Source organism: Uloborus diversus, chromosome 8, assembly GCF_026930045.1.
Source record: "Uloborus diversus isolate 005 chromosome 8, Udiv.v.3.1, whole genome shotgun sequence".
Lineage (NCBI taxonomy): Eukaryota > Metazoa > Arthropoda > Arachnida > Araneae > Uloboridae > Uloborus > Uloborus diversus.
The window spans coordinates 129,529,153-129,673,331 of NC_072738.1; the positions used below are offsets into that span (position 1 = coordinate 129,529,153).

At 34.2% G+C, this 144,179-nt stretch overlaps 1 protein-coding gene across 1 annotated transcript; it reads left to right on the top strand.

The window, feature by feature from the left end:
* The first annotated feature begins 34,002 nt into the window (after positions 1–34,002).
* LOC129227309 (calnexin-like) lies at positions 34,003–94,017 on the top strand. The gene is made up of 19 exons (XM_054861850.1): positions 34,003–34,286; positions 39,993–40,113; positions 40,959–41,062; positions 41,401–41,459; positions 47,392–47,456; positions 47,545–47,621; positions 51,333–51,483; positions 51,629–51,758; positions 51,841–51,919; positions 54,432–54,506; positions 56,960–56,995; positions 70,607–70,720; positions 73,384–73,424; positions 73,605–73,717; positions 74,943–75,017; positions 76,417–76,557; positions 84,846–84,995; positions 87,159–87,437; positions 90,915–94,017. The coding sequence occupies exons 2-19, from the start codon at positions 40,012–40,014 to the stop codon at positions 90,963–90,965; spliced, it is 1,842 nt and encodes a 613-aa protein (XP_054717825.1). The 5' UTR covers positions 34,003–34,286; positions 39,993–40,011; the 3' UTR covers positions 90,966–94,017.
* The last annotated feature ends 50,162 nt before the right edge of the window (positions 94,018–144,179 follow it).

Genomic DNA, 144,179 nt, shown 5'->3' on the forward strand with positions numbered 1-144,179 from the left:
CACTCTAATGAGCGTCACAACTATTGTAACTTTTTCTTTTATGACGTTTGCCGTCAGTTCTGTTATGACTGCAGAAATTATTAACAAAATATGTATTATGAGAACATTTATTACATTTTGTAGAACTGAGGGAAATTAGCACGTAAATAGGAAATTTATTTAAATGTTCTCTATTTCTCATTTATCTATCCAGTCTAACGAACCCAAGCGAAACGAAAATATTTGGAAGCCTTAACGAACTGTTCCGTATTTGCTAGAAACAGCGATAATATTCCCTTTTAGAACTTCAAATAAAACCTCGATAAGACTTATCACTTTCTTCACCGTCATGTGACAGATCTTCTCATACCCCTTGGCACAATAATTCATTGGCGATCATGCGTTATTTTAGGTTCAATTACTATGGCTTGAGTCATGCAAAAAAATCTCAAAAAGAGCAAGAAAAAAAGTTCTAGCTGCGTTGAAATTCGACGGCGCGACAGATTGTCATCTGCCGATCAAAAATATTTTGGCAGCTAGAAAAGTAATCCTTTGCTATCTCTATCAGATGCCGTCTCTACAATTCTGACTGCAAAAATTAGTGGAACTGATTTAAGAGCTCTAATGAGTTTTTCCGAGTCGTTTCTGTGGAGTCGGATTTTCCGACTAACTACAGATTTCATTAACTAAATATTGTGAGAACATTTATTACATTTTGTGGCTGTGAGGAAATATGCATAAAAATAAGAAATTTTATTTAAACTTTTTCTATTTCTCATTTTTTTATTGATTTCATAGCTAGCGTTTCTCTTTTCTAAGATCGCTGGAATGAAATAGATTTAATGTAAATGTTTAGAATGTTTTCTCAAGATTTTGTTATCGTTCAAAAAATAAAAAAAAGTTTCTTAAAAATTGTATGTAATATATTTATTTTCTTAATGAATCAAAAAATGTTACCATGGAATCATACTGTCAGTGATGCTCCCATAGGGTATACTCCATATACGCCGTATACTCTCAAACATTTTTTAGAAATATATAGCGTATACACTCAAACTTTAAAATTTTCATATTATGTATATGATCGCATATACACATATTGTGCGTAATGGATTAATGTAGGTATAACTTCAGAACAATTGATGGGAACATCAGTGATTCTGATTATAATTAAATTGCCTGTAAAATCTATTATCTGATAATATTTGCATCAACAAAAATGTTGACTTACTTCTCCAGCAGTGCTAATTGATGAGATGATAGCAATTAGAGTTTAAGAGAAGATTTTATGGATTTAAGGCGGAGATTAATAGAACTTGGTCAAACCAGGTTCTCTATAGTATGATCACATATTTTAAAAATTGAGTTACGTTGTAATTTCCATTTTGATTTCTGAGTTACACATAATCAAGTACAAAACATATATTTTGAGTTTCAGCAATAGTATGATTTTAACATGAAAATTTTCTCTCAATTGAATTTAAATTTATATGCCAAAAGATAAACTATAATGCGAACCAACTAACTAACTTTGTAAGAATTAAGACCGAAATACTGGTTAGCTAATTCTGAATGACTTTGTGCCATGTCGGTTATCTTTACACCACTTCAAATTTTTGATTTAAAAAAATCAGTTTAAAAAATAGGCATTGTGTTGTACTGTCCAGGCAAAAGTATGAAATATGTGTTAACTTTATTTTTAAAAAGTTTTCAATGTTATTGTACTTTGTACACAGCTAATGCTATCATTTAATAATCCTAAAGTGATTGTTTGGAAGCTAGATTATGAAGCTGCTGAAATCGCCTTTCCTATATTGTAATATTTTGCAATATTATAAAAATTAGAAATCTTGCAATGTTGTGAAATACAAAGAGAGAGAGTTCAATGAAGATTTTTTTTTTTTTTTTTTTTTTTTTGCATTAAAGTTTCACTATTTTTATTAAAACGATTTATTTTGCATCTTTTTTCTGAAATAACTCAAAGTGACCCTCAATGTCTGGGTAACTGTTAACCAGATCAATTGGATTTAATAATGATTATTTCTTAATTTTTGTCTACTATGCAATGCATTAGATTTTCTTCCATTTTACACCAACAAATACAAAAAAAAGAAAGAAAGAAAGAGATAGTAATAATAATAATAAAATAATGGAACAATTTGAAATGGAGAAATTGATCAAATGTTGCACTGAACGACAGTATGTAAGCTGTGTTCTTTAAAACGCTTGATATTCCGTCCGAAGTTGTTGGTGCCGCGAGAAAAAAAAATGAAACTAATTTTTAAAAAACAGCTAATTATTTCTTTTTATATTCATGGTCTGTTCAATAAGTATCGGGACTGGTACTAAAAATCAAAATTTGTTGCAGGTGTCATCAAAATTACTTAATAATTACATTCCTTCTATATCGATACACTTAGTTCGGCGCGCCTGCCATTCGACAAAAGACAGCTGGAAGTCGGTTTTTGGAATACTGTTGAGAACCTTTGTCGTCACCTCTTGAACCGGCTCGATAGAGTCAAATTGTTGTCCTTTGAGCTCCATTTTCATTCACGGAAACAAGAAAAAGTCTGGTGGAGCTAGGTCTAGACTGCACGAGAGGTGAGGCGAAATTTCCACCTGCGAGAGTTTTTGTTCTCGCTCAAGACTTTCGGCGGCAGCTTCGCGCACACTTTCCTCATCGCAAGATTCTTTGTTAGAATGGTGTGGGCGGTTTCGACTGAAGTTCCAGTCACCTCACTAATAATGGTGATGGTTAAACACCTGTCAGAGTCCAAAACTGTTTTCACTTTGGCCTCCTTGAGCGGTTCAAGAAGTCGTCGGGCGTCCGACGTGGTGATCATCTTCGACGAGCTCCCGGCCTTCCTTAAACATTTTGTGCTACTTAAAAGCTTTTGTGCGGCTTAAGGCCCTTAAGCCTGTTTCAGGACAATTAGGTTTTGAGTAACTTGTTGTTTTCAGTTGTTGATATTATTCCTCCTGGTTTAATGCATTTAGGAATATAATTTTTTTATCAAAGAAAAAAAAATCATTTTAATTAAAAGCCTCAGTATGAACTTTTAGCATATAATTTTAATAATGAAGACCATTATAAAAATTAATGTTTGATTCTTCCACCATTCATATATGAGACTTCTTTTATTATACTTGGATCAAAAAGGTTCTTTGACAGGTAAAAATTAGACATTAGTTTTTTTTTTTTTTTTTTTTAAATAAGAACACCGAGTTATTTGAATGTTTTCTGCTTTCATAATTTTATATGTTTTCTTGCTCTGACTGCATCGTCTATCGGAGATGCAAAAAGTGTGCAGGTATAAGCGAAATGTTATGCCTGCTCTAAGTATTCCTTGGATTTCTTTAGTTATTTTTTTTTTCTCTTGTGATTTATGTATTCCAGCGTTAGGATTTATATGCATTGCTTCAATGGTTCATAATCTATCTCATTTTAAGTAATCAAGCAAATTAGGTAACAAATGAAGTTTTGGTTGAAATATGATTTTTAGACTATTTGGAAATGTAAAAGACTGAAAAATAATGATAATGAATGAATAAAAGAAAGAGCTAGGATTTTTGATCTATGTAATTTTAGAAAATCTTAGTTGATCTGCCTTATATATTCATGTACCTAATAGGAAAGCTACATTGATTTTAAAAAAGACAAAAGCAAAAGAAAAACTATTTAGCAAACTTGCATGATCTTGAATTATATAAGTTTCTAAATATATTAAATCTGTAATTTCTCTATAAAATTTTTCTATTTACTTTGCATTAATTAGATTTTACTCTTTGCAATAATATGAAAAATTTGGGGGAAAGCCATAAAGTTTTTCCAAAAATCCTTTTTTGAAAAAACCACATGGTTTAAAAAAGAAAAAAAAAACACTTGGTTTAAACCATGGTTAAAACCAATGTGGTTTAAACTAAACAACGTCTGGGCAGGGGAGGTTTTGGGGTCAAGACCCCTCCCAAGACCCTTGGTTTTAACTCATATAGCCAATCCTAGTACGTTATTCATAAACATAAGAGCACGGTTTTGACCAAAACCCAGATCCAGTAGGTAATTTCTGGCTGCGCTACTGCTTAAAATTATGACATGTTAAATCCACAGCTGTTCAAAAGATGGATATTTTCACAGTAAAATCGCCTAAAAGACTAATTAACAAAAGGTATTGATTTTTTTCCCCGGCGTAAAACAATATGAATGAGACTTTAAAAAAGAAAAAAAGGAATAGTAAAAAACGCGATTATTTTTTCAAGCTTTACTAAATTAACTCTTGTGGGTGAATGATAAATAAGTATGTAGTATAAAAGAAATATCATTCCAGGATGACGTAACAACTACAAATGTGACGACCAACAACAGGCTCCGGGCCCAGCTAATCTGGTCCTAGTCAGTTTATAAGTCCCCAATGAAGATCGATGGCCCTCTTAAAGCTATCCACCCCCTTGCTCGTTAACGCCTCGTCCAGTAAGCTGTTCCAAGTGCCCACTACCCTATAAAGAAGTAATTTTTCCTAATTTCCAGCTTAGCCAGAGATTTGAATAGCTTAAAACAATGACCCCTCGTCCTGCTTTCTGTGGAAAAATTTAACCCGTTAATATCTTTCATTTCGATAAATTTAATCAACTGATTCATGTCCCCTCTGACTCTCCTTTGATCAGAGCAATACATATTAAGTCTGTTATCATAGTCTAAATCTGAAAGGCCCCCTACTAATCTAGTAACGTTTCTTTGAACGTTTTCCAATACAGAAATGCGAACGAATAACTAACGAAATAATAACCAAGGAAACTGAAAATCTTCAGGAGAAATTTACATTTTTGGTGTTATTTTTATGTTTAAAATTTTGCTAAATTTGCTAAGGCTCAGTTTTAATTTCACAAAGGGCTATTTTTGCAGTAATTTTATGAAGTCTTGTTTTTACACGCATGTCATAATTTTCGTTTCCACTAATGCAGCGGATTCAGGAGGTGGGTCGTTTTTGTCATCCCCCAATCCATCTCTTCATACGACATAGATATAAAACTACATGACAGGATTTCGACTTTGAGAAACAATTTTATGGCTCCCCTTCCCATTTATGTGCTCATATTTTGATAATGACCCCTCCAAAATCAGAAGCTGTATCTATCTGCTTCACTGCGAACGAAAATAGCTAACTCGCGCTTTTTTCGTTTTCTTCACCGGCTTATTTGTTGCTTCATGGAGTGACCAAAATAAAACACTTGAATGATAAAGTAAAATCTCTTGCCAGCTGAAATAGTGGAAATATGTTACAGTGAAACCTGTGTAAGTTGACCACTTGCGGTGCACTACTTTAGTGGTCAACTTAAGCACGTGGTCAACTTATAGCGGTTGAATTATATGATACTAGCTGCGTTGCCCGGCTTTGCCCGGTCCACCTTGAAAATCAAAAATTGTGTCAAGTGACGTATATTCAACAATCAGGCGTAAAAAATAAACAAAAAAAAAAAAAAGCATCATGATTTCCATTCAAAACAATGACGACAGATATTAAAATACTTTTAAGAAATTAGTTAGTCCAGAAAGATGGATTTAAAATGCGTAACCATGGAAACACAAAATAAAATAAGTTTAAGGAATAAAAATGCGAAAGAAAATGGTTCACAATTTAAATAGAATCGAGATTTGTTAAACTTGACTTAAAAAGGCTTGTAACTTTTTTTCCTTTCGAGATAAAAGCTTATTTTTTCGACCAAGGTCGAGTTAGATCTGGAGTAAAAAAGGTCGCTTTTTCCAATGGCTTCAAAAAGAAAGCAGTGGGACAATTCGCAACTCCAACGAACTATAGGGGGCACTGAAGTCACTGTCTAATGGTGGACTTAAAAACTAAAACAAACGCACATGGTAACGAAGAAAATGCTAAAAGTGTTGTGATTTTTGTTCGTACGTATGATTTTTTCGCTTTATTCTTTTTAAATTAATTTTCAAAGTCTTGTGGATATTCTGGCCCACGTAGAAAGAAATGAGAATTCAAGAAGCATTACTAAACGTCAAAGATTAATGCAAACTACGTAGTTCGTAGTTCTAAGCAGCTATTTCCACGATGTTGAATTCGATATTTATCAATTCTTGATAAAACTAAATAATAATTGTGGCCTGACAAGAATAACAATTAATGCTAGAAAATTCAATATGACATTACAAATTGTTATCGAAAGAAGATGATACTTTTTTGCCTTGCTTGGCTAGCGCTTATTGTTTTGCATTTGTAGCTGAGTTATTTCTCTCAAATTCCCGAATCGGTTAATTTAAAATTTTTCTGTTTCGATATTTCTAATTTCTGAGTTATGATTTAATTATGTCATGCTATGCAAATCATCAACGAAATTCTCATGGATATATGGTGGCCATTTTATTCCACTCATGATAAAAATTAAAAATGGTTTAACCAACATGCAGAATCTCGCCAAGGCTACTTTGCTCGCACAATACTAAAACTATAACCCTAAACAAATTTGGCGAAACCTTTCAGCTGAGAATAAAAGCAATAAAGTAAATTCTTTCTCGGTTAAACATTTTTCATTTTGTTCTATCGATAATATATTCAAGAAAATATTTTGCATACTGTCCGTTCCAACTAAATGCTGCTGTAAAATATGGTTAGTTAGATTAATTTAAGATTTGAGAAGATTTTAATTAAGAAAAAAAAGCATTTTCTTACAAATTCACACAAAACAATAAAAAATTTTACCTGGTATAACGTTATCCAAGTTTGTTAATCCAGAGTTTTCTTGTGTTTAAACTTTCACCATTTCTCAATCAACTCACGTTTTAGAAGGAAATAAGGAAAGCTAAAGTTATTTTGAGAAGCTCGAGAAAACTATTAAGCGACTGAAGTAGTAGCTGAAAGCAATGTAAGACACATCGATTGTGTTAATAAATACACGTGGACACGCAATGTGGCAATGTTTTATTTTTTTCGGCAGTTTTGTAAATCACCGCAAGGTAGCGTATTCGAGCGCTGGAGTTGCGAATAACCTGTTTTCTTCTTTATTAACTTCGGTAATGTAACTTCTTTCTGTAATAATCTACATTTTAGGTTCAGCTTTCTTTGCATTCAATTAGTTGTTTTTAGCCTACTTTCCCAGTAAAAATCAAAGAAAGAAGAAAAAAGCATGAAAGAAGGCTTAATACATCATAAAAATATCCCGAAAAAAAAAGTCAAAAGTAAATAAAATAGTTAGATAAATATTGAAAAATTAAAAATTGGAAAGTAGGGTATTGAGATGGGGAAAAATGTCTGTCGGTCTGTCTGTCTGTCCCCCCCTAATAACTTTTGAATGAATAGTCCGATTCGAACAATTTTTTTTTTTTGTTAGAAAGATCTCGGCGAGGACATCTCATTCCCATTATTCAGTTTTTGATTTGAACAATTTTTCGTTCAATTTTGAACAGTTCAAAAAAACTTAACATTAGCGCCAACGGAGAAATTCAAATCAAAAATAAATCTTGAACTTAGAAGCGAAGTGGCTTCAAACAAACTTTGTAGGGAAAAACTTTTGATAAAAAACATGTATCGAAAATATCTTTTTGATTTGAACAAGTTTTCGTTCAATTTTGAACAGTTCAAATCTCTTAACATTAGCGCCTAAGGGGAAACTGAAAGTCAATATAGATTCCGAACTTAAAGGCGGATTTACTTCAAACAAACTTTATTGGAAATAGCTCTTGACGACCTACTCCCGACTCCGAGAATTTAGGGACACCTGACACCGACTCTGACTCCTGTTCCCGACAATTAATCGGACTCCGACTCCCCGACTTCGACTCTGACTTCGTGGCTTTGGCAAACATTTATACACGGAGGACAAATGACTGACTCCGATTCTTGGATATTCGACTCCGACTCTTTTATCCCAAAATGAGATTGACTCCAACTCCGACTCCGCTGCTGTGGTTTTAACTGTGAAATAATTATTGTTGATATGATTTGTTTTTATTTTCACGCTAAAGTTTTAATTTAGGTATTTAGTTTTCGGTGAATAAACTCGAAAAATATGCGCAGACGATTTTTTTTTTTTTTTTTTTTTTTTTTTTTTTTTTTTTTTTTGACAATGAAAATTATTTCTTTAAGTTGACATTTTATTGTTTTTTTTTTATTTTGGTAAGTGCATTAATTCGTTTAAAAAATTATTTTTGGCAACAGGGGAAAAAGAAACGATTTTTTTTTATATGATGTATTTATTTTAATGAACTTATTATTATTTTTTTTTCGTTTTGAAAGCTGTTAAAAAAATTTTTTAATGGAAAGAAGTGTATTAGCTGCTTTGTTTAAAAGGTGCTGCTATTTTATTTGTTCGTTTTTTTGAAGAAAAGTAAGGAATATTTTATTCCTAGAAATCAGCTTAAAATATTAAAAAAAATATGTTTGAAAAAATTTGCGATTTTAGCTATTTTTGAGAATATTGATCAGGTACTAGAAAGTAGTATGGGTATACGGGAAAGTAGGCTCGTCTAGTTCTAGACGGAACTTCTTGTTAAATTTGATTTCTGTGACAATTCAAGTTTCCAAAATTCAGTTTTAGTGAAGTACTACTTTAAATGTTTTAACCATGGCCCCACTGAATGCGCTGGCGCTTACCATTATTAAGTATTGAAAGGGGCCATGGACATAACAATACTCTGTTTTTACATATTTCACTACAGACTTAGTTAAATATTAAATGGTTCTAAGCTATTGAATTATTCTTTTTGATTATGTTACGTCTTCAAAATTTTAAATATCATTGATCCAGGATACTTTGTTAATATTACAAAATTGTTTAATATAATACCTATTCAATGTATGCAAACCTATTTGTGAATTCTTTTGCTGCCTTCTTCAATGTACAAAAGAAAATATCTTGTTTCCTCATTGTATAAATACATTATGTAATGCTGCTGTTCATTTGATGTAATATCTGTCGTAACATTGTGTTTCATGTATATTGTAAAATTTTGGATTCTTAACTAAATTTACCCCGCTCTTTCTTCTGGGCCCTTACTCAGGCTGATATTCAACGGATAGTAGACTCCACTTCATTCAACAAACTAATAAGGACTTCTCGCCATTCGGGAGGGAAGTATAGGAGTTCTGACCCTATTTTCAATTTTTGAAGTAACGGGAGGAGTAGGTTGTATTGCAGAAAACTTTTTTTTCGAAATTCAATTTGTCAAGATGATAAAAAGTTGCCCCTATCGACCCACATGTTATGCAAAATATTTTATCCAAATCAAAAAATGTACAGGTTAAAAAATTATGAATTTTCCTCGAAAAATCAATTTTTGCCCCTCCCCCCCCCCCCTTTTTTTTGAGCAATTGCTATTTCTTTTCATTTGACTGTTGAATGATGTCTTTTGATTTTTTCAACGCCTTCCTCTGACACGCATGACTGATTGTGTGTGGTGGTGGTGGTGGGTTTAATCCATATCAGGTCTAATAAAACTAGATCAGATCCATGACTCGAATATTGTCCAAGAAGTCTAAAAACAAGTGTATCAGACCTAGACTCTTCACGGAAAAACACAAGACTTTTCAAGAAATTATATTGAAATTTTCCAGAAAAAAAAAAAAAAAAAACCTTAGCAGGAATGATACATAGTTTGGGAACCCGCAGATTGTCGCATACGGCTTATTTATAATATTGCTAAGTATACAGGATAAATAAATGAGGGAAAAAAAATCAATTAACATTCGCACAATGAATTTAACAAAAATTACAACAGCGCAACCACCGGATCCACTATTCGAACGCAACCGTATACCGAAGAAGACGTCACTGCAGAAACAAAAATCAAGTTTAGCCTTGATAATTGGCTCAATTAGGATTACGATTAGAATCGCTTATATCTCCTGTTCTAATTAATTGAGAGAAATGGAACAAACATCTTCTTGTTCGGAAAGGAAAGCTCTTTCCAACTACATATAATGTAAGGGGATAAAGGGAGTTTTTACCCCCTAGTTAGGCAAAAAACTTGAAATTTCAGCTCAATTAGTTAGTTATGTAAAAACTAATTAGAAATTTTGAATATGGGTTTGAAGGTGCAGACCCCCTGGGTTACGTTTGAATTTTGTGCCACGTTTTCAGGGCTGTAGGTGCAATGGGGTCTCCTGGCCGTCGGGTACAAACAAAGAAGCAAAAGAAACACCGTCACCTTTATATATTAGATGACTAGAGGACCCCGACAGACGTTGTTCTGTTTAAAACTTTTTTAAATTGAAAAGTTAAAAAATTTCAATAAAGTATCAAGTGTTTTAAACGGTTCTGTTGAAAAAAATAAGTAAAAAAAATGTTTTAAGCTGCTATGGTGTCAGAATGCATATATTTATTACAACTTGATTTATCAAATGCCCACTGAGCAGTTGTTTTCATTAAATTATTTTTTCCTCCCGTACTTGATGGGTTTGTTCCTTCAGCCATACTCAAAAGATAAAAATCGTCCTCAGATATTAACGTGTAAAAATCTAACATCCCATCTAGAACAAACGGGAAATCACGCTGCAACATCCCCCATATGAAAAAGAATAAAACAATCGAAAGGATATCGTTTATAGAAAAAATGATAAAGGTAAAAACAGTTCTCTGAATAAGCGGAAAATAACTTATCCCCTCTCCTCCCTCCCGATGTAAAATAAACACATTCTTCAACTAAAATGACTAAAAACTATTTAAGAACGAAAAATAATTCTTTGCAATTTGAAATAATTCGCCAAATAAACAAAAAATACAATAAATTACATTAACAGTAGTTTTTAAAATGTAAACAAATGATCACGCAAACTCTATTGTTTATAGCCAAAGTCGCCAAGCCACCACGTTACTGTTATTCAACCGATTAGTGAGCGAAGCCAACTCCGACCGATTAGCGGTCTGATCTTTTGATCGAAAGCTTTTTAAATTTTCACATATAGTCCGGTCAATTTAGACAATGGAAATACCAAAAATTCCGGGAAAGCTAAATTTTTGTAGAGACCTTGGGGTTTAGCATTAAAAATAAAGTGCCAAAAGTCCCCGTCGATCCCATGTGCGCTAAAAAAGTTATTCGGGGTCAAAGGTCAAAATTTTAGGTTTTTTTTTTTTTTTTCTCAAAAAACGGTAAGTTTTATCGAAAAGTACCTCAGACCAAAGTTGTAGATCTCAAAATTCTCTATGAAAATGGTCCTTATGATTTTTATCTCCAAGACCAAAACTATTTCCCAGATATTGTGTACTCTCAAAAGACAGCCAGTCACTTACAGAATCCCCTCTACTCGCATGGCCTTGAATAACATCTGGCTGTTCTAATCCGTGGTGGCTTCGTTCCCATACCCAGGAGTGCCCAACCCACTAAGGGGCAAGGGCGCACCCCTCAATATCGCGGAGCCCCCCCCCCCCCCCCTCAAAAGCAAGAGCCCCCCCTCCAAAAAACTGAGAAAAATACCCCTCAAAAACAATCCCCCTAAAAATTTCGATGGCGCAGTCTGAGCCATGAACCCCTTCTAGGTGGGCTGACGTACATGCTTCTTTTAGAGTTAAACGTGCAATTCGAGTGAATAAAACGTATTTATTACAAGCGTCTACTGTTTGTGCTGATCGATATTTAAGAAAAATGTAACAATTTTGCTTTATTTGCAACAAACTTTTGACTGAAGGTGAAAACTGTTGTGCTGGGCAGTCGTGGAATGCCAACTTTAATCGATGCAAGTGTCGGGAAAAGTTATAAGAATGCTTATTATTTAAGAAGTCAAAAGTCCATTACAATTCGCGTGAATTGCAGAAAATCATACACCCGGAAAAGTTCAACCTCTGCAGCAGCGTGAGGATTTAATTCCAAGGCCAAATTCTTCAAAAGTAAGTCCTCCTCGTACTGTAGCGCGAATAAGTGAATTTGAATCTAGCTTTTGTTATCAAAAACACTGCTTATTTTTGTGGCTGTGAAGCGGATGAGGAGGAATGAGAAGAAGAAAGCGCAGAATTATCGCAGAAATATTCATAAAGCAGCGACTAAATCATACTCAACATTTAAAAACGTGCAAGGGCGCAGCTTTTTGACACACCTCCGAACGATCTTTAGCTAATTTTTAAAAAGGGATTCATTGAATGCAAGTGTAAGAAAATTTAAGAATTTTTTCTGCGATAATTCTGCGTTTTGTTCTTCTCAGTGGCGGCGCTAGGCGTCGGCGACGTCGGCAAACTGCCGACGGCCTCGCGCAGATAGGGCCTCGCAAAATTCTCAGAAGTTTTAAGATTATTTCCATGTTTTCGATTGAAGCTTTCATTAAATATAACAGACGCAAAAGTAATCAAAATAGTGGCGTGCAGGAGAGGACTGCACAGAGTCAGCCTTAGCAAATGTTTGACCCAATTCTGTCGGGGGCCTGAATTAAAAATATTCATTGGCAACAGCTAATTGATCAGCTAACTCTATCCCCCCCCCCCCTTCTTTTTTCTCTTCTTTTCAGTTCTTTTCTTTTTTCTTTTGTTTCCTAAGTTTATCTAAAGGTAAATAAAATATCCAAAATGCTGCTCCTCCGAACTCTTCCCCCTCCACACACACACACACCGAAAGCATTATGGAGCAACTGGAAATTTTGTTTCCAGATCTTAAACTTCGCGATATTTCCAGCTTAAAAGCTCCCAAAATGCTCAACAACGTCGAAAATCGCTTAAAATTGCGCTTTTTTAGCTTGAATTTCAAAAATTACCGAGCGTAATATTACAAAAATATGGCAATACAAATCGCATTTTTAAGGATTGAATTTCAGAAAATATTCGGGCAAGGGTCCCCATATCGCCTTTCTTTTATATCATAAGCAATTAGGCTTTTTTAAAACTTCATTAACAGAAAGTTCAAGTGGAATGGCTCCTGAATATAATATTCCTAAGTTTTTAGGGACCATAATTTTCAAAAATTTTCGAGGGATCTCCCTTCCTTCCGGTATAAAATCTTCAAAGTTTGTCTAAAATTCCGTTTTTTGAAACTTCAATTTCGAGAATTTGCAGGAAATTGATTTTGACTTTTTTTTTTTTTTTTTTAAAGAATCGATCTGGGACTGTCCTCTGACCCTAAAGTCAATAAATATGGCCTATAATTGCATTTTTAAGGCTTCAATTTCTAGAAATTTCCACCGAGACCCCCCTGTACCTTTTTTATTCTTAACATCAGCAAAGAAAGCCCAAAATGGCGTTTTTTAAACTACAAATTTCGAAATCTTTCCGGGGGGAGAAACCCCCAGACCCCCCTTTCTATCAGGTAATTTTTTTCCACAGTCAAAGTACCGGCTTCTCCCCCCCACCACGAAAAAAAACTTCTTTTTGACTGTGCTACTAATCACGAAATGTTTTTGTCCCAGCAATTAAGTGAATTGGGAATCCTAAGTGCCAATAGTTAGTACAAAAACTAATTCTATGAATTCAATTATTTGTCTCACAATATTTTATGATTAAAAGGGCCTCGCAAAACTGCATCGCCGACGTTTACTTTTGCTCTCGCGCCCGCCACTGGTTCTTCTCAGCCTCTTCATCCGCTTCCTCGCCACAAAATAAGCAGAGTTTTTTACAACAAAAGCTGGGATTCATATTCACTTAATACCGCTCTAGTACGAGGTGGACTTACTTTTGAAGTACTGGACATGTTCATTAGGGTGGATTGAAAAAAATCAAAATCTGATAAACGCTAAGTAATAACCCGGAAAAGTTTGCCTTTTGTAGAGATATTTGGTTATGCAAAAGGATTTCGACCCCAAAAAAATATCTTGAGGTGTCGCTCCGCCATGAAGTTTGATCATAAATGCATAAAAAAGTGGAAAAAAGTTACAATAATTTCATCAAGTATCAAAAATTTTATAAATTTGATGTTATCGCTCTTAAGAGCAGACTTTTTGTGTAGATTACACATTGCATAAGATCATTTTTAATAATAAACTGTATTTTAAAGTTCCACACATGCGTTTGAATCTTGAATTTGACCAATATAGTGTCAGAATTGATTAATACAGTGTTGCTCCGTACCTAGAGAAAAAACATTAGAAGTTATGATTTGTAAAAGTTTGTTTTCATATTAATTAATTCTCCTATAGATACGAAAAAAAAGATCAATAAAAGCATTTCTTATCTAGTAAAAAAAAAATGTTAATTCTCCACTTAGCCCATAACTTTGACTCAAAATGTCAAATTTACCTATGATAGAGAACAAAGGTTAAGTATAAAAATTTTTAAAATATAAATGTGGCTTGCAACAGCCCACATAAGTCACCCTTTAAAAACAAAAGACGTTGCTAAAGAAACTTTAATGCGTTTGGAGCCTTCAAAACTGTAACCACGTTGATCACAATAAAACATAAGTTTGGCGTGCGAGTTGAACTATTTTGCTTCTCATAATTTTCAGTCTTGATTGAAATTGTGGGCTTTATGCTATTGTGGCTTAATATTTCCTAAATTCTAATCTGAATCGAATAAATCCATCCCTTTTGGTTAGACAACAAATTGTACCTGACACTTCTTTCTCTTATTTTACCTATCGTCTCGCAGCTTTAGTATGACATGTGAGGTTTTGAAAGCCATACTACTCAGTAGGTACGCCATCAAGCAATTTCTTTCAAAGTTTTATCGAAAGTCCCCTTTTTTGAAAGAGGGAGCTGCCGAGTTTTACCAGTTCTGCTTATCAATGAGCTCATAGTATTCTCTCAGCTGCAAAATTGAAATCTGGAATTATAAATGTTCTTTGTCCATCTTCGAACTGGTCGTCGTAATCCGTCTCGAAACAAGTTCTCTGATGGTCATCCGCAATACCTAGTGTTACATTTTTTAGATTCTCAAAGTAACCAGTTTGCAGAACAAGAGCTGATGATCCAAACATAACACGATGACAAGTTTGAAGAATTCGATTGTACAGCGAAAATTTACAATTCCAGATTTCAACTTGAGTTCTTTGATAAGCAGAAGTGGGGAAAACTCGGATCATCTTCTTAAAACTATGTTTTATTGTAAGAAATGCGGTTACAGTTTGAGAGCTCAAAAAACATTTAAAGGGGGGGGGGGTTTAGAAAGGTATTTTTCTCAGTTTTTGGAGTAGGCTCTTGTTTTTTGAGGGGGGGGGGCTCTACGATATTGAGGCGTGCGCCCATGCCCTAAGTGGGGTTTTGCACCTCCGGGTACGTGAACGATGGCCACACGGACTAGAATAGCCAGATGTTCTTCAAGGCCATGCGAGTAGAGTGGATTCTGTAAGTAACTGGCTGTCTTTTGAGAGTACGCAATGTCTTGGTCTTGGAGATAAAAATCATAAAGACCATTTTTATAGAGAATTTTGAGTCTTAGGTACTTTTCGATAAAACTTACCGTTTTTGAGAAAAATCAAAAATAAAACCTAAAATTTTGACCTTTGACCCCGAATAACTTTTTTCAGCGCACATGGGATCGACGGGGACTTTTGGCACTTTATTTGTAATGCTAAACCCAAGGTCTCTACAAAAATTTAGCTTTCCCGGAATTTTTGTTATTTGATCATTATTTTTATGTCTAAATTGGACCGGGGCTAATATTGCCTAATTTGTTCTTTCCACTAAAGATAAAGACCTTCCTTTGCACTGATATTTTGTGTACAGAACTACCCAGTTGTAATTTATCTGGACGAAAATAAAAATTTGTTTCGTCTTTAAATTCCATCATCTTTTTGCTTTAATAATGTACTGATTAGTGAGATAATCCTTAAAGTATTCTTGACATTGGTGCCAAAACTCAGATGGATTTCAGCCGAGAAACAAATGTTGCTTGGTACGGTACTTTCTGATGTTTTGGTTAGGAATAACTAGAGACGCTATATAGATAGGCCGACGCATCAGCTTAAGTTTAGCCATTTTTGATCGGATTTTTTCATTGTTGCACTGCTAGGGTTACCACAGCAAAGTTTCGAATTTCGCCAAATTTGCATAAAATGATATTTTATTTAATAAACAATTCACGTGCTGCTAACAATTGCTCACATTGAACAATCACCAAACGCAATAACTCGCCAGAAAAGACAACTACTCAAACACGCGCTCCGATCCAAAATGGCTGATCTGAAGCGGATGCGTCGGCTCGTATATATAGGGGCCTTAGGAATACCTAAAGCACCGATCCTGTCACATACTACGAAGACAGAACACACGTTTTGCGTGAACCTTGCAGTACTTTACTTTAAAATATATCGCGGGACCTAAAATCGTTGCTTTCAAGAAATGAAGGCTTCACTCACTCTCTCTCTCTCTCTCTCTCTCTCTCTCTCTCTCTCTCTCTCTCTCTACTATTTCAGTTATCGCTCAACAGTGGGTTAAAATAAATATTAATTATTTGAGAGATATGACCATCCAATGTTTAAATTAATTAATTAATTAACAAAAACGTTTCCGATTCGATCCATCGCACTTCGAAACCATGCTTGCCACAACTTAATTACATACAAAAAATTGATCAAAATTGGACCAGCCATTTAAAAGCCTTATGGTGGCAAACGTACGCACAGAAGATTTTTATATATTAAGATTAGATAAAATATTAAAATAAATTGCTGCAATGTTCATTTATTGAGCTGGCCGATGTCTGTCTGTATTCCAGATCTTAGAATGCAATATACCTAGGTGCCATCCGTGCAAGTGCGATTGCCCCCCCCCCCCTGGCAAACACAATCCTCCAGTGGTGAGACTGAGATCCCTTCAAAATACCTTCGCTAAAGCTGTCAATGTTGTAGACTGTTTCATGCATTCCCCCCTCCGCCGGCAACTCTGCTTCAGCCTTTATTTTTAGCATAAATTACTGGAATATTCAATTAATAAAATAGCCCATGGTCGCTCTCTATTGCAGATTTTGTCTCCTTCGCAACAAAAAACGCGAATTCCTAATGGAGAAACTTAATTAAAATCATTTTTTAAAAAATTCTCTAAAAATTTTAAAACTATAATCTTTGCCCTAACTCCCCCCACCCTTACATAGGTACCCTTCATTTAGCTCTTATATTACAATAATAGATCTGAACCATATATTTATTGAGATGGCGAATGGTTGTCATTATTGCAGATCTTAGGTAGCAGAAACATTAGTTGAGGATGGCCACCCCTCCCCCTTTTCCAAATCGGAAAATATTTGTTTAAAATAGTCAGTAAAAATGATGTGTTATGAAACTATAATTTTCTTAGTTACATACTAACCCGCCGCTAGAGGGCGCTACAGTTGCTGGGGAGTGTTTTTTGCTGCTCCTGAGATAAGTGATTTTTTACTGTAATTGTTTATTTTACCACTTTAGTTTCAGTATTTTTATTGTATTTTATCATATAATTAAGTATTCTTGTGCTTTTAAGTCTTATTTTTGATTTACTTGCTTTCTTAAAGTGTTTTTCTATTCTGTGTAGCTAAACCTAAATTGTGCTGATTTCTTGTTAAGCCTGACTGCTCTGTTTAGGGTGTAACTTGTTTATTTTAATTTACTGCTTGTCTTAGGATTTAGTAATATTTGTATCTTTTACTTCCAATGCTTTCTAATTCTAATAATTAGCATTATTTCTCCAATTTTGTATTTTTGTATTGACTTTTTAAGTGTACCATTTTGAGCTAGAATGGGAGTTATATGCATAATGAAGGAGGTTAAAAGTGGTAAAGGGGACAAGTAGATTTCTTGTGACCTATGTCAGATGTTCTGCTTGTTTAAGGGGAAGGATGAGTATGAGAAGGATTTCATTTGCACAAATTGTGTTGAACTCTCAGAAATCAGAGTTAGGATGCTTACTTTGGAGGGTGAGTTAGCATTAGGCTGTAGGCGTGTAGATGGGGTAAACACTCCAGGGGGAAAGGGGGAAGTTAGCAAAAAGGAGGTTGGCATTAGCTGTGTGTTAGATAGTGGGAATATTCCAGAATTAAAGGAGGAAGTTAGTAAAAAGGATGTGGGGATTAGCTGTGTGTTAGATAGTGGGAAAATTCCAGAGGTAAAGGGGAAAGTTATTGCTAAGGCGACTGACTGGGAAACAAAGGGTATAATTTTGGGAGATTCAATGGTGCGTGAGGTGGGAAACTCAATAGGCAGAGTTAGACGTAAGGTGGCTAGATGTTGTTTGCCAGGGTCTCGGGTGAGAGATGTAAATAGGGTTGCTGAAAAGAAGGGGGTATTTAATAAAGAGGATGTAGTTACTTTGTGGGTGGGAACTAATGATGTAGGCCATAGTAACAATGATGAGTTTACAAAGGAATGGGATTCCCTGTTGGACAAAGCAACCAACTGTTCGGCAAATGTCCAAGTGGTTGGTTTGCTTCCCAGGTATGGAGTGCATAGGAGTTGGTTAAACCAACGGGCTAGGTGTATGAACCTGTTACTCAAGGAAATTTGCGTTAAGCGTAGTATCAGGTTTATTGATGTGTGGAGTAGATGTAAACGAGATTGGATTGCTAGTTATGGCCTACATCTGAGCTCTACAGGGGTCAAAATAGTTAGTGGTTTGGTTTTAGAGGCTTTAGAATCAAAAAACTAAGTTGGAATGGGGGGCATGGTTTAAGGAGCAGAATTCGAAAGGGTACTAACTATCGGGATTTTAGTAGAAACGGAAATAGGGTGGCTAATAAGAGAAAAGATTTTAACACTTGGGATTCAAACAATCGTGCAGCATTAAATAAAAGTAAGATGGGCTTACTTAAGGTTTTTTTATACAAATGCTCGTAGTATTAGGAACAAGATGGAAGAATTGAAAAGCATAATTATAGACGAGAGGTTGGATATTATTGGAGTTACCGAGACATGGGCTACCGAAAGTGATGATGATTTATTATCTATTGCTGGGTATAATTTGTTTAGACAAGATAGAGTAGGTAAAAGAGGTGGTGGGGTTTTATTTTATGTCAGAGACACTTTAATTTGCAATGAATTGGTAATTGATGATAAACCTAATGAGATTGATATGATTTGGCTGGAGTTGATTAGTAATAAGGGCAAAAAACTACGTTTGGGGAATATTTATAGGCCACCCAACTTAAGCCAGGGTCAAGACGAACAGATGTTTAGTATTATTAGTGACATTTCTAGCAAGGAGTCAGTCATCATAATGGGAGATTTTAATTTTCCAGGAATTGATTGGAATAATTTTTACCATAGTAATAGCAGAGAAGAGGATTTTTTGAAAGTAATTGGCGACTGTTTCTTAGATCAAATTGTAACTCAGGGTACTCGACAGGACGCGATTTTAGATCTAGTTTTCTGCGACATGGAAGGCTCTGTTCAGGGGTTATGTGTAGGGGAACACATTGGAGATAGTGACCACAACAGTATTAGGTTTGGGATTAAATTTGATATGCACAAAGTAGAGAATTTTAGGTTTGTGCCCAATTTCAGAAATACTGACTTTGTGGCACTTCGGCAGAGTTTGAAAGCAGTTTTTTCTTCTGGATTGGACAATAGCGATGTGAATCTTCAGTGGGCAGAGTTTAAGGAAAATCTAGCGAATACGGTTAGGGATCATGTTCCTTTTAGGAGAAAGGGTGTCAACACTAAAATTTGGCCAATGTGGTTCTCCAGGGAAACTAAAGACGCTCTAAATTACAAGAAAGCTGCTTTTCATAGGTTTAGAGAAACAGGACAGTGCAGATAGGCTCCAATATCGTAAGGCAAGGCGTAAATTTAATTATTTGGTACGGATTCAGAAAAGAGAGTTGGAGCAAAGATTGGCAGATAACATAAACAGGAATCCCAAGAGGTTTTTTGCATACGCTAATTCGGGGAAAGTTCGAAATAGTCATATTGGGCCACTGGTTGATGAGCACGGAATTTTAATTCAGGACGATAGTGATATTGCTAATGTTCTTAATAACTTTTTTTCGAGTGTTTTTAACGATAACTGTATCTCAACAGTTGACACCAACAAGACACAAGCTATAGTACAGCTTGAGGACTTTGTATTTTCCAGGGATGACGTTTTACTTCATTTGAAATAAATTAAAGAGACTAAGGCTCCGGGGCCAGATAATATTTATCCGAAAATTTTAGTTGAATGTGCAGAGGAATTAGCAGATGTAATCGCAAACATTTTCAATGCTTCTTATAATTCGGGGACAGTGCCAGAGGACTGGAAGCTGGCTAACATTACACCGCTCTTCAAGAAAGGGTCTAAAGGGAGTGCGGGAAATTATAGACCTGTGAGTCTAACTTCGGTGGTTTGCAAAATTTTTGAAACATTGATGAAAATTAAGATAGTAAATTTTCTAGAGACTAATAATCTATTGACTAGTTTTCAGTACGGTTTTAGGAAGAGGTAGGGTGTGTGCAACTAATCTTGTGCAACTAATTTATTACATTTCTATGACAAAGTTACCATGGCTTTGGACAATAAGAAGCCTGTAGATGTTGTTTACATTGATTTTCAAAAAGCTTTCGATAAGGTACCGCATGTTGCTCTACTTAGCAAATTAGCTGATATAGGAATAGGAGGGAAAACTTTCATTTGGGTAAAAAATTGGTTGACCGGAAGGAAACAAAGAGTAGTTGTAAGGGGAAATTATTCTAATTGGAGTGAGGTCTTAAGCGGGGTTCCTCAAGGATCAGTGTTAGGCCCTGTTTTGTTCATTGTCTTTATGAACGATATTCACAAAAATATTTCTGGGAACATGAATTGTTTTGCTGATGATGTCAAAGTTATGGGGACTGTAGAAAATGAAAAACAAGCAAATCAGCTGCAAGAGGATCTAGATCATATTACGGAGTGGGCTGATAAATGGGGTATGGCTGCTAATGTTGGGAAATGTCAAGTGCTACATTTAGGGCATGGAAATAAGTGTACAAGTTATTATTTGCAAGGTTCAGTCATTAGTCAGGCAGACAAAGTTACTGATCTGGGGGTCCTAATAAGTCAGGATTTAAAGTTTAGCCATCAGTGCAGCATTGCTAGCAACAAAGCCAATAAGATGCTTGGGTTTATCAATAGATCTATTTCAAATAAATCTAAAGAAGTTCTTCTGCCCTTATATAGAAGTTTGGTAAGACCCCATTTGGAGTATGCTGTTCAGTTTTGGTCTCCTTATCTTAAGAAAGACATTAATGTATTGAAAAGGGTTCAAAGGCGGGCTACAAGGCTAATAAGTGGACTTTCCCACTTAGATTATTATTCCAGGCTTAGAAGGCTAAAAATGTACAGTCTTGAGCAAAGAAGAGACCGAGGGGACATGATTCAGCTGTTTAAATTTATTAAAACGAAAGATGTTACGGGGCTAAAGTTTAGCACTGAAAACAGAACAAGGGGTCATTGTTTTAAGCTATTTAAATCTCAGGCTAACATGGATATTAGGAAAAATTATTATTTTAGCAGGGTAGTGGAACCTTGGAACAGCTTACCGGAAGAGGTGGTAATGAGCAAAGGAGTAGACAGTTTTAAGAGGGCCATTGATCTTCACTGGGGATTGTAAATTGACTAGGACCTGTCTAGCTGGGCCCAGAGCCTGTTGCTGGTCGTCACTTTTGTATTTGTATTTGTATACTATTTTAAAATATAAATTAATTGAAAAAAACTCAAAATAGAGGTATAGGTTTATTTAATAACCTTGCCCTCGTGTTATAATCATTATGACACTGCTCCTAATTAAAGCCATTCATTTTATAGCATCTCTGTGACATTATATTGTGTGAAGTATTTAATTCGCGTGGGTTGTTATTTTACGTCTATATTCAACGCATATTAGTGCATAATATTTATGTACTGAAAAATAGATTAATGGGCCTGAAGTGATCCTAAAAACAAACATTTAAAATAAAGTCATGAAAACTTTGGTATGAAACATATTATATGCGGGGGGGGGGGGGGGTGCGCTATTCAATTTCCGAGCTCCCTCCAAAAGTCCCTCATTGCCGTACTTATGGGCTATTACATGTTGTCCTGTCTTGATTAGGAAATGAAGTGAAACAATTTGTTTTAAAATCTCATAAAAACGAAAAAAAAAAAAAAATATTGTGTACCATGATGTTTTAAAATGAACAATGCTACCTGCATAATATATATTACCCGAACAAGTTTGGGGCGGGAGGCTAGTAAATAAATAAAATATTTGAACAAATAAATTCAAAATTTAAGTAGAAAAATTGAATCAGTAACAGACATACAAATCACTTGTTAAAAAAACTCGTTTCTTTTTGGAAGGGGATGGGTATATAGAGCAATCCAGTGGGTAGTTGAAGGGGGAGGGGAGTATATAGAGCAATCCAGTGGGTAGCTAGAGGCAGGCTCAGCTGATTTTTTGCTGGGGAGGCCAAAATTTATAGATTCGGGCCGGAAGCACACCTGGCAATTCTGCAATGTTGTAGCTTTAAAAAGGCACTTTCAGACAAAATCTTTGGTGATGATAAGAACAAGAGAGTTTCGGAGACCTTCCGCCGGAGATTTTTCCAAATTAAAATCTAAAGGTATAACTCTTGGCAATTCTTCAAAGTTTTAGCTTTAAAAACTGTCTTTAATCGGTCTTTGGTGATGGGAATCACACAGGGGCCACCGAACAGAGGAAGTTCGATGGCCTTCCCAGGAAATTTTTCGAAATTGAAATCTTTAAAACACGATTCTATTGGCCATAATCGTAACGAAAGGAAAGGTATGTTGTTCAAGGAAACATCCGCGACTATTTCTCGAAATTGTAGTTTAAAAAAGCGAGGTTTACACATTTTTTGGTAATGTCAAGTGGAAATGAAGTTCTGAATTCCGTAAGTACTTCGAAATAGCAGTTTGAAATCCACTAGCTAAGACAATCTTTGCTGATGTCAGTAGGGGGACAGGTTTGAGGCGCTGAAAATTTTCCCATTTTAGGCGATCTTTGATGACTGAGGTCTTTGTAACTACATTTTTAATATCAATAAAATTGAAAATAAATGAGCATCTTAGTCTTCCTGCCGTCCCACTGGTGTGTGCTGTCGCTCGCGGCAGCTTTCCCACCAAGGGCTCCCTTAATCCAACCTCTGTAATACTTTTTTTAATTAATGTAGAAAAAATTAAAAAAACACTTTGAATAACGAACGAATTTTTCATATAAACTTGCGGGGAAACCTAGGGGGAAAGGGTTGCACCCTCCCCCCCCTCGCGTACGCCACTTGGCCCTGTTCCAACTGAGCGCAAGGAGAGAGCTTAAATCATTGTGAAGAGAGAAGTTGGGGTGAAATGTTCCTGTCTGAGAAATTTCTTTCTTTTATTATCCTACTCCGTATTGCACTTTTCCAGTTTCCAATGGATTTACCCCCTGCTGCCCTTTCTTCTCAGCGACCATGTAAATGGAGTGGGACGAGAAGGACACCATTGGGGCGGAATAATTACTAGGACTCGACCGATGCATCGGCCTGGCCGATGCATCGGCGCCGATTGTTCAACAATTTATCCATCGGCATCGGCATCGGCGGCCGATGCTAAATTGCAGGAAACATCGGCCCATCGGCCTTAAAAACATCGAAAAGCCGATGGAACTGGCCGATGTTTTTGAAAAAAAAAAAAGGACCTTTGATGTTTTACTTTTTAATACAAAGTAAAGGTTGCTTTCATATAAAATTGTTTACTAAATTTCAGTATGAATTTCTATTTTAGTCACCCCTGAAAGAGTTTTTAATACTGCATTCAAGTACCAAACAAATTTATTATTGCGTTGTTCCTTGCTGCTGGATGTACGTATGTACCTCTCACAAGTCATAACTCAAAAATCGTAAGCTGTAGAAGGATAATTTTCGCATGTGGGGTGTGCACTTCCAGTTGTGCACTTCCCTTTTTGTTTTCGATCGGGTGTTCTGAAAAGCCTGTTTACTCATTTTTTGTGGCTATTAATTACTTATTTCAATGCAAAACTAATATAGCGTCTCAGACTGACGATCATTTGGTAATATATTGCCGAATTGGACACCTTGGAAACAAATATGAGATGGCAAAACAGGTTTTTGTGTCATTTTGTTAGATTCCGGTTGAGCCGACGGTAATTCTTAATTTTTCGATATGTATATACATAAATGGCTACTTCTGTGGGGATGTCCGGGGCAAACTTCAAAACTACTGGACATGTTTTAACCATTTTTTCACCATAGATAGCTACATCATCAGGGAGCATTTTAGGCTATAATTTATTCCTTAAAAACTTAGTTTTAAAAAGTTATGGTGGAAAACATTAAATTTCATGTAATTTCCCCATGTTATGATTAAATATAAAACCCATTGTTAGGAAAATTCGTTGCCTAACAACAGCAATATTAAAAGTAATCACAATGAAAATTTTGAATCAAGGCTTCTCCGGAGCAAGCATGACATTTATTGCTTTCTTAGGAGTTGTATCCTCATCTTTATACATAAACTAGCTGTACCCGACGCGCGTTGCTACGCCAACAAAAAAATACATCATTATACTGATTTTCATGACAATCGGTTGAACGGGGGAGAAGTTGCTACTCTGCAGTGCCACCTGGTGGTGAGTGGCTTCAATGAGCATATTATGCACCTTCTCCGTGGAAAAATACACATATATAGCAATTTTCATAATAATCGGTCCAGGTATCAAGTGAAGCCGTGACTATACTCAAATTTTGTACTCACGCAGTTTGCAAGATCAATCCATCGCTAAAAATATCAAATAGAAAAAAGTTTTAAATCCCCCCGTTGCATGAAGAGCCGTAGAACAATAAAGAAAGAATTTATTTGTTCAAACTCAAGAAAAATGGCAACAGCTAACTTCTTATCATTGACATCTTTCACGCGAATTAATTTCTGCAGCCGATAATTTTATTCGTATTTATCCAATGGATTATGACTTAAATTGGAATAAAAAAGGAACTATCGATCGGATTTTTTTCGAACTGGTCTATAAACATTCCCAGTACCAAAAATAACAAACAGTGAAAGTTTCAGCCAAATCTGCCGGGTAGTTTTTGAGTTCATGGATGACATACAGACAAACATTCATATATATATATATATATATATATATATATATATATATATATATATATATATGGCTGCTTCTGTGGTGATGTCCGGGGGTAAACTTCAAAAGTACTGGACGGATTTTAATAATTTTTTCACCATATATAGCTATATTATCCGGGAGCAACTTAGGCTACAATTTATTCCTTATAAAATTAGTTTTAAAAAGTTATGGTGGAAAACAGTAAATTTCATATAATTTCCCCATTTAATGATTAAATTCGCAACTCCAATAAACTATAGGGGGCGCAGCAGCCACTGTCTAATGGCGGATGAAAAAGGTAAAACAAAAAAATACCGTAAAACGTGCTTTGACGCGTAGTGAATGACATTAATTTTTCATCGAGTTTGTGAGAAGCCTTCTTTTCTATTCTTCTGAAATTACATTACACCACAAACTGCTAGAAGCCTGTAGTTTACCCCAAAGAAAAACGTGGAATAGAATGTTTTACCTTTTTCTTCAGCATTGGTTTTTCACCGCAAGGTAGCGTATTCGAGCTCTGGAGTCGCGAATATAAAACCCATTGTTACAAAAATTCGTTGCCTAACAACAGCAATATTAAAAGTAATCATAATGAAAATTTTGAATCAAGGCTTCTCCGGAGCAAACATGAGTTTAAAGTCATTTAAACTTTTGAAAACTCTACTTTTTGCACCCTTAAAGAAACCTAGTAGAGAGCTTTTTTTTTTTGTGTGTGTACTATTTAATTAAATAAAGCGCACGTTTTTTTTTAGTGATCTTTGTTTTTATTAGTTCGTATTTTGGAAATTCTTCAAATTTTTATATGCTTAAATTCGTGCTTTCGTTTCTAAATTAATATTCGTTCGTTCTTTATACTTATTGCTATTTTACTTTTATGGGTAAGGAAGAAGCGGAATTTTTAATCACGTCAAAGCGATGTGTTTTGAGTTCTTTCAGTTAAAACAGAAAACGAAAGAAAGTAGCGATTGTTTCTCGCAATTATGACTGACCCAGGCAACGCCGGGTATTTTTGATAATTTGTAATATAAATCACAGTAATGCAGTCTTTTCTGTATCGCTTCGGCGGAGTTACAAGTTTGGGGCCAGTCGAAATACATTTTGGGGCCCTAATTCCCTAACACAGAAGTTGTAAAACATTTATCACAAGCATTTTTCTAACTCCTACGGTGCCACTATGGTTATGGTGCCTCTCGCGCAATTGCAACATTTGCTATATTTTAAATCCGCCACTGCACATCAAAACAAACTCGGGTGCAAGTTTTGAAAGGGTTTTTCTGCTCAATGTTTATGATTATTTTGAACTCTATTTTTTACGACTATTTTTTGAATTTCCAAGAACACTTGCGCGCCCCTCCTCCCACTCCCTCAATTTTTGAAATTAAACTCTAGTTGTACTTTTGAGTTGTTTAAAACTAACACCATTCATAAAATTAGAGATTTTTTTCAAAAGCTTTATCTATTGTTTAGAAAGAATTTAGAGCATTAGTGTTAGAAATTGATTAAAGACGTTTTGAATGGTGACATTATTCGGAAATCGAAGAGACTTTGAATTTTTTTCTTCGGAAGTGCTGAAATAGATTCAGAAACTCTTCCAATGCGTTGGTTTTAGCGGTTCTGTACTGAAAAAAATTAGGCCGAGGTTGGGGCCGAAGTGTGAGTTACTGCAAAATCAGAGGGTGACCTCCCCCACCATTTTGTAATGCGCCATCTTTTTTGCGATCGATTTTTTTTCTGTCGTAAGTAACTATTTTAATGTATTTATATAAAATCAATGAATAACTTATTTTCGTTTCTTATGGAAAAGTTTCAAGGATTTTCTATTATGTAATTTTTACTTTCTTCTATATCTAATATATAGAAGAAAGTATTGGATTCGTGCAAATTTTCGAATTTCGAATTTTGACGGATTCGAACGTTTTGAGGTGTGCTGAGTCCATTTCGACCATTTTTGGAAAATGTCTGTCTGTCTGTGTGTGTGTATGTATGTGTGTGTGTGTGTGTGTGTATGTATGTGTGTCACGTCTGTGTGTGACCAGTTTTTTGTGGCCGCTCTACAACAAAAACTACCGCATGAAATCGAACGAAATTTAGTACACATATGTGCCCCTATGTGAACTTGTGCCCATTAGTTTTTGGCGCGAATTCCTCCAAGGGGGGTGGAGCAATGGGACGTTTTTCGAGTTACGCGTGCTTGCTATTCCTCAGGAAGTAACTGGCGGAATCAAGCAAAATTTGGTCCATATGTTGGTATTAACAGGAACAGGTGCTGATTCAATTTTGGTGTCAATAACTCAAACGGGGGTTGAGCTATAGAACGTTTTTTGTCGTCAATTGTGACTGCTGTATCTCAAGTAATAATGAACGGAATGAAAGAAAAATTTATCGGCAAGTAGCCCTTAGTGGGTATAAGAACTGATTTTATTTTTGTGTCAACAGCTAAAAAGGGGGGTAGCGCAATCACCCGTTCTTTTTTTCCATTTTGAGTGCCCTATCTCAAGAAGTAATGCTACGTTCTGGTTGAAATTTGGAATATATGTGAATCCATATGTAAACAGGCTTTGGTTCTATTTTGACGCCGATCGCTCCAAGAGGTGTTGATTTTTTTTTTTTGCGAATAAAAATATTTTTATTAATGCAACAATAAGAAAGATAAATCGTAATAGATTGTCGTCTGCGTATTTCTCGTGATTTTAATTGTATGGAAATGATAGGAAATATTATCTCAATGATTTAAAATTTTTAACTGATGCCATCTTATGTTTGTTAACAAATAAAATATTTGTAATTCATTCAAGCAAGGCTTTTAAAATAACTTTCAATTTTCGCTCTTTGCTTTGCTTTTGCAATAATTCAGACATTGGGTCAAGTTTTTGCATGTGTAATTTTGTTTTTGTTGGGAATATTGCTTCCTCGTCAAGCATGGGGAGGGATCAGAAAAAAAAAAAAAAAAGAAAAAGAAAAATATAGAAGAAAGTTTCGTGATGGCCACAACATACTAGTTTAAATTTCAGAAAATTATTGTTATATTGAACAATTTAATTTGAACATGTTTGTAGCAAACAACAGATCAAGTAGTATATGTATTCAGTTATTAACTTGGTGTAAATATTGAGTTTGTTTATTGTAGCTGCGTTTTAAGAACCTCGCTCTTTTCATGGCTTTTTCTTTTTCAGCAAAATTTATGTCACTGTTTTAGTTTTCTGAAAAATGCAAAATTTTCTATTCATAAATTTTAAATAAGTATAAAAATATTCCTATTATGATTTAATATTGTAATTTATCTGTTACCTTTTTTGTTTAATTTGATGACTAAAAAATTTCTACGTGCAATCTTTCCACTTTAATTGCGTAATTTGTTGAAGGTTTCATTGTTTTATTATTATTATTATTATTATTATTATTATTATTATTTTGGGAATGATTAAACAACATAGTTTAATGTTTTTTAACTATGTTTAGTGTTCCTAAATCCATACATCATTACAATCTTTTTCTGAAATCTTAGTTATATGTTCAATTTGTATATATATAGGTGACTACTTTGTAGATCGATGTGCTTCGGTAATGTGAACTATTCAGGGTAAGGTTTTATACAACTTGTCCTCTAACTTTTAGATCATAATACGTACATATGAGTTTTCAACTTACTATTTCATAAAGTTTTTGAGTGACGCAAGTTCACGCGCATGAAGACATCACTAGAGAATTTGCGATAATTAACTGAGGAGGCGTTCAAAATGGATATTTCGGTCATCTATATGTTCTTAGGTACAAATGCATGTACAGCAGATGTGCCGAAAAAACTTGTGAAGTTTAAATTGGGTGATCGTAAAATAGAAATTTAGGTCAAAATCTGATTATTATTTTTACTTTCTTCTATATCTAATATATAGAAGAAAGTATTGGATTCGTGCAAATTTTCGAATTTCGAATTTTGACGGATTCGAACGTTTTGAGGTGTGCTGAGTCCATTTCGACCATTTTTGGAAAATGTCTGTCTGTCTGTGTGTGTGTGTGTATGTATGTATGTGTGTATGTATGTATGTGTGTGTGTATGTATGTGTGTCACGTCTGTGTGTGACCAGTTTTTTGTGGCCGCTCTACAACAAAAACTACCGCATGAAATCGAACGAAATTTAGTACACATATGTGCCCCTATGTGAACTTGTGCCCATTAGTTTTTGGCGCGAATTCCTCCAAGGGGGGTGGAGCAATGGGACGTTTTTCGAGTTACGCGTGCTTGCTATTCCTCAGGAAGTAACTGGCGGAATCAAACAAAATTTGGTCCATAGGTTGGTATTAACAGAAACAGGTGCTGATTCAATTTTGGTGTCAATAACTCAAACGGGGGTTGAGATATAGAACGTTTTTTGTCGTCAATTGTGACTGCTGTATCTCAAGAAATAATGAACGGAATGAAAGAAAAAATTATCGGCAAGTAGCCCTTAGTGGGTATAAGAACTGATTTTATTTTTGTGTCAACAGCTAAAAAGGGGGTAGCGCAATCACCCGTTCTTTTTTTCCATTTTGAGTGCCCTATCTCAAGAAGTAATGCTACGTTCTGGTTGAAATTTGGAATATATGTGAATCCATATGTAAACAGGCTTTGGTTCTATTTTGACGCCGATCGCTCCAAGAGGTGTTGATTTCTTTTTTTTTTTGCGAATAAAAATATTTTTATTAATGCAAGAATAAGAAAGATAAATCGTAATAGATTGTCGTCTGCGTATTTCTCGTGATTTTTACTTTCTTCTATATCTAATATATAGAAGAAAGTATTGGATTCGTGCAAATTTTCGAATTTCGAATTTTGACGGATTCGAACGTTTTGAGGTGTGCTGAGTCTATTTCGACCATTTTTGGAAAATGTCTGTCTGTCTGTGTGTGTGTGTGTATGTATGTATGTGTGTATGTATGTATGTGTGTGTGTATGTATGTGTGTCACGTCTGTGTGTGACCAGTTTTTTGTGGCCGCTCTACAACAAAAACTACCGCATGAAATCGAACGAAATTTAGTACACATATGTGCCCCTATGTGAACTTGTGCCCATTAGTTTTTGGCGCGAATTCCTCCAAGGGGGGTGGAGCAATGGGACGTTTTTCGAGTTACGCGTGCTTGCTATTCCTCAGGAAGTAACTGGCAGAATCAAACAAAATTTGGTCCATAGGTTGGTATTAACAGAAACAGGTGCTGATTCAATTTTGGTGTCAATAACTCAAACGGGGGTTGAGATATAGAACGTTTTTTGTCGTCAATTGTGACTGCTGTATCTCAAGAAATAATGAACGGAATGAAAGAAAAAATTATCGGCAAGTAGCCCTTAGTGGGTATAAGAACTGATTTTATTTTTGTGTCAACAGCTAAAAAGGGGGTAGCGCAATCACCCGTTCTTTTTTTCCATTTTGAGTACCCTATCTCAAGAAGTAATGCTACGTTCTGGTTGAAATTTGGAATATATGTGAATCGATATGTAAACAGGCTTTGGTTCGATTTTGACGCCGATCGCTTCAAGAGGTGTTGATTTTTTTTTTTTTTTTTTTTTTTTGCGAATAAAAATATTTTTATTAATGCAACAATAAGAAAGATAAATCGTAATAGATTGTCGTCTGCGTATTTCTCGTGATTTTAATTGTATGGAAATGATCGGAAATATTATCTCAATGATTTAAAATTTTTAACTGTTGCCATCTTATGTTTGTTAATAAATAAAATATTTGTAATTAATTCAAGTTAAGCTTTTAAAGTAACTTTCAATTTTCGCTCTTTGTTTTGTTTTTACAATAATTCAGACATTGGGATGGTCGTCAAGTTTTTGCATGTGTAATTTTGTTTTTGTTAGGAATATTGCTTCCTCGTCAAGCGTGGGGAGGGATCAGAAAAAGGAAAAATATAGAAGAAAGTTTCGTGATGGCCACAACATACTAGTAATTGAATGGAAATGATCGGAAATATTATCTCAATGATTTAAAATTTTTAACTGTTGCCATCTTATGTTTGTTAACAAATAAAATATTTGTAATTCATTCAAGCAAGTCTTTTAAAATAACTTTCAATTTTCGCTCTTTGCTTTGCTTTTGCAATAATTCAGACATTGGGTCAAGTTTTTGCATGTGTAATTTTGTTTTTGTTGGGAATATTGCTTCCTCGTCAAGCATGGGGAGGGATCAGAAAAAAAAAAAAAAAAGAAAAAGAAAAAATATAGAAGAAAGTTTCGTGATGGCCACAACATACTAGTTTTTTTTGTGATTACAATTCCTTAGTAGTAGAACGGAAGTAAAGTGAAATGAATCAACGATCTTTTAAATCCCTGACAATTTTATCAATTTATTTCTGTTTGATTTTTTTTTTTTTTTTGCCATCGGCCAACGGCATCGGCCATCGGCCATCGGCAATCGGCCATTTGGAGGAAAACAATCGGCCATCGGCCATCGGCCATCTTTGAACAATCGGCCAACAATCGGCATCGGCCCATCGGCCAAAAAATGCCATCGGTCGAGCCCTAATAATTACAAAATAATTCGCACGGAGCCAACTCTTGTTTATAGAAAATAAGACCTCTTCTTGACCCAGGCTTCGAAAAAAGTGTAGACAGGGGTTTTGGAGGCTGCCGGAACAACTAGTCCAAAGGTTCTTAAACTGTATAACGCGGCAACTAGGGGTGCTGCGTAGGAAGAGGCGAAGGGTGCTGGGAAGTGCCTATATGTTATCAATTAGTACATGTTAGGTGGGTTTGACAAATATATGGTCACGAAGGCCAATGTGTGTATCTACCAATTTTTTGAGGTGGCATACTAAAAATTCGTTAGATCTTCATCTTCATCAGAAAGCCTATAACTAATGATAAAGCATTATCAGCAAGCAGTTTTTAATAAGCATGCATAAATGTAGCAAAAATTATTGCAGAACCGCACCCAAAAATTTGGCGTCCAATGTTCCCGGTGCCCAAAATGATGGACGCCCAAAATGCTCGGCGCCCAAAGTTCCCGGCACCCAATCTGCGGCGCCCAATCGACGGCGCCCAATATTACCATTCCGGTGCAGGAGCGTCTCCCACCCCCCACCCTTCCTAGCATTTTGAATTTGTTCTAAAATTTCGGAAATTTTCCGAAGAGAGTCCTCAAAACCCATTTCTACCCAACCCAACACCATCAGATGCATTAGAACTCCTACAAATGCATATTTAGAATTTTATTTTCAAATATTGTTCAGGGGAACGATTTCATATTGTAGTAGATCGTCTAAAATTTTGTTTTTAAGGCCTCAAGCTCGAAAATTTTTCAGGGAAGTGACCTTGGCTTCGGTATCTTCTTCTCTTTTCCCCAACTCATTTAAAATCGCCAAAAACCAGGATCTGAATTTAAAATAAATAAATAAATAAATAAATAAATAAAAATAATAATTAATTTGAATTTTGACATCTTGAATTCAAATTATGTTTTTCGCAATCACGAGTGTGTGTATGTAGGCGTGTGTGTTTGTGTGTGGGGGTATGTGTGTTTGTGTGTGGGGGTATGTGTGTTTGTGTGTAGGGGGTATGTGTATGTGTGCGTAGGCATGTGTGTTTGTGTCTGTGTGCTGGCATAAGTGTGTGGGTAGTTGTGTGTATGAATGTGTGTGTGGGGGGTATGCGTATGTGTGTTTAGGCATATGTGTTTGTGTGCAGGCATGAATGTGTGATGGGTAGTTGTGTGTGTGTATGTTTTTGTGTGTGTGTATGTAAAGGTGTCTGTATGTGTTTGTGTGTGTAGGTGTATGTGTTTGTGTGTGTGTGTGTGTGTAGTTGTGTATGTATGCGCGTGTGTGTAGGACATGGACGCAACCTGGAGACGGCTTTCGCTAGAGGAGCAGCATCGTGAGGAGCCGGTCGACGGTGATGGTGCGGAGGGTGGCGGTAGGAAAATAAAATGATAGGACGCCAAAAACAGTCAAATAAAAGCAATAAGCAATCGTGATTGCTCAAAAAAAAAAAAAAAAAAAAAATCCGAAGAGCCGCATCAGGACACATCAGCCTTTCTCCAACATTATTGAAAATGTCTAAAGTTTTGTTTTTGGGACTTTTAATTCGAGAAATTGACGGAAGAGAGCTACCAAATTCCATTTCTTCTCCTTTTGTCATTAAAGATGGCTTACAATAAAGTATTTAGCTTTTCGATTTCGAAAGCTTTCTGGGGGAGAATGTTTTGACCCCGCCCATTTCTCTAACATCATAAAAGACGTCTTCGTATGTTTCGGTCTTTTCAAATACATTTCCTGCTAAAGTCACCGATCACCTTCAAAAAAATATCCTCTAAAATTCTGTTTCAGGACCTCAATTTCTTTGTTCTCTCCCAGCATCATTAAAGTTTTTCAAAAATATCGTTTTATGACTTTAATTTCGAAAAGGGAAATCCCTTTCTGTAACATCATCAAAGATGACCGTTACTTCGAGTTAAATCGCCTTAAATGACCTAAAATTGCATTTCTAGAGCGTCAATTTTGAAAAAGTTGCGGGGAGCACCCGCGAATCTCCTCTCTTTTCTGAACATTAATAAAGGAAAATGAATAACCCATCATTCAATTTTCAAACTGGGGAAGGGGCGCGAAATTTTCGCTTATCCCCGGGACGCCTCTGAGAAAGACGGGAGGGGGGGATACGACTTTGATACAGATGTGAAGGGGGTGAGAGGGCGTACTCAAGCTTGGCCTAGGGCGTAAGTAAACGTTAATCTGGCCCTGCATCCGCATCGCTCACCTCCCGTCATTGGATAAAGATATCCTTGTTCCCAATTCAAATTCGAGATTGTTAAGTGAGAGATGTAATTTTCAAAGAAAAATGTTTTACCAGAAAGTTAAAATTCATGATTCGAGCAAGAACTGACGGATTTTTAATAATGCTTGCGTTCTTCATTAACCGGTTGCTTACCAGTCGGTTGATCACATAACCAATAATGACGTCAGCGCATGTTAAAGCTTAGGAGTTGGCGTCATTATTTGTCATGTGATCAACCGCTCGGTAAGCCACCGGTCGATAAACGAACGCAAGCAATTTAAATCTCTCTATTTCATCATCATCAACAGAGTTTTGCTTTAACCAACCGGAAGTTGCCAAGTCACGTTTCAGAATGTTGAGTTGTGCGAAGGAAGGTAGTTTGTGTATCTTCTTTCGTTTATTATTAAGCTTACGTTTTATTAGCATGTAATATGAGATACAATTTTGGCCTTAAAATAAATTTAAATCTCTAGAGTCAATGTATCTTTAAATTTTTGGTGCCCAAAATAGTAGAAGTCTGAACTTCTTTATCTTTCAGCACATTTAGCTTAAAAGTTTGATCTCTATTCTGAGTAACAACGTTATATTTGAAATATAAAACTATAGGAGATATTTAATATAAATCTGGTTTTTCTGAATGTTTCTGTGGTATGTACATTTTTTTTTGATAAATTCAATAGTTTCATTACATTTGATCGTTGATGTTTTGTGAGTTCGCCGGTTCTTTGCCGGCTCTCGTGAGTTTTAAATGAAATCTTGCCGAACAGACTAACGCAATTACATCCTGATGATTTTTAATTCGATTAAGGGTTGGTCCGCTGTTACTTTCCGTATTAATCGTGAACTTTGGTACTTGAACTTTGCTTGGGAGCGTCCGTAATTGAGTTAGTAACTATTTCTTGAACTTTTTAGTAGTGCAATTCTCTTAAAATTTGTTTTTAGAACATGTTGTAATACAGGTTTCCTTTTACTAAATTAATTTCGAAAATGAAATAATAAATTTCATCAACATTTTTGCTCTATGTGTTTTATTATTTTTAAGCTTAAGTTTCAATCTTTCACCGAGTATTTAAAAAAATCGTCCATCCACAAAATAGATCTTTACATAATTGAAAAAGTATAATTTTATTTGTTGTGGCTGAAAGAGGGAAAAGAACTTCCAAAACCTTCTAACAATATTTTAAAACGTACCTTTTATTGCTATTATAGTTCGTTCAGAATTTGGTTAGGGTAACGACCCCAATAATTGGCACTTTAGGAGTTTGTCCTTAAACTTACCTCTGCTTTCATTACTTAGAAAAAAGTATTCACTTGAAAATACTTTTTTTATCAAAGAATGCACATCTGTGCATCTACTTAGTTCACTAAAAGCAAAAATATTTGAATTTGAATTTGATATTTTTATAAAAATATATGTATAAAAAGTTACCAAAATCACCAGTAATTGGCACCTGATACCCCAGTGTATAACACCTTGTGATCCAGTAATTGGCACATGTTAATAGAACTGGAAAATCATTTTATTTTTCACTTTTAAACTACATACAAATTTCATCATCATAAGAAGCATAATTAATGTAAATTTAAACTAGATAATTTTACATAAATTAATGTTAAATCACACATCTTGACGTTGAAAAAGTATTTTAGAAAAATAAAAGTGAATTTGGAGTGTTATCCATGTTAAAATAAACATGGAAAAAAATATAGAGATTATTGCTGTTTCATTAGTCGATATGCAGTTTTGATTTTACGAATTATAGCTGTTTCCACAGAAAAAGGAACAATAACCTGATAATTCTAAGAGACCATAAAAAATAAAAAGATTCTCTACAGTCGCAATATTTGATTGATGGCCAAACATATTTGTTTTTTATTATTTCTCTTAAAAATTTGACAGTATATATTCTGTAGGATTCAAATCAATAGTAGAACCCATATAATATTGTTGCTGTAAAAGTATCAAAAATCAAACTAGTGACATATTGCGCAACACATTAGTGGATATAGGCTCATGTGCCAATTACTGGAGACTAGCAAAACTGAAGCACCAGTAAATGGCATCCTTCATTACTTCAAAAATCCAAAAAGAACAAAAATATACTTCTACCCACTCAAAGTAACACCTTTCAACTAAACAAAACTTTTTACAACCAAAATTTAAAATTTATTTTAAGTCGGATATTAATGGATTGATGTTCATGCTTCCCTTAAGCCAAAGAAGAAGCTTTTGCAACAAAAATGTCTTGTTTGACATAAGCCACAATTGTTTCTCTTTCCTATGCACTGCTACCATTCAGTGACATGAATTAAAGTTCTAATCTATAAAGTAAATGTATACTCCGTTGGTACATAGCCTTCTACTTTTAAAAGATTAGATATGAATCTTATTTTAGGACATTTTTGTTGGAAGTGCCAATCACTGGTGACCTGCCAATTACTGGTGGTGTTACCCTTCTTGCTGTTACTGCAATTTAAAATTATGCATCATCTAGACCTCTAGAATAAGTTTCCATGTATCAAAACTACTAATCTAGGTGCTACCTATAATGAGAAACAAATCTGTACATATTAAAATACAAAAAACTAAATCTTTATTACATAGCAATATTAAGTATTGACCATAATTAATTGTAAAAAAAATCTAAAATATATAGAGGTAAAAGATTTTAAAGTATAAAATTGATTGTAAGAATAAAATTACAGCAAATTCTCTATTATCAGCAGAATAGGTTGTCACAGTAGTTGCGGATAATAAGCAAATTTTGCAGATAATCAGCAAAATAGGTGAAAATCAATACTAGTGCATGCAATAGCTTTAAAAAAATCAATAAAAGACACATGCACTCACATCTACTGTCACTTGCGGGACAAAAATACGCTTAAATTTCATTAACATTTCGTCATATCTCTTGATATTTTAATGAAAGATGTGTAGGCAATTTTTTGAATCTTTACATTTGATACAAAGATACTCTTGACACAATTATATTTTAATTAAACAGTTTTGTTATTTAAAATAAAATTCATTACATGTGTCACGTGCGGGACATCCAAAGTCAACCTCGGGTAACTTGCTTATGAATAAGCCAATATTTTTTCTCTATTAATACAGCAATGACAAAACAAATTGTGAATTTTGAAAGCTATGGTTCCACCGTAAAGGAAACATATCTCATTAGTTTAGAAATAATTATTTAAACTATTGAAAAAAAAGTATGTATATGCCCATTCCATTGTAAATGGTCATTTTATCCCGCACGTGACGGTTCCTATATTTCATTTAAAAAAAATATTTTTGAAGAAAGTTTTTGCTTAAGAAGTCACACGTGCGCTTGTGATTTCTTATAAGCAACATCATCTTCATCATCCTGTCAAATTTATTTTTTATGAAAGGTATGAAGCGTCATGTGCGGGACACAATTAACCGTTTTCCGTGGAATGGCCCTATAGCTAATAAATGATAACAGTGTATGAAGTAAAATTATGTAAGTGCTAATAAAATTACAGCAAATTCTCGATTATCAGCAGAATAAGTTGTCACAGTAATCGCGGATAATAAGCAAATTTTGCAGATAATCAGCAAAATAGGTAAAAATCAATACTAGTGCATGCAATAGCTTTAAAAAATCAATAAGAGTCACATACATTTAAACTATAGCTAATAAATGATAACGGTGTATGAAGTAAAAATGGTAAAGAAGGATTGCTCATTAATTTCAACAGATTACACACATAAGCCAGCAAATTGTACCAACAGATTAAGCTCCCTTAATCTGTTTGCACAATTACAATAAAAACTTCAGGTTTAGAGGAGCCATCCACCTACGCCCTTTCCCCATACTGGAGCCACTATATAAATAGGATGACTTATCAGCTTAAGTTTGTTGAACCGAATTTTCATTCTTGAGCAGCTTGGGTTACTGCAGCAAAATTTCGGGTTTTGCCAAATTGGCCAAAAAAAATATTTTATTTAATAAACAATTCATCCGCTGCTAATAAGTACTCACAGTGGAAAGTCATTAAATGTGATATTTTGCTAGAAAAGACAACCACTCAAAGACACATTCTGATCCAAAATAGCTCATCTTAAGCTGATGCGCCGGCTCATATGTATAGGGGCCTTACCCAGTGCCTCCTTTGACTCATATGATTTTTTTTGGTGCGCCAGCTGCCTATGCGAAAGACTGTGTAGATAATCGCAACTCTACTGTACTTTTACAAATTTACCTATTTACATCAATTGTGTGTCTCATTCATGTTGAGTTAGGAAAGCTTTGAAGTGATCCAAAACTTATGGCTTCAAACTTGGTGCCTTATTCTAAAATCTAGGTATCAAATCTAAATTTTCGATTTAAAAATATGGCTAACAACAGCTTATTTCTTTGTATCACTGATTTTTTGTTTAGTTAATGATTAGACGTTTGTTTAATGAAATAGATTTCAATGTAGATCATTTCTAATATATTTTTTTATTATAATGGCGTCATCTACTGGTACTGGAAGTGTAGTAGATTTTTTTTACATACCTACTGGAAATACTCAATTTATTTGTGCACATTGGTACCTGTTCAATGTCCATGGAAAAGTTTTAAAAAAACGCAGAGATTTGTATCTGTTAGTATTAAATTATTTTCCTTTAGCAACAATTAAATAGTAGTATTATCATTTACTAGCTGCGTTGCACGGTCTACCTCGAAAGTACAAGTTGTCTCAAGTGACACATGAAATTTCCCATCAACTTGTAGAAAAAACAATTTTAAGACTCAAAATTTAAATTTGGACCTTTGTGGATTTTTTAAAAATTCCCAAAATTTAGTCGTTATTAATAGTTGTAAAGATTCCGTTTCATGGATTTTCTGGTCCCCCCCCCCCCCCTCCCTCCCCACATGTGAATTTCTGAGCATCAAAGGGCCTCTGTGCCAAATTTGACTAAGATCCGACATCACTGGATTTGTACAACAAATCCACGCTCATACAGCCATTTATATATAGAGAGATAATGTATTTTAACTTTGATTACTTTATGGTTTTCTCCCAAAGATTGATTTACTTATACATAAATATGCAATAATTATGGGCTAATCATAATAAAAATACAAAATGAACTGATGTAACTTTTTTTGATAAAAAAAATCATCCTTAATTACGAAACTTTTTTCTTATCCCTTCATCTGTCAGCGAATCAAACAAATTCTATGAATGCTTCTGCAATTACAGCAATAACTTATGAGCAGTTTTCTTTTTCAAATAGAGAAATCTTTAACTTTTTACTGTTGTTATTGTTATTAATTATATGTGGAAAAGATAAAATAAAATGTCGAAAGATGAATTTTTATGTATTTTGATTCAAGTTTGATTTCTGAGCTAAATTGCTTACAAAGATTTTGTATCTTAGATTGTCAAAAATTTGGTACTCTTAGTTTATTTAAAAATATTTTGGTTTTCCAACCATAGATAGAGTTTCCGCTGCTGATGAGTACTGGCTCTATTTATTAATTATTCTCTGTTCTCTTGTTAAATATTTTGTGCTTTCGGGTTATATTTTATTTAAACTTTACTTTGGTGTATATATATATATATATATATACACCAAATTACCCCGCATTATCTGGCATGCCGGAAAAAGCAAGGTTAACCAGCATGCCAGATAATTTGAGGTTTATTTCGCAACAAAACAAAAGTAAATTTCCCCATTTAGTTCCAATCAGAAAGCAAACCACTGTAAGGAAAAAAATTAAAATCCTGAAACTAACCTTTTTTTCAAAAAAACAAAAGTATTGCATATAATATGTGCTTGTTATGTATCGTAGGTCATTATTAATAGATTGAATTGTATGCCAATAAAGTAATCAATTCATAAACAATAATTGTTACTGCAATTTGTTAATATTTTTTTTTTTAATAAACTCTTTTAGTTTCCTTTTAGAGAGATAAGTTTAATTTTATTTATTGAATAACTATGGTAAATTCTTTAGCACTGGTTTAGGGGTGGTAACTTACTGCTTAAATGTTTGCTTACTTAGTTTTAATTTAATTTTATAAAATTATTTGTTATTAAACAATATTTTTCTTAAAATAACAAAGGACATTGTTAGTAAATATTTTTACAAAATTAAACTGTTTATTAATACTAATAAGATATGTATAAAACTTATATTCATTTTTAAGCTGAACATATATTTTTTATAAAATATTTTTTTCCTAACCCCGATTTTTCCGGCATGCCGTAAAGAACCAGGCAAGTGTAATTGAAAATCTGGGGAATCCCAAATTTTGCGGCATGCCGAATGATGCGGGGTAATACGGTATATATTTTAAATCCAATCTAATTTTTTTTTCCTTTCTTTTTAGCTTTTCTTTCTTTTAAAGAATGAAAGTATTGAAGTATCTAGTTTTTCTGTGTGCTGCAACTTTATTAGTTGTTGCTGAAAATGAACCCAAAGATAGTCCAGATATTCAGAATCAAGCTGAGGTAATGTTTTTTCTAATGTTTTAATGTTCCTTCCTTAGTGTTTTAACAATTTCTTTTGTTGTGCTGTAGAATGTTTTTTGCTCCAGTGCATGCATAACAAAATGAGAGAGACTAGTTTAATGCATGTAGTTCAGTGGTGGGCAACCCATCGATCGATGGGGTCCATTTTGAGAGGATCGTGGCAATATTTTGGACCTTACTTTCTGTCAGAGTGCCATTAATAAACAATATTTTCTGCATCAAGATAAGCTTTAACTTCTAGATAAAAAATTATTTCAAAATTTTCTCAAACTTGTAGTGTTTGTGGAAATTTTTATGATCACTATTTTATTAATTTTTAAAAAAACAAGCAATTTACTTGTGTCTGAAAATATTTTGATGTTAGTTAATAATGTTTACATAACATCATTTCGGCTAGTTAAAGCAACTTTTTAATGAATATCAAAGTGTTTCGATAAGAGTTTACCTACAATTAGAATTCGGCAACCGTTTCAGTTTATAGTGTATGTGGGCATAATTAGTAGAGTGACAATCAATTATTAATAAGCAATGCCTGTTTCTCAGAAATGCTTTTAAAAATAGACAAAAGGTGTCATTATTAATAAGTATAATAGATGTTGACAAGGTTTTGTGGGAGCTGAACTCCCTTTTTTTTTCAGTTTTAAGTAAAATTTTACATGCCGAGAGGAATTCACACCATTTATGAATGAAAATATGTTTGTAAAAGTATAAGGCTCTTCACATCTTCTGTTAGACATTAAGCCATGGTCATAAATTCAAATAAGAGTTTGTCTAATTAGGCTTTGATTGGAAACTTGTAAAATTATAGTTTTATTTCCTTTCAGGAAGTTCCAAATGAAACAGAGGAAATACCTTATGCAACCCCAGTTCCTATTGGCAATACATACATAGCTGAGCATTTTGATGACAGGGAAGATTTTCAGAAAAAGTAACATTTCAATCATTAGTATTATTTTATTTATTTAGTTTTATAGAGTAAAGGTTTCATAAAAGTAGCCTTTTTGATTTTGTCGAGTATTTGTTTCTATTACGTATATTAAACCTACACATTATTAATCATGATGTTTTGGTACATATGCTAGTTCCATAGTGACACTCCACTTGCATATAATGTAATATTTTTCATGTTGGGTGCAATAGAAAACTCAAAGCTGCTTAAAAAATATTTAAATCCTTTCTTAAAACTTCTAAGACTAAAGGTATGTTTAGTATGTATTCATTGATATTATGAATTGCTTTAAAAAGTTATTTTATCTCTTCTTTTAGATGGGTTGTATCTGAAGCAAAGAAAGATGGAGCTGAAGATGAAGTTGCCAAATATGATGGTAACTCATTTTGAAAGTCACATAGCTATTTTATTTTTATTTAAAAGAGGCATCTGTTTGTAAAATGATTTCAGAAATTGAAATTCTGCAAATATGTCTTCCTTAAAAAAAATCAAGATTCATTCTTGTCCTGAAATTCTGGAAAAAGTATCAAGTGTCCTGAATTTCAGTTTGTTTTATGTTCTCTGCTTTCTATTTCAATGTAACAATGTTCTGTTGCTATTCATTTTTTCTGTTTACCCATCAAAAAAGACATTTGATTTTTTTTAAAAACCTTTTTCATATGTTCTACTGAACTGTTATACTGGTTATACTTTCATATGACTAGAACTGCATTTCCAGGTTTTTATATTATTAATATTTATTTTTTTACTATTAATTTGCAGTAAACAAAACCTGAGCTTTTCTAAAGTATACCCATACTACTAAGAAAAATTTTTTTCTTTGAAATATAAGGTAACTTATAAAGTCTTGCCATTTTCAATGATAGGGGGGGGGGGAGTGGCCTACAGAAAGTATAATCTGTTGTTAGTCCTCGAAGTAATCTCCTACGGCATCAAGAACCTTATGCCAACGTGTCTCTAACTGCAAAATCCCCTTGTGGTAAAATTCGGGAGTCTTGGAAGCAAAAAAGTCTGTGATTGCTTTCCGCATGTCTATTTCATTCGTGAAGGGTTTCCCCCCAAGCTGATTCTCCAGGGAGTGAAAGAGGTGGAATCTGTTGGCGTAAGGTCAGGTGAATACGCACGATGGCTCAAAGTCTCCCAATCAGGTCGCCGAATATTATCCATGCCACATGTGGACGCGCGTTATCATGCGGGAAGAATGCTCTCATGTTATTCACCAGTGATGGCTCTTTCATTTGTTATGCCTGCTCCTGCTGCACACGTTCCAATTGATGCATGTACAAGACAGCAGTGATGGTTTGGAACGCTGGAAGCAACTCATAGAGAACCACTTGGGGACTAGTCCACCATACACAGAGCATGATCTTACGTAGGTGCATAGTAGGGTGGTCCAAAATTTCGAAGGTGCAAATGTTTTGAATCTTACCCTCCCATTTGGTTCCAATACATTAGAAAATAAGTGGGACAAAATTTTATAACGTTTGAACAATATTTAGAGGTTACTCAAAATAGATAAAGTTTGCATCATTGCTGAATATAAGTCTGTTGCAAAGGACCAAACTAATCAAATATGATTGCTTTTTCCATACATAAGCCATGAAATATATTCTGTAAATATACAAATGTTTTTTGTAAGAGGGTAGCAGTTAAGGCAATTCTGCCCAATTTTTCATAAGTTGATAAAGTGTAGCGCTTTGACCGAAGAAGCTTCAATACTGGCAAAAGCAATACCACCTGTTATACTAGTACAAAATAATTAAAAAATAATTAGTCACATTATAGAATTGATTATAGGTAAGGGACAGTGCAATTTTTAATAAATGCACAGTTTCTATACTTAGGCACTAAAATTACTTCTCTGTAACAAATTCTAGGCCTGCTGGGAGTTTATTCACAAGGATAAATGCATTACAAGCCTCAATAATAAAGAAAAGTGACTGATGTAAAAGGCTATATAACACAATCTGTTAAATTGCAGTATGGTTCAAGAGATGATTATCAAGAATTTCTTGAACTGATTTTAATCGTTCAGCATAAAACCCCTTTCCTAGAATCAGAATTATTGTACCTAAAGCTATGCACTATACTCAATGAATGTTAAAAACCTTGTACTATTTCGAAATTTCAGCATTTAACCACTAGTTTACCATCACTTCAGTAGAAATCGAATTTCAAAAGATTTGGTATGTTTGCGGAATGTGTTATTTTAAAATATTGGGTGAGTTTCTATTCTTCAGAATGCACTATGTAATGGTTCTAATTTAATGAAATATAAATTTCATCATTGCAATATAAAAATATTAATTAAGAAGTTGATAAAATTGTATGGCTCTTTTGGACAATGATGTGATACAATGCACTCGAATCTAAGAAAATTGATAAAGCTGTTCAAGAAGTCGATGAAAAAATATTGCTGTAAAGTACCTGAGATTATGCCTAAAAATCTCGTGAAATTTGAGGACTTCCTTACGTATGATCAGCTTCATTGAATAAGAAAAGAATTTATCTGATAACAATTTATTATCGAAAACTTGGGAGATCAAACAAATCTGTGAGTTTTGGGAGAATTATCTTCACAAAGCAATAAAATTTATTGGAGGAAGCCAGTTATTAATAATTTGACAGAAAAGAATTATACTATAAAAGAGATTTTAATGAAAAAATAATAACCATTGAAGATCACTTTCGATTCTTGTTGCAGGTTATCGAAAAACTGCCATGCTTATACCGATAGCAAAATATAATTTGGTAGGTACTAACAGAACCACATCCATAGTCATTTAAACATAATTGTTTTATAATTTTCAATGTACACAATGCTAAAGATTTTAATTAAGTATAGTTGTATTGTTTTTTTCCCGCCTTTTTCTTCCCTTTTGCATTTACTACGTAAAATCAATAATTAACCGAACTTTGAGGATGTTGAGCTACCTCTAAAAATTAAAATTATGAGCTGAAACTTCACAATAACTATTTTTTACTTAAGTGGAACCAAATGGAAGGGTAAGACCAGTAAAAATCAGACATTTTTTAAAAAAAAGGGCTTTTTTTTTTGGACCACCCTAGTGCATAGGTGGCCTTGCGGTGTAAGGGGCTGCGTCCTTTGATGACAACCTATGTTTGGAACTCCTGGGAGTGTCCTACAGAACCCATTTTTCATCACTGGTAAGCACTTGGTTGAGTATGGGTGCACTACAGTGACGAGAAAGCAACAACATACATGCTGCCACTTGTTAGTTCTTGTGAATATCTGACAGCTTGTACGGAACCCATTTGCTTAGCCTGTACAGCTTACCTAAGCGGTGCAGATGAAGTCGAAATGTTTCATTAGAAAGTTGAAACTGTCTTGCAAGTTCACATATTAGGCAACTGTCCTTATTGATGACCAACTCGAGGGCTTCATCATCCAAAACTGGTGGTCGTCCACTACGAGGCTCATCAAAAAGAGACAAATCTCCAGATCTGAATTTTTGGAACCATTGGCCTTGCTGTACATTCATTTACTGCACTATCCCAAATGCTTGACATATTCAGCGAGTTGATGCAGCTGCTGATAAACCCATTTTGAACTTGTAAAGCAAACAACACTGAATGAGCTCCTTTGACACTTTCATTTTGTTACTCTTCTGTATGAATCCTGTTAGCGCTGATCTCACCCGACAGGTGCTTAAAACACGTGATACACTAATTTGCATACCTGACAGCTGCTTAAACTACATGACACACTAATTTGTATGCCTCATAATTACTTATTTCAATGGCAAAGTAGAAACGGCAAGAACTTTGTTGGTTGCCTTATACATGGATATAGTAGGGGGAGATGGGGTACTTTGGACCTTGGGGCATGTTGGACCGGTCTTAATTATTTTAATGCTATTAATATTTCTTATTTTGTTTTATGACCAACAAATAGCACATATGGTCCTATATTTCCTATAATGAAATCACATGGTACAGTTATATTGAACAAATTTTATTCCAGAAAGTTTTTTCAGTAGTCCGGAGTAATTTTTGGAAAACTAACTTTTTTTTTAATGGTTTTCATCAAGATTGTGGGGAAAAAATTGAACTTCTTTCTAAAAGTAAGTTCTTTTAGTTCACAATAATTGACAATTTTTTCATTTTTTGTCAAAAAGAAAAAATTTATGACATTGCTTTTTCAGACCAAGAAGGTAGGGTAGGTTGGTCCGCTCTTTGTGGGGCATGTTGGACCGGACCAACCTACCCCACATAATTTAAAAACCTTTTTTTCTCTCTTAAATCTCAATAATTATAGCAATAGTCTAAGTGTTTCTATATTATACATTCAAAGGGACACAGGCTTTTGTCGGATGTCTTTTCATCCATAAGCTCATTACTTTTTGCATTGAAAAAGGCGTTCCCTGTAACGCCGAAACATGTGTCTGCAGTAATCTGCAATTTGTGCTTTTTTGACGTTTTTTTTTCTTGTTTTACTGTTCAGCACAAAGGTATTTATTTATCCTTGTAGTAATAATTGTCATTGGTTTTCTTTTTTCATTTTGCTTTTAAAATTCATATTTTAACTTTCTACTTGCCAACTTGTAAAGTTATTAAGTAAATATTAAACAGTGAGGTTTTTATTAAATTTAGGTTTAACTTGAAATTAAATAGTTAGGTTTTAGAATAAGATGTTCAATTTAAGATAAATTGCATTCATAGCAATGTTAGTTAACAATACTTAAAAAACAAATGTTAAATGATTTTACTTATTTAAAATGCTTCAACAATTTGGTCTTAAACTTTGATTCAGTGCTTTAAAAAAAAAAAAATCCTTTAATATTTTACTAGAAAATCGCCTGTGATCATATGACGGGTGAAAATTGTTTCTACATTTGAACGAAGCAACCGCCTGTTTGGTAATATTTTGATGCTTGAAATTTTAACTCTAACTCTAGTAGATAGTATTAAGCTGTTGACCAGTTTTTTGTTTCTTCATTCCCCTAAAATGAGTCTTACCAGTAAAACAGTTAAGTTGCCGAATCCAGTTCAGCCTTTTCAAAATAAAGCATTTCCCTGCATGTCAAACATTAACAAAAAATATTATCATGATTTGGCACGAGTTTTATAGTTGGTGACGTCAACGTTACTCGTTGGCTATTATGTATACGAGGATAAATAAGTAATTTTTTTTAAATAAATCAAGTGATTTAAATCTAGATCTTTTCCCTTCATGCAGGTAATTATTTTTGAAAATTCGAGCAAGCGAGCAAGTACTTGTTTATATACACAAGGGGACACTAATTTCACTTTGTCTGTTTCATATGTTATCCCGCTTTGGACGTCATTTTGTGTCTTAAAAATGCTATGCTGATAATGTTTAAATATTCTGGATTTTATGTTACCCTTTTTCAGAAAGTTTGCTTAATAAGTTTTCTATAGACAGATAAAAATAATTTTTTGTACAAGGCTCACGCTTTTTTTTTATAGATTTCTATTTTCTCATGATAAATTCCTTTTTGTAGCTGTTTAAAGCCACTCTGGAATTCTTTTTTTTTTATTTTTCTGTCTGACTGTCCTTTTTGTGCATGAAGAATTTCCTCTGATTGTCGAGTTTTTTCATGACAAATGAGAGGTAGAACTTCTGACTCACTCGAAAAAAATTTCAGAAGTTAGTGATGCATGTATCGTCTCATCACATCAAAAATTCCTTCAAGATAAGATTTACTACCCGCTTTCAATGATAGTGATAAAGATGAAGAAGAAATAATCAAGGATGATCCCACCGCTGATCAAGCGATTCTAAGCATAAAAACTGTAAAACTATTTTCACTTGTAAAAGTTAACTAAGAAGTAAATATGCAAAAAATTATTAGTTTATTATAAATAAAATTGTATCTAAAAATAGATAACAAGTGAAAAAAGTTACACATTTTCCCACTACTTCATTGGCTAAGAATCAATTTTCACATACAACATTCTTATATTTTTAACATGGCCTTGATTTTACATTTTCCCGCTTGGAACTTTTTTTTTAAATCGTTCTGTAGAAGACATAAAATTGGGGTTCAACTGTATATATTAGCTACGTGTTTCACAACTAAATTTCCTCACATTTAAGTAAAATATTTTTTTTTTTGCTTAATGCTGTTTAATTTATAAAAAATATATAATTGAAAAAAAAAATGGTGTACAAAGCTCTGTTGCAATTTTTTGGTACAATTATTTTTATGGTTGTCTTACTCAAAAAGTAAGTAAATGTAATAATATTCTTATAAAATAGTATATAAACTCTTAAAAGAATTGTCTGGTCTAGTTTTCCTTTAACAAGTAATGAATACTTGTAGGTCAGTGGTCAGTAGAAGAAGCTGAAAAAAATGGATTAACTGGTGATTTAGGCCTTGTGTTAAAGGTATTACCTATCATACTGTATTTATAGTGTATATCATTTTTTAGTTGGGTTTAACCTGATGCACATTATCATAAATTTTCATTTTTAGTCTAAAGCCCGTCATCATGCAATTTCAGCCAGGCTAGACAAACCATTTTTGTTTGACAACAAACCTTTTGTATTGCAGTAAGTAGTTATCTTTAATTTGTTAAAGAAAAATTTAAAATGCTTATTTTATATATATATATATATATATATATATATATATATATATATATATATATATATATATATATATATATATATATATATATATATATAAGGAAAAAATAATTTCACTATCAGAGGTTGATTCAGATTCGATTTAGCATGCTTTGCCACCGCTTCACAAAATTTCACATCTTAAATTAGATCTTTCACCGAATTTCATTTGTAAAAAATTCTTTCATTACTGTACACACAACGAATTCATCTGAAAGCAAAAGATAAGTTTTTAAAAACCTCCAGTTCCCAGGTCATTATTGTGAAGTCCTTTTGACAAAGGGATTTCAGTTTAGGTTTGAAATAGATGCATATGATATGACAGGATTTTTTTTACAAAAACTAAGTGAAAGAAAAATTATCAAAAATAGTTCTTTGTTTCACAAAATGGGGGCCTAAAAATAACGATTTGGATCAACCCTGACTATATAAATAGCACAAATTATTTATGTTGTGTTAGACTACTGAAGAAAAAAGAAATGGTTGAGTCGAGACTCAAGCTATATAACCAGTATCTGACGTAGCCGGGACGACTAGAAAAATAAATTAGCTACTGGTTTTTAAGCCATATCGTATAGGAAATAATTTGACTGGTGGCCAAATTATTTGTTATTAATTAAATTATTGCCCACATATTTCTCCTGGCTCCTAAAATTTTACAGATTTTGTCCAACTCTGTATATAATCAATGTACTTATACTTTCAATTTAATCTATTGAAAAAAAAATTGCCATGTCTTTAACTAGGTATTTCATTATCTTAGCAGGAGTCAATCCAGACTCGAATTGAGTTCGCTTTGGGCTCCTTCACAAAATTACACATCGTAAAAGCACGAAAATTCGCATCATCAAAGCGGCCTTTCAACCATGAACTCATTTTACATCAAGGCAGAATGTACCACTAATATTTCTACTGGTTTATTTTGCTTTAATGACCAAATACTTCTAAATTAAATGTATCTTATAAGGTGTCCTTGTACTTGGAAAGTCATGAGAATCCATGGATTTCAACTATAATGGAGTTTGGCTATGGAAAGTTGGGATTTTCAGCAAAAAAAAGCTCAAAAATCATGGAAATTGACAATTAATTGGTCATGGGTTTTGAGTACTAAAACATACAAACTTAACAAAATTTTGTGGATTACGTTTAAAATTTACGCATTTTAGTTGTTTCTACGCTTTCTCATGTTAGCCCTGATTTTTAACAAATATCAAAATCTGATTGCATCCGCTTCTCTGAAACTTGCTGATTTTCTGTAACATTAAGAATTCCCTTCTGATGTTTCGTATTGTATAATTAAAAAGTTGCACACGCATCGCAATACCCATTCGAAAATTTTAATCCATTTGCATTCAAGCCAATATCACTTCTCACCAGTATTTATATTAAATTTATAAAGATTTTAGATAATAAAATTAGTCTATTAAGTTAATTAAGGATGTTTAAAATGGCAATAAAATATGAAAATCAGCAGTTTTTTTATTCTGGAACTGATGTGATATACCCCACCCTTAAACTTTTTCCTGTTGGCGCCAAGAAAGCGTCGCCAAGAAAACGATGTATGACGACATATGTCATACATCGTTCTTAGAGATGCTTTTTTAGCGCCAACAGGAAAAAATCAGATAAAAAAACATGATCAAAGCACTTCAGAACATAATATATATAAAAACAACATAAAAGCACAACAAAAAACATCACGAATATATGCTTCAAAAATGTACAGGGCCGGGGGTTTTTGTAAACATATTAAAATACAATGAAATAAATTATTGTATTAATTACAAGTCGAAATTAATGCATTAATTTTTTTTTCATCATTTCTCCGGGATACGAACCCTTGGTCTCATAGTACTTTCGTAATGAGACCTCGACTCGCCGGCCCTGCCTCGGTCTCATTACGAAAGTACTATGAGACCTCTGGCTCGCCAGGACCTCGCTCCGCTCGGTCCGTGATCCCTCCGACTGTTAATATACATTACAGTCGGAGTATGGTCACAGTTATGTATATTTTCATGGAGACACCCAAGGGTGGCTCCTTCCGTTCAGTGTACAATAATGACACAGTTTTAAGTGTGAAATATGCACCATTATTGTGCAGATTTATTAATAAAATTCAGCATTTTTAAGAGTACAACCGAAAGAACTTTCAATTGTTAACATAAAATTCAGTACCTAAAGGAGGCACGTTAATAGAATGTCTAAATAATTCGTGGCATCGATAAGAATTAACTTTTAGAACAAAATAACCGTACTATTTCTGTAAAATTAATTTACATACAGTAAAAATAAAGTTAAAAACTACAAGAACCCCTCAAGGATTTGTAAAAACAAAGAATTTTGGAAGTGAGAGGTTTTTTTTTTTAATTCTAAAATAAAGAACTTACCTTTTTATATGGTATAAATATTCACACTCAGTCTAAAACAATACATCATATGACAATGGCATGTTACAGATACACACCACGTTGGAGTTAACTTTTAATTAACCTTCAAGTTTGAAGAAACTGGCATTTTCTAATGTTTTTACTTCAAAACACAACTACTGAATTTAAACTAACACAAAATAAGCATTCCTGTAAGGTATATTGCACGAAACAACACCACGTATCTCTCCTGCGTGAAACCCAAACAACCCAAGTAAACAAGTTTGAACAGATCTGTAAGATTGCCTTCGGGTTGCTAAACACAGGTTAGTTTGGCCAGGGATGCCATGCATAAAAAATTATCGCCTCATTGGCGAGAAAAATATTTTAATTTTGTGCAAAAAAATCGAATGTCGCCAAATGGGGAGTTATATCACATCTGTACCTTTATTCTTTTTTTATTATCATTATTATTATTTTAAGCCAAGAAATGTTGAAAAAAAATTTTCATTATTTTTATATAGACTATGTAAGTTAATTACTAATTTAAGATGTAACTTTTTCAATTGACTGTGTTCGAAATTTCAATCTTTTTGCATCCTGCTAATATTTCAATCATTTGAAAGGATGGAAGTTATTTTTATGTATGCAGGCTTAGAATACTTTTCACTATTTTATACATTCAAATTTTTATATGTTTCAACTTTTTTCCCAGGGGGAAAAAAAGGGGAAATTTACAACAATTTCTTTTTTACAAAAATACTAAAAATTCACAAAAATATTTTGCTTTTTCATAAAATGGAGGACCAAAAAAAAAAGCTGGATTGACCCCTGCTTAGGAGAAGAATAAATAGGCATTGTGTTAGATATGTTTTTAAATGTTAAGGTTTGATGTATGTTTTCAAAAGAGCACTATGGTTAAGAAAGGATGTATCTCAATGGTGCTAAGTATGGTGCTCAATATGAATGCAAATAAGGCATTTGAGTGTTTAAAATGAAAAGTTATAAGTCTTTATCTTAGTGTCTGTCTGTGTGTTTCATAACAAATTATATGGTTGAATCATAAGTATAGGGGAGAATCAGTATTTGTTTCATTGTTTTTTAATTATAATTTTGTATTATTTAACTATTTTGGTAATACTATGAATGAATTGGGGAAAAATTTATATTACCCTAAGATCCTTTAAAACCTAATTTGTGGCATAGGAAAAACATTGAACCTTATTATAATAAAGTGCATGATCTGTGTATATATTTTTTTTTCATATAGATATGAAGTTAGGTTTCAAAATGGACAAGAATGCGGTGGTGCTTATTTGAAACTTCTATCTCAAGTACCAAATATGGATTTACATACTTTTCATGACAAGACACCTTATACTCTTATGTTTGGCCCTGATAAATGTGGAAATGATCATAAGGTAATATTGAGTTTTAACAAGATTAAAATCTTTTGATTGATTAAGTGAAGTAGCTGTTAATATTTTTCTTACTGACAAACAAATAATGCAAACACCAATAATGATTTTCTGCTGCTTATCACTAAATACTCTTTTCAATATCTAGCTTCACTTCATATTTCGACACAGAAATCCAAAAAATGGTAGCCTTGAAGAAAAGCATTGGAAAAAAACAACTCAAATTCCAAAGTTTGATGATGTTTTTAAAGACAAAAAGCCACATCTTTTCACTTTAAGTATGAAAAAAAGTTTTTCATTTTTAATCCTTGTTTTTTGTTTTGCTATCCAACAAATTTATTGCTTGCTTGTTTTTTCTAGTTATTAATCCAGACAACAAGTTTGAAGTTCTTGTAGATAAAGTTAGTGTTCATAAAGGAAGTTTACTTGAAGATTTTCAGTGAGTTTTATAACTATTTATTAAGTGATTAATCTAATAACTCTTTGTTTTTCATGTTTTGTATTTTCTACATTTGATTTTATATTGTGAAAAAAGGATCTTCGTAAAAACAAATGTAGCTTATACTGCGGTGGGAAAATTAAGCACATTATCTGCAAATTTTTCATTTTCTTGCATTTTTGTCATCAATTGTATTTTAGTTTTACTGTAGAGGCTTTCTTGTTTGGTTTCCGCCAAAAATATGTTGCAAGAAAAGAAAGTCAACTTCCAGCATTTCTATTTTGTTAGTATGGACCATCCAAAACTCATTTCTTCAAATATCTTAAGACCTCATTTCTGCAGATACTGCACTTTAATTTCCCACGGCAGTATAATAGGAGAAGCTGCTGTACCCACGGACAAAATTTACTTTTAAATTGTTGCTATTGTGAATGAATAATCGATCAGTAAAATATTCTGGTAGAACCTACAACTTATCATCTGATTTGGCAATTTTTGTCAGGTAAAAATTTCAAAGCTTTCAACTTCAAAAAATTTTTCTTTAAAACCACCTTTTTTGTCTCTGGGTACAGCACCCCGTTCACACCATGGACAGAGGTCTTTGTACCCATAAAAAATGAATAGCTCTGAGGAACTCAATTACAGTCGAACCTTGATATCTCGAACCTCCTTATCTCGAAACCCTTGCTGTCTCGAAAAACATTTTTTCCCTGCATTTTCTATAAAAATCCTAATGTATTTTCCATAGTTATCTTGAAATTTATTTTTCGAAACCCTTGATATGTCGAAATTTTTGCACAAAAGCAAGTTTCAGTTGTCGTTTTTCTTAGGCAATTTTTGTAGTAAAACCAGTTCCAGGGACCAGTTTTCATCTCTCTTGGAAATTTTGATTAGGGGATTGAAACAAGATAATAGGGAAGTGTTGGTATGAAAGGGGTGCTGTGTTTTCCCAACAAGAGATTCAAACCCCCAACAAAATTCAAAAGAGTTTAGAATCTTTTTGCATTTCTCTCGAACATGTTGCCCACTTTGAGGAAAGGGGGTTGATTTTGCACCCGTCAGGTTTTAAGTGAAAACGGAAAATGCGTTCCTCCTTTTCATCATTCTGCCTTTTAACTCCTACAAAATAGCTACTGAAAACTTTTTGAATGTGGGGAGCTACTAGTTGAAGATAAGAATTTTTAAATTTTTTGGTGAAAAACCAAGTTGAAGTTGCTCATTTCAAAATATCTTCCTGTGCACTTTCAGCAATTATAAAATTTCAAATCTAGTAAAATATTGAAGATTACTTTATTGATCGTAATTCAAAGTGGTCTCATATTACATATATAAATGCATATAGCGTACGTGTATGTAATTGAGAATTTCTAGTGTAATTTTTTCAAAACCTTGATAACTCAAAAACTCGATATCTCGAATTTTTTCCTGTCCCGAGAGATTTGAGATATCGAGGTTGTACTGTATACTGAATAAATTTTCATAAGCCATTTTATTTGAAATATTTCAAACATCCATTGAAAATAGCATCAAACTAAAAATCCAGCAGAAATCAAACTTTGAAAATTAACTAAATAGGGGAAGAGTAGGTAGTTAGACACCAAATTTTTCAATTGCATTTTTTACCATTACAAAACACAGAAATCAATTCCTTTCAATTTGTACAATATTTCACACAGTAATAGGTATTTAAAAAGTGGATCTAGAAGAACTTCATATTCACAAGAATAAAAAATAAAAACAAAATGCAATTTTGTATTGTTGTTCTCCCAGTAAGTGGAAACAATGAGACACATATTTTTTGAATCTAATAAGGATATGGATAAAGTAGAGACTCAAAATGAAAATTCTGCTATATAAACTAATTAAAAGTGTTTTCTGGCCACTTGTTGTGGAAATTTTTTTGAATTTTCAGGTCTGCAATTATGTAAAGAGTTCCTTAAAAACCCTCATTTTTTCAAATGCCTCTTTAAATCTGTTAAACGAAAAAGTGAAAGCTCTCCTTTTCATGAAAGGTAGTGCTCAGTGATACTAATAAACTGTAAAAAAAAAATGAAATTTTTTAAAATTGACATATTTGAGAAAAATTAAAAACATTATTTTAAACTTTGTTTTTTCAAAAGACTGGAAAAAAAAAACTAAAGCACATATTTCAAAATGGAGCATATGTTTTTAAACAAGAAAAAATATCTTTTTAAATAAAACAAACCGCAACAAAATATATTCTACCGTTCCTGAGATAATGTACTTTAAAGATTTTGACGAAAATCCCAAGCGAGATATCATGACAGGCCTGCCATCTTTGGCAGCCTGTATCTTGGCCCAGAAATTTTTTCAGCAAAACAAAAAAAAAAAGTATTTCTTAATTTTTTTTTATGAATTTTAACATATGTTAAATTCAAAAAAATCTGAGACCATCATGTAACAGCCCTTGTTGAATTGACATAGATTCTACCATACGTAGGTGTTTAAGATGAAATATTAATTGAATAATCAAGCATGTTCATATTTTCAGACCACCTGTCAATCCTGAATCAGAAATTGATGATCCCAATGATGTCAAGCCTGCAGATTGGGATGAAAGAGAAAAGTGAGATTTTTAGTTTTTATTCCTTATTAATTTTCTCAATAATTGAAACAAACTTTCTGTTGTTGATGAGAAAAATACATTGTAAAAATAATATGTCAAGCAGGCCCATCATTTAAAATGTTTCCTGGGGGATTGGGGGGGGGGGGTAGGCAAAGGGTGTATACTAAATGCAAATGCTATCAGAAAACAAAAAAAATCCCGCCCACTTATGTGTAAAAACATTAATTTTTCAAAGGCGAGACGGGGGGGGGGGGGGGAGCGGAGCAGTTAATCTCCCGAAATGATGGGCCTGCTGTCAAGTATTTCTCTTTCTGAACTAAATTGAATTTCACTGAACATGCCTCATCCAGAAAAATGGAATTTATTCTTAGAGCACATATGAAAGCTGGTTAAAGCATTGCAAAACAGTAATCTAAACTCAACATCATAAAGTCAGTTTAAAATTCTTCTGTAAATCAATCATTTCTGCCTTCAAAATTTCAGCAAAAACTTACCTTTGTTCCCAAAGGTCAAAAGTACATTTGAAAAAAGTTTTATCTCCAGTACTAGCATTGTAAGCAAATAAGGGACCATTCATTAATTACGTAAGGGTCCCGAGGGAGCGTTGGAAATATCTTTACATAGCCTTACTTTTGAGGGGGGGTTCAAATCCATTCTTACGTAATATTTTCTATCTAAGTCGATATTTTACATTAGAAATTGCGCAGTCAAATGGTTTGACAGGGATCATATTTCATTTGCATCTGGAAGGTAAAAAACGTATTCAGATGAGCTTTTTTTTAAATATGTTTTACAAGGAATGAATAGTGTAAAATATAATAAAGGAATCGCACTTTGTATGGCATGTTCTATTTTTAATTAGTATCGCATCATATACAAAAAAATGTGGAAAAAACATTCTGTCTAAATTCCAACTTTTTGGTAAAAATTTCTTAACACAAAAAGGTTTAATGTAATAACAATTCCAGTGATGTGAGATTCGTTATTTTATTATTGGGGAAAATGAAATGGAATCTTACATAAGAATAGGGGAGGGGGGTTAAAAAACCTTATGTATCCTTACATAGGGGGAGGGGGGGTCAAAAATTGCCAAATCATCCTTACGTAATTAATGAATAGCCCCTAAAGGGATTCATTTCTTAATGCATGCAGATATGCAAATTGGTTGCATGAATCAAAGAATGTATTACTTGACATTTTTGACGAAATTTATCGTAAACTATTCAAATGCATAATTTGTTGCTAGTTGTTATTCTAAATCTGTTTAGTGCCTTTTGTCTAACATTAAAATTAAAACAAGCAATTTTCAAAAACCTATTAGCGTTTTATTGTTTTAAATTCTCATACAAATGAAAAAAAAATGTTAAACAATTTTAGAAAAAGCATTAAGATCAAACAATGTAGTAAAAGAACTTTGTGGTGGTAATGAAAGAGATAAATATAAAATTTTAAATTAAACTAATAGTTCATTAAAAAATTGTGTACTTTTTAGTACTCAATTTTTTAATTAACTTGTATTTATATTTGAAATTTTATATTTATCTTTTTCATTAATAAATAATATTTTTTAAAATCAAATTAAAGTACATGACTTCACTTTTTTTACCTTGTGATGTGTTGCAAACTTATAATGTAAAGTAGTTTGTGACACATCATGGTCTAAAAATGCCTACATCACCTAGCCTTAACATATTTAGGAACTTAATCATTATTATACTAACTGATTAATTAACATGCAATGCAGGTTCATAAATTAAATGGTTGTATCACTAGTTGCTCACACTAGTGACAAGTGCTAGGTAAGCATTTACAATTACTTATTGTGGTATAGCAACGTCCCTCTCTAAAACTGGATGACATTTGACTAACTTGTGAAAATGTGAACCTTGGGGATCAGTATGTAGGAAAATTTTGTTAGAAAAGCAGCAATAGTTCCTCTGCTCATTTTTCATGTCAAACATGAGTTTTGTTCAATTTAATTTCCAAAAACATTTGATATTAGTAATTTGTCCAATCATTGTCTTTTTTATTATTTTCCTTCAAGACTACATAAATTATATTTTGTTTTAAATATGTTGCCACAATGTCTTTGTGTTGAATATTTTAAAGCAAATTTTATTTACAAGAATATAGATGCAGAAACTGAAGGTTATACATTAAGGAATTTCTGCATCGGAATGTTATATAGCTTTTTGTTTGTTCCATTTTTTTTTGAGAATAAAACCCTTTCTAACGGACACCCCTCTTATGCTGACAATTTTTAATTCCCTGATTCCAAGGCAAATAACATTATTAAACCCATGTCCTGCGGACACCCCTCTATTAAGAACCAGAAAATTTGTCCCGTTAGTGTCCGCATTAGAATAGTTTTACTGTATTTCTGTTAAGAATTTTAGTACAAATTTCTTTCTTGAAAATTCAGTTAAGTTATATAAATCTTGTTTTCCTCACAGGATTCCTGATCCCACTTCTTCAAAACCTGATGATTGGTATGTGTCTATTAAAACAAATAAACTGTTTAAAATATTATCATTATTTTGTAATTAGCATGCTCAAACTTTGTCATAAACTTTAAATATGTGTACAATTCTCTAGAAAAGTGCAATTTCTTGTCCCAGACCCATAAGAATATTAGAGTATTGTTTTCCATTTCTTTTATTATTAGTATTTATCTATCACGTACTACAGAACAAAATAACAGGCATTTTAACAATGCTAAATAATGCTTATTTTTTGTGAAGGCCTAATATAAGCTCTAAAATGTCATTGCCATCCGCCTGTTTCTAATTACAATTTCTCTTTGATGGTTTGCCTAGACAACAACAACAAAAAAAAAATCTCTTAACTATATTTTTACAGTGATTCAAGTATTCTAATTTTAAATGACGTTTTTTTAAAACTTGATTGCATATATTAATCAAGTCAGCGCTTGATAATTCATAGCCTTATAACTTAACTATTCCTTTATCTTGAAGTTTTCATTGGGGGGGGGGGGGGGGGAATCTCTTGAGAAGGCTGTGGGAACTTCCCATAACTCGAAGGTTTTAGCCAATTCTTTGAGACTAAGTTATCGGCAGTTGACTTTGTGTTTCTTGCATTGTTAAATCTTGTCGCCAGCATTTTGTGCTATTACCATCTAATTTTACGGGCTTTCATGACTACCAGATGCAACTTGCAGCTCAAAATGCATTCAATTTTAGTAGTTGCGGTCCTAGTTTCATCAATAAAAGAATTTTCTGTATGAGAATTTCTGTGCTTCTTGATCAGATGTATTTAATATCAAAGTCAATAAAAAAAAACCCATTACAATCCTTACTCATAATGAGTAACTTTCAACATTATTGAGCAGTTTTGCTCTTAACATGCTTATACTAAGTGAAATTCTTTACATTGCGTAGAATGTTAATGAATGCAGCCATATTTTACGTTTTGTCAGGTGAAATATGTTAAAATGTCATTACCATCCAAGGCAAAAGTTATAGACATGTGTTGGTAAAAACTCTGCTTGATATTTTGATAGTTGCTTTTTAAACTATGGATTTTTTTTTCATAAGTTTAATCAAAAAAAATTATTTCAACATTTTAAAAATTGTTCAATAGTTCAGCATTCTTATTACATGTATTTTGATTTTAAATAATAAATTTACTGAACTATTAATTGATTCATGACTCAAAATTAAGGAAAACTAGGAAAAAAATTGATTTGTCAAATTTACAAATTGAACCCTTAAATGAAGATGTTCTGTGAACTTTTGCAGTTTCACAAAAATGCACAACTTATCTTTCTAAAAAATGCCAAACTGCACTCCTTGTGAAACATTATAGTTTGGAAAGCAAAATAACGCTTTTCTAGAGAATAGAACGTACAGTAACTCCCGATTATCGACGGAATTGGTTGACAGAAATACCGCAGACTAGAAAGAATCATGAATAACCACAAAAAGGCTAAAAAAGGCAACTAATAAGGAGAAAAAAATTTCTTTTCTTTTTCAAAACCTTAAGGGGACGGTGGACATTAAGTTACTTTTTTTTTAGTTTTCACAGTAGAAACTTAAAACCTTGTGTGCATATGTATTTAAGCATAAATATATACAGTACCACAAAAAAAAACAAAAAAATCGATTCCAACTTACTTTAAAATTTAAAAAATTTAAATATTTTTTGAAAAATTTAAAATGCTCCATGCGATTTAAATTTTTACATTTTTGGAAATTTTTTGTCATTTTATTACTAATAAATCATCCCGAAGAAAAATTGGTATTAATTAGTAAATTCCTTAAAAATTAAATTTTTCAGATTTTTTTTTAAAACACTTCGATAAAATTTTCCCGAAATTTCTGCTGCTAGTATGTTTTGGTTGTGTTTTTTAAACCTTCCTGAAGATGGATTCTATAATGCATACCATGTTTTAATATTTGGTAAACCGTGTAGCTAAATTATGAATTTCGTGTACTTTGAGCGAAAATTGTGTCGCATGGAGCATTTTGTAGGTATGAAAATCGAGAAAATTTCGTTTCGTGTAAAACACAATTAAAGTATAATTTTGCACTTAACTTTAAAATTTACCTTCCAAAACCCCATTTTCAGTGGTTTTCATTGTCAATACATATTTAAGCATGTTTTCTTACAAGAACAAGATTTATATTTTTTTTTATTATACAGAAATTGTAGAGAAATAGTTCTATGTATTTCTCGATTTTTCTCAAATAGCAGCCTAAATACGCGTTAAACTTAAATTTACAAACATTAAAATCCTCCAGCTGAGTAAGTTTCACCTTCCTTAAGAAGTATTTTATTATTTTTTACTGCTTTGCCAAATTTTTTGCTGATTCTTTTTCTTTTCCAGTCAGTAGAAGCTCTGGTTTCACTCTGAGCAATGCGTCGTTTACACGGAGTAGGAAGAAGGAGAGAAATGTCCTACGGGATTTCTAGTGTAAAAGTGGCAACGTTTGTTCACTATTTCCAGAGGGCGCTGTATGTGCACCGCTCCCGACAATCGCAGCAGATCAATGTAAATGATGCTAAGTTTCTCATTTTTTTTAGAGGCAGCTATCAAAGCAAAAAAAGAAAAAAACTACTGGAAATTGGTTGTAATAAGGGGCCAATATAGTGGACGATGTACGGCTTTCGTCCACAGGAAGTTAGCGCAGCATTTTGATGGAAAAATTTATTTTATTTTTCATCACCAACTTGCCGAATTCGTCTGCTATTAATATTGCGCTGTGCGATGTTTCATTTTTTACGAGTGGGAATGTTTCTATTCCTGTAAATAATTGACGAAATGAGAATGTTGTAGAATTAATTACGTAAATCCTTTTTTTTAATTAGTTGAAAATTTCGTGACATATTTCGTGAACTAATTAAAGCGAAATAATTTTTTACTTTCACGACCTTTAACAGATAAAAATAAATGTTAATGTTCTATTCACTTAACTTCAAGCTGATATTGATTACAATAATTTTATTCACGTGTTTACTCACTGCTTAAACAGAATTGTTATCATTATTTTTTTATTACAGCATTTTTTTCGACAACCAAATGGAAAAAAAAATCGAGAAACCTTATTCATTCAAAAAATTATACCTCGGAACGCTTTTTTGAGATAGTTTGTGGGGTTTTCTGTTGAAATTAATCATGTGTATTTTTTAAATGAAAAAGGTTTCCCGATTTTTTTTCGATTTGGTTGTAGAAAAAATTGCAATAATAATTAAAAAAAAAACAATGATAACAATTCTGTTTAAGCAGTGAGTAAACACGTGAATAAAATTATTACAATCAATATCAGCTTGAAGTTAAGTGAATAGAACATTAACATTTATTTATATCTGTTAAAGGTCGTGAAAGCAAAAAATTGTTTCGCTTTAATTAGTTCTCGAAGCATGTCACGAAATTTACAACTAATTAAAAAAGTATTTACGTAATTAATTCTACTACATTCTCATTTCGTCAATTATTTTCAGGAATAGAAACATTCCAACTCGTAAAAAATAAAACATCGCACAGCGCAATATTTATAGCAGACGAATTCGGCAAGTTGGTGATGAAAAATAAAATAAATTTTTCCATCAAAATATTGCGCCAACTTCCTGTGGACGAAAGCCGTACATCGTCCACTATATTGGCCCCTTATTACAACCAATTTCCAGTAGTTTTTTCTTTTTTTTTGCTTTAATAGCTGCCTCTAAAAGAATGAGAAACTTAGCATCATTTACATTGATCTGCTGCGATTGTCGGGAGCGGTGCACATACAGCGCCCTCTTGAAAAAGTGAACAAACGTTGCCACTTCTTCGTAGTAAAGATTTATCTCCTTCCCTTTAATCTCCCTGGTCGTTTATCACGTCGCTGTGCAATGGACGCAGAACATGAGTTCACTTCGTCTTCGGTACCTAAACTATTTAGGCACCCAAAGTTAAATTCGCTCACCGCAGAAATTACTGCAATTTCAAGTCTTTTTTTACAAACAAAAGTTTCCTTTGGACACTTATTCCAAACTACGCTGTGGAAACTTTCATTACTGTTCTGGGTTTTGCCCGCTACACACCGAGATAGCAGTTCATTACTTGCCAGTCTTTGGTACACCGGCAAAATTTTTGAGACAACATCTTCAGCTAATTTAGTCTTCATTTTGCTATGTGGTTGGGGTTTCTCATTTCTTGATAGACTACGTTGGAAAAAGCACCATGAAGATGGACCTTTTGGACATTTATTGTGCTTCGGAGCTTTGTCAGTTGAAGAGCAATGGTACAGCGTTGCATAAATTGCTGTCTTCATCGCTTCGACATTTGGTGCATTATCTTTTATCGCCTTTCGATAAAAACTTGTTAATTTCTTGATTGTGTCCTCCTTCAGACTGCCTTCTTTACGACCACCAATAGTTATGCCTTTAGTAGACCACTCTTTAACTTTTCTTCGAAGCCCAGTCCCTAATCGCTTGGCAACATGGTTGATGCATTCTTCTTTTGTAAGTTTGATTTCAGATCCATAAAAGTTTAGCTCTGACAGATGCATATAAGTTTTTGAATCCCCATCAGAGAGAATACCTGTGTATCTCATGCCGCAAGTAGCGACAGATCGTTTCCATATGAGCTCTGCAGCTGCCATCTCCATTGAATCAGAAGATCCTGTATAATTAATACAACATTCTGGCTTGTGTCCCTCAAACCATGCATAAAATTCAGCACTTTCTTCACCAAGATCTCTTTTGGCAGTCACACATTCTGCACAATATTTCGATAGTATCTCGTAGTCGATTACTAGACCTGTCAATATATCGATCACGATCCCGATACCATAGAGTGATGTATGTCCACGTTTTTGCCACGTCCCATCAAAAGAAACAGTTATATCGATAACTTCTTGATTTGTGAGACTAGGGTCCAGCAGTTCATGTTTTTTGCGTACAATACTACGCGCAGTTTCAAGAATATTTTCTTTGAAAACCTTCTTTTCGTCATATAGCATGCGTAAACAGTTTGAAAATGTCTTTTTGTCTACTGCGTTGATCCCAATTGCCATTGAAAACACTTCCAAGGCTGCGTGCCCCCTTCCAATATTTAGGAATGCTTCTACAAGTTTCCTATTTGCATCAAAGCATTTTGTTTCATTTACACGAGGACTGGAAAACACCGAACTAAACACTTTACGACATGTCTTACAAATAAGTTCAATCTTGGTCGAATATCCAAATGCGCTTTTTGATGACACATCTAAAGAATTGGTAAAGCACTCATCGCATTTTACATTGCACAATAAAGGTGACCACATATCAGCACTCATAAATATGTAGGAAGAATCATCTTTTGCAGTGACATCAACATCATTAGAAGAGGAAAATTCGTGACTTAGCTTTTTTACGCTAGTAGAATTTTTGTTTACCTCTTTTAAAATTTCCTTTGTTGCAGAACTTCGAGGCACATTTTCATTGGTAACGATATCACAATTATCAGAATTATCATTGTTGACAGCTGACCATCTCTTGCTAATCCCAAGTAGCATTGAATCTTGGCGCAATATTGTACTTGGTTGGCTGAATGTTGGCGTACGATTTACACCCAATATTGGCTGAAGCTCGTAGGGGATACATTTTAACAATATCGGCCAATATTGCTATTGCAATCTTGAGCCATTATTGCATGCCGATCTAATGCCAATATTGGCGTTGCGTTGGCTAAATAGTGGCTCACAATATTGGCTGAAGCACGGAGGGGATACATTTTGACAATATTGGCCAATATTGCAATCACACTCTTGAGCCATTATTGCATGCCGATTTGAAGCCAATATTGGTTAAATAGTGGCTTCCATTATTGTTATTGTTATATACACTGCTGTCTACATAAAATGCGACATCAAGAAGGGGCAGTCAGAATGATACAAAATTTTACACTTGATGGCAACATTGATTACAAAATGAAAATAAAATGAACATTTCTTACTGGAAAAATCCCAAATGAATGGAGGTTTAAGTACCCTAGTGAATCAACTCTAGCTTGAATGTACAACACTATACAGTCGAACATTGAGGTATACTAGTCTCATATGATGTAATAGGTCAATTCCTATCAGTTAATGTAAAGCACTACTAATTCAATCAAACTCATAGATTGTTCAATTTACCGCCAAGTCATTCCAGATATGCTCAATTTGTGACAAATCATGACATCACGCAGGTCAGAAAAGGTGATAATGTGGGAGAGGAACCCCCCCCCCCCTCCCTGCTGTGTGTGATGGTGCATTGCCCTATTGAACACAAGTCTCAACACATGACAAAAATATACCATTAGGTTGTGATAATGCAGCGAGTCAATGTTAGAGGTGATCCTGTCCCACACACAATATAGCACCCCATAGCATCACTACAGCTGTCGATGTGGTGTGCTCCTAAAAAGCAGGCTTTATTGGGGTCGCATACACTTGGAGTAGGTTCGAGTTCAAATCGATTTGCTAGCAACCGAATTCCTGATTGCTCTCATAGCGATGAATCCAGATCGAATTTCGCAAAAATACCATTTTTGTAAGGTTATGGAGAACACGTTGTGAACTACCAAATAATGCTTTTCAGCGGCATACCCCACCCACAGCTGGGATGCCTCTATGGGTTGCAATCATGTACAAAACATAGTCACTTCTAATATTGATCCACAGCACTACGACAGGTCACCCTGCGGTCCCCATGACACCAAACTGCGTTAATATCATTATTCAGTCACATGTGTTGGCACTCATGGCGGGGCTCCCAGGAAGACACTGCTTGATCACACACAGCAAGGGTGTGAGGGGACTTCCTTTTACACTTTCTATGTCCAGTGCGTCACCCTGCTTTGTCACAAATTGAGCATATCTGGGATCACTTGAGATGGTAAATTGCGTAGACTATGAGCTTGATGGAATTAGGTGCACATTTCTAGTACCTGTGTAGTAGGATATCCTACAAGACTGATATGCTTCAATGTTTGACTGTATTACCTCGTACATTCACGCAATAGGTAGCTCGACAGGAGACTTAAACCTCCATTCATTTGGGATTTTTCCAGTAATAAATGATCAATTTGTTCTCATTTTGTAATCACTTTCTGATAGTAAGGTTGCCATCACGTGTATAAAATTTCATTTCACTCTGACTACTATCCTTCTTGGTGTTGCATTTCGTGTGGCCAGCAGTGTAGGTAGCTGTTACAGTTTAACCAGGACTGAAATTGTTAGGATTCCAACGATTTCAACGAAAAGGAAGAAGGAATTAAAAGTCGCTTTCCTGGAAGCTTCGACCACGTAAACACTGAAGATGACTGCCGCAGATGCAGTTGAAACGTTTGTGGTAACAACACTCAGACCACAGCAGAACAGCCCAAAATCTCACAACATCATCAATTTAATTCATACTAAAAGTGCCTAGTTATTAAATGTTGGTCAGAAAAAAAGAGAATTTCTTATGACTGTGCACCAATTAATGTATATTTTATTTTTGAATCATATAACTGTAAAAGTAGCTAACAGAAGAAAAATGAAACAGTCAATGCTAACTCCATAAAAATTGATGAAAATGTAAAATGAAATATAATAATAACATTGCTAAATATTAGTTACAAAAGTTCCTGAGCAGAATTCAGATTAGAGTTAATTCTCCCTCGACAAACAAATAGAAAATTTGTACACATTTGGTTTCATTGCAATTCTACGGTTGCACAGAAAGTAAATGTAATTGAAGTACAGTGCAAAAGTTGCTCAAAATCTTTGCTTGATTGTTTTCATTGTCATTCAAATTAATAATAAACTTTTCAATTTGAAATAACTGATTAGTAAAGTTATTTTGCAATATTGAACAATTAATGGTAGGAATTTTTATTCCTATTTAAAAAAATTAAATATGAACATCATTTTTAAGTACCTTTTTCTTTGACCCGGATAGTTCAGAAATAGCAACTTAATTTTGCAAGAATTAACTCCTTCAGTAAAATGTTTGACCATGTTTATGTAAATAAAGTAAGTAGATCTTTAAAATTTCTTTATCAAATACTCCAGCATATGTCTAATATTTTCACATAAACAAAAAGTATTCAATAATGAACTAACAATTATTGTCAAAGAAAAATAATAAGATCTATTTCACAAAAATGGCATTCATTATAATAAATATGGAAACAAACTACACTCAAACCTAGTTTTGTGTGGTGGATAGGGACCGCATAAAAAAATTCACTCAAAACTTCACTATTAGCTACAAAAAAATGCTTTTGTAAAACAGTCTCACTTGAAAATAACCAAAACTTACGAAACAACTGTAGGAATTTCTTCTTTAAACAAATTCAAGACACTTTTCACTTCAGAGTTCCCCGTACCTACCACTTTTTGTGGCTTAACCAGTTAGATGGGACTCTGAAGACAGCTCTGCTTTTGCAACTACTTTGAATCTCGCCAACCATTTAAATCCGCTTTTAAAATATACATCAGAGAACGATTCATCACTTAAAAATACTACTGAGCACTTGTTTTATAGACAAGTTAGTCAATTGAGTCACAATTTGATTGAAATTTTCATGTACCACAAAGAAAAAGGATCCCACAGAAACAGGTTTGAGTGTACTGCAAATAAGGTTTTTAAGTTTTTCTTTTTTAAAATGGATGTAATGTAGGTGACAATGAACAAAGAATAATCTGAAAATCATTTATTATTGATGCAAATGTAGGTTGCACTTATTGCAATGAAATAATGGACAAGCAGTTAGCTGTCTAGTACATATGTTTGAAAACTAAAACACATAAAAAAATACTTCCACTTACCATAATGAAAGGAAAATTTAAAAAGTTGAAAATGATTATTAAACCCTTTGCATTTTGGCTTAACTTTTGACATCACTTTTTAGCTCTGTATTGTCTTAGTTTTTATAAAAAATAAAAACATTTATTTTTATTTATAAACAAATAAATATTCCAAACATAATGCAAAAGAACTTACGGCTTACTTTACATGTTTTTCCCCTCACCTTTAAATTTCCAAATTCTTCAACATTATTAAATTTCAATCTATTTGATATCACTTTTAATAGACAAAAGAGTATGAACACTAAATTTTTTTGTGCAAAAGAGATGATGTGGAACAATTTATAATTTGTTTTAAGGTTGAAAAGGAACATTCACTAGAACAGTTTGATACAGGCAACGGTATAAATAGAATTATTTGTAAAGCAAATGGACAATTCCACGGTGTTGGACGTAGAATTTATACAACATTTATCAATAAAAGTTCAGATTTTCTAGATGACTGAGCCATTTTTTTTGCTCAATACTTATGCATGTAGAAACAATTAAAAAACCTACGAAATTTCTAGAAAAAAGTTCTAACTTGAAATATGAAAAACGTCATGGTGTTGAACATACATTCAAGAGATTCTTGACATGTCACGTCAAAAATAAGGGTTTGGCACAAAAAATTCAACACTGGTGTAAAATCAGAGTTAATCAAAGCATCTTGGTTTTATTCGACTTTGGATACATTTCTTGTACTTTATCAGATAGAACTTCAATTATTTCCGTAACAATGGTTGACGCTAAATAGTTTACACTACCTTTACTGCCATTTAATCGTACATGCTCAGCTGAAAATAGACCATGGAACTTAATTCTCATTCCGTAATGAGTCAAAAGTCTTATGATCATCAAAACGCAAGTCAGTGTAGAGAAATGAACTTGGTAGCATAAAACTAGTCCCTAAAACCTTCTTTCAGATTTTGCATTCAGACTTCTAAAAGTTTACTTGATTATTGTCAATAAAATTAGGTGTTATAGAGCATTGTGAAAAGGAATGCAGTTTTCCAGTAGAAATTTGAATTTTCACGGAAAGTTTTTCTCATGATACATTCTCACTTTTTCCCAGATTTTTTTTAGAGTTCCTGCCACATCCACAATGTAGAATCATGAAAATAAAACTCCTGGAATCTTCATCATATATTGATCCAGTGTTTTCAAAGTCAAATATCGATCCAGAATTTACTCCAGTTTCAAATGTTAGTTCAGAATTCTCAATGTTCGACGCAAATGTCACTGTTCGATTATGATTTCGAGTTTTGAAAACACAATGTCGATCCAAAATTTTCACTGTTTCACATCGTTTCAGCAATTTCTTCAATGTTAGATATCTACCCAGAATTTTATTCAGCATTTAATATTTCTTCAAAAAATTTTTGCCTTATTTCATTACTTTTATTCTGGAAGACAAAGTTCATCACTGCAAAGGAAAGCTTTCTCATTGAGTTGCTCCAATAACGCTTTTCTCTTTCGCTTTTTGAAATTTTAGAGTGGATTAGACATAGTTAAAAAAATTCACTGATGAGAATGATAAAATATCATTTAAGAAATGAAGGCAACAATAAAATTTTAAGGAAAGTATATCCGATATTCGGACAAAAGCATTTACCATGTGCAGCGGCGAGGAAGAGCAACAAAACACAAAATGTGCAGACAAAGTTGAAGTTTCTTTTTCGCCGGTTTTTAAAAAAATACAAATGCGTTTAAAGTGAACTCAAATAGCTCCATTTTTTGAGGACTCTCTCTACGTTCAAAATTTGTTTTAGCATTCTAAAACAGTTTGTGGAGCTTCAGGTAATCAGGCTCAGTGTTTAATTGCTCACTTAGGAAAATGAATCATTTTTCAGATTTGTTTCAAAATCGGTTGAACATCAAAGAGCCATCTTCCGCCCAATATTGGCTTTCCAGAGTTTGACCAATTTTTTGCCAATATTGTCTCACAGTCTAAATACAATAATGGTTGCGCATTGTTAAGCCAATATTGGGACAAGATTGTATGTTAATCTAAGTACAATATTGCTAATGCAATGAGATGCCAATATTGGCACAAGATTATCTGCCAATCTAAGTACAATATTGTTAATGCAATGGGAAGCCAATATTGGCTTAACATTGCAAAAATCGTGCCAATATTGGCCAAGACATTGCCAACGTGAACAATCTCACGCCAATATTGAGCCAAGATAAAATGCTACTTGGGATATTTGCAGCACAAGAACGAGATTTTTTTGATGGTCTTGCTTTAGGTTTCCGGTAACGTCGGTTAACACAATGCATGATTTCAAAATAAAAACAACCCTAATAAATAACTAGCAGCGGCTAATAACACATTAATTGTGTAGTTTAGTCCTGAAAAGGACTGTTTTTAAAAAAAATAAAGTGTCAAACTAAAAAGAATTTAACAGCAGAAACTGATCAAAACTCTAAAATACTATCAAGATAAATAAAACTACTTAATCACTTGTAAACAAATCGAATCAGTATAATCACGGTCACAGTTAAGTAAAACCGTTGCCAAATGACAACATAAAATAATATTTTAATTGAAAATAATAGGAAATATTATTAAAATTTGACTTTTCCTGCTTTGTTTACATCTGAACAGCTGAGTTGGACAGGAGTATGTCATGACAAATCGTTTTGTGTTCTAACTTTAAGCAGCCGTAACTTTGGTAAAAAATGCCCAATCGCTAAGCGGTTTTTTGAGTTAGGTAGAGAAATGTTTGAAGTACAACAAAACTCAAAAATCAAAATTTTGATTTTTTAGTCAATTTTCGCCGAATTCAAGGTCCACCGTCCCCTTAACTGTATAGATGCATAATCTTTTCCACAAACAGTAAAAATATTTTGTATTTTTGCACTACAGAACTTAACACTGATAAAAAAAAACGTATACAGTGGCTCCCAAAAGTGTTCGTACACCTTGACATTTTGTAGTAAAACCACAATAACACAAAACTAAATTCGAATATGAAGTCCAATTTTTTTTCACACCATTCCTATGCCATTCTGAATAAAACCCAGTAGTTTTTTTCAAAATATTGCCAGATTTTATTTTTTAAATTTGTCAAAAAATGAAGAGACAGAGAAAAGATACGCCACAAAAGTCATCGTACACTGAAATAGTTTCGAATAAATTCATAATTAAAATTATCATATGCGGTTCTTTTATTATTTTTGCATTGTAATGATACTATAAAGTCATTTGCCTTTAATTTTTTGTGTATTTATTCCCTAATATTCTGCTTATTATTTTAAAATGGCAGGTATGCATAGAAAACAACAAACACGATTCGAAATTTGATTTTTTTCCCTCACAGTAGCCGTAAATTTGTTTGAAATGTCTCTAAATTGGTTAATTTATGCCTTTGCTATACTGAAGTGCTTGATAAAATGCTTTTAAAACAAGATTTGGATCGAAAACAAGGTAAGAAAAGATCAACTGGCAAAGTTAACAAAGCGTGATCGGAGGTTTACGGTTTAAAAAAACATGAAAAATACACATTTCAGAATCGAAAAGTTTCTGCAGAATTGAATGAAACATTTTACGTTTAATTTTTACCTAAAATTGTTCGCCAATTTTTCTGATTAGCTGGATTAAATGGGACCTCTTCCTGCAGAAATTTTCTTGGTCATGCGAAAAACAGTAAGCTTACGCTTTCCGTCGTACAAATCAATGATAAATAAGCTCAAAAGGTTTTGGAAAAACGTCTTACTTATAAATGAAAATCAATTCAACATTTTGGGGTAAATTGTTGTATAATTTTAAATGGAAGAAAAAAATGAGGAATTTAATCTTAAGAACTTAGTTGGATCAGTTAATCAGAACGGTGGAGGTGTTTTTGTGTGAGGGTGCATCAGGACTTAGAAATTTGGAATTTTTTGGTGAAATAATTAATTATGCTGTTCATTTAAATATTTTAAAAAACAATTTTAAACTATTGACCCAAAATTTGGTAATCGGAAACAACTTTTTTTTTATCAAGATAACGATAAGAAGCACACGTTCGCGCTTGGTGCCTCAAAATTTGTCCTTAAGCTTAGAAATATCTCCTCAATCACCAAATTTAAACTTAATGGAACATATTTGGAGATATCTGGTGGCTAGATTACGAAAATACACCATTGAAACGAAAAGCGAACTAGAAACAGTAAGACTCGTAGTGTGGCTGAACACTTACTCAGAAATTGCACAAAAAAAGAAAGAAAAAACAATGAAATCTATTCTCAGATGTTTAAAAGCTATTGTTGTTACTGCATGATATTCTACTAAATAATAACTTAGTAAAAAGTTAGATTATTTACTAATTTTTTGACGTTTTTTCAAAGTGTATGAAGACTTTTGTGAGATAAAATTTCCGGCACTTTTTGGTTTTTGATTTTTTAAAAATTAAGTTTTAATGTTTTATTAAAAATTTTCATGTAGTTTTGTTAAAAATAGATCATAGATCTTATAATAAAATACTTATTCGGAAATATTAATTCTAACCAATCGATAAGGGCCTATTTCATTGAAAGTCGTAGGTGTACGAACACTTTTGGGAGCCACTGTATGTACAGTGAAGAAAGCACAATAAATAAATAAGCAAGTGCATAAATAAAAGTTTAAAGTTATAATTTTCGACAAAAAAACAGCCATTGGTATTTACTTTTTGCTGCAAAAATACATGTTCCTGATTGTTAAATGACTCGCAAACAATATGCTTGCGGATAATCGGGAGTTTACTGTATTTGTTCATTTTATCTAACTACAGTTGTATCTTTTGGAGTGTTTTCTTATACATCATTTTTTTGCAGGGATGAAGATGCACCCAGGCAAATTATAGATCCTAATGCCAGAAAGCCTAGTGGCTGGTTAGATGATGAACCAGAATTGATCCCTGACCCTAATGCTGAAAAACCCACTGATTGGTATTTATTTCTCTCTTTCTCCCCCTCTCAAGTTGAGATGTTTAGTCCATCACACGTATTTAAAACATTCTGTACCTTGAATATATTTTTTCTAATCATTTGTATAGTTAATTGAGTTAATATTTGAATGAAAAACAAATAGGATTAGCTTTAGCTAGGACGCTATGATTCTTTTAAGGGCTGGTTAATTCGATAAAATTTTCATATAGAAGATATTTCAGAGTGACTTCTTATGGGGCGCCCTAACTGTCTCCTTACAAAATTAGTCTCTGCTACTTTGTTAATGTACTTATAACCGTATATTTTTCTGGAGTGGGACAGCTTCGCCAAATTGGAATCTTTGTGCCATTCTGCTCTAAAAGTATCATTTTGTGGCCAAGTTATGCCTGCTTGCGCCCAAATCCCGGAAAAGAACTGCATTAAATTATTGATCGTCAGATCGGAGCCTCTTTTCATGACAAACACTGTAAAATGTTTCAGCCAGTGTATAATTGACGATCATTGAAAGTTCATTATCAATAGTCATTTTTTATGATCAAAATTTGGGGAAAGAATATTCCCCTAAAAGTTTCATTCACAGGGATCGCGCTAAGGATTTTGATTTGTTCCAGGGTTGGCAGGTTTCTGCCGAGGCGGTAAAAACCACTGGTAGAAACCGGTTAAAACCGGCATGGCAAAAACCCCTTTCTGCCACATTTATGGCAGAAACTGGCAGAAACCCAAAAAGTGACATAAATGCAATTCCTGACATACAATAGAAAATGTATAAGAAAAATAATTAAATATTAACCCAAATACAATTTATTTACAACACTATCACCATTCAAAATCAAATTTTACATTGTTTTCACACTGCAGCAGCCTGTAACAAAATAAAAGTTTTGATGCTGTTTCTAAACCTTACCAATTTCCCAATTTGTTGTGCACAACGGAGAAATTTGAAAAGAATCTTTCAATACCAGCAGAACTAGCTGGCGTTATCCTCAAAGAACAAGCAAGATTCACAAAACTTTCATCTATAGCACATTTTTTGAAACTGGATCACCATGCAGTATTTGGAGTAGTTGTTACAACGTGATTGGAAAAATAGGTTTTGGGAAAAGGGGCCAATTTGTTTTGTAAGCAATGGTATAAGGTACATAATCAGGGTTAATATTTGTGAGTAAAGTGCGGGCCCTTTCTTCTTGATTATATGATAAATTTACTGCCAAATACTTTGGATGGAGCATATAGGCGAGTAAATGATTATTAGTAACTGCTTGATTGATTAAGCTCTTTGAGAATAGCTTTATTCAGTTATATTAAGTGCAAAATGACAAGTTCTTGTATTTTAGAGTTTAATGAAATAAAATAAATCTGTATTTATTTAAATATTTGATAGATATATTACACTTTATATTAAATGCAAACAAAATAATTATTAACAACAAACTGAAAAATTTGTTACGTTTACAACATTACAAGGCTAAAATTTCTAACACATAGCAATTTTAACTATGATAAATTTTACTTTGCTTTGGAAATGTTAGTTTGTTATTTAACATATTTTTACACTAATTATTAAATAACTATTATATTAAGTTTTTGCAATGACAAAATGGAGTTATATTTTTCATTTTACTTAATTGCCTGTCATTAAGTAATTACTAGAGCTATTAAAAACGTTTTCTAGTTTTTGCCAGTTTCTACCAGTTTCTGCCGGTTTTTACCGGTTATAACCAGTTTCTGCCACTGGCAGGGCAAAAACCAGTTTCTGCCGGCAAAAAGCCAACCCTGATTTGTTCGCCAGTAAATTAGCCAAATTTTTAAAGTGTTAGCCAAATTTCAAAAGTCTTAGTCAAAGACTAAATTTTACTCATTTTAATGTATTTTTGTCTGCAGAAATATTTAATCAGAAAGTGAAGTATAACTTAATTTTTGACAATTTTTTGAGGATAATGACAGGGGTATATCTAGGAATTTTTGCCCGTTTTTAGGAATCGCAGAAAATTTTGCCCAACAAGTAGCTAACAACTGCTATTGTTGTTAAAGCAATCTGCAGGATACCTAATGCTGTTGAGACTGATTTAAATTGCTTAGTGGCGTTTACTTGCTGCAAAAAATTAAAGTCACATATGCAGGCAGCAAGGTTTTGGTCAATTTGCTGCAAATGGCCATTTGATATTTTATGTGCATGTTCAGTAGTGGATTTACCATGTGGCAAGTGTCACAATTGTGAGAGGCCGTCATGATATAAAGGCCTCAAAGAGGATCCAAAAAACACTTTTAAAATTTTTTTGCGTAAACAAAGGGTCTAATTAGAAGTGACATGTATAAACTGCTGCATAGCACTGGTAGAAATTGTAGGAAAAAGTTACTGGTTTACTTGAAACTTGCTTTTTGTCTTAACTAAAAGGCATTTTTTGTTCAAATTTTATCTCTTTGTCACACAAAAACATTTCACCAATCTCTTGTGTATAAGAAAACTTAACCTAAGTGTAGAAAATTATTTGAAAACAAAGAACCAAGATATGCTGAATGATTTACGGTTGCTGTTTTTGGGGACTACTGTGTTGTAGTTTGTCGTATATATTTGTACTTAACTTTCATAAAGCATAGTTCTGTATTGAAATCTTTTTGTATACTTGCTTTATATTAACTTATGTTTTTATGTCTGATAACAGGGATGATGAAATGGATGGTGAATGGGAACCTCCCTTAATAAGTATGAACATATTTTCTTTAATCCTTTGATTCTTATTTACTTTTGCATATATTTAGAATTTCAAAGATAAAAATATTATTGTTCTTGCAAACTTCAATCAAATAAACCATTACAGATAGAATGTATGATTTTCTGTTTTGCCGTTGCTTACTTTCTTTCTCCATTTTTTATCTGATGTAGCAAATCCCAAATGTGAAAAAGTTGGCTGTGGAAAATGGAAAGCACCTTTAGTAGATAATCCCAAGTATAAAGGCAAGTGGAGGGCAACCCTCATTGACAACCCAAACTATAAGGTATTGTATTTACTTTTCTGTAGTAAAGATATTCAATTTTTCTTTTTACAATTTTCAATTAACAGTTTGCATTTTTGATGTATGGGAAGCAAAACCTTTGTTTTGAAAGCATTAATGAGCAAATCTAGAAATATTGTAGAACAAGTTTCAAAGAAAATGTTGCATTCATGTATGGTTCTTTGTTATAAAGAATTTTTTTTTTTCTCGTATAAAGCAAAAATGTTTTGTTCTTGACAATTATAAATGCTAATGTTCGGTTGTAGGTTTGTGTGTGTTTATTTTACTTTTTTTTTTGCTAGTCTTCATTGTTGTAGAAGTTACAAAATGAAATGAAATTTAACTAATCATTAGTTTTTACTACATTATTTTAAAACTTTTGTCTATGTGCATGTGCATAGTAGTTTTGCGTTCAATGTAGGAGCATGCTTTTTATTAAAATTATGAAATGCTAACTTATAATTAGTAAGCTATCCCAGTTTGCCACCAATCAATAATGCACATGGTTTTGGACTAAAGTATCTTATTTTTAAATTTGAGAAAGGAAAGTTACCAAAACAAAATGTGCAGCTTTTTGAGCTGTGATGGAAGTTGTGATGCTCTTTTACTGAGGATTAAAAATGCATTTTACTTTCTCATCGTTTTGCTCTATGTAGCCTTTGAAAGAATTGGATCATAATTTTGTCCTACATACTCAGATGGAAAGATCTGTGGATTATCAAGTGAAAGACATTTAAAAAAAAATAAGTAAAATATTTATTCCCATAAAGGATCTTTCAAAAGTAATCAAATTGTGTGTAAGATGCAAATCCTCATATAAATAATAGCCAATGATCGAGTAACCCGCCTGTTTCAACAATGAAACTCGCGCCAGGGCATGATAATTTGATGATATGTTTTGGTAATGTTTAACATGCAAGGAAAGTTTTTTATTGTGACAAGGCTGAACTCGATCCGGTAACTTAACTGCTTTACTGGTAAGACTGTCATTCCAGGGGAATGAAGAAACGAAAAAGTGGTCAACTATGAACATTATCTACTAGAGTTTAGGGTTAGTCGATTATCAAAATATCACGAAACAGGCAATTGCTTCATTCAAATGTTGAAGCAATTTTCACCCGTCATACCTTGACAGGCGATTTTCTAGTTGTTAATATAATAATGTTTTATGCTGGCAAAGTGAAAAACTTTATGTCTCTTTTTTATTCAATTTTAAATTTTTTTGTAGGGAAAATGGAAGCCGAGGAGAATTTCCAATCCTCATTACTTTGAAGATAAATACCCATACAAAATGACACCTATAGTAAGTCATGCTTATTTCTTTCATTTCGTTACTATTATTTCCGAGCTGGCATATTGTGTTACTTTCATCAGTTTGTAGCTAAATAAACATCCAATTCTGCTTTGTTCTCTTAAACTTTGGCACTTAAGCATCTTGTCTGATTCTATCTTGTGAATGACCAAATATGGCAACTATGTTTCACATGTAGCTGAAATGTTGAAGTATCGTTACTTGCTTGCAACTTAAGTTGTCTATGACGTCACGATAGGAGGAAGAAAAAACAAGTTAACAGACAAAATGTCACACTTATACTAACGAACAAGAGGAGGTCGCCACCTGTTTATCAGCTGCTATTGGCTGGCGTGTTTGATTCAAATGGATAAAACCCTCCGTGCTGCTTCATTGGTAAAATTGAAAACATTTAACGATTGACAGAAATTATGACAAAAAAAGGTTACATATACATGGGTTTAACTAACTAATCCGATTTCTAAAGCGAAGAACGTAATTTCACCCAAATATCGGACAAAGCTCTAGAAACTATTTCCTTCGCTTGGCCTTGGCTCATTTCTCCATTGTCAAGTAAGCTTGCAGTCGAGTATAGGAAGCTTCCTGATGGGTTATATATTAATATTATGCAAAGAATTTTTGTGAAGGAGCTGCTTTTATGATGTGGAATTTTATGAAGAAGTCGCTTTTAAGATGCAGAATTTTGTGAAGGGGCCACTTTTAAGATACGGAATTTTGTGAAGGGGCCACTTTTAAGATACGGAATTTTGTGGAGGGGCCGCAAAGCGGACCCAATTTGGTTTTGCATCGACCCCCGAATATGGACAGCAGTTGGCAACATCAGTTGATTGCTCAGTAAATAGAAAAATTATTAGTTACAAAGCAACATTTTAGAGGGGGGAAAAAATCTAGAAGAAATCCAGAATGAAACTTCAATCTTAAATGAAATCTAGTTTCTAATAAAAATTATCTGAAAATAAACTGAAAGGCTTTAAAAGGCATTTCATCAACTCTGGCCATAAAAGACAGAAGGAACATCAGTTTCTTTTTTTCCAAATTATTATTATTGTTATCATTTTGTGACAGATTTGAATTTACTATACTGTGATGACATAAAATTCAAGAATCAGTAATGTACCTAATTCTGTATTCATGAGTAACACCAAAAGATTTTTTTTTATATTGAGTATGCTAAATGTAATGATTGTCTTTTATTTACCCCCCCCCCCCCCCCTGTTAAAAAATATTCAAAAAATATCGAAAGTTTTGTGAATTGGTCACTTTGATACCTGTCCTACGGATAACTTAATTAGTAAAAAAAAATTTTTGCCTTTTTTTGTCTAAGGTTGTTGGTCAGATGTCATTTTTATGCTAGTTTTTTTTATTATAAACAATTTCTTGTAATTTTTAGGCAGCTGTTGGCTTTGAATTGTGGTCAATGGTGGACGGAATTATGTTTGACAATGTTATCATTACCGATGATCCATATGTAGCTGAACATTGGGCTTCAGAAACATTTGATTTAAAAAAGGAACTTGCTGACAGAGAAACTGTAAGTTTATTCCATTCTTATTTTATTTTTCAATTTAAAAAGTATTTGATTCCAAAAGAAAAATGACAGAAGCAAAATTTATTTTGAACAAGGTTCAATTTAGCACAAAAAAGAATTCTAAAAGTAACTAGAGTCGACGTCGCCTTTCGTTCGAACACAATTGGTTGCTATAATAAGAGGTCACTAAAACGCAAGTGTACATGATAGTTTAATATGTATGTGCAGTTTTAAAATATTGGAACGACTTCAGTAAGTTATGCTTCATTTTAAGAGTGTTGAGAAACTAACACACACAAAGTGGTAAATGATTGTGGACACAAAATAAATAGTACTAAAATAAATTCGACAGATTTTTTTTAAATTAAAAGATAATGATTTACTTCCGGCTTTGCTTAAGATAAATTTTTTAACCATTAATTTTTATCTTTAATATATAAATATTGTTAAAGCTTTTATCTATTTTTGACTTTTCTAAAAAAAAAAATCTGTCATATGTTTGTGCACAATTTTTATCAATTCTTTGACACTTTCATCGTCAAAAAACTCTTTTCAGTGAAAATATTTTATCTTCAGAAACATGGATATTGTTAAATATTAATTTTTGAATACATAGAATTTAAATTTAAAACTAAATTGAAAATTAATTTTAGTCATTATATTGGAATGAATGATTCAGTTTATAGACATTAAAATAACATTGCATCTATAGAATAGTAAACGGGACTTCATACATCGGTTGCTGTAATGGAAAGATCGCAGTAACGGTTTGTTCTAATGAGTTGACTTTTTTTTTATGTATAAAGAAAACTTTGAGTTAACAACTGTCCGAGAAACTTATGTTTTAGTGAATTTCAGTTTATATTTTTTTTATTTTGAAAGCTTTCAAAAGAGAAGAGCTATTATTTTGGATGCTTTCAATAAAAAAAAATTAAATTTTTTTTATATATTTTTAATTTTTTTATTGAAAGCATCCAAAAGCAGGAAAAAAAGTATCTAATTGAGATTGCTATCAAAAGAAATGTTTGCTCAATCAAATTTTTAATCGAAATCAAGTTAAATTTAATAAAGTAAGAACAATTTTTGTGCAAAGAATAGAGGAGAGTGTTGTACCTTGGGACACTTTTCGTACGTCAATTATTTAAATCAAATTTAAAATCTAAAATTCACGTTAAAATACCCCAACTTTCTCTATATTTTTTTTTAATTCAGACAGTTTGAAAATAAAATATTGCCAGCCTTAAACGACTGGCAATATAGTAAGTAATAGTAAGTATAGTAAGTAATAGTTAGAGTTCCAAACTGTCCCAAGGAACAACATCCTATTGTACAATGGGACTCTTCATGATTCAGGAAATAGCCATATACTTAAACCAATTTTGCACCAAAAAAACAAAAAAAATATATTTTCATAGTAAGCAATTAAATTATTAATAATGAATAATGAATCATAAATAATGAAATAATATCTGTCTTTAAATGTGTTTAAAAGACTACATTCGATTAGAACATTTTCCATGATCCTAAACACATCTTAATTATTAAGAAAAATGCATATGTTGCACCTTAAGACCAGAGATGGGCAGATTCGTATTTGTAAATCCGAATCCGAATTTGATTCACAGCACCTTAATGTGTCAATCCGAATACGAATACATTCGTATTCACAAGTGTGAATTCGAATAGATTCATACTTGCAAATGTGAATCCGAATACGAAATTCGGATTCATACCTATGAATCCGGATCCGAATCTATTCGGATTCAGATCTATGAATCCAAATCATTTCTGATTCACATCTATGAATACGAATCCATTTGGATTCACACTTGGATTCACTGAAAAATTCAATTCAAAAGGCCATTATAAATAAATAAATGTTTGTTTGTACCTCGCTACAGTTCGAATTTTGGGTGTTAGCGAGTTTTTGGATGTATATTTATTGGCTTCAAACTAAGTAATTGACCCGAAAATGAACTTCCTACTATTTGGAACCCCAAGTCAAATACGACTAGATCCAGGTTTTAAAAGTCCATAAAAAGTTAAAAACCATGATTTTATGGTCATAAACGCAAAAAATTTCCGCTAATTTTTCGTACAGTCAAGGGCCCAAACTTGTTACAGTTTTGAAATTTACTTCTACTAGCATATTAATCATACGTTTTCCATTCAAACAAAGTATTCGATTTTCAGGATGTGCCTTGCTACGTCCCTTCAAGACCACGTATAAGTGTGTAGCTTTGTCCCTTTAAAAATAAAACAAAAAAATGTTCATTGTCTCAAGTTAGGGACCTCCCTCCCTAACTTGGGACACTTTTTATTTTGATCTTTGTTTCATGTATTCAGCAAAAGATTAATAGTTTGGGACACCGACTGTCATTTTAAAGAAAATTATTTTACAACCCAATAAAGAAAAAAATATCATTAGATAGAAATAATATGATCTTGTAAACTTTCAGCGATGATCAGAATGTACACGTGCCTCTGAAAACATTGAAGGTCTCCCCTGCCTTCTTAACTCTTTTGAATGTAATATTTCTGCTTTCCCCTCTTGGAAACATAAAAGCAATTGATAAACCCAAATAATTAGTAGCAAAGCTTATTTTTAGCTTTTAATGTTCCTTATTTCACATCATTTCACATTCCTTTTCATTCTTTCATAGTAACGAATTCATTCAAATGAATTAGCCTGATGTATACTTAGAGACTCATTTTCATTTGTAGACACAACAAATGTATTTTTTTTTTTTTTTTTTTGACGAAACGTTTTTTGTTTATGAATAGTTTCAATTTTTTTTCCCAATGACAACTGTTCTGTCCTGTTATGGTATGACATATTTATTGTCATCAAAATATCACTGAATTTATAAAATTTTGTATCCATACACTTTTATTTTAATACAATTATGCAGTTTTTTTCCTCAATATTCTTTATACACACTATTTATGGTTTAATTCCTTAACTTGGAACATTGTCCCAAGTGTGGAACATATTTGCAATTTCTCAAATTTATGAATAAATAAATTCAACTGAATTAGTTGGGTGCAAATGAATTTGCCCAAAAGAGACACAGGTACAAAATCGAGATGAATTGTGAAACGAATTCAAACTAATGCTGCTCAGTTAGCGTAGATTACCAAAGTTATTTCCATACTAAAAAATTGCATTTTTTTTTAAAACGAATTGTGAAACGAATTCAAACTAATGCTGCTTAGTTAGCGTAGATTACCAAAGTTATTTCCATACTAAAAAATTGCATATTTTTTCGAAACGAATTGTGAAACGAATTCAAACTAATGCTGCTCAGTTTGCGTAGGTAACCAAAATTATTTCCATACTTAAAAATTGCATATTTTTTTGAAATTTTCAAACTCATAAAAATAGCCCATAAAACTGATACATCAAAGTTCAACTCACATAGCCTGCCAAGTATGGGCACTTGACTAACAAATTAGTATTATGATCAAGTTTATCAACCTTTCAATCAAGTTAGCGTTTTCATTATATTTACTTGTGAGTTTACTAACCAAATATTTCACAAAAAACAGAAAATGCGAGAAAAAAAGGTAGATATCACATTTTGCGTTGCCAAGGGGACGGGAAGATACTGTTATACAGTGTGTGTTCATTATATCAAGGGTTTATGAATTCAAAATTGTGATTTCATAAGATTCTCACATACACAATAGTGTTAACATCACACAGCAACATCAGATTGAAACATCACATGAATAATCTGTGGTAAAATTATGTAAACAAATCAAAGTTTCAATTTGCATTACTTTGGTAGAATTCCACTTTTAAAATTTTTGGACCCATAACAATATCGTCATTTTTCTTCAGAAATTCACTAGCACCCAAAACTCGACCTGTAGCGAGGTATAGACAGACATTTATTTATTTATATTGAGCTTTTGAATTGAATTTTTCAGTGAATCCAAGTGTGAATCCAAATGGATTCGTGTTCACAGATGTGAATCAGAAATGATTTGGATTCATAGGTCTGAATCTGAACAGATTCGGATTCATAGGTATGAATCCGAATTTCGTATTCGGATTCACACTTGCAAATATGAATCTATTCGAATTCACACTTGTGAATACGAATGTATTCGTATTCGGATTGACACATTAAGGTACTGTGAATCGGATTCGGATTTACGAATTCGAATCTGCCCATCTCTGTTTAAGACATCTCCTAAGGTATGATATGTTTGGCTGTCCCAAGGTACAATCACCCCGTGGTTTAAGAAAAACCAAAGTGGTGTTCAATTTAGATGCACTATCAGTTGTTTAAATTATTTCTCTTTTATAACAAAGTTGATTGGTTTTACAAATACAAAGACAGAAAATGAAATAAAAATGAAAAAATATTTAATTTAAAGTAGTGAAATTTTCTTTCTCTCACAAAATTATAAATTTAACTCTTTTGATGCTGATCTTTACTACGGCACCATTTAGTGGTGAAGATTACTATTGGAGATTACAAAAAACATTTACTGAATATATCATGCCTTGCCTTCAATCTTCGAGTTGAACCGAACCATTGCTTCGGTCACTCGTCTGGTGTGCTAATTCTATATTAGCTACCAGTTTGTTTGGCACTCTTGGCTTCCTTAAGAGGTTTTCCATCTCCAGCTCAGTCACTTTCCTATGCCGGGCTGATGAGTGCTAATAAGCACGAAACTGCAGTCCTCGGCTGAAAATGACTGAGCTGGCGGTGTATTTCATGTACAAAAAACATTGCTGCTAAAAACAGATACTTTGAAATTAGCAGTGTCCTAAGGTACAAGCATCCCAAGGTACAACACTTTCCCCTACCTCACAAAGGCATATGAAAGTTCAATTGAAAAATTTGAGTGAGAGTTTTAATGAAGAGTATTTTATTTTCAGTCATGGGGGAAAAAAAAGCATTTGATTTGAAATGTAAAATGCTTACTGTACTGTGTATATCAAATTTAAAAGGATTTAGTAGTTAAATTTAGTAAGTTTTCTGAATTATCCCTGTCTTTTTTTTAATTAATATGCAGTGATATCAGTGTACATAAAATTTTAAAACTAATGTAGATAATTTTGATTTTGCATCTACTTTAGCAAATTGATTTAATTTTTAACTCCCCTAAGATCTTCATGTAAAGTCATTTGCACAACACATGCTGCCATGGGCAGATAAACGACAGTATCTGTAGAGAGCTTCCGTGATATTTGAAGAAACACGTTTTGTATTCTTACTAACAGCTGGGAAACGTTTGAACAGGATGGGGTTTTTTCGCTCTTTTTTTCGTTGGGAACCAAATACACAAGCTTGTACTATATAAAGTTAACATACAATTAATGACAAAAATGCAGAAAAATATATAAATAAATAAAATAAAAAATGAACATAAAAAATGAACAATGAAAAATCTGCAGCTATTGCCTTTTACCTGCTCAAATCAGCATGTAGCTCCAAAAGTAGATTTCTCCAATTCCAATTTTTGTGCAGATGGGTCATTTTCCCTATACAGCGCAATTTGGACAGGGCAAGGAATGGCATTCACTGTGCCAGGGGAATGACACTTAGAGGAAATAATGCGTTTTACTGACGATATTATAATTTATGTGGGAAAAGGAAACACTACTTTTATGAAATTGAAAAAGATCCAATGTCGTGGTGTCCAAAAAGTAGTTATTGTGGTTATTTGTTTCCTTTACATTTTACAGGGGAAGGACGACAGGGGAATGACAAAAATTAAAGTTAATTTATATATTGTCATAACTGCAAACAACAAATATCAATGTCACTTAAAGTAAGGGGGGGGAAACTCTATACAAACAAGAGTCAATCATTCATTGAGCGATTATTACAAAATTAAATGAATTACCAAAGACAGGGTAATGACAGTCATTAAAAATACTTATCAAGATTTAACTTGATATCACCCGAATATACTCGACACCGTATATTTATTCAAAAAGAACTAATTAAGATTATTTCTATGATGAGACCAGAATTCAAAGATTAAATTATGAGTTAATACAACTATTACCAGGTGTGAGAATCATTCCATTCCTCGACAGGGAAATGACAAAAAATAAAAGGACATTTTTTACTATTTTTTTTAAATAATGCAAACCTTGAAGAATTTTTTTTTCTATTTTACAACATTGCATAACACTTCTTAAGAGGTTAAACAACATTTTCTGTACAAATATGCATGGCTTCCTGAATCTTTAGAGCTGATTTTGCTTTAAGGTGGAGGTAGGGACACACAAGGGAATGACATTTATCATGTCAAAAAAATATTTAAATGTATAATAATAATAGAGTGTTTGTTTTAACTTATTTTACAAACATAAAAACATGTTGTTAAAGCATTCTAGCGTCAGTTTTATTTCTATACTAGTTAGTTTGTTATTTTTGGAGCAAGGACAAGAATTTAGCAGTTTAGAGAAAATGACCCAGATGCGTTTTTTTTTTTTTTTTTTTGAAGTTTCTTCACTGCAACATTTAGGTTTGCCAACAACCTAAGGCAGTCAAAAGTTTGAAAGTGGTCCCCTAAATAGATTAAACAAATCCGAAATAGTTATAGTAACTTATGTCTTTTCGTAGCAACAGATATGTGAATTTTTCTTTTCTTTTTTTGAAGATATACCTACTTTTGTAGCTATGCACTTGCTTCAACTGTGTTATACAGTGAAAATTTATAGCAACTTCATTTTGGAAAATGACTCTAATCTCTGAAATTAAAATGTATATTTATCTTACAGAAATTTTATGTTTCAAAAAGTCTTTTGTTAATTTAAGTTTGTTCTTTATTTTTTAATTCGAATGTTTAAAATACAGTCATGGCGGAAATGGATTTTAAAGAAGACCAACAATCATCCCTATGTTTGGATGCTGTACTTCATTTACTGTGCTATACCATTAGCACTCTATTTTCTTCATCTACGTTACCGAGTGAAAGAGGTATCCTCTTCAGTGAAATTACTTCCTGGATATTTAGATCTCCTCAATCCCCATGCAGATGCTTTTGCAGTAAAGACTGATTCTATATTTTATGTCCCTTTAATTATAATTTTTCAAACGTGTTCTTACCAGTTTTGACATCTTTGGTTAATAATCAGTGAAAGAAAGTCGTTTTAAATGCATTTAAGTAAATTGTTTTTGCTTAAAGGGAACTTCATAAGGTTGTTTACAAATTATTATTAATTGGCGCACTTTTTTGTTTTAGGTACTGTTGTCATTTTAATGGTGCTTGGCAGTGGCGCACACAAGAATTTTGCTAGGGGAGGGTCCAAGGTCAAAAGCCTCATTATTATATCATACCCCAATGCATTGTCAAACATATTGACTTGATATTATCGATTCCCGAGAACAAAAAATAAACTATTGAATAATTAGCATTATTTAATGAAATATACTTAAAAAACCTGAAAGCAAAATAATTTACTCTTTTACTTTTCTCATAATGGAAAAAAAATGGATTTAGGTTTATAGAAACATGGTTATTACAGCGGGTTCATTTACAATCACCACTCTGCTTCTTATTAAAAAAAGTGTAAAATATTTTTTAAATCTTTTAACACAAGGATTTTATTTTTTCACTTATTAGAACTGAAATTATTCATTTGATTGAAATCATTCGACGTACAAAATACATTGAATCGTAATCAATCGGGGAAAAATGTAAGACCTATTACGAGCTGGTGGTTTATTTCATGTACTTGTTTTCTTTTCTTTTCGTTATTTGCCGGATTTTTTCCCTTATAAACGGTTTAATTAATTTTTTGGGTAGATTATTTTTCTTTTCAATATAACTTTTAGTCATGTTTATTTACTTGTTTTGCTGAAAAGTCCATTTAAAAAGCACAATAATGTATTGTATCGCTCACCAAACTTTCACCAACATGACAGCCAAGTTCAGTACCTATGACAGAAAAGTACCCTAATTGCAAGTAATTTGTCAGAAAAATATTGTTAGGAATCATCTATTTGAGTTCCCATTCTGAATATTTTATGAGATGAACGATGTGAATGATCTTACATCACCTACAAAATTATCTTCAGCCTTTTTTTTTGGTTTGTCAATGCCAGATTCTGTCATTATTCAAATTGACACTTATATTCTTGCAATATGAAAGTGCATTGATTAAAAACATATTCACAAAGGTAGCTAAATTTCTATTTATTTTTCCTTGTATATGTTGCAAACTTTAAACTATCATTATTAGCTGTAATGGAAAATATTGGATAGTGTACTATTGCTGTCTACTTAATTCAATCAAAAATGATTTTCCTGTTTTTTAGGATAACATGATAACAAGACTCTTCAAGTATACAAATAAGAATCCTTGGCTTTGGGCAGTTTACCTAGTAGTAATAGGTCTTCCTATTGTATTATTCATTAGTTTTTGCTGTACATCACCTCGATCCCCTGCTACAATTGCTGCCCAGAGGGTATTTGCTTGCATATTTTTGTTTTTCTTTTGCAGTAGTAGTAGTAGTTTGAATTAAACAATTGCTTATCAATCATATAGATATTTGTTAGAACATGTCATTGTTTTTTATATTTAGTTTTCAGTTTTAGCCGGTACATCATAAACAATTTTTAATGATGTAGGAAAATACACGATTCAAATATTTATTTTCCAGACTGATCCCTCTTTTTAGTTTTGTCAAAATTTATTTATCAATCTTATGTGTTCTTATTCATTTAGAAATTATTAATAGATAAACATATTAAAATATTAAATGTTGAGAAAATTTTAAACTTGATTCTTCTCTTTTATAGAATTAGAAAAAGAAAGGAATAAAGTAGTAAATCTTTAGTATAATTTCAGGGTGGCGACAGAACCCGCAAATTGAGGAAAAGTTGATCAAAAGAAAAAAAAATCATTTTTGCTTTGCAAAACTAAGTATTATAATTTCCTTTTGTAGTATTTCATTTCAGAGTACCTGTTAAAGTAAAATTAATGAGGTGCAAATTATCTGCCTTTTCTCTCTCTCTGAATGTCCAAATATCAAACCTCAATTTATATCAGGATTCACCGATAACGGCTGCTTCTTGGTCGTTTGTTATAGGGTTGTTTACTTTACGTATAATTTTATGTATCCTGAATTTTTCTTTTACTGGATTCAAGCTCTGTGAAATAACAATACAGGTGAAAACAACATCTCCTCTTGCCCCTTTTTCTTCATAGATTGTCTTAAAGTAATTAACGTACTTACTAGAATCACAATTTCAAGAGGAGATAAATTTTTTTAACTGATTTTTATTACAGCTTTAATTACTTCCCCACGTTTTCAATTTAATTGCGAAAATTTTATATTAAATCAAAAGCTGCTTTGTTTTTTTGCCATCGTAATATCTGTGGATTATACAAAGATTTTTTTTTATGTAGACCTTTTTTATAACCGGCAGATAATAAAGCTGAAAACTGGGAAATTTGGTTAGCAGACAGTGGCCAATAGACTCAGTTTTATTAGTGGCCACTTTTTAAAACTGCAACTATGTTTCAAATTTTTATTAATAATGAAAAAAAGTACCATCAGAATATCGCTCTCACTCAAGAAAGGTGACACAACCAAAAAGCATAAAATTTTACAAAAGAGACAAAAAAAAATTAAACCTTTTAGTACAGTGCAAAACGAGGAAAAAGTTCAGTTTTAGAGCATTTGTAAATCATTTTACAAACTATAAGGACCTTTATAATGTTTTTCCTGTTGTAAGCAACATCTCAGACTGTTATATATTTTTAAATGAACCGCAAAATATGTGTTTTGGGTTGTGTTACTTTTTTTGTGCATGAGCGATATATTAAACATTGTTTTCCCTGTAACCTGCCAACTATTCATGAGTATGTCCTAGAAGATGTATGCAAAATGCTTTTAATTTTAAATATGGCTGGTAAATGATGTAATTTTAAGTGACTCCTCTTCTTCAATTTTACGCTTACCACCACGTGATCGTTGAGCAGCCATCGCAAGGCAGGTGGCACATGCAGGGTTCAAACTGCAAATGACGTACGCTGCAGCTAAATTTCTCCCTCTAGCGGTGGGGAAAAGAAATACATCAGGGGTACAGAGCTCGGAACAGGGGGAGGGGAATGTGGTTTGATTGGGAATGCAAGTAGAGTGGCTACCGGGGGGGGGGGGGGAGTGGTGATCAATGACATATTTTTTTAATCGCCACTTTTCCAACTTTAATTGCCACATAGCAAGTGGCGACCACTAATTTTCATCTTTAGCGGATCATACGCCCTCACTGATAATATGCAGAAAATTACAGTACTTACAGCTTAAAATTATTATTTATTAACAGCCTAAAACATTTTAAATACTTCACTTTATATAAACATACAATGGTTTTTAAGTAGGGCAAAGATAGGAAACCATTATCATTGGTAAGGTAAATCAGTGAAATTTGGTGAACTTACAGAAAAGTCGGGGGAAATATTTTTCATAGTTCCGTGTCGCCACCCTGAATTTTCAAAATTTCAGTGAATTATTTAATGAACTAGTCAGGAAAACACTTAAATGAATTCCACACCTTTTATATAAAAACTATTCTTTTTTTAATTTTTATTTATTTATTTATTTACATTGGTTTACTTGTCTTAGGATATTGAAAATAAACGAAAGGCATATGCAAACAAAGCATTCAGTCCTCCTCAAGAAGATAAAACATCTAAAGAAGCAACTATAACTGAGGTCAAAGAAGAGGAAGAGGAGGAGGAAGAAGAAGAAGTGGAAGAAACAGAAGAGGTAGAATTAATAAGTGAGAGTAAAAATGATATAGAAACTAATAATGAAGACAAGGAAAATGAAGCTGATCAAAAAGAAGATGCTGAAACTGATATCAAAGAAAACGGGCAAGACGAAGAACTAATGCCAGAACAAGTATGTATATTCATTTAAGTTAAATGTTTCGAAAGATCTAGGAAAATGAAAATTGAAACAGAAATGTAATCTTATTTGTATCAATGTACAGATATAAAATTTTGTTTAAAATATCAACTACCATCATTATTATTTATAATCGCACGAGTCTGTGATCAGGTAACGCTCTGACGTCTCAATGAAACTCACTCCGTGGCATGTGAGGTTGCATAATTTCATTATTGGAGCACCACATAGTAAAATTCAGTGTAATAATAGGTCAGAAATAGAATTCAGTAATTTTATTTATAATTTGATGATAATTTTTGGTGACATTTGACAAGCAGAGAAGAGTGCTTTGTTTTGGCAAGGTCTTTCTCCACTTCATCCCACCTCTTAGGTTGCATTGAAAAAGCTGAACTAGATCCAATAACTTAACTGTTTTGCTGTCGGACATTAAGAATGTAAGTTGTGGAACTAGACGGCCCGTTTTCAGCTCAAACCAGTAGGGCAAAACTAGACACATGTTTTATTCTGCTAGTCATTTTGTATAAGGTCAAATTTAGCTATTATAAATTAATTACAAAATAAAAGTTCACTAACAAGTCAATCTAACTGGGATTTAACAAAAAAGTAAAGCTATGCAACTTTATAGGAATGAAGAAAAAATTGCACCTGTCATATTATGACTGGCGATTTTCTAGATTACATAATATGAAGTAATACCCATAAAAAAGAAGTAGTAATTAGGATACGTTAACCAAGATGGGGTTATTAGGGCCAAATTGCACTCACACTATTTATCTATATACATAAAATGGATGTTGGTAAATTTGTGGGTGTGTTTGTTCCTTAAGATCTCAAAAACTACCCGGCAGATTTGGCTGAAACTTTCACCGTTTGTTCTTTTTGGTACTGGGAAGGTTTATAGACCAGTTCAAAAAAAATCCGATTGATAGTTCCTTTTTTATTCCAATTTAAGTCCCAATTTTTGCATAAATGCTCCAATATGGGGGTGAAAAAATGTGTGCACATATTAACATTATGTGTCCATCAAAAGTGCTAATTTTTCTGCTGAAGATAGCATCTGTTTAAAAGTTCTAAGTAATCTAAAAAAACGACTTATAAGCTTTTTAGTTCCATGTTCAAAGGTTTTCATCAACTCAATTCATTATTTAGTGTATCATCTCAACTCCTAGTTGATAGCTAGAATTATTGTACTGATAAATATTTTTGCATTTCGTCTGACTGTTCAAGGCTTTTCTCAAGTCAAATCTCAAAGTAACGTTTTTCCACAAGGTTGGCTAATAGTAAATGGATTTTGGCTGATCATTTTCCATTTAAACGGAACTTTAATGTAATTAATGGTTTTTTTTTATTACTATTTGTGCAGAAAGATTTCAGTAGCTGATGCATTTGGCAGTTTTTTCAACCGTCACTGTTTTTGAAACCAAAGACTTTGTTATAATGTTTCTTAGCTTTCACCATGTAAACAAAATATCGCTAATCAAAGAAAAAAAAAACTTTAAAAAACTTTTTTTATGTGTAAAATAATCCACCAAGTAAATTAGGCAAATCCATAAATAGCACAAAAACTTCCATTAATTTTTCTTTTCCCACAATTTCAAGCAATCGCCAAATTTTACTACTTATTTTGGAAACATTTTGAATGAAACTGTTTAGCACCATTTTATGGTGACCAAACGTATCTTAGCATCTGGCGACAATATCTAAGTAACGAAAATTAGTAATATATCGTTTTACAAAGTAAGGAGGGGAGCATTATCAAAGGTATCCCAAAATGATTCCTGCAAATTTGTTAAAATCGCAGCAAGAGCACAATGATTGAAATTTCCCAAAATAACTAAAGTGTATATAAGGGGATTACGGGCAGCTACATTTTTTTAAACAGTTCGTACTTCAATAGCCATTCAGAGAAGGTTTTAGCCATGTTAAAAAAAAAGTATTAACAGATAAATCTTTTTAAACATGTGAAGATAAATTTCATGTTTTGGAAATTCTTCAAATTTGTATATGCTTAAATATCGTGCTTTCGTTTCTAACTCAATAGTATTTTGTTCTTTATACTTATTGCTATTTTAGTTTTATGGGTAAGGAAGAAACTATTTTTAATCACGTCAAAAAGATATGTTTTAAATTCTTTCACTTAAAACAGAAAACAAATGCAAGTAACGATTGTTTCTCATAATTATTACTGACCCAGACTACAACTGGTATTTTTGCTAGTATTGTATAAGGATTATATTTACAGCATATTTTCAGTTATAGTTTTTGTTATTAATGTCCAAAATCTCAATTATCAAAACAATAATCAAATAAAGAACTATTTTTTAAAAATATGACTCTAATGTATAAAATTATGAAATATATCATGTTGTGAAACATTTGTTTAGTGCAATAATTTTTCCAATCATGTTAAATATTATCTACTTGAACTCATCAAATTTTATGGGAAATCTTTCTAATAAAGAAGCAATTTGCACCCTTCTTACCATGATAGGTGATTATCTAGTATATTATAGCAACCTTTTCTTGTTTGGTTTTGTCATTTTAAATTGGGTAAAATATTGAATACTTTTTTCTATGGGCTTCTATTTCATTTCATGCAACCTTTCATTCATATTATAGCAACCTTTTCTTGTTTTGTCATTTTAAATTGGGTAAAATATTAAATACTTTTTTCTATGGTCTTCTATTTCATTTCATGAAATAATATTGCACAGTCTGCCAAGGATTTAGTCGATAATGCTGATGACTCTCAAGCTGAAGCTCTGGAATCGAATCCCATAATAAGGCACAGGTGTTGTTGATCGGTACAGTATGGGACCCCAATTCCGGAATGCTCAGGACCGCGACCATTCCGGATTTTGGCTCAAAGTTGTCACGTGTTTCCTGGTTTCGCTAATGTTGCGCTAATTTTATTTTTTTTATCAATGTGAATAAACGTATATTTCATAATGCTAAAACGAAAGTCTGAGATAATCTAGGGATACATATCGAGAGTCTACTGTATTTCATTTTCACACATAAAGGATGTTACCTACTTCAGTGTTAAAACTCACTATCAACTATGATTTCAAATTAACAAATCACTCATAAATAAGCTTATCTACAGGAAACCCTTTAAGAACATAAGTTTTGAAAACCACGGATACCTTCCCCAAATTACAAGATTTTTGAGTAATTCTTTTAAAAAAGAATAAAATACATTTATTACTTGATATAAAATTATTTCTAAATATGTCATTCATTTATTAATATCAAGCTACAATCAGAGATAAAATTGTATGAGACAGAAAACTGAGAATGAGATCCCATTTTTTGTCGTATTAAACAATAAGGTTTCAAAGCACATGGAACCAAGAAATCCTGTTCTCCATGGGTTATTTGTATTTATTTGAATTGTTTAATTTACTTGCAAATATTTTTTGCGGGAGAATTCTGGGGACTTAATTGTTTTAAATTCTTTTTTTAAAGGAAACTGAAGGAAGTGATTTTCCCAGAAGGCGGCGACCACGTAAAGAATAACTAAAATTGAACAAAATTCATTTTTGCCATGGAGCAAGTGTGCAAGATCAAGTGCCTAGTCAAAAGATAAAGAAGTAACACTAACAAAGCATAGTAAGAATTAGATCTGAATTTTTACATCCGGACTATTTTGGCTGTGAAGTTATGACTCCATGGCATTTGTAGTATTCAGTAGTGCGAACAAGCTGAATGAATCAAATGGATATTGTGATTGGATTAGTAAGTGGAAGTGGCTGGATTTTTTGTGGCATTTTGTTTCATTTGTCACAGCTTTTGGGACACTCGTACTAAACTAATCAAAATTAGCTACCTTATGTTACTGATTTGAAACATCATTTTCAAAGTGCTGGCATAATTGAGAATAAAAGAAGTGATGGGATTTGTGTTATGTATTTGCTATTTCAAGACATTTCATGTGGTTTCTGTGTAGAACAAAAAAGAGAGAAAAGGTTTTTTTAAAGCTTTGCCAGTGCAGGATTTTCGTCTACAATTTGTCTTACAAAGAAAAAAAAATTAGTCTCTTTCTTTTATAAATCCTGTTCACATTGAAACGTTTTATTGTTTACTATTGATTTCTGGTTCATCATTGCCTGATCTTACTGTTATTTTCGTATGTCAATACATCCCCCCCCCTCCCAGAACAATAACTTTAATCATAGCTGTACGTAAGGTGAATTAATTTCCCCAATTTTTGAAGGATTAAAATCCTATTCTTAAAAACAAAAACATTCAAAGCTAAAAAGAACTCAATTGAATGCTTTAATTTGACTTTATAAGTAGCTTTTTAAGTTTAAAATTACTTAAGTTACTCTTAAAAATAAAAATGACTGAAATGATGCAAACATGTAAAATCCCATCACAAGTACAAACTTATTGTATTTATCTGACTACTATTGCATTGTTATTTGCATAAATTTGCTTCAAAAGTTTTGTACTGTTTTGACTTTTGGGTACTTATAATGTGTGTATAACAAATTTCTATGGCACTTAAGTTCATTAAGCAATTACTTACTAGTCTTTTATTTATATTAAATTTTTAGTTTTGATACTGCAACTAAAATGAAGGCGCAATGCAATCCTGGCAGCTTTTTAATATCAGGCAATTTCTCTGTGCTGTAATTATATACTTCCATCATTCATTGCATTCATTGAAATATTTACTTGAATTGTCTTGCACTCTGTTTATGTATTAAAAGCACTTGTTCTGTGGTTTACTTGAATGCTTCAACATTCAAAAATTTTATAAAATAAAAAGGAAGTACCAAAATCCTTCCACCAAGATATACATTTTATGATAGCTTTAAGTTATTCAAGTTTTTACACTATTAATTTGTGTTAGTATTTAGATTTTTCTTTTGTTTTTTGTGTTAATATTCTATTACTTGTTTGTTTTTTTCATTCATAGCTTTAGAACCACAAAAACTAAAATCTATTCAAGATTGTTGATTTATTACATGGTTTAGCAGATGACGCTAAAAGTATTTGTAAATACATTATATATTTTTGTGCACCAAAGTGATCAAATCTCATCATGCAGTCTATATACTGGGGCTAAAAATCAAATTCTTTGAATGTTGAAAAGACTTCTCTGCAAGATTTACAATTGGAGTGGATCCGATTTTTTTTTTTTTTTGGAAGAGAGAGAAAATAGCAATGTCATTCGGACTCTTTAAAACCTAAAGTTTACTGTGTTTTCCCATAACATTGTCCGAATTCCTTAAAAATATTGTTTATTTCATTAAATTTACATTACAAATGTAATAAAGCTTTTTAAATTGTAATTCAGTATTAATATTTTTAGTATTGAATGAAAATAAATTTAGCTTTAGCAGTTCCTTGACAATTGTTGTTATAGTTAAGAATTTTAAGAAGAAACAGTTAAAATAATAACAAATAATTCCCATACTTTACAGATTAATGCTAAATACTTTGAAATAGAAAATTCAATTTCCTGCAATGGATTCAAAAAGATTACAAATTTTACTTCATACGCACTGTTAAAGACATAGAAAAAGTCGATTGGTAGTATTATTTTTACAGAAACAGGTTTTTTCATTCCAAATGTACTTATAATCTATTATCAATTGCAATCAACATACACCTGACAGTCGAATATGTTTTTCTTTTTTTTTTAAATAAAGTTTAACTTAACAGATATGTCAAATAAAAAAAAAAAACATTTCTTCATTTTCATCAAAGTTTTTTGAATCTTAGTCTACTGCCTAGACTATTTTCAAGGAGGTAATAAGAAATTGTGGCTGGAATCCTATCATCCCGCCTTGAATTTTAGCCCCTGACATTGTATGAATGAACAAATCCTTCTAAATGCAAGCATTAAAATTTTTGATTTTTGTTGCTTGATATATTATTCTCTATTGAGACACTTTATTCACTAATATTAACATAGTTTACCATTTCTTTCAAGTAACATTAGAAGTATTTAAAAAAATTTCAATTGTGTTATAGATTGATTGATGTTTTTATTCTAAGCAATTTATATAAGAATTCAAAAGTTTCATCATTTTCTTAAACATTTTAATGTAAGTTTGGACTTGATATTTTGTTTGTTTAGTGAACACCTGTATCTGCTTACTGCAAAGCAATGTTTTCAGCAATTAGATTTTTTTAAGTTTTTTGTATTGTAGTGACAAATTATAATGTACCTTCCTTTTTGTGTGATTTCAAAGTATTATTTCAATGAAGCATTCTTTTTATCTCTTAGGTCAGTATGTTTTTTCCTACACAATTAAATTATTGCTTGAGCATTAAAGACAAAAATTGTTTCTTGTACTTACGTATAAAATATAAAGCATGCTTCATTGTATTCTATGCTTGTGTATTGCTGAATAATTTATTAGTGTGTTTGTCTCGCTTTTATGAAGATAATAAAACACTTTGTTTAGAAAATTGCAGTTTTTTTTTATTTTAAATATTTTATTTTAAAATTTTTAACACATATGCTTTTGTTTTTTAAAATTATATGCTCTTAAAAGAAAGATTTATAGTTTAGTATGTTTGGTTGTATACATGCACTTTAATAAATGTTACTAAGAAATATGTTTCATGTTTTATTAAATAGAATCATGACGTCATACATCTTAAAATCATTTACAAAGCTGTGGAGTATATTTTACAAAACTTGATTTCAGCAAAACAATGACCATTCTTGAAAGAGAACTCCAAATAGAGACATGAAAATTAGTAGTCTGAAAATTGAAATGCATAAAATTAACAATACAGTAGAACATTCTTGTAAGCAACCCTGATTTAATGGAAACCCGGATTTATGGAAAAATTCAGAAAAATTTGGCGGGTACAACAATAAGTATAGGGGCATTTAACGAACCAACCAGGTTCGTACCATTAAGCAATATTTTTGTGTTTCGTAAAATTTCTATTGACTTCAGCTCATTGGGTCCATTCTTGAAAAAACTCCTTTAGCATTCTGAAATCAACCGAAAGTTTTTGAAAAGTCATTGTGGTGTAGATGAAAGGGGGGGGGGGGTTGATAGGACCCTCTGCATTTTAACAAGCAAGGTTGTATAGTAGGTATAGGGTTGCCATTGGCGACTAAAAAAGCGGCTTTTGCTACTATTTCTTACCTTAGGCGACTATGGCGACTTTTTTGGCAAAAAAACAGGCCAAAAACGACTATTTAAAAAAACGGCGACTTTTTGCAATAAAAAGCAACTATTTTTTCATATTTTATGAAATTCATTGAAAAAAAAATAGGAAGAACAATTTTGAGCCAATCAGTTGCATTCCAATACACTATGGAGATTGCATCATACAGTTTTCAGCCAATAGCGTTTCGCCGTGGCGAACGCGTCGATCTACTGAGGTCGAATTCAAATGCAAAAAAAAAAGGGGAGGGGGGGTAGAAAGATGATCTGAGCTGAAAGAATCTTCTTTTGAACTTTCCCTTTATTCACTGCTATTTTGTTCTAGTTAAACTATTTTTAGATTGTTTTCTGTTAGTCCAAGAATTGCAGTTGTTTCTTATTTGTGTGTTTACCAAGGATCAAGGATTGTAGTTCCAGGATTTTGATAACAGCCGATGTGAAATAAATACATTCTCGTAAGTGTTAAAAAATATTATTTACTTTACATTATAACAGGGATAGATCGCCGCTTTTTGTCTTGGTTTTTAAAGACTTTTTTCCCGATTTTTCTCGGAAATTTTAAATTTTTCAAATCAATCAAACTTTTAAATTAAAATATCATCTTTTTTCTTTTTTAAGGATAAAATTACTTTAATATGCCTCCACCATCCTACCCGAAAAAAAATCGTAAGTTCTGCGAAACCAAAACTAAAAACATGATGCACATTGTGATTCCCCCCGCCCCCCCTAAAGCTCAATTTTCGTTTTCTGTATTAAAATTGCATTATTAATAATGATTTCCAGTGCTTTGACTTAAGTTATCCTAATTTGTACGGCAAAAAACTAAAGCCGTTTTTTTTGTTAACATTCTAGCGTCGAACACGTGCTTCGCCGAAAATTTCATGCCATGTTCGAAATTGAAATCTTTTAGCATCCGGTTAGTGTTTGAACTATTTTAAAAGGTCTTGGATATTTTAAATTATGCAATCTTAAGGCAATTTATTTTGGTTTTTATTTCAATAATTTCTTAATTTTTTTAAAACTTTGTTCTTACGTTGTTATTACTTACGTATTTTCGTAAAAATACGAAAATTAAAACTAGCAAACTTCCTTACTTTTAAATTTATGTCCAAAATAAATATTTTCAAAGCTACTTGAACTGAATTTTCCTGTTTTTTGAAGTTCACATAGAAATGAAAATATAGAGAACAAACACTCAAGCGTCGAACACGTGCTTCGCCGAAAATGTCTTGCCGTGCTCGAAATTGTAATCTTTTAGCATCCAATCAGTGTTTTAATATTTTTAAATGGTCTTAGATATTTTAACTTATGCTATCTTAAAGCAATTTATTTTGATTTTTTTTTTCAATAATTTCTTATTTTTTTAAAACTTTGTTCTTAAGTTGTTATTAGTTATGTATTTTCGTACAAAAACAAAATTTCAAACTAACAAACTTGTTTATCTTCAAATTTATTCCCAAAATAAATATTTTCAAAGCTACTCTAATTTAATTTTCTTGTTTTTTAAAGTTCACGTAGAAATGAACGTAACTAAAAATTGAACTCCAGGAGAAATTCATATGAAAATGAAAATTTGACTCCTTTTAGCTGGAAACTGCTTCAAGTGATCACTAATAGCACTAAAATGTAAAGAAATGAAATGAAAATTGATTTAACAATTAACAACAGTCATAAATTTACTTGATTGTTCATGTATTGGTTTGCAATAATTTAGTTTAGCTTATTAGGTAATTTAAAATATGTTTTCACATGTAGAAGTCTGATAACATTACATCAGCATCTGCTAAAACAAAAAACCTGTCACTACAGGAACATAAACTGGGTCCTTGCCCTAAAAGTTAGGCTAAGAAGTAGAACTGGCCCTGCCATTATTTAAGAAATTTGTTTGATGTTTTGCTTGACATTGTCATGGTGCCATGTTCACATGTGCCCCCCGCCCCTCCCTTATACTAGTTTGTTGTTTACTTTGTTGCTAGTAAAAACCCTAAACTTCCTTGAAGTGGATTCTGCATCTGTGGTGTGCGATGACATGGTGCATTGTCGTCCATGAAAAGGAACTGCGGACCCATAGCGCCTCTAAAAAGACGCCCATTTGGAAGAAGAATCTCGTTACAATAACGGGTCCCGTTGACTGAACCTGCGTCGACGATGTGAAGATCTGTACGACTACCAAGCATGATGCCTCCCCAAACGAGAACACCGCGACCTTTATACCTGTCCCTTTCAATGATGTTCGAGGGGTCCGTAAAGGGTAATGTTTCGCATGGTTCTATGATACACAAAGGAGCCACCAAAAATGCATTGCAACTGGCCCCCGAATCTGTAAATGCGCTACAGAACAGATCCAAAAGTGGGTGTTGCAGAGAGAGATGAGACGTGCCGTGGAAGTGTTAACGGATTCAATACGTATGAAATTGCTATGGTATCGTAAAAGAACAAAATTGAAGAATGTCCACTTTCACCAGTGATGCACCGGAAACATTCGATCTTTGCCAATGTCTTTGGTATGTGAATGTTGATACTAACTGGCCAATGTCGACATTCAGCAGATTTCGAAATTTTCGGTAACATACATACTAGGGTGACTTAAAAATGCGTATTAAAAAAAGTTTCTCCAAGATAACAGGACACCCCTGAATATTTTTAGACTTGTGGATAGTAATACACTGGAAGAATTTTAGCTTCCTATTTCGACTGAAAGAGGGTGCTCAACCCCCTCCCCTAAACTTAATCAGTATAGGGAGGGGGTCAAAAAATACATTGAACTAAAAATATAATTCTGCATATTATAATGTACACGAGTAATATATTGTTACAAATTTTGTAAATAGTAATTATTGTAGTAACGTAACATGTAAATAGTTTCCCGTGATGAATATACAACCCCTATACATATGGCTAAGGTATACGATCCCCATATTTCTTTTTTGTTCATTGATAAAATTTGATAACGGTCTACTATTTTCCAGAAGCGTTTGGAATATTTGAGAGATTTCTTTCGATGTTTATAAAAGCGTCCCGCGTGATAAAAAGTGGAGTTTCGATTGAGAATTTGTGCTGAGAGTGTATTAGCTCTGTTTATTGCGAGGCATTTCGCTGTATTGTTTTTCGTATTTGGAAGTAAATACGTGTGTAACCGTTGAGTTTACGGTTTGTGTGATATTTGCTTAATTGCTGATGATTAATTTAGCAGTTGTTGACGATCTTCCCTGTATATAGTGTAAATAAATTCTCTGTGTTTTTAATCAAGAACTGTGTCGTCCTTTCAAGAAAGTTGGAAGTCTTACCGGATCCGTTACAATTTGGCGCCCAACTTGGGGCTTCTTCTGGACTTTCTTGGAGTAAGTGTGACAATGGACATTTTTTTCATAAAGACTGTTTGAATTTATAGACTTTGTTTTTATGGTGATTACTCGCGCAATGGATGATCAATTAAAACAACTTCTTGACGCAATCAATGCTGTGAAAAGTGACTTGACTGAAAGTTTTGCGGTTAATCAAGACCAATTAAAAAGTGATTTGACAGCAAGTTTTACTGCAAATCAAGAACAATTAAAACATGACATTGCGGTTAATCAAGAACAATTGAAAAATGAATTAGTGACTAACCAAGAACTGTTAAATAGTGATTTAACTGCTAAAATTACTACAAGTCAAGATGAAATGAAAAGTGACCTAACGTCGATGAAAACCATGATGGAGAATCAACTAACCGCCATGGGAGATAAAGTCGATGCTCTGGAAGAAAAATTTGATACTGTGGAAGAGCGCATCGCCAATGTGGAAAATAAGTTGGAACAAGAAGACAAGAAATTGACTTCATTTAAAGAAGAAATAATTAAGGACGTGGAAAGGAGATTGGTGACCGCGGAAAGCAGCTCTGTACAGTTTGGCGCTCCCACATCGGTTGCTCGACCGTCTATTAAACTTGCCACATTTGATGGGAAAACTTCGTGGCAGGTTTACAAAACTCAATTCATGATAGTGGCGGAAGCGAACGGATGGGATTCTGCTACCAAGGCCTGTCATCTTGCAGCATCTCTGAGAGGTGAAGCAGCGGACATTCTCCAGACCCTTCCGGACAGCCAGCGCCTGGATTTCGCCGCCCTTACATCTGCTTTGGAGCTTCGCTTCGGTGAGAAGTGCCAGAAAGATTTCAGCCGACTCCAGTTGAAGTCCCGTTTCCAGAAAACCGGGGAAACCCTGCAAGAGCTTGCGGCGGACATCGAAAGACTGTCTCATCTTGCTTTTTGCGACTGCCCTGCGGATGTTCGAGACAACTTGGCACTCAACTACTTCATCGACGGAGTTCGGAATCCTGAAATCCAGAAAGCCCTCCGGATGGCGGATGTAAACGACCTGAAATCTGCTTTGGTGTATGCGATGAGATACGAGGTCGCCCAAGGAGCAACACGTGTGGATCGCCATCCCATCCGGACTCTGGAAGCTGATGAGTCTGATTCCAGGTCGTTCCATCTCGCTGAACTTGAGAGACAACTCGGTGACTTGGCAAGACATCTGAACAGCATAACATCCCAAAAGAAACAAGAGCAGAAGTGCTGGAAATGCGGTAGTGCAGGGCACCTGCGAAAGAGTTGTCCGGCTCGCCAAGCTACGCGAGGGAGGAAAAACACCACCACCAGAGCACTGCAGATTTCCTCTTCTAGTAGCGGCAGTAATGGACTTTTCATCTACGCACATGTAAATAGGAATCCCTGCAGACTGATTGTCGACACTGGAGCCAATGTGACAATCATTAGGACACATGTGGCTCGTGAATATGGATTGAAACTGTTGTGGACATCGCCACGCGTAAGTCTCCAGACTGTGACAGGTGACAAAATCGAGATTGAAGGTAAAGTGGACTTGGAAATAGTGTTTGGGAATGCCACCTACCATCATACGGCATTCGTCGCTGATATCATGGACCCCTTCATTCTCGGATTGGACTTTTTAAAGCAATATGACTTCACCCTGGACTTCAAGACTAATGAACTGCACTCGATGAGGGAAGACATAGCCATCTTCAACGCTGAAAATGATGTAAAATCCGCTCATCAAATAATAGCCCAAACAGATTTATCGATTCCCTCAAGTTCAGAATCATTAATACCTGGCTCTATTGAAGAAAGCAATAGTTTTCGATTTGGACTCATTGAATACCCTAACCTAGGCAATAACCTAAAAGGAGTGCTGGTAGCATCTACGCTTGTGGACATTTCTAAGGATGTAATTCCTGTGAGAGTCGCCAACGTGAGTGAAAGGCCAAGGAATATCCAGAAAGGTGAAGTGTTTGCAACCTGTACTCCAGTAAACTGCATCTTTGGAAGAATCAATTCCCCCGAGACTGTGTCTTCTGAGTCCTTGACATCGAAGTTAATTGGGAGTGCGCCATTATCGAAAGATCAAAGAACTGCTGCGGAACAATTGGTGGACGATTTCAAGCATTTGTTTTCATCTACATCGGAGGATGTTGGCCGTACGAATTTAACGCAGCATAGGATCTACACTGGAGAACACCCTCCTATTAAACAGCATCCAAGACGACTACCGTTCGCCAAGAAGGAAGAGGTTGAGACCCTCCTGAAAGAGATGCAGGAGAATGCTGTCATCGAACCCTCGTCCAGTCCTTGGGCCTCTCCCATCGTCTTGGTCCGAAAGAAAGATGGCTCCACCAGATTTTGTGTCGATTACCGGCGGCTGAATGAAATCACCAAGAAAGACAGTCACCCTCTTCCACGGATAGACGACACCTTGGACTCTCTTTCCGGACCCAAGTGGTTTTCGACCCTGGACTTGAAGAGCGGCTACTGGCAGGTTGAGATACACCCTGATGACCGAGAGAAGACAGCGTTTACAACTGGACAAGGCTTATGGCAGTTTAAAGTGATGCCCTTCGACCTCTGCAATGCACCAGCTACGTTCGAGCGTCTTATGGAGACAGTGTTAAGAGGACTTTCCTACGAATCCTGTCTGGTCTACTTAGACGATATCATCATCGTGGGACGCAGTTTCGAAGAACATCTGGCAAATCTTAGGAAGGTGCTGCAAAAGCTTAAGGAAGCCAATCTGAAGTTAAGCCCGTCCAAATGTAATTTGTTCCGCCGGGAAGTGAACTACCTTGGTCACATCATCTCTTCTGAAGGTGTACAAACCGATCCAGAAAAGGTATCTGCGGTCAAGAGTTGGAGTCGTCCCGAAAACATCCATCAGCTGCAAAGTTTCCTGGGGCTCTGCACGTACTACAGGAAGTTTGTAAAGGGTTTTTCCAACATTGCACGACCTTTGCATAAGCTGAAGGAGAGCAAGCAAAAGTTTGAATGGTCCAAAGAGTGCCAAGATGTATTTCTACGACTGAAGGAGGCTTTAACATCAACGCCTATCCTCGCCTATCCTCAGCCTGAAAAATTCTTCATCCTGGACACTGATGCGAGCAACGAGGGCATCGGAGCTCTTTTATCCCAAGAAATTGACGGAAATGAACATGTCATCGCTTACTGGAGGAAATGCTTATCAAAGTCGGAGCGAAATTACTGCGTCACCAGAAAGGAGTCACTGGCCATAGTGAAAGCTGTAGAACTCTTCCATCATTACCTCTACGGCGGAAAATTTTTGCTTCGGACAGATCATGCCTCGTTAACTTGGCTTTTGAACTTCAGAAATCCGGAAGGCCAGATAGCCAGATGGATACAGCGGCTCCAGGAATATGACATGGAGATCAAGCATCGAAAAGGGTTATCTCACGGTAATGCTGACGCTTTATCAAGGAGACCCTGTCCTGAGAACTGCCACTGTTGTTCCCGAATCGAGAAACAGTATGGAACGACTAGCCCTACCGCCTATCAGGTGACAGTGACTCCAACATCATCAGAACCTGATCCATGGAGTGACGACCAAGTTCGAAAAGATCAACTTGAAGACCCCGACATAAAACCAATTTTGGAGTTCATGGAGAGTGACAGTCGGCGACCTAGCTGGCAGGACGTTTCCATCTTCAGTCCTGCAACAAAAAGATACTGGGCTTTATGGAACTCGCTCCATTTACGGAACGGCGTGCTACACCGAAAATGGGAATTTGACGACGGTAAAACATCTAGGTGGCAGATACTACTTCCCCGATCAAGGATTTCAGATGTTCTGAAAGAAATACATAGTAGTGCGACTGGAGGACATTTTGGTGTCTTGAAAACCCTCAATAAAGTTCGGGAGCGCTTCTTCTGGAGCAAAGCGAAGTGGTGCCATTCTTGTGACGCCTGTGATGCTCGTAAAGGACCGAAGAAGAGAAGCAGAGGGAAGCTACATCTGTACAACGTTGGAGCTCCGTTCGAACGAATTGGGATCGACATCCTGGGTCCTCTACCAAGAACTGCTGATGGGAACAAATACACTCTTGTTTCCATCGACTACTTCACCAAGTGGCCGGAAGCATATCCCATTCCAGATCAGGAGGCTACCACCGTAGCAGAGACTCTAGTCCAACATTGGATCTCGAGATACGGAACACCTTTGCAGATTCATTCCGATCAAGGGAGGAATTTCATCTCTGCTGTGTTTAAGGGCCTATGTCAAATTCTCGGAATTGAGAAAACTAGGACAACACCACTACACCCACAATCGGACGGCATGGTGGAGAGATTTAACCGCACAATCCTGAATAATCTCTCACTTATGGTCTCCAGAAATCAACAGGATTGGGACAAGAAGCTACCTTTTTTCCTGCTGGCTTACCGCAGTGCTGTCCACGAGACTACCGGATATGCCCCATCTCAGATGGTCTTCGGACGAGAGCTTCGGCTACCTTGTGATCTCGTCTTCGGTCGTCCTCCGGATGCGAATGCATCGCCTGAGGAGTACATCCAGGATCTCCAGGCCCGGTTGGAAGACGTTCATAACTTCGCACGTGAGCGAATCAACATCGCGGCGGAGAAAATGAAGACACGATACGACACAAGGTCTACTGGACATGAATTCAACCAAGGCGACAAGGTTTGGTTATGGAATCCCATCCGACGGAAAGTTCTTTCACCCAAATTGCAGTCGCATTGGGATGGACCCTACAAAGTCCTTAACCGACTGAATGACGTCGTAGTGAGGATCCAAAAATCCTCTAATGCAAAACCTAGGGTTGTACATTATGATCGGTTAGCCCCATACTGTAACGAATTTGGGGGTTCACCTGGTAGCATGGGATCCGGCGGCGAACTATATTTGTCACAGACTCAGTCTTTTTACTGCAAATTTTTTATTTATAAAAATATACTCCTACACCCTTTCGATCTGGAGTACTTCTCTTGGCTAAGATACATATTTACAGAGATAAACAGCAATGTTCATGGTACACATGGTTTCGTAACCGGTCCTCACGACGAGGTCTACCTCCGAGGCCAGTCACATCTTATCAAAGTCCAGCTCGCGTGAGCTCTTCACCTTCGGACGCGTCTGATCTGCCCAAGATCTTTTTTTCCCAGTCCCCAAATTTGAATTTTTTTCTTCTCGCCTTCTCATCAAGGGGCGTTGTCTTGTCCAGAATTTTAATTTCATTGGATGAGTGGTGGCGTGGCGATCGACTCCTGATCCAGGGAGCAATTCCCATTTGCTACCACGTTGGCTCCACTCGGTCTGCATCCCGCCTACGGTCAGCGGCAAAAAACCAGACACAAAGTACCGCACTGGAGTCCGTGTTGAAAGGAGTTGAAACCGCCAAAGGCCAGACCGTGTCCACTGCTCCATTCAACACCCAGACCGAGGGACGACATTCGGGGTCAAGCGCACCAGGGGTCCTGCGTTGTCACGCGCGCCACTCTCCGAAGGTCATCTCCGCTGTTTCCAAGGTGCTTTTGGCGATCGTCACAGCGCCTCCCCTCTTTTGAGAGATTTTGCGTACTATCGCAAAATCTGAATAGATTAGGCATTTTGATTGTTTTTCATTACTAGAGGCCACTCAATTATCCCCTGAGCAATGTCAGCAACTACATTCATTTTACAAGGAATATAAATAACTAGAACTATAACACATTCCGAATAAATAATATGCATAATATGAACTTATGACTACTAGGATTTCACGAAGAAATTTATTTACATTTGGATTATTATTATTTTTTCTAATCCAATCTACTTAAGCAATCAGTATGCTTATTGTCTTTGCCAGCACGATATTTGACTGTGTAATTAAATGGCTGCAAGGCCAATGCCCACCGCAATAATCTGGGGTTATTTCCTGTATTATTTTTCAACCATACCAAACAATTGTGATCAGTTTCAATCCGGAATGCTTGACCGTCAATGTAACATTTTAGTTTTTTTATCGCATAGATAATACCTGCACATTCTTTTTCTGTTACGCAGAACTTTTTTTCCCGATCAGTGAATTTTCTGCTTAAGTAGAGAACAGGGTGCTCTTGGTTTTTCTCATCTGTTTGAGCCAACACTACCCCAACTCCGTTGTCTGACGCATCTGTCTGTATGATAAATTCTTTCGTATAATCCGGAGCGTGCAGTACCGGCTTTTCAGTCAATTTTTGTTTTAAATCCTTAAATGCCTTGTCGCATTCAGGAGTCCATTCTACAGTTTCTCTCCGATTTTTCCCCTTTAGCGCATTGGTTAACGGTGCTGCTATGACAGCGTAGTTTTTCACATACCTTGCATAAAAACCCGCTAATCCCAAAAAATTGCCGGATCTGCGTTTTTGTTTTAGGTGCCTGAAAATCGACTATCGCCTTTATTTTCGCTTCAGCCGGGGATCTCAGACCGCCACCTACCTCATGCCCTAAATATTTGACTTTACTTTGAGCAAAACGACACTTAGACGGTTTAATGGTCAAATTAGCCTCGGAAATTCTGCGTAGGACTATGTCCAACTGCTTTAGATGCTCCTTCCAGTCATTTGAAAATATGGCGATGTCATCTAAAAATGGGACGCTAAACTCCTCGCACCCATTTAATAATTGCGCCATAAATTTCGAGAAGCAAAATGGCCCATTGACTAGGCCGAAGGGCATAACCAATGGCCTATATGTCCCGAAAGTCGTGACAAAAGCCGCCAGGCGTTGAGCTCTAGGACTTAAAGGTATTTGCCAGTATCCTTTTGTGAGATCGATCACTGTGATATACTTGGCTGCCGATACGGTTTCAACTCTTTCGTCAATATTCGGCAACGGAAAGTACTCAGTTCTTATTATCGAGTTTAGTTTTCTGTAATCAATGCAAGGCCGAGGATCGCGCCCTGCTGCTTCAACTAAAATCATTGGTGACGTGAAGTCACTTTCACCTATTTCTATCAGTTTTAAATCAAGCATCCTCTTGATTTCATTCTTCAATATTCCCGTTTGTCGGGGTGAAGTTCGGTAGGGTTTAGATCGGACAGGCTGATTGCTTATTACTTCGAGGTCGTGTTCGATTAAATGCGTCCTACCCGGATCATTTGAAAATATTTTTTTGTGCTTTTCCAGCAAGTTTTTTAACTCCTCAATTTGCCCTGGCGTGCAATTTCCTTTGAGCTCACTATTCCTTACGATTTCCTCAAAATCATACACATTTGGATCCGATACAGGATACGGTATTTCCAAATCAGAATCCGAAGTGCCAACGTTTTCTCCGCAAATTAACAAATTTATCACTTCTGCTCTCTGGTGATATGGTTTCAATAGGTTCACATGGTAAACCTGAGATTTTCCTGGGTTTCCTGGCATTTTAACTATATAATTTGTTTCTGACAATTGACTTTCTACCACCCCAGGTCCTACCCATTGTACTGCTAATTTGTGGGGCTTTGAGGCCGCTATAACTAAAACTTGGTCACCCGGTTTAAAGGTTCGCTGTACCGTGCCCTTATCATAATACACTTTCCTTTTAATTTGAGCTTCGGAAGCGTGTTCTGTCGCGAGCTCCTGACAGCGCTTCATGCGATTTATCAGATTGAAAACGTACTCTGTTACAGGATTCTCTTCTTCCCCCGGATCCACCCACTTTTCGAATAACAATGTTTCAGGGGTTCGCAAGTTTCTGCCATGGACTAGCTCAGCAGGAGAGAATCCTAAGCTTTCATGCGTCGTTGCGCGTAGAGCCAATAATGCGGAAGGGAGGTTTTCTTCCCAATCTTTTCCTGACTCTAGACAAAGAACACGAAGTAAACGTTTTACAGTACGGTGCCATCTTTCGACCGGATTACTTTGGGGGTGTCTAACGGAACTATGGGCTATTTGGATTCCAAATTTTTCAAAAAAGGTCGTCGTCAAGTTGCTTGTGAAACAAGCGCCATAATCACATTGGATTTCTTTTGGAAATCCTAATCTGCTGAAAATGATCATTAAGGCTTCTATTACGGACGGAGAAGTTATATCCTTTACAGGTATCGCCTCGGGGTACTTGGATGCCATACAGATCGCTGTTACTAAATACCGGTTGTCTTTATTTGAATAGGGGAGGGGGCCAACACAATCTACATTTATGCGATTAAAAATTTGGCTAATTATAGGCACAAGTTTCAACGGGGCCTTCTTTTTCTCTCCAGACTTCCCTACCCTTTGACAAGGATCGCACGTTCTTACGTATTCTTCGATATCTTTAATACAATTTACCCAATAATAATACCTAAGAACCTTATCTTTTGTTTTTGTCGTTCCCAGATGGGCAGCAATACCTTCATGACACAATTCTAGTATTTGCTGTCTAAATTTAAGGGGAATAACCAATTGCTTCCTCTCATCTCCTCGGTGATCGAGTGTTTTCCTAAATAACAACCCATTTTCTATTATCAATTCCTGCGACTTTCTGGACTCAGCCTTCTCCCAAAGTGGTTTGAGATCTAAACAAATACTCTGCTCATGCTTGAATTCTTCGGAACTTATTTTAATTAGCGCAATTTTATGAGTTTCTGCTGGAGGCAATTCTAAGTCTTCCTTCCCTATGTCTTGAGCCGTCGCATCTTGGATTTCTGGCGTCTCACCCTCCTCTCTTTCCTCTGATTCTGGATTTTTTCCGCGAGTAGTTTGACTACGAGTCATTACGGCATTTATTAAATGCGGGTTCTTTTTAGTTTCATCAATTAACTCCTGGGTTAGATTTCCCATTAAATAATGATCTAATTGGACGGACCTATCTACAACTGCTGCTTTAGTGATTACCGAGCCGAACTCTTCACTTTCAATCCGTACCTTAGCAATGGGCAAACATCGGAAATTATTTTCGAGCGGTTGCTTAAGCCATACAGTTTCCCCTGTATAATCGTCAGGCTGCACCAATTGATAAGGTGAGACGTCCAGACTTGTACCGCTATCCCTTAAAATAATAGCTTCTTGATTGTTTATTATCCCTTTACTTAAGTAGGGGGCGAATGAAGGTGCAAAATTTGTTGCAAACGACACATTGTTTACCTGTTCAACATTTCTTTTTAGTTCAGGACACTGCGGTCGTAAATGATCAGTAGAATGACACTGATAACAGGCCGGGGCCTTTCGTCTCTCAAATTCTCTATTTCGCGACTTGGAATCCGCGTTTTGTGAATTATTTCTCCAATTTTTTTGGTCCGATTTCTGACTATCGTTCTTTTTATCCCAGGTTTGTCTACTATTTGAATTTATTTTCTCGTTAACCTTTTTATCTGGCATTTTAAAGTTATTTGGTTTTCGAATATTTCGCCTCGTTGACTCATATTCGTCTAGTTTGTTAACTAATTCACTTGGGTCAACCAGTGCACCCCAGTCGTCTAAGAAATGCTCTTTTATCTCCGCGGGAACGCGTCTTTTGATTTGGTCCGCAATCATCAATTTTTTTAACGTGTCAAAATCTTCCACTTTAACACCCTGTAACCATCCCTCTAGGTAACTTCTTAACTCAAAAATGAGCTCCTTCCATGGAGCTCCTGGTCGCCTTTGGTGTTGGGTAAATTTAATACGAAAACTCTCCGCACTTAATTTATATCGATTTAACAAAAGCGATTTTACATGCTCAAAATCTTCTGACAATTCTTCTGGCCCCCGCATAATTATCTCAGCTATTTCAATGGGCAATAGCCCGAGAAGATGCGTAACAAAATCCTCCTCGTCAATTTTAGCCTTTCTCGCTTGACGTTCGAATAAAGTCAAATACAACGCCATGTCGGATTTTTCCGGATCATATTTTTGCATGACAGCCTTCAAACCTTTTTTTGACCTACCATTTTCGCTATGGGTGGAATTAACACTATTCGTGTCCCCAGCTTGAGTAAGCCTTAATTTTTCTAGCTCGAACTGTCTTTCGGCTGCCTTAATCTCATTCTGATCATTTTCATTCCTTTCCTCGATTATTGCCTGTAATAACTGTTTTACGTCCTCTTCCACGTATCGCGCGTTTGTTTGAATTTTTTCTGCTAAATCAAATACCCGATCATTATCAGAAATTTCAATCCCCATCTCATAAGCTAAGCTTCTGAGATCAGCCTTTCTCTGCCTTGTCAAGAACGACATTTTAATTCTATTTTTCCCAAACAACACAAATTCTCAACACTGTGAAATGCATAAAATATTCGACCAATAAATATCAAGAACTGAAATGTATAATCAACCTACATATAATTCCATTACGAAAATTTACCGAAATATCTCAGTACACATGAAATCAATCAATTCAACTATTCGATTTCTATGATTTTTAGTAAGCATAAGTTCAATAATGTGCATAAGATAATTCTACTGAAACTAACTAGTCAAAATTCACAAATCTTATCATTAACATTTCTCATTTCACAAATGCAGAAATTAATTCGACATAAATTCTACGGTGGAAAGAAATTAGGGTAAAACATCGTTCACAGAGCTAAGTTTAATTTGCTGTTTAATTTACTCACTGAACTCACTTTGAATTTCAGAACAATTTTGTGCAGGTGCACTTAAATTTTGATCCATAAACAATTTTAATTTTCAAATTTACTAACTTACAAAAATTCTGTTGATTTAATCATTTAAGTTATTAATTTTTACTTAGACTGAAATAACAATTTTAATGCCTCTAGGAACGAAAGAAATCAATCTCACCAATATGCCTAAATCCTTCGGTGACGGGGTGTCGCCAAACAGGGCACTTCACGTCTTGCACTCGACTGCAGGGCGTCGATTTCTTTCGCGAACGAGGGGTAGTTCTCCCGGGCGGGATGTCCTTCCGTCGACTGCTGGTCGTCAATCTCTTCTACGCGACGTAAACTTCTCTCAGGACAGGGTGTCCTTCCGTCGACCAATTTCACGATACAAAGTTCTTTCTGGACGAGATGTCCTTCCGTCGACCAATTCACGATACAAAGTTCTTTCTGGACTAGCTGTCCTTCCGTCGACCAATTTCACGATACAAAGTTGTTTCTGGACGAGATGTCCTTCCGTCGACTGCCAGTCAACAATCTACCAGGCGGCGACCTCTTCTACGGGTCGTAGAGTTCTTTTCTGGACAGGCTGTCCTTTCGTCGACTGCAGGGCGTCGGCGACTTCGCTGAACGAGAGATCGTTCTCTGGACGAGGTGTCCTTCTTTTCATGCCGGACTAGGTGTCCTCATTTATGCCGGACTAGGTGTCCTTCTTTTATGCCGGACGAGGTGTCCTTTTATGCCGGACTTGGTGTCCTTCGTTTTGCTGGACTAGGTGTCCTCATTTTGCGTGTTGTTACGGATCCACTAGCTGCCACCAAAAATGTAGTCTGTAACGAATTTGGGGGTTCACCTGGTAGCATGGGATCCGGCGGCGAACTATATTTGTCACAGACTCAGTCTTTTTACTGCAAATTTTTTATTTATAAAAATATACTCCTACACCCTTTCGATCTGGAGTACTTCTCTTGGCTAAGATACATATTTACAGAGATAAACAGCAATGTTCATGGTTTCGTAACCGGTCCTCACGACGAGGTCTACCTCCGAGGCCAGTCACATCTTATCAAAGTCCAGCTCGCGTGAGCTCTTCACCTTCGGACGCGTCTGATCTGCCCAAGATCTTTTTTTCCCAGTCCCCAAATTTGAATTTTTTTCTTCTCGCCTTCTCATCAAGGGGCGTTGTCTTGTCCAGAATTTTAATTTCATTGGATGAGTGGTGGCGTGGCGATCGACTCCTGATCCAGGGAGCAATTCCCATTTGCTACCACGTTGGCTCCACTCGGTCTGCATCCCGCCTACGGTCAGCGGCAAAAAACCAGACACAAAGTACCGCGCTGGAGTCCGTGTTGAAAGGAGTTGAAACCGCCAAAGGCCAGACCGTGTCCACTGCTCCATTCAACACCCAGACCGAGGGACGACATTCGGGGTCAAGCGCACCAGGGGTCCTGCGTTGTCACGCGCGCCACTCTCCGAAGGTCATCTCCGCTGTTTCCAAGGTGCTTTTGGCGATCGTCACAATACTATGGCCACAGCTCATGAGTATTTACGTACACAACCATGGTTGATAACATAAAAGTTGTAGATATTTTTTTTTTTTTTGCTTTTAATGTTTTGTAATATTTCTTGTTATTATTGTGTTTCCTATGCACTATTGGTTATTATTTAATATGTGTATTTGTGAACTTGTGATAGAAGTTTGGCACCCTTTCTGGGGATTGTACTGCCCGGGACGTGCAGTCCTTAGGAAGGGGGCAATGTTACAAATTCTGTAAATAGTAATTATTGTAGTAACGTAACCTGTAAATAGTTTCCCGTAATGAATATACAATCCTTATACATATGGCTAAGGTATACGAACCCCTATTTCTTTTTTGTTCATTGATAAAATTTGATAACGGTCTACTATTTTCCAGAAGCGTTTCGAATATTTGAGAGATTTCTTTCGATGTTTATAAAAGCGTCCCGCGTGATAAAAAGTGGAGTTTCGATTGAGAATTTGTGCTGAGAGTGTATTAGCTCTGTTTATTGCGAGGCATTTCGCTGTGTTGTTTTTCGTATTTGGAAGTAAATACGTGTGTAACCGTTGAGTTTACGGTTTTGTGTGATATTTGCTTAATTGCTGATGATTAATTTAGCAGTTGTTGACGATCTTCCCTGTACATAGTGTAAATAAATTCTCTGTGTTTTTAATCAAGAACTGTGTCGTCCTTTCAAGAAAGTTGGAAGTCTCACCGGATCCGTTACAATATATATACATTGCAATAAAATAATTATTTACAAAAACCAGCTTGGGAAATTTGATGTTTCTAAATTTGTGACATTTTCTATGCTACCGCTAATGTTAAATTAGGGGTCATTGAGCACCCTCTTAAAATTTGAGTTAGAAGCTAAAACTTTTACAGCAAAAAAACTATTAATAAGTGCAAAAAAATAGGGGGTGTCCTGGACTCTAGCTAAAAAAAAGTTTTTTTGAACCACCCTAATACAAACATAACAGATGTACTAGGGTGCCGTGAAAAAAATCTAATTTTTCAAAGGGCGCAGTGAATCGGAAAAAATTGGGGGACTCTGATATAATTCATCATTATACATTCCACAGCTTCTTTATCAAAAAGACGTTACTGAGGCTACTGTAAGATTTGCTCATTGCCAATTATGGCTTTTCCCAACTCTTTTCCTAATCATCTATAAGTATTTTATGCAAACTATTCTTCTAGTGCCTATAAGCAAGGCGAAAACTCTCTGTAGCAATGTTTTCATTTCCAGTCTCAGAGCTAAATTTAAACAATATTCAAACAATAGGAGGCATGAAGACAATGGTTGTAATAGTGCCCAAAGACCCGCAACCAAATGCCAATTACGGGAGGTGAGAGAACGCTGATTGTTACTGTGAGAAGCTGTTTCTTAAATGTGTGATATACCTGCTGCATACATGAAAACATATTTCTTTTCTTTTGCGCCGTCCGTAGTTAAAACATGTACTGTCATTCAGGGAATTTTTGAGCCACAATTTCTCTGTTTTAAACTGCTGCTCCACTCATATTTTAATTGCTTCATTGTTAGATCCCGATCATTCTGATATTGGACATGAAGCTCATTTGTATTTCAGGGCCCGACTAAGATTTTTGAAGACACTGTGCATGAAATTCATTTTGTTCCCCCCCCCCCCCCCCCGCCCCCTATATTTCCGCTTATTCTGAATCTATAAAATATTTCGATACTTGCGTATTAACACAACCATGCTAAATTTGGTGGTAACCTCCTATCACAACGTTTAAAAAGTAGAAGAGATATACAGGGTGATTATAATTAAAGTTCTACTTTCAAAACGCTGTAAAAATAAAACCACTGCTCAGAATGACGTCAAATTTGAACGGAATATTATTAAAGACGGGGGGAAACGTATGGCAGAAGAAAAGTAAATAGTTAGAATTTTTAGCAATAGATGGCGCTGTAAGCATCATAATTTAATTAAATCGGTTTTTAATTGTCCTGAGGCCAAAAACCGCAGAAAAAGCATCAGTAAAAATCAAATCGGTCTTAAGTTTTCGTGAGACTGGTACAAAAGATGTTCAATATGCTGTCCCCCGCCTGTTTTCTGAAACAAGTTGAAATCGAGAAACAGTATGTTCCACAACTGATCGACGTATTTCCGGGGTCACGTTTAGAATGTTGCGCAATGCAGCCTTCAGCTCAGCAAAATTTGCAATTGGAGCATTGAACACAACAGCTTTCAGATAGCCTCATAGCCAGAAGTCATACGGATTAAGATCAGGTGATCGGGACGGCCAGGCTGTAGGGAAATGGCAACTTCAATAAGTCGTGCGCATGACTGGTGTTTTGATTTACATATTTTGACACCTGCAGAGCCATCTATTGCTAAAAATTCTAACGATTTATTTTTCTTCTGCCATTCGTTTTCCCCCTTCTTCGATAATATTCCGTTGAAGTTTGACGTCATTCTGACCAGTGACTTTATTTTTACAGCGTTTTGAAAGTGGAACTTTAATTATAATCACCCTGTAGTATACGATAATTATATAAGACTAGAGGACCCGACAGACGTTGTTCAGTACAAACTTTGTAAATTGAAAAGTTAAAAAAATTCAATAAACTATCAAGTGTTTGAACCGTTCTGTTGATAAAATAAGTAAAAAAAAATGTTTTAAGCTGCTATGGTGTCAGATTGCGTATATTTATTAACTTGATTTATCTAATGCCTACTGAGCAGTTGTTTTATTAACTATTTTTTCTCCCGTACTTGATGGTCTGTTCCTTCAGCCATACTCGAAGGATGAAAAGCGTCCTTAGATATTAAGTGTAAAAAACTAACTACCCATCTAGAACAAACGGGAAATCCCGCTGCAACATCCCCCATATGAAAAAGAATGAAACAATCGAAAGGATATCGTTTAGAAAAATTATAAAAGTAAAAACAATTCTCTGAATAAGCAAAAATCACTCATTCCCCCCCCCCTCCCGATGTAAAATAAACACATTTTTCAACTAAAATGACTAAAAACTCGTTAAAAACCAAAAACAATTCTTTGCAATTTGAAATATTTCGCCAAATAGATAAAAAAATACAATAAATTACTTAACAGTAGCTTTAAAATGTAAACAAATGATCACTCAACTCTATTGTTTATAGCCAAAGTTGCCAAGCCACCATGTTACAATAATCCAGCCGATCAGTGAGCGAAGCCAACTCCGACCGATTAGTGGTCCGATCTTTTGAAGGAAAACTTTTTAAACTTCATATTGTACTGATTAGTTTAATAATCCTTCTTCTTGGACATTGGTGCCAAAACTCAGATGGATTTGAGGACAATGGAAACAAATGTTGCTAGGTGCGGTACTTTCTGATCGTTAGGTTAGGAAAACCTAAAGCACCGATCCGGTCACATGGTTCAACTACGACGACAGAACACACGTTTTGCGTGAACCTTCCAGTACTTCACTTTAAAATACATCACGGGACCTAAAATCGTTGCTTTCAAGAGAAAAGAAGGCTTCACTCTCTCTCGCTACGTTTTATCTATTCTCAATTGACATATCACAGTAGGAAATTTCATTACAAAAAGCAGAGCTGACTTTCTTATTGTCCTTAGGCAACGGGTTAAATATTTATCTCAGTTCTCTCCCTCAACAAAAGGTTAAAACAAATATTAATCATTTGGGAGATATTACCATCCAATGTTTAAATTAATTAATTAACAAAAACGTTTCCGATTCGATCCATCGCGATTCTGAATCATGCTCACCACAACTTAATTACACACAAAAAATTTGATCAAAATCGGTCCAGCCGTTTAAAAGCTTTATGGTGACAAACGTCCGCACAGAAGATTTTTATGCAGGGTGTTCCGTTTTAACCTGCAAGACCTTTATTTTCGCAACCGTTAGTCCTAGATGTATACTTCCAATTTCAAAAATGTTCAAAATCAGATGCAATGTTAAGATATCGAAAGTTTGAAGCAAATATAAAAATGAGTCAAAAAATAATAAATTTAACTTTTTATACGGACCCCAAGTCCCCTAACTTATATTTAGGGAAATAATCTCAATTGAAAAAATTAACTCTAATTTGAATTCCGAAACTTTGAATTCAAATTATGTTTTTCGCAATCACGAATTGCGACAAGACTCTACTGGTTAGAGTTATTATTTCTAGAAATGGCTCCCCCACCCAAGCATGTCCCTCCTCCTGGGTGCTTACGTGTATATAGTTGTGTGCGTGTGTGTGTAGGCTTACGAGTGTGCACGTAGGCGTGTGTATGTGTGTAAAGGCGTGCGCGCGTAGGCGACTGTGTATGCGCATGCGTGTGTAGGACATGGACGCCACCGCCCAGCAAAAGTGGATTCCAGGGGACAGTGCTCAGGACCAGCCGCGCCGCCGCCGGTGGACGGTGGTGCTGCAGCCCTGGTCCAAGCTGAAAAAGGAACCGGAACATCAAGGACTGTCAAGTGAGAACAATAAGCAATCGTGATTGCTCAAAAAAAAAAAATTCCAACACAAAAAGTTTGAAGTTAGTTCGACCAATATTCACCGAGATATGAAACGCAGCGTTTTATGACTTACACCACTTTTCACTCGCCATCAATAACACCTTTTGGGGGAAAATATGGTGGTTAACAAGTGTTTAAAATTACATGTGTGCGTAGAGTGTGATTTTTCAAATTATTCGAGGTTTTGTACAGTGTTTCTACGTATCATGGCATAACACTTGCATTTATTTTTAAATAGCAATGAAAATATAAATATCTTGTTTTTCTTACTTTGACGACCTGTTATTCTTCTGAAAGAGCGATAAGTTCCAATCTCATCTTCTGTATGATCCCTTAAATCTTAAAACTGGAATATCTCCTTGAGTTTTGATCGCACAAATGTCAAGTTTTTTGCATTAGTAATAGTTTTCAATAGATATTATTTCTCTAAATATTAGTTAGGGGACCTAGGGCCCGTATAAAAAGTTAAATTTCTCATGTTTTGACTCATTTTTATATTTGCTTCAAACTTTCAATGTCTTAACACTGCATCTGATTTTTGAACATTTTTGCAATTGGAAGTATGCATCTAGGACAAACGATTGCGAAAATAGAGGTTTTGCAGGTTAAAACGGAACACCCTGTATAGTGTTTTGAGATATATATCAACACACTGCCAATACTGCTGATACCTCAAACTCGAAATTCGGCAGGCGTATCCACATGATTACGAAAGTATCCACTAAGAAAATATTTCTCGAAATATCAATTAGTTCGGGAGAAATTAAGTTAAATCCATTAATTTTTGCGAAATTAAAACATGTAATTGAAATTTAAATCCCTTATTTTCGAAGACTTTCCTCCATTCAAATCATTTCAGTACTTCATCTCAGCTTTTGGACTGTAGCGAATTTTAAATTTGATATTGTTTTTTTTTTCACGTGATTCTTCGGAGCTTTTCTCAAGTCAATAATAATGTTTCTGGCTTTCGCTTTCACTTTTTCAAAACTGAAATGAAGTTTTTCAGAACATCATCACATAAAACACATAAAGCATTTAAGCTTTATTTCACATCGTAAAAGTAAATGATAAAATTAGTTAAATGATTAAATGTCCTGAGATAACATATATATACTAGCATTCCCGTACCCGGCATTGCTCGGGTAAAGAAAATCAGTACTTTAAAAGGATCGTTAATGACAGTTAAGGATCGGTTAAGGACAAGGACACATATATAAGGAGTCCAGGGGCCCCGGGACCCTCCGAAAATTAAAAAAAATATAGGTAATAAGTAATTATTATAGGAGATTTTCGTAACTAGGTGCACCAAGCACTGTTATCCCCTGCTAATTCCATTACCCGAACAATGCCGGGTACGGGAATCCTATTAATTCTATAAAAACTAAAAAAAATAAAAGCAGACGACTTTTTCTCAACATTTAAAATACTTGAATTTAAATCCTTTTCAATAAAAGAAAAAAGTTCGAATCGCAACAAAAAGTACGTTTTTAAAAATGTTAAAAAAAAAAAAAAAGTAATGAAATAATCAAAGGAACTAAAAGACGTAACCATGATAAAATGCAAACGTTAATTTCCGTTTCGAAAATAAATTCCATTTATCTTTAATCTTTGATTTTATTCTCGAGCTTAATCTTTTGGCTTGCTCAAGGTAAGCGTTGGATTTTGGTTTTCTTTAAACGAATCCCACAGCTCTAATGATGCTCGTAGAAACTTTGACCAAACTTCATCTTACGCAGAAAATTCCAGGCTTTCGAATGACCTGAAACTCAAAGATGTGCATAAAATATTTCTCCCCGTTTCCCCACCCCCAAATTTCTGTGAAAAATGAGCTTTAAATCGGAATAAAAAAAGAACAAAATAGAATTTTCAAAAAATTGTTCCAAAGTGCACACCCCTACGCTACAAACTAATTTTGTGTCAAATTTCATGAAATTCATTCTGCCGTGCGGTTTAGGCGCTAGGCGCGTCACAGAGATCAACAGAGCCTGATTACCGCAGGGGTTTGCGGGGCACAGGCCCCTCCTCTTAGATTTCAAGGGGCCAAAACCCCCTTAATTTATCATGCAGATTCAAAGTAAATAATGATTTCACTCAGAATCTAGAGTACAATGATATCATTGATATTTTTGCAAATGCTAAGACAAGAGAAAAAATCTCTTATTTGTTGATAAAAATTTCCCTTAAAAACTTGATATTTTCGGTTTATTGCAACGGGTTAAGTTTAACCATATCTTATATAATTATCGTATACTATATCCCCTTTACTTTTTAAATGTATAATACTATATTGTGATATGAGAGACAACCAAATTTAGCATGCTTGTGTTAATACGCAAGTATCGAAATATTTTATAGCTTCATTATATAGAATAAACGGGAATGAGGGGGGGGGGCACAAAATGAATTTCACATGCCCAGTGTTCTCAAAAATCTTAGTCGGACACTGGGGGGGGGGGGGACTGAAATAGAGCTTTGCCCCCCGTGTCCAATATCAGAATGATCGGGCTCTTTAGATCAAGAGATCCAGACAAACTTTCTGCTTTAATTATTAAAGAAAGATAAAGATGTTCAAACTAATAGTAGTAGATTTAAAATCATTCTTAATGCTCGGTGAAGTTTTTCAGTTCTCTCTTAAAAACGTAATTCGACAAGGGAGAGGTAGGGGATAACAAAAATTTCGAAATCATACTCTTTTTTTTTGATGCTTGTGATAAATATACTGAGGTATGACGGGGGGCGGGTAAGGTGAAGTGTGGCACTTACTGACAAAGGGGGTCAAATATGTTTGAAAAAGTGTGACATCATTTTTGGACAACCCTTATTCATGCAGATGAATTTTTTAATTTACAATGTTTTCAAAAGAAGAAACTACGACAAATTTTAAAACAATTTTTTTGAGAATTGTAATATATTCTTAATACAATGGAAAAAAATGTAATTTGTCAATTACTTGTATTCAATAATCAAAAGATAAACTTTGAATTTGGGACACATGTGGTCCCACAACCTCAGGGGTGCCCACATAGAGGAATTATGTCGCAAGTTGTGCCATTTTTTCTTGGGGGGGGGGGGATCTTTTAATTTTTATTTATGTATTTAATTAATTTGTTTTTAATTTAAAATATTTATCTTACTTTATTTTTATTTTATTTATTTTAAATTCATTTTATTTATTTCATTATTTTGTGTGTATGTGTGTGTATGTTATTGGTTTAGCACAGAACTTTTCAAACAAAACAACAACAATAATAAATAAATAAATAAATAAATATATATATATTTTTTAAATAAACAAAATAAAAAATAGGGCTAAAAATAAAAAAGAACAAAAATGTTGAGAAAATAGGCGGGAGGGAGGATTTGCGCCATTGAACTTGGGGGGGGGGGGGAGATGGGCACCCCTGCACAACCCTTCAGTTGTGAAATTTCTGCATATAATGTTTTTGGAGCTTTATGTAAAAAACACAAACGACATTTTTCAATCAGCGTAGGCGAATAATTTACTCCAAATTTTAAGATAAATGCCGCCAAGTAGAAACCTCCCCCGGCAACCTACCTACCAAGAATTCTGCAGAAGTAAAGGCGCCATAATCAACTATGGTAACAAACAGCAGGTCTTTTTAACCATCTGAGTGAGTTGCGTGACAAGATTTCCAGGCGTAGCGTCGGAAGAACATGAAATTTATTTTAGTTTTCTGAGTGTTTTTTAAGCCTTGGCATCATCTGCTTATTACGATTTGTTCTGCGGTCGTTTCTCATGCTCACAACTGCAGAAAATCAAAGCCGGTTCATCACGTTTATCATTAAAATTTGGCCGAACTTGTGTCCCGAACGATGAATTTACCTGGACAAGGTATTTTTGTGCCAGAGTTGAATGTTTACGTTCTGTAAACAGTGGAGCAAGATGCCTTTTCAACTCGGGGTGAGTGATTAAAAATTTTCTTAACCATTAACTCTCTCCTAGAGTTCAGCTTTTGATTTATGTGGATGTTCTTTGAATGATCATGAGTATATTTTGAGTATTTTAATGAGCCTTCAATGTTATGCAAATCGTGCGAAATTAGAGATCGCTCTTGTATTTCAATCTTTCAGTTTCAACAATTCCAAACAAATGCCTCTTGTGTTATGAACAATCAAAATAGATTGTATGAAAAGCAGGGGCGTGCGACCATACGAAAGGGGGCGGAGGGGCGGTCCGCCCCGGGAAGCATACTTTTTGGGGCAGCGGTTTAGCACCTTTGATGTGAAAGAAATCTAAATAGGGGAATCCTACTGAAATCTATTATGGAGGCAAAGAAATCCCGCCCCCCTCGAAATGTAAGGTTTTGGAATTACTAAAACTGCGCTTCTAAGTGTTCAAAGTTGGAATATTTCCATAGTGAGCCCCTGAATCTTCCTTATTTCTTAAACGTTCTCGATGATAGACTTAAATCGTAATTTTAAAACTTAAATTTCAGAAAATATTCTAGAAAAGAGTCCGACCTCTTAACGTCACTAAATTCTAAAAGTGACTTCAGTTTTGATGAAGATTCGGGAGAGGAACCCTCACCCCCCTCGGTCCTTCAAACGTTACTTTTAACTGCGATTTTTTATGTAAAGTAAGTTTCTTGTAGGTGCATGAAATTCACCGCCAGCTGTATCCTGTAAATGTTCCTCCGGGATACGCGCCTGACACCCCTCCCCCTTTTTAACACGCTTTTATTAGCTTCACCTGTATGTATGTATGTATCTTGTAACGGAATCTTGCAGCTCAAATTTCGCCCACATCCTGCGATCGGATTCTTTTGAAATTTGGCACGCGACCTCAGACCCGATAACAATACAGTATTCTATAACCAAATTAATTAATTAACTCTTTTAATTGTTAGTTTCCTCCAATTTTAATCAATATTTTGGCATAAATCCAACAATGTGAAAAAGGAAAAATTAAAAAAAATACATTAAAAAATGCTCGCAAAAATTATTTAAAAATATCTACAAAAACCTTTAATTTTTCTGCATCAGGCAAAATTTGTTTCAATGTTCTAAGGTAATTAGAACATGAAATATAATTGTTTTTAACTAATTTCATGCCAAAATTTGGGTGAGCCTTCAATTGGAAATTCATTGCTGATCAGACCATTGTTGAACAAAACTTTTATTCAACTTCATCTCAAATTTTCAAAGTAATATAAATATGATTTCCGCAAACATACATCGATTACTCATAGTAGCTTCCCATCGGGGTGCCCTTGTCTTAACTTTAAGATATTACCTCGCACTCATTTTATAAATAATTTCGTCAATTAAGTCCCAACTAAGACTTTTACGAAAAGAAGTAATTGCTATTTTGCCTGATAATTCTCCAACATAAGACTAAAAAACAGAAAAATAAAGTAATAGTTTAAAAAACTAAAAAAAAAAAAAAAGCGCTTTCGTAGCAAAATGAACTAAAAAGTGAAAAATAATCTTTGGATGATAGTAGTTGACCAGTCACTTAATTTTAATGTAATACAAAAAAGCGTGGGGGGCTTCTTATCAGTTTTCTTGAATTTCTTCCATTTGTTGTCCAAGCAAAAATGTAAATAGACAGCACCCCGCGCTTTTTTTGTATTACATTAAAATTAAGTGATTGGTCAACTACTATCATCCAAAGATTATTTTTCACTTTTTAGTTCATTTTGCTACGAAAGAGCGTTTTTTTTTTAGTTTTTTAAACTCTTAGTTTATTTTGTGGAAAGAATGGTACATATTAAATTGTTTCCTTTTTTTCACATTTTTCAATTTTAAGTTCAATAATTTTCGATGATTTAATCAGGGGTGTCCAGCTCCTTAAGAGCAAGGGCGCCCCTCATATCGCGGAGACCCCCAAAAGCAATAGCCCCTCCCCAAAAATGAGAAAAATTTCCCTCAAAACACCTCCTCCCCTCTTAAAAATTTCAATGGTGCAGTCTGCGCCATAACCTCTCCCCCCATAGGTCGGCTCCCTGGTTTAATGTATTAGAAACTAGCATTACCCGCACAGCGATGCCCGTGCAAAAAATTTAATGGAAGTACGTTGAATTAAAAAAATGACGCCCCCTCCCCTTCTGATGTGAAATGATCATTTTTCTTTGTATAAAATACGTACACATCTTTTCAACAACAACAAAAAAAAAAAAAAAAAAAAATATTAAAATCTCTTTGGAATTTAAAACTTTTCGTCAAATCATTAAATTAGATTTACAGTTGCTTTAAAACTCTATTTAGCGAGTGAAGCGGTTTTTACTGCAATTTAAAATATTTCGTCAAATAAACAAAACAAGACATCAAATAATTTCTTTCAAATGTAAAAATAATTCCACAACTCTATGGTTTATCGCCAAACTCGCCCAGCAACCCCGCTATCATAATCCATCCGTCTAACGAAAAAAAAAAAAAAACATCCCGTGGAACATTCAAAAATCATCGTCAGAAAAAAAAAAAAAAAGAAAATGTCGTACATTTCACTCGGATATAAACAAATCAAAAGTTTCTTTTATTTCAAAACAAATTGCCAAAACAATGAATTTCATTAACGGTTGCCTTAAAACAATAATCCTAGACTGAACTGCTCAGCCCCTATCACGCCAAGCGACCACGCTACCGGAACCCAGCCCTTTTGCGAGTGAAGCGGATGTTTTTTCTTTGGCAATAATAAATGTTTCGCCTAACAAAAAAGTATAAAATCACATTAACAGTAGCTTTCAAATCTTTATATATTAAGAGCTGCGTTGCCTGGCTTTGCCCGGTCTACCTTGAGAATAAAAATTGTGTCAAGTGACATATTTTCTACAATCAGGCTTAAATAAAAGGAAAAAAAAAAAAAAAAAAACCACCATGCAAAATTACCTTTCCAAACAATGACGACAGATATTAAAATACTTTTAAGAAATTAAAATGCGAAAGATGGATTTTAAAAGCGTAACCATGGAAATACGAAATAAAATAAGTTTACGAAATTAAATACAAAATAAGGAAATAAACAATGGATTCAAAAGGCGTAACCGTGGAAACGCGAAAATAAAATGGTTGACAACCTGAATCAAAATAACATATTTCGAACTTAATTTAAAAACGCTTGTAACTTTTTTTTCCTTTGAAGATAGAAGCTAAGTTTGTCGAGAGAGATTTGGAGTAAAAAATGTCGCTTTTTCCAATGGTGTCAAAAAGAAAACTGAGACAATTCCTTCACTTTTCATTGATTTATTTAATGAAGAAAGTAGTGCCTAAATTTCGGCTAAGCCTAAAAAAGTTCGAGCTAAAAACGCAAATTACTCCCGCCGTAATTAAGTTAGAGCATTGAAACAAATTGTTTAGAACGTGGAAAATTCTGCCCTTTTCTACGATATATAATATAAATATGTGTAAGTAATTTTTCACTCCCATATTTGGGCATGTATGCGAAATTTGGGCGTAAATTGGAATAAAAGAAGAACTATTTATTGGATTTTTTCGAATTATAGCCTATGTTACTCAGTAAGAAAGCACCTTTCATATAGTGAAGGAATTTTTCAAATAGATGCAGTGGTTCAAACACACAAAAATTCGCCCTCTCTCTTTATAATATTAGTATAGATGTCTAAATGAAAGGGCAGCCAAATTGAGGTACCGCCCCGGGCGGCAGAAACTGTAGCTACGCCCCTGGGTAGTCCCCCGCCCTCCGGGTACAGGCCTTTCCCTTCAAGCTCAGAACTAAACTTCAATAATGAAAAATAAAATCACTTTTCATTCTTTTTTTGAAACATGTTTTTCATTATTTAATCAATTTTATGAAGCTATGATTATTGTCTTTGTAAAATTCAAATAAAATTTCGATTGCTTCTATTTTCCAAGCGATTTCTATTGATAGAAATGTATGTCAGTATGAACAATACTTCTTAAATAATATATTAAATCATTCCAAACTTCCTACTTTTTAACCAGTTAAAAAGTGTCCTTTAAAACGTTTTTGACTAGATATCATTCATTTGTATGCAATGTAACAAAAAATTTCTACATTCAGAATATTTCAAAAAAAAAAAAAAAAAAAAAAAAAACATCCGCTGTGAGAAACATCAGGGATGTTCACCTGGGGGGGGGGGGGGGTCATGGAGCATACTGCGTCATTGAAATTTTTAGGGGGTTGTTTTGAGGGGTATTTTTTCACTTTTTGGGGGCCTCTTCCTTTTGCGGGATTTCTTCGTGATATTGGGGGTGGGGTGACCTTGCTCTTAGAGGGTCACCCCTGGAAACATAGTTTGAAATTAAAAAGTAGAACTAAACGAATCATTGAGACATTTAACAAATAATTTAAAGTTTTTTTTTTTTTAACCTATTCTACGGCAACTTAATATTTTTATTTGCTACCTAAAATATTTTATCGAACAGTATTGCAAACGTAAAAAACATTCAATTAGCATTTGACATTCCCCATATTATTTCCAATTTGCCGTGCTTTGTTTTACTGTTAATGAAAATCATTTTTCATGATGTTAAAACCAGGCTCAAGCATTTAGATCGAACAAGGAAAAAAGGGAATATCTCGTTTTTTTTTCCTTTGATATTTATTAAATATGTAAGTATGTACCACCCTCCCCCATTCTCCTCTACGCAGAAAAATTTGAACTAATGAGCCGTCTAGAAACTAAGTTTGTTTGTATAATTTGTTTACTGAGAATTCGAATGTAAGGATTTTCTCAAACATTGAAAACGAAGTCAAATTTACTGTTACGATTAATTTTCAATAATTACAATTTTGTTATTCTTAGCTGATGTATAATGGTAGTATGTGTATTTTTCATTACTTGTTATTTGCAGTTTCCCTCAAGCCCTCCAGTACGCAAGAGAAAGCAACAGGAGGAGGAGCGGGGGACTTTTTTGTTTCAAAGAACTTTTCTTATTAAAAAAGAAAGAAAATAAAAGTGAAGAAAAAAATTTCAATCTTTTTACTTTCTTCTATATCTAATATATAGAAGAAAGTATTGGATTCGTGCAAATTTTCGAATTTCGAATTTTGACGGATTCGAACGTTTTGAGGTGTGCTGAGTCCATTTCGACCATTTTTGGAAAATGTCTGTCTGTCTGTGTGTGTGTATGTATGTGTGTGTGTGTGTGTGTGTGTGTGTGTGTGTGTGTGTGTGTGTGTGTGTGTATGTATGTGTGTCACGTCTGTGTGTGACCAGTTTTTTGTGGCCGCTCTACAACAAAAACTACCGCATGAAATCGAACGAAATTTAGTACACATATGTGCCCCTATGTGAACTTGTGCCCATTAGTTTTTGGCGCGAATTCCTCCAAGGGGGGTGGAGCAATGGGACGTTTTTCGAGTTACGCGTGCTTGCTATTCCTCAGGAAGTTACTGGCGGAATCAAACAAAATTTGGTCCATATGTTGGTATTAACAGGAACAGGTGCTGATTCAATTTTGGTGTCAATAACTCAAACGGGGGTTGAGCTGTAGAACGTTTTTTGTCGTCAATTGTGACTGCTGTATCTCAAGAAATAATGAACGGAATGAAAGAAAAATTTATCGGCAAGTAGCCCTTAGTGGGTATAAGAACTGATTTTATTTTTGTGTCAACAGCTAAAAGGGGGGTAGCGCAATCACCCGTTCTTTTTTTCCATTTTGAGTGCCCTATCTCAAGAAGTAATGCTACGTTCTGGTTGAAATTTGGAATATATGTGAATCCATATGTAAACAGACTTTGGTTCTATTTTGACGCCGATCGCTCCAAGAGGTGTTGATTTTTTTTTTTTTTTTTTGCGAATAAAAATATTTTTATTAATGCAACAATAAGAAAGATAAATCGTAATAGATTGTCGTCTGCGTATTTCTCGTGATTTTAATTGTATGGAAATGATAGGAAATATTATCTCAATGATTTAAAATTTTTAACTGTTGCCATCTTATGTTTGTTAACAAATAAAATATTTGTAATTCATTGAAGCAAGGCTTTTAAAATAACTTTCAATTTTCGCTCTTTGCTTTGCTTTTGCAATAATTCAGACATTGGGATGGTCGTCAAGTTTTTGCATGTGTAATTTTGTTTTTGTTGGGAATATTGCTTCCTCGTCAAGCATGGGGAGGGATCAGAAAAAAAAAAAAAAAAAAAAAAAAGAAAAATGTAGAAGAAAGTTTCGTGATGGCCACAACATACTAGTTTTTTTTGTGAAGTTCCTCCTGAGTAATCCTTGAACGCCGAAAAAAAAAAGTATTTCTTAGTTCATTAATATTCTTACTATGCGTAAAACGCTTGAAAATTTTCTAATATCATCTAAAGCTCCATCGGGAATAGTAACTCAAAAGAAATATTTTGGATAAAATGCGACTCCCACACAAGATATTTTAGCAAATTTATCGAAATCAGAACGGATGGCAGCACCTGTCAGCTGTCAGGGCGACCTCTAAAGCCAAGGGTGCCCCCCCTCCCAAGATCAAGGGTGCACCTCCCCTAAATATCCCGAAGACCCTCCAAAAGCAAGAGCCCCCTCCCCCGCCAAAAGTAAAAATACCCTTTAAAACACACTCCTCCCTAATAATTTCAATGGCCCAGTCTGCACCATACCCCCCCACCCCCACCCCTAGGTGGACACGAGCACCCCTGCTAAAACTCAGGTATTTACTGCTCGTCCGTAGAAAAAATTTGCCGGTCTCACCTCATAAATTCTTATTCTTTTTTCCTTTTTTTCTGTTAATAATAATGATAAAAAAAATAAATATATGAAATAAATGAAAAAAATTTAAAAAAAAATTTAAATGAACGAATAAATAAAAATTAAAAATTATTTACGATATTTTAAACTACAATTTCGGAAAAACTTTACATAATTTTATTTTTCTCAAAGATGTACTTCTTATGTATTTTCTTTCTAATGAAGAGGCATTAGAAGCGCTACCTTCAGCAGACCTAGCACGATCCCATGATATATAGCATCCATTCTTCCATGTAGCACCAACATCGGCGAATGCCATTACCGCGATGATTTTGACGCCTAGTTCCCCCTCCAGATGGAAGCACATGGGCTCTACTAGATGCGAAATTGTTCTAGGAATTTAATTTTACCAAGAGCACTCCAAACTTCATATGTATTGCCTATCTTACAGTAATTACTTATCGTAGCATTAAATTAAAAGGAAATAAATCAAAGTTGAAATCTTATTATTAACTTTTGTAACAGCTCATAGAATTACAGTTTTTTTTTATTTTGTGGAAAAAGTTTACAAAACTTTTTCAGCAATTTTTACCATTCCGCTCTTCCAAAAATGTTGAGAAACACTGCGTCTAGCCTATCTTTTCGCAAAATTGATTGGTGTTTTGTCAAAAATTTAGTCCAAGGTTGTTACGTTAAAAAAAAAAAAAAAAATGCGTTTTGAACACTTTTTTTTCATTAACATTACTTCACCTAAGTTTGTCAAATTTTGCAAGTTGAGGGGAAAATGTCTTACGTCACGCTCAAGAAAAGACTCTTATGAAAATAGAATGGTCTATAGTTAAAGTGACCAGACGTCTCGATTTTGGCGGGACAAAACCGCTTTTTGTCTCAAGTCCTGCTGTTCGAATGTCCTACTAAAAGATCCCGCTCAGTTTTACTAAATGAGGAAAAATGTAAATAAACTAGGTATTTAAGAATTTTTGTTGGTACCAGGGATGCCCACCACCCGAAGAGCAAGGGCGCACCCCCTAAATATCGCAAGGACTCCCCCCAGCAAGAACCCCCCCCCAAAGTAAAAATTACCCCTCAAAACAACCCCCCTAAAAATGTCAATGGCGCAGTCTGCGCCATGAAGCGGCTCATCCCTAGTTGTATTGGCGCATCCCTAGTTAACCTCATTGAATTTTCTTTCAAAGTAAGTTTTTTTATGTGTACATTTGAACTATTATTTATTCATCAGTTGGCTTGCTAGAATACTGAAATGCTCAACCCGGACCCCCCCCCCCCCCGTTGCTAATTTTCAAAACGGAACACACCCCTGGCTGGTTTTTAACGTGTTTTAAAGTGTAGTTCATTCTCAATGCTATGAACAAATGATTACTAATTATGAGCCTAAACCAGGGGTAATAATAAATGACACAAGCAGATAAATATAAACATTTCATTTCATACACGTTAGTATTCAATAGTATTTTAGTCAGAAGAGATACTATGAATGATGAATTTAAACATGAACAATATTTGCATGTATCTTTCTTTCGCTAGGACTTTTTTCAGAAAGTCTTTTTACTTCCTTTTACAAAAAGGAAGTATTGTATTCGCGAAAAAAATCGACCTTAATTTCCATTTTGCTCACCCCGGAATGAATGTTGAGGTTTTTTTTTTTTCGACTCGGCCACACGTGGATAAGTGCCTAGACACGCGAAATATCCATTTTGACGATTCCCGAGTTAGTTACAATGAGTTTTCTCGTGACGTCTGTATGTACGTACGTATGTATGTGCGTATATGCGGATGTATGTCGCATAACTCAAGAACGGTATGTCCTAGAAAATTGAAATTTGGTACGTAGACTCCTAGTGGGGTCTAGTGGTGCACCTTCCCTTTTGGTTGCATTCGGGTATTTCTAAGGGGGTCTTTTGCCCCTTTTTTTGGGGGGGGGGGATCATTGTTAATTTCGATGTAAACTTAAGTGGTGTTACAATTTGGCGGACACTTGGCGATATATCGCTAGTCTTTTGGTCGCCAAGTTTTGTCGCCAACTTGGCGACAAATTTGGCGATTTTTTTTTTAAAATCTGGTTTCAATGTGGCCACTGTTGGTGATATTTAGAGAGTAAACTATTGCATCACATTAAAATTACCAGTGATGGGAAAATGACATTAAATTGGAGTAAAAGGAAGTCATGTGAGGCACACACCAGCTCGTTTGGTTTTAATCTTAGTATAAAAAGTTTTACAAACTGATCCGATGTTAATTTTACAAGTGTATGTTTCAGACGACAGAGTAATTATCTAAATAATCCTTCACAGTTAAGTATTTTTATACTTTTTTGGTCATCCATAATCAAATTTATCTTTTTTCGGGACGTGAAGTAAACCGGCCTGGACACCGGGATTTTGCTTGAAAATCGGGACTATCCCGATCAAACCGGGACGTCTGGTAAACCTGTTCATGAGTGAATTACCAACGTTTTAATGTACAAAAGTTGCAAATTACTGCACGTTATTATTCATTCATTAGTAATTCTTTTATTTCCTAATTTAAAAACAATTGCATTGATTTTAGAAAATATGTATGTTGCAGGAGGAGGAGGAAACGAGAAATTATTTCTTATTTGAGACCTAAGATCCTTCACCTGGATGACACATATCGAACTATTGAACATTATCGAAAAAAAAGAAAGGCACTGCCCATATGTACCGATTTTCGGTTTTAAAAATCTGGCCACATTATTTATCCTGCTAGGCTGCACCCTGAAATAGTGCCCGCAATTATAAACTACCAAGCCAAACTTGCACTGTGCTTTGCTTGTTTGATGCAACTGATAGGATTGCTGTATGTAGAAGAAAAAAGGGGAAAGCAGCAGGACCGCAGAGAGCCTAGGTGGGCCCCTTGTCAATTATGTCGCAGGGCCCCTCTCGCCTCCCCCCCCTAAAAAAAGAGAAGAAAAAAAAGAAAAAGGGAAGGAGAGAAAAGGGGGGGGGAGAAAATAAAATGGGGAAAGGAAGAAAAAAAGGGGGAAAAGAAAAAATAGGGAAAAAAGAAAAAACTCCATTTTAAGTGCAACAACAGTAAATATCAAAAGAAAAAATTTTAATTAATCTTTACGTTTTCTCTCATTCGGAATCCCCTCCCCCTTTTTTTCTTCCCTTTCTTCCCTTCTTTCCTTTTCTTTCTTTCTTTTTTTTTGCGTCATTGTCGCTGCCCCTCCCCCCCAAGGCCCCTGGCCTCTAGTTTCCGACTAGGCTGACATGGCCTCTCGTCGTTCCTGGAAAGCAGCATTAGCAGTATCCATTGTTGAAGCTGCAAACAATTGAACTTTCTTTCTGAAGACTTGAAAGAAAATTAAAAAAAAAAATAGTATACTGACTCCCCCATTATCCTGGTTGTTATGATTTTCAAAAGTTGATGAAAATATTGTTATTGTTAAACAGTTGCCTACAACTGTATGTTCAACTGTAAGAATGGAACAAGTGTTCTGCGCAATAATTATTTTGCATAGTTAAGTAGGCAACCATTCGGGTGTTGCTTAGGCTGAAAAACTTATAACATATTTTTTTTTCTTATGTTCTGAAAAACCAAAGGTAGGTTGGAAATTGGAAAATATGTTTCTTTAGATTTAATGTCAGAAGAAATATGATAGAGAGCAGTTCGGGCCTTAATAAATTTTTAAACCGAAAAAACGGTTTTCCCCGTTTTTTCTATAAAAAACCGTTTTTTCCCCTCCAACCTTGATTTGCTTTAGTTATCTCTAAATTTTCACTTTTGTCACTTAACTTCTTTTCTTCTAGATGCCACAGTTGTTTTATAGATAGGGGCAGAACTGGATCTAGGGGGGATTAGCAATTCCGGGCGCTTGTCCTGGGCGGTAACATCTTAAAGGCGGATAATTCACCCTATTTCTGTGTTTTTTTCGTCGAAACTAAGTTTGTGAATGTAAAAAGTTGAAAAAAGATTGTTAAGGGCTGCAGTTTCAAGTTTTTTTGCTCGGTTCCGAAAATTCGTAGATCCGGCACTGGATGGGGGCATGATTTATCAGTAGAGATCAAGGGATCCCTATTGATTTTTGTCAAGCTGACATTTGACACAGATGTCGATTTTCTCAAGCCATATCGTTATTTTTGTTAACCCCTTCAGACCTGGTGTCCGGTATACCGGACATACACTTTAAACAGCTGCTAATCATTTAATAATTGATTTAATTAGTTGATTTTTTTTGTAGTTGACTCTTTACATTCTGCTTATTATAATCTGTGAAATAAGATTTCGTTTTGGGATTGACAACACTGACATATAAGGATCGAGAGGTAGAGTGGCTCATTTTCCCAATCATGGATTTTCATCTGAAAAGCGAGGTTTTTTTTCCTGATTTTTTAAAAAATATATGATCTTTAATTAGTCGTTTCAAACGCTTATATTATGTTTTATAATTTTTCGTAGAACATTTTATAATGAAGTTTGTTCGGTATTTTATCATTTTTGTATTTGTGAAATATTGATTTCAAAGTATAAGTCCGGAATATTGGACGTGCCATAACTCTTTTAATTTTTCTCCTACAAACTTAAAATTTTGTCCATAAAATACCCTTTACCATAGTACACTGGGTACCAAATATCAACATTTTTGGTCCAATATTTCATAACTCCGACTGAAGGGGTTAAAACTAGTGATGTTCCGGATATCCGTATCCGCGGATATCCGAGGGAAAATAAAGATCTGTAATCCGTATCCGTTGCTTTTTTGACGGATCTTAAACGGATCTTTTCTATTCTAAGAATTCTTAAATATTTGAGAAAAAAAAAAATGACTCATAAATTCCGTTTAAGTTAGGTTTTATTCCCTACTAGTGGTACCCGCACGGCTTACCTCGTAGTAGAAAATTAAAAGGCCATTTGGTTCTCATGTATATTTACAAATATTGGATGATAAATTTCTCGCCAATTTGCTATGTTCATTTGCTTGCCCTTGTTACGATTCCATGTTATGATAATTTGGTAATTTACTTTTCCACGTTGTGATAATTTGCTCGGTAAAATTTTCTTAAAATTGGAATAGAAAAATAACAAAATCGAATTTTCGAAAAATCGCTTCGAGTGCACATCCCCATGCTACAAACTAACTTTGTGCCAAATTTCATGAAAATCGGCAGAACGGTCTAGGCGCTTTGCTCTTCACAGAGATCCAGAGAAACAGAGAAGACTTTCATCTATATTATTAGCAAATATTTAAATTATAAGGTATCATTTCAGAAGTCAATTTGTACCCCCCGTCGCAAAAAGGAACGGGTAATAAGTTTTAAAAGTGTATCTGTGTGTCTATTTGTGGCATCGTAGCTCCTAAAGAGATGAAGAGATTTCGATAGTTCTCTTTTCGTTCAAAAGGTGACTTGATCGAAAGTGTTTTTAGCTTGATATTGTTTTTGTAGAACTTTAATTACCGGAGAGATTAACCCTAAACTCCTGTAGATAGTGCTAATTGTTTTCGTTTCTTCATTCCCCCGAAATGACAGTCTTACCAGCAAAACAGTCAAGTTATCGGATCCTGTTCAGCCTTGTAACACTAACGTTTTTCTTGCATGTTAAAACTTACTAAAACCTATTATCAAATTATGCCGTGGAGCAAGGTTCATTGTTGAAACTCTCGGGTTACTCGATCATTGGTTATTATATATATGAGGATGTATGTTCTTATCCGCGAAATCCATTTTAATATGAGGTCAGCCCTCTGGGACATGTTTTTTTTTTAAAGTTTAATACTATTTTTTGTTATTGATTCGGGGTTATGTTATTCTTCATTTTGGTTTTTCTCGGTTCTCTTTGTTTTTTTTTTTGAAGAAACAGTGTTGTTATTCTACCGGGAATACCTTCCCTAACAAATTTTACACTTGGATAGTTGAATTGGGTAAAAACATTTTAAGATCCGTATCCGTATCCGCGGATCTTGACACTAATGATCCGGATCCGTATCCGTAGATCTACTTTTTTAACGATCCGGCACATCACTAGTTAAAACATACTATCACTACTGGAAAAGAAAAAGCGAAACATTCCACACTATTTAAATACTAGAAAATCGCCGAGTCAAGGTATGACTGGTGAAAATTGCTTCTACATTTGAACGAAGCAATTTCCTGCTTGATGATATTTTGATAGTTGAAATTAAAACCCGAACTCCAGTGGATTAACGTTAAACTCTAGTAGATAGCGTTCATTGTTGACCACTTTTTCGTTTCTTCTTTCTCCTAAAACGAGTAAAACAGTTAAGTCACTGGATCCAGTTCAGCCTTGTTAAAATAAAGCATTTCTCTGTATGTAAAGCATCACCAAAAAATATTTTTCAAATTATCATGCCTTGGAGCGAGTTTCATTGTTGTTGTCATGCGTCAGGAGCTTTCCTCAATCAGTGAATTCGCCATTATATATAGAGGATTAGAAGTGCATGAAACGTGTCAAATCTTCAGGAAAAGTTATACATTATAAAATGCCAAAAAGAAAATTTTGTTTAGCGGTCGTCTCCATATTAAGATAAGCACCAACTTTAAAATTTGGGAAGGGTACTCAATTTAAAAAAAAAATCCAAGAGTGAGTCACGGGACTGCCACCCTTTCTCAAATGTTCCTACCAAAGAGTGCCTGAAAGTGCGTCTTTAAGATTTCAATTTCAAATCTTTTCCAAATGAGATCCCTAAATCCCCTCATTCTCACACAAAGACAACTGAAAATTACGTTTTTAAAACTCCTTTAAAAGTAAAAAAAATTCTGGAGGGAACCCCGAACCTTTATTTCCTTAACGTCAACAAAAATAGCCTAATACTGCATTTTTAGAACTTCGATTTCAGAAAATTTGTCCCCAATGTCTCCTAAGATAGTCTAAAATTTGTGTTCAATTAAAAAAAAGAAGAAGAAATCGGGAGTGGAATGATTGAATCCCCTTTCCCATTCTCCTTAAGTGACTAAAAATTGCCCAAAATTCCGATATTTTATGTCAATTTTATAAATTTCTCAAGGGGAGGTCCGGAAAATCGAACGTTGTCACTCTTCTTCTGACACCACTCAAGATTGACTAAAAATTCGTTTGTAAGACTTCAATTTCGAAACAATTTCCTGGGAGACATCCCATCCCCCATATCCATCTTTCTTCGGGCGTCACCAAAGTCTGCCTAAAACTACTTTTTCACGATTTTTAAAGTTTTGCATCTATATCTCTTCCAAAGGAACAAATTGTAATTAAAGAATTTCTCGGTATTAAATTTGTCTTACTTTCTGTAACTTCATCCTGATTCATTTTTTAAAAATACACTTTTTAAATTGTTAGAAAAACATGAAGTTAAGTAAGGTGGTAGTTTCGAATCTCCCAGCCACCCCGGCCGCAAATCTAATCATCCTATTGTTGCAAAAAGTAACTGAATACTTCCTTTATCTTTCGGTTAAAAAATTAGTCTGAAAAATATTTAGACTCCGAATTATTCCTTTTTTTTTTCCCCCGAAATACGAGTTTAAAATGTCTTAACCCACTGGATGGATCAAAACTTGCTAGAGTCAACTTTACTCCACACATTGTTTTACAGACTGCATAAAGAACAAATAAAACTGGCTGAATGTTTATATTTGAAATATTGTATGAAAGAAAACAAACAATATGGTTTTTAGTATATTTTCAATGTTTAAGTTAGAGAAATCCCAGTTTAAGAAAGCTAAATAACCTTCAATCTCTTCCCCAAATCCAGGAAATCTCAAGTAAAATTTCTATTTGCTTGGATCTACAATTCTACATATTTGCATTTTCATACGTACAAAAATCTAAGAATGTTTATGCAACATAAAATTATTACAACATTTTACTAACCAAACTCAAAAGTTAACTTAGTTTAGATTCTTCGAACATGACCTTTAGATAAATAAGTAACTAAATAGGGTAACACCCCCAGTAACTGGCAGGTCACCAGTGATTGGCACTTCCAACAAAAATGTCGCAAAATAAGATTTATATCGAATCTTTTAAAAGTAGAAGGCTTACTTTGAAGATTGTAACTTCAATTCACGTTACTAAATGGTAGCAGTGCATAGGAAAGAGAAACAATTGTGACTTGTATCAAATCAGACAGTTTTGTTTCAAAAGCTTCTTCTGTGGCTTAAGGGAAGCATGCACATCAATCCATTAAAATGTGACTTAAAATATATTTTAAATTTTGGTTGTCAAAAGTTTTGTTCAGTTGAAAGGTGTTATTTTAAGTGGGTAGAAGTATATTTTTGTTCCTTTTTGGATTCTTGAAGTAATGATGGATGCCATTCAGTGGTGCTTCAGTTTTGCTTATCCCCAGTGATTGGCACATGTGCCAATAAACACTAATGTATTGTGCAATGTGTCACTAGTTAGATTTCTGATACTTTTGCACAACAATATTATAGGTTTGTACTATTAATTTGAACCCTACAAAATCTACTGTTAAATTTTTAAGAAAAGCAATAAAAAAAAACAATATGTTTGGCCATCATAGTCAGGTATTGCTACTGTAGAAAGTCGTTTCATTCTTTATGGTCCCTTAGAATAATCGGGTAATCTTCTTTTTTCTGTGGAAACAAATATAATTCGTAAAATTAAAACTGCATACCGAATGATGAAACAGCAATTATCTCGATAATTTTTTCCCCATGTAACACTCTAAATTTAGTTTTATTTCTCTAAAATACTTTTTCAACGTCAAGATGTGATTTAATATTAATTATATAAAAGTACCGTTATTAATATTTTAAATTGACATTAATTATGTTTCTTATGATGATAAAATTTGTATGTAATCTAAAAGTAAAAAATAAAGTGATTTCCTAGTCATATTAATGTGTGCCAATCACTGGATCACAAGGTGTCAAACATTGGGATATCAGGTGGCAATTACTGGTGATTTTGGTAACTTTTTATACATATTTTTCCAAAATATCTGTTGAAATATTTTTGCTTTCAGTGAAGTATAAATAGATGCACGGATGTGCATTCTTTATACAAAAATATTTGCAAGTGAGTATTTTTTTCTAAGTAATGAAAACAGAGGTAAGATTAAGGACAAACTCCTAAAGTGCCAATTAGTGGGGTCGTTACTAGACGTCCGTCCGAGATAAATTAAAAATTTGTTTCATAAAATTACGTGAATCATACATTATCTTGCTTTTATGATATCTTCTTCCATGCAGCAAGCAGCTATAAAACTTCTTTATGAAATACATTTTCGGAGCTTCCTCTCACTTGGTGTCTGATGGAAATTAGAAAATTAAAACCGATACCGTGTAAATGAAGTTCTAAATGGTTGCACAGGAAATCGAAGCTGCAAGTATCGTTTTCACGTTTGGTTGATCATGCGTTACCTTCAATGCGTAAGAAGAATAATTTGTTGTTATAAAGCAAGGTAAAGAAGGTAGTATTCCTTATTAAGCGATGATTGAAGGAAGAAATAGTAATATTAATAAGTAATAGAATAGTTGGCTGTATTTAGTTTCGCAAACGTGACCTTTCCTAAAAGTTTTGGCTCAGACTCGCATCTTATTGGAGAAACGGGGCATGGGACAGTTTTCATTACTTTTGTTACATTTCCTTTAATTTCAGTCGTCTTAATTGCAGAACATAGTTATAGAACTCTGCCGACAGAGTGGTGTAGTGGTTAAAAGCAGGTCTCTTACGCACAAAGGTGCAGGTTTGGTCCTTGCTCTCGCCGGTGGATTTTCAAGATGCAGAAAATTGACAGTGTCCATGTCATATGATTATGCGGCATGTAAAAGTTACCTCGAGTATTCCTTTGGCATGGAGTATCTCTTGGGCAAAATTAAATTCGTAGTGCTGTTTCGCATCAAATAGAGTTCAGGTGCCTCCACCTAGTGGGGAAACTGGGCGTCGAAATTCTCGTGGTAATGGCATCCCATCGATAGTGGTGCCACGTGAAAGAGTGGTTGCTATGCCAAGGGATCGCACTAGGCCTGCAAAAGGCAATGCCTCTACTGCAGCTCCGTTAGAAAGAGGAAAAAAATTATAGAGCTCTTTAGAAATCACTGTAATTTTTACTGACTATATTCCTTAAAATAAAATTTGAATTTGGAAAGGCTCTCAAGTTGTGCATGAGCATGGGTCCCACTATGCTTCACGTGGACGTGCAGTTGGAGGGAGAAATAGTAATAAAATGGAGGTGGCCTCAGCATTTAGTTTCGCAAAGGTGACCTTTCCTTATGGGTTCCGACCAGAGCTTTATTTGAATGGAACATGGGAGCTCACGGGAACCCAGCTCCTGCACAGATTTAACTTTAATTTAAAATTTTTAATTTTAAATTCTTTTTAAATTTAATTGAATTTTTACCTATTTGACGGGAATTTATTTACGTATGAAGATGAGATCTGAAGAATATAGGGCCCCTACACATCGCTTGTGAGAAATTAAGCACTGGTTTCGACAAAAATAGACTTTCGTCTTTTAAGTCTGGCTTACATGAAATCTTTGGTAAAGATTAATCTCCGCAAAGTCTGATTTTGGAGGAACTGATTTGAACTAAATGCTATGCTAAGAATGTATTGTTCTTCATTTAGCCGTGATGAAAGGAAGAAATAGCAATACTATTTGTAGTAATAAAGGGGAGGTGGTCTCAAACCAGAATTTAGTTTTGTAAAGGCGACTTTATCATTTGCAGCTCAGACAGACGATTATAAAAACTTTTTCAAATGCACACAAAAAATAACATAAAGTGATTGGGCCAGCTATGTGGCCAACGTACTACAAGTGGTGAGAAATATTTGTTTGATTTGTGAGCATAGTGTTACAGACCAACAAGCCTCTACCAGGAGCAGTGGCGTAGCCAAGGAGGGGATCCAGGGGGTCTGAACCCTTCCCGAAATGAGTAAAAAAACTCCGAAATGAAAATATCATTTTCACACGTAACTTTCCCAGAGTTGGCAAAAACCCGGGTTTTTTTAAAAAAGCCCATGGACCCAGGGTCTTTTGGGTTTTTTTAAATAAAACCCAAAAACACCCAACTGAAGCTGGGTTTTTTAAAAGAAATGTGGGTTTTTTGTCTTTTTTTAGGGAAAATGTGGGGTACTTGTAGCATATTGTAGCGTAAGTATATGGACAAAGCACAAAAATTGTCTTGGGGGGGAAAAAAGAAGCTGGAAAATTCAGCGTTTTCTGAAGAAAAGTATAAAAGATGACGAAACCCGCAAATGGTGAAGTTTCAGGTTTTTTAGTTTCCATAATTACCAACAGTTAAGGCAAATTTACTTCTCGAGTGATAAAATCTATTGTTTGTTTGTTTGTTTTTAATAACTACCTACATTTTTTTTTTTTTTTTTTTTTTTTGCATTTTACTTTATTGTATTTCATTTTGTTATGCAAAACTACTGTAGAACCTCAAGTAGTTTAAATTCCTTTTTACTGAATTCCAGCTTAATCAAGACATTTCTCTGAATTTTATGTTGCCTGTTTTTCTATTTCTGTGTACGGAGTAAGAAATATTAAACTTTTTCGTAAGATAATGAAAAAAATGTTGTACATCCTATTCTGTTTTCTATCCGACAGTTTGTGAAATCTGTTAATTTCTTTAAAAAAAATATACCTTGTTTATTCGAGATTTGTGACGTGTTGGTTTGCAGAAAATAATTCACATGAAAAGCCTTTTAGCTAGAGTAGTTTCCTCTGTACATTCTACAAATATTGAGAAAATCGGATGTGACAGAACTTAATCAAGATAATTTGAGTTATTTATTGAGACTAGTGAAAGAAAAAAGTTAAATATATTTATTTAAAATATTTGAAGTATTTTTTTAAGAGTTAAGAAATACTATAAGTTCGAAATTCATTTTTTATGTTCACTGTCTGTGGTGAAGAACAAATAAAAAAGAAGTTTAAATTGTGAAAGTATTTAAATTAATTAATTTTTTTGAAAACAACTTAGAAAATTTAAAAAAAAACCCAAAAGTGGGCTTAATAATGGGTTTTTTTAAATGGGTTTTTTTGAAAAAAAAAAAAAACCATTGGGTCCAACCCAATTGGGTCTAATCTGGCCAACCCTGACCTGCCCGTACATATGAGAAAACTCGAATTTGAGTGCATGAAGATTTCATTGGACTCCCTCCGAAATGAAATCCTAGCTACCTTCCTGACCAGGAGACAAATCCTGTTGCGTTATATTGCGCTCTTGTATTTTAACGCTATCATAAGATATCGTATTTCAATAGCCGTAAGTTTTGAAAAAATAAATAAATAACTAAATATAATCTAAATTACACTCCTGCTCCTGTATGAAGCCTTTCTGTGCCAAACTTTGGCGTCCTTGGCATCTTTTCCATTAATGTCATCGCAGACAAATGTCTTTAATCTAAAAGCAGACTTTCGGCCCCTCTGACTTGATGTCAACAAACCTTTATATTCTTCTTAATGGCATTGAAAATTATACTTTTCATAACGAAAACATGCTGAAAATTGAATCTGTTCTCTACAGAAAACAGTTGCATAACTCGGATTTTGTTCTTGTTTTGTAAAAAGCTTTTCAAAAGATTCTTTAGAGCATGTTATTACTTAAGGGGAGGCTTGCGAAAACTCGTTTGCTCACCAGAGGAGTTCGACTTTCACCACAGGGGTTAAGAAAGTTGGATCGTTGGATGCAATCCTCTTTAAACTGAATGGCTTAATCTAGATTTGCTTTTAGAATAGAGATTGGTAGAGCTGCTTAAAATCATTTTCGCAGTTCGTTTTGCTCAACGCTTATTGCTGCACTGAATTATTTGTTTCTGCAAACCGATGCATGAGCGGAGTATGAAGTGATTCAACAGTACAAACTATCTTTTTTGAACTGATTACTTCTGGTTTTGACTCTAGAATAGCTACAGAAGAGGACATATTGTTAACTTAAACAAGTGTGAGACACTACTGCAGAAGGAACATGTGCTTGCTCATTGTTAGCGAAACTCTAAAATTTAGCGTTTCATCTATGACCAGTAAAGTCTTGCTTACAACTATTCAAAAATACGAAAAACCTTTTGATCGCTTTTAACTATTGTAGAATTTTAAAGGCCACATCGACGACAACATTACTAATAATGTGTTTGAAAGCACCATTTTTATATGTGAGAGACCTTCGGGTAAATTTTTTCAAAATTTAACTACGCAACTAGCATATCTAGATCATCATAAGGTAATGCAACAAAGTAAGTTTTTGGTATATATACCCTGAGACTTGAAGCTCCTGTTCATTGCTGTGAAGAAACTGCTATTAATTTTCTTTTTCACAGAACAGTTATTCTATTTCAACGAGCCAGTGGAAGATTCTTGAAGATTAGATTAAAATTGAGTGAGTCTTTTAGCATCTCTCTCTGAAACAAGATGGAAGGTACATGCTATGCAACAACGGCAATTTCTTCGAAATTTTTTTTTGACATTCAGTGGCGGCCAATCAACGGCCCGCCTGCCACATGCAGCCCACGAAGCTGATTCGTTTTTACCGTTGTTTTGTTTAATGTTAGAAACCGCAAAGCACGGTTAATGACAAGTTTGGAGGCAAATATTCAGAAACTGGTTTCTGATTGACATAAGCATTTAATAAAAGAAGCATAGTAATGATAACAACAATGAGGTCGTTTCCAAAATTTTAAAAGTATTTTTTTCTGAAAGAACATGCTTAAAAACATAGGATCTAACTATTTTTTAAATAATTTGTTTAAGATTAATATTTTTAAAAATTACTTAAATCGGTGCTCTTTTATTGTTTACGTTTCTTGCCGATGACATCACAAATGATGAAATGCCATTCTGTGTTACCATTCACAGAGCAAGATATTTAACTCGCATCTTTACTCACGTGTATTGGCAACGATAGGGTTGATAGCAAGCATAGAGCGCAATTTCAATTCGCTTCTTGATTATCATAACGTGGAAACGTAGTAGAAAGATGCGGCAAAGTACATCATTTGTGACGTCATCAAGACCACGCTTTGTTTGAAAAATCGGACATTTTAAAAAATTAATTAAAAAAAAAACTGCTGTTAAAATAAAAGTATTTTCTGTGTCCATGTTATTTTCTTTTTTGCTCATTCTATTAGTATCAGTGACTAAAAGTACTACTTTTGACTGAAGGAAACAAACCCATTATTGGCTTTTAATTTTCTTTTCTTTCCGTATTTTCCAATACTATTTAGAAAATCTTTGTTCTGTCCTGCAAGAAACATTTTAATATAGTAAAACCTGTGTAAGTTGACCACTTGCGGTGCAGCACTTTGGTGGTCAACTTAGACAGGTGGTCAACTTATAGAGGGTAGTAATGAAAACCTTTTTTTTTTTTTTTTTTTGTCATTTCTTGTTCCATGCATTCATTTTTAACTAATTGGAATACTTTAAACTCACTTTCATTGTTTAACATTACTTTAAAACAATAAGAAAAAATGTTGTTTAAATATTTTTTGAGATTATTTACCAGAATGACTCGTAAAGTATCATACAAATTTAAAATTTCTGTGAATCGGTCAAAAAAAAAAAAAAAAAAAAGCCTCATTACTAGTGAAAAAAAACAACTTACTTGATATTAACAATTCCTAAAAATTCATAAGTCAAAAGTTACTCAAATTCTTCATTTGATTTTTTCTTGAACATTTGTAACCATGGTAATCTACTTTTCAACAAAATAACTTCTTATTGAAGTTTGGCGCATTTTCTAGAACCTAACATCAATCCAATGTTTTTCGATGGAAACATAAATATTCATAGGATTTTCTAAAATGTCTGGTTATTTATTTGAGACATAACTGATGGAACCTTTAGTACAATCTAATGCTTTTGCCTAGTGGTCAACTTAAAAAGGGTTTTTTACAATACTCCAAACCAAAGCTGGTGTATACTAGTGGTCAAGATAGACAGGTGGTCAAGATAGAGAGGTGGTCAAGTTACAGAGGTTTTCCTTCATTATATAAGATAGGACCAATTCCGTTTCTTACAAAAGCGGTCAACTTAGACAAGTGATCAACTTACAAAGATGGTCAACTTTACAGGTTTTACTGTATGACTTGCGGCCATCGGGTAGAAAAAGATTGGGCACCACTGTTGTAGAATCATTAGATTACGCAGTTACAAAAAAGGTGTGCTAAATGAGAAGCAAATACAGTCGGACCTCCATATATCGAAGTATCAAATTGTCAGAAAAAATTCGGTATTTAGAAATTTCGAAATATAGAAACAATCTTATTTTATACTAAAAATTTCCTAAAACATTAAAATTAAAGCTAATTTTCGTGTATGAAACCCAATATCTAATTTATACGGGCATCGAATTAAACGAAAGTGAATAATTAAAAAAAAATTACAGAAATTACATTTTGCTCCTTCATACATCTTCATTCTTCGACAATTCACCTTGATCCTCAACATTAGGGGATTTTCGTTTTGACAATGTAATCGAGAGAAAAGTTAAAACCTATCTACTTAGCTTGGAATGATTTTTACTGCATCTATAAAGACTGGAAATGATAATCAACAGACAATAGGGATAACTTGAAACTGATTTTACGATGTTACTGGTTACAACTAAGATTGAAATGAATTTGAGGGAATTCAAGAACTCCAGAACGAAACAACGACCTATCTACACACCCTTCAACCCCAGATTCCTAATGAGTTTCGTAGCAACCTTTAGTGTGAACATAATTTTCTCCCCTAACCTTGATTTTTCAGGAGACAAACAGTCTGAAGTAGAAAAAAAAATCTACGAATGTCTCGAAAAAAAATTCGATATATAGAGATTTTTTCGATATATAGAAACAATTTTTCTATGCAATGAACATAGAAATTTGCTGGGATTTCGATGTATAGAAAATTTCGATATGTGGAAGTTCGATATATGGAGATTCGACTGTAATATTAGAGGTAAGATGCAAGAACTGGAATTCGTTTTTATGTTCAATACTAGAAAATCGCCCGTCAAGGTATTGATGGGTGAAAATTGCTTCTACATTTGAACGGAGCCTTTGCCTGTTTGGTGATACTTTGATAGTTGACATTTTAACCCTAACTCCTGTGGATGAACCCTAAACTCCAGTGGATAGCGTTCATTGTTGACCAAACTTTGTCGTTTCTTCGTTCTCCTAAAATGACAGTCTTACCAGTAAAACAGATGAGTTACCGGATCCAGTTCAGCCATGTCACAATAAAGCCTTTCCGTACATGTTAAATATTACCAAATAATATTATCAAATTATCATGCCGTGGTTTCATTGTTGATGACGTCAGGAGCGTTACTCAATTGTTCGCTATTATATATATGAGGATTTGGAGTGAAATTTTGTAAAAAAAACTCATAAAATTGAGTAAAGTTCTAAACGAAGATGGAAATTTGAAACATGTAAACATAATTAACCGATGAACCGTGTTCTTCAGGGAAAAATTTGACAAACACGAAACAGGTGCGAAGAAAATATTACCAGGCGTTAATCATTAGGCAGCTGCAGCTTGTGAACATATCAAGGGAGGCACCCTACGATGAATATACAACCCTGAAGTATACCTGAGTGTCAGAGATAAATTTCGTATCGCCATTTTTTTGCCTAATTGCTGACAAACTTACAATAGAGGTGAAAAGATGAAAAATGTGTTATGTGAGATTCCTTTTATCAGGCGATGTGCCTCATATTGTTTCTTTACCATCGACTGTCTCTGGGAAATGTTTTAAGAGCGGTCGAAAGTTGGTTCGCGGTTCTAGAACTTAGATCAGCTATCTGGCGTAGATTTAATAAAATAGCGAAGGAGTAAAACATAGTAATTTGGAGCGGACTAGGCAAAGGGACTGGTAGGACAGGTGTAAGTGTCCTACACACGAAGTAAGTCTTCGTTTTACTTCTCTCAGCGGCCATTGGCAAGAGTCTGCAGTAGGGGCGGACTGGGTCCCGCAAGACAGCGCCAACCTTGGCCTCTAAAAGGCTAAAAAAAAAAAAAAAGGGAAAATAATTAAAAAAAGAAAAAAAAACGATGAGACAAAGGTATATGAGTTTAAAGGAAAAAACGAATTGAAGTCTGACATGTTTGTGAACGCAAAAAAAAAAAAAAAAATTAATTAATAAAAGTGTTCAGGCTTGCGGGCGCAAGGGTGTGCATAGGCGGGAGAGCGCATTGGCCCTCCTGCCCATGGGCCGGCGGGCCCTGGGTTCCGCTCCTGGTCTGCAGAGCCTCCTATAGTTTATATAAATGGGGTTGTTTCCTTCAGTCAAAAGTACTACTTTTAGTCACTGAAATAGATAGAATGAGTAAAAAAAAAATAACATGAACCCAGAAAATACTTTCATTTTCCCAACAGTTATTTTTTAATTAATTTTTTAAAATGTTCGATTTTGAAAACAAAACGTGGTCTTTATGACGTCACAAATGATGCAATTTGGCGCATCTTTCTTTCGCGTTTCCACGTTATGATAATCAAGCAGCGAATTAAATTGCGCTCTACGCTTGCTATCAACCATGTCGTTGCCAATGCACTTCAGTAAAGATGCGATTAAATATTTTTCTCCATGAATGGCATTTCATCATTTGTGATATCACACGACAGAAACGTAATTAATGAAAGCGCACCGATTTAAGTAATTTTTTTTTAAATATTAAATTTGAACAAATTATTTAAAAAATGGTCAAATCTTATATTTTTAAGCATGCTCTTTCAGAAAAAAATACTTTTAAAATTTTAGAAACGACCCCATTGCAGATTGACGTATACTCAGAAGAATGGTTCTCCACCTCCCTGAGGGACACACACACACACAAAAAAAAAAAAAAAAGAAAAAGAAAAAAAAAGTATACATTTGTTTAAAGCATTAAACTTATGGTCGAAGTATCTAATATTAAACTTTAAAATTCTTACCTCTAATGAGTTCCGCGTATTTTGAATTATATTATTGCATTTAATATTTTTTCCTTGCATTATTTATTCACCCAATAATTGAATAAAAAGATGTATTATACGCGGAATAGTTGCATCAAACATCTTATACGAAAACATTTAAATGTTAGGTAATATCAGGAATTCACAATAGCAATGACATCAATTAAAAAATATTCACAGCGTTCAAAGATCATTTTCCCTCAAGAAAATGTGTTATAGGAGAAATAGTAACATTGAAAGATCTTTTATAGAAACATTTAAATGTCAGGTGATATTAGAAATTCAAAGTTTGACCCGGGACCGGATTTAACACACCTAAAAAAAAAATGTTTCTTGTTGGCATGAGACGCAAATTCTACTTGACCCCCGTAGAATACATTGGAATAAGGAAGTGATCGTTTCATGTTCGAAATACTAAAAGTGTGTTTTATTACGCTCTTTTAAGCCTTTTCTTATCATTTCGTTTCAGCCGAGTTATGCTAATTCAAGTTTGCTACGGTTCGGTCAGGATTTTAATTGCGCCATAATATTAACTTAGCGATGGCAGAATGAATGGAGAAATAAAAGAAAAAAAAAAGTCTTTATCTTTTTTAAACTTGTAGCAAAAGTAAAAAGATCGTTTCGGACCGGAATAAAACGGTTTGAGTTGGGTGCTCGACCTTTTAATTTCCCTTATAAAAATATCTTTCCGAAATAAAAGCAGTAAGTGATTAAATTTCTCTAAGTCATGATTGATCTTTTGATAAATAAAGACCTCGGTCCGAAAAGGGCACATCTCCACATTTTACAAACTTTTAGGAAATCACAAAAAAACGTTTTAAAAATTCTTTTTTATAGTTTTTTGCCTCATATTTAGTATTTTTTGTTAGAATTTGCCTGTATGAAACGAATTTCAATGACATTTTAATAAATTAAAAGTATCAAATTTGCATAAATTGATAATATCTTTCTTGTTATATGATTTGATAACTAATAATCATGGTATCATGCTACGTTGTCCTCATATATATAATAGCCAATGATCGAGTAACGCTCCTGATGTCATCAACAATGAAACTGAGCCACGGCATGATAATTTGATAATATGTTTTGGTAATGTTTAAAATGCATGGAAAGGCTTTATTTCGCCGAGGCTGAACTGGATCCGATAACTTAACTGTTTTTACTGGAAAGACTGTGTCATTTCAGGGGAATGAAGAAACGAAAAATTGGTTAACAGTGAACGATATCT

Bases quoted from the DNA above. Each gene is read 5' to 3' on its own strand.
- LOC129227309 (XM_054861850.1), top strand. From the start codon at position 40,012: ATGAAAGTATTGAAGTATCTAGTTTTTCTGTGTGCTGCAACTTTATTA. The intron at 47,457-47,544 runs GTATTACCTATC...TTTCATTTTTAG, and splicing joins ATTTAGGCCTTGTGTTAAAG to TCTAAAGCCCGTCATCATGC. The intron at 73,425-73,604 runs GTATGAACATAT...TATCTGATGTAG, and splicing joins ATGGGAACCTCCCTTAATAA to CAAATCCCAAATGTGAAAAA.